Source organism: Medicago sativa, chromosome 5 (assembly GCF_051527215.1).
Source record: "Medicago sativa cultivar Bolivia chromosome 5, Bolivia_mono, whole genome shotgun sequence".
NCBI classification, from domain to species: Eukaryota; Viridiplantae; Streptophyta; class Magnoliopsida; order Fabales; family Fabaceae; genus Medicago; species Medicago sativa.
This window is the reverse complement of record NC_140753.1, coordinates 42,621,344-42,742,618: the sequence shown is the minus strand read 5'-3', so window position 1 is coordinate 42,742,618 and position 121,275 is coordinate 42,621,344. Positions and strand designations below refer to the sequence as shown.

The 121,275-nt window shown below is 33.9% G+C and overlaps 9 protein-coding genes and 2 pseudogenes across 11 annotated transcripts; 1 reads left to right on the top strand and 10 right to left on the bottom strand.

Moving 5' to 3' along the window:
* Positions 1 to 1,352: 1,352 nt before the first annotated feature.
* On the bottom strand, positions 1,353 to 2,123 carry LOC146922247 (agamous-like MADS-box protein AGL62 pseudogene; annotated as a pseudogene).
* A 5,086-nt stretch (positions 2,124 to 7,209) lies between these two features.
* LOC146922246 (P-loop containing nucleoside triphosphate hydrolases superfamily protein) lies at positions 7,210 to 11,034 on the top strand. The gene is made up of 7 exons (XM_085715279.1): positions 7,210 to 7,423; positions 7,803 to 7,946; positions 8,023 to 8,097; positions 8,245 to 8,435; positions 8,515 to 8,686; positions 8,843 to 9,262; positions 10,748 to 11,034. Exons 1-7 carry the CDS (start codon positions 7,229 to 7,231, stop codon positions 10,973 to 10,975), a joined length of 1,425 nt encoding a protein of 474 aa, XP_085571405.1. The 5' UTR covers positions 7,210 to 7,228; the 3' UTR covers positions 10,976 to 11,034.
* Positions 11,035 to 11,129: 95 nt separating this feature from the next.
* CHUP1 (Hydroxyproline-rich glycoprotein family protein) lies at positions 11,130 to 16,555 on the bottom strand. Its single transcript, XM_085715278.1, has 9 exons — positions 16,296 to 16,555; positions 16,087 to 16,184; positions 15,262 to 15,996; positions 13,299 to 14,687; positions 13,051 to 13,182; positions 12,539 to 12,720; positions 12,266 to 12,377; positions 11,801 to 11,944; positions 11,130 to 11,496 (listed from the first exon to the last, which is right to left on the bottom strand). Exons 1-9 carry the CDS (start codon positions 16,378 to 16,380, stop codon positions 11,380 to 11,382), a joined length of 2,994 nt encoding a protein of 997 aa, XP_085571404.1. The 5' UTR covers positions 16,381 to 16,555; the 3' UTR covers positions 11,130 to 11,379.
* Positions 16,556 to 20,303: 3,748 nt separating this feature from the next.
* Positions 20,304 to 21,909, bottom strand: LOC146922244 (uncharacterized). Its single transcript, XM_085711499.1, has 2 exons — positions 20,433 to 21,909; positions 20,304 to 20,308 (listed from the first exon to the last, which is right to left on the bottom strand). Exons 1-2 carry the CDS (start codon positions 21,907 to 21,909, stop codon positions 20,304 to 20,306), a joined length of 1,482 nt encoding a protein of 493 aa, XP_085567625.1.
* A 7,915-nt stretch (positions 21,910 to 29,824) lies between these two features.
* LOC146922242 (SLH domain protein) lies at positions 29,825 to 53,544 on the bottom strand. 2 transcript variants are annotated; one of them, XM_085715272.1, is made up of 11 exons: positions 53,091 to 53,544; positions 52,919 to 53,001; positions 36,011 to 36,068; positions 34,667 to 34,755; positions 33,917 to 34,005; positions 33,704 to 33,807; positions 33,504 to 33,606; positions 33,343 to 33,418; positions 33,132 to 33,237; positions 31,036 to 31,567; positions 29,825 to 30,161 (listed from the first exon to the last, which is right to left on the bottom strand). In XM_085715272.1, the coding sequence occupies exons 1-11, from the start codon at positions 53,398 to 53,400 to the stop codon at positions 30,068 to 30,070; spliced, it is 1,644 nt and encodes a 547-aa protein (XP_085571398.1). In that variant the 5' UTR covers positions 53,401 to 53,544; the 3' UTR covers positions 29,825 to 30,067. The 2 variants fall into 2 exon arrangements, with proteins under 2 accessions (XP_085571398.1, XP_085571399.1); XM_085715273.1 differs by lacking the exons at positions 52,919 to 53,001; positions 53,091 to 53,544 and adding an exon at positions 36,238 to 36,684 and having other exon boundaries at positions 36,011 to 36,148.
* On the bottom strand, positions 39,796 to 43,121 carry LOC146922243 (uncharacterized). The gene is made up of 4 exons (XM_085710513.1): positions 43,074 to 43,121; positions 42,739 to 42,885; positions 42,594 to 42,645; positions 39,796 to 40,142 (listed from the first exon to the last, which is right to left on the bottom strand). The coding sequence occupies exons 1-4, from the start codon at positions 43,119 to 43,121 to the stop codon at positions 39,955 to 39,957; spliced, it is 435 nt and encodes a 144-aa protein (XP_085566639.1). The 3' UTR covers positions 39,796 to 39,954.
* A 6,271-nt stretch (positions 53,545 to 59,815) lies between the features above and the next one.
* Positions 59,816 to 67,809, bottom strand: LOC146922241 (uncharacterized; annotated as a pseudogene). The gene is made up of 9 exons (XR_015012407.1): positions 67,487 to 67,809; positions 67,264 to 67,404; positions 65,716 to 65,804; positions 64,967 to 65,055; positions 64,590 to 64,857; positions 64,429 to 64,504; positions 64,242 to 64,323; positions 63,970 to 64,166; positions 59,816 to 60,160 (listed from the first exon to the last, which is right to left on the bottom strand). The product of XR_015012407.1 is annotated as an uncharacterized LOC146922241 (transcript).
* A 10,792-nt stretch (positions 67,810 to 78,601) lies between these two features.
* On the bottom strand, positions 78,602 to 81,277 carry LOC146922240 (putative transmembrane ascorbate ferrireductase 4). Its single transcript, XM_085715274.1, has 4 exons — positions 80,972 to 81,277; positions 80,828 to 80,879; positions 80,501 to 80,697; positions 78,602 to 78,947 (listed from the first exon to the last, which is right to left on the bottom strand). Exons 1-4 carry the CDS (start codon positions 81,125 to 81,127, stop codon positions 78,624 to 78,626), a joined length of 729 nt encoding a protein of 242 aa, XP_085571400.1. The 5' UTR covers positions 81,128 to 81,277; the 3' UTR covers positions 78,602 to 78,623.
* Positions 81,278 to 84,951: 3,674 nt separating this feature from the next.
* Positions 84,952 to 87,948, bottom strand: LOC146922239 (clavaminate synthase-like protein At3g21360). The gene is made up of 3 exons (XM_085715271.1): positions 87,530 to 87,948; positions 85,723 to 85,976; positions 84,952 to 85,509 (listed from the first exon to the last, which is right to left on the bottom strand). Exons 1-3 carry the CDS (start codon positions 87,893 to 87,895, stop codon positions 85,164 to 85,166), a joined length of 966 nt encoding a protein of 321 aa, XP_085571397.1. The 5' UTR covers positions 87,896 to 87,948; the 3' UTR covers positions 84,952 to 85,163.
* A 16,535-nt stretch (positions 87,949 to 104,483) lies between these two features.
* LOC146922238 (putative phospholipid-transporting ATPase 9) lies at positions 104,484 to 111,456 on the bottom strand. The gene is made up of 11 exons (XM_085715270.1): positions 110,609 to 111,456; positions 109,008 to 110,347; positions 108,374 to 108,484; positions 108,003 to 108,279; positions 107,835 to 107,923; positions 107,640 to 107,748; positions 107,075 to 107,287; positions 106,841 to 106,966; positions 106,653 to 106,751; positions 106,374 to 106,565; positions 104,484 to 105,382 (listed from the first exon to the last, which is right to left on the bottom strand). Exons 1-11 carry the CDS (start codon positions 110,987 to 110,989, stop codon positions 104,747 to 104,749), a joined length of 3,573 nt encoding a protein of 1,190 aa, XP_085571396.1. The 5' UTR covers positions 110,990 to 111,456; the 3' UTR covers positions 104,484 to 104,746.
* A 5,344-nt stretch (positions 111,457 to 116,800) lies between these two features.
* LOC146922237 (uncharacterized) lies at positions 116,801 to 119,419 on the bottom strand. The gene has a single exon (XM_085711498.1). The coding sequence runs from the start codon at positions 119,417 to 119,419 to the stop codon at positions 116,801 to 116,803; it is 2,619 nt and encodes an 872-aa protein (XP_085567624.1).
* Positions 119,420 to 121,275: the final 1,856 nt, after the last annotated feature.

Below are 121,275 nucleotides of genomic sequence, written 5' to 3'. Positions count from 1 at the left end.
TCGAAGAAATTGGGCCCGAAAGCACAAGAGCATGCGCCTAGGGCATGGAATTGTGTTACCATGCACCTAGGGCATGCAATATGCTCCTAGTGCATATGAAACAAGGCATATGCGCCTCAAGCATATGTCATGCTCCCCAAGCATCTCAAAATGCAAGGGCGCAATCGTCATTTTATTCGTTTTTTTGGGTTTAGCCTACGTTTTTAGCCCAAACCCAGTTAAAAATCTCCACTATAAATACTAACATTCCTCATTTAGAATTTCTCGTTCATAATTGTGGCAGTTCAAGAGGAAGGCGACTTTGGAGCTTCGGGAGAGAACCTATCTTCTCCTTGATTTTCTATGGTATGTTTTTATCTTTAGTAATTTGTTTTTTGTTACCATGTGTAACTAAATCTTTTTAGGTTAAAGTTCTAAGATGAACCTCTGTATATCTTTGTTGGATATTTATTTAATTTAATTTGTCGTTTATTTATTTTATTTATGCTTTTGTCCACTATAGAGTTTTATTAGGAAGTAGTTTTATTTTTGTGAGAGGTGCAACCCTAGATTAGGTACTTAGGTTGTGACATGACCTAATATTGCTATCACCAACTGGATGTGTATATCTTGATATTTATATCCCTTTACTGATAACTATCTGTCTAAGAAGTAAGTGATTATTAACTAGCCAAAGATGCCATAAGAATTGTTGACCATAGATGTAGGTACCCAGTGGCTAGAACCCATTGGGTCGTGTGGTGCATTACCGAAGCTAGGAATTAACTTGTTAGTAATTAGGGAAACAAGAGCCTAGTTTTTTGGCTTAAAGTTATAACCTAGTAGGACCATTCTCCTGAAACCCTTAGTAAGGTAGACGTAGATTAGGGCTGCCCGTTTTTAAAACTACTAAGTAAGCGTAGATACAATGTGCTATGAGTGTCCTAAGATTCATAGATGGGCAGACCTAAGGGAACATTGGTCTTCATTGCCTTGGGAAACACTGGATAGAATAAAAAAAACAAAATGTTTATTGTACAATAAATTTAATTAATTTTAGCACAAGTCTTCATTGTTCTTCTCCCGTCCACCTTTGTTTTTTTTTATTGTAATTTTAATAATTTCAACTAATTGATTGTAAAATAACCAAGATGTGAAGTTGATTCATTTAAAATAAAACGATTAATGAAATTTTCGGAGAGATATGGAAAAATAAACAAACAAGATGCTCCTTATTCAAATAATGCATAATACAACAGCACTATGATTCAGTCTTAACATGGTCACATACATGTAACTAGTTAAGTCTGTGTGCTTTAATTGAAATTAATTTAAAACAACATGAAAATATAATAATAAATTAATGGGAGCATCTTAAGGTGGATCTATGGGATTAGATCAAGAAATCCCATGGGGACCATGTCCACCTTGTCCTCCCATATTGTTGAAGCCAAACAAATGTGGTTGCAACATAGGGTTCTGAAGAAATTCTGCTGGAAAGATTGAATCTTGTTGAGGATCTGACTGGTTCTCAAGAGGCATGTTGGATGATGAACCATTTCCTTCAAAAACTTGAAGGGGTTGGGTAGAAGTACCTTGCATTTCAACCCTATCAGCATGTTGCACAACAAGTTTCTTAAGATCCTCCAGAGCCTTCTTGAATGATTCAAGTTGGACCATATCCATCCCATCAATAGGACAATTCCACCAAAACTGAGCTTGATTCTTCTTTTCCGGCTGGCTCAGTTCATTCCCACGGTTCTTTTCGATGTCTAGTTCGTCCTTGATACGAGTCAATACATCATTGAGCTCGGACACAATGGTGTTACGGTCATCCCCAATGATTTTCATGATGTCATCATTTTGGGGTAGGACCTCAGAGAGATAACGATCTATGACCATTACAACATTTGGGTGACCAAATGAAAATACCTTTTCACTGGGTGAGAAGATAATTAGAGCAACATATGCACCACAAAGAGTGCAAAGCTCACTAGCTTTCTTGAAGAGCCCACTACGGCGCTTCGAGAAAGTCACTTGTAGGTTGCTTTCATCACTCATCTTTTTCATCTCAATCTTTTGCCGACCTCGAGTTTTCTTTCCGCTCGACATGGCTGAAGCACACACACAGAGAGAAAGATATATGTTTGGATGTGTTTATTTTAGACAAAGAAATGGCACATTGTAATTGAAGGTGACAAGGTCATTTTATAGACAAATTTTGTGAGTATATTTCAAACACGTAGTTATTAATTTATCAAATCTCTTTTAATATGGCTTATATGGAAGGTAGTTCAATGTTAAAAAAATTAATGAAAATTAGATTAATTGGTACACGAACGTATTCAACACTTATTAGATTAATTGTACTTGGACAGTTCTAGAAATATGCGATAATTATTTTGATATTAATTTATTTATATAAAAATTAACAAGTGTGGTACACTATAAAGAATAATGATAGTATCATTCACAAACATTGTAGTTGGTTCATTTTTCAGTTGATATATCCAAATTCACTGCTTTCAAAACTAAGGTTTATAGATGTTTTATTCAGTCTTAGCATGGAACAAAATATTTCGATTAATTGATTTACAATGTTGTTTATGAAATATTTATTTGTAAATTTGGAATAAATTGAGTAACAATAAGAACAAAATATATGTAAGTAATTATGCTTGATACATTAAACACTTTTTAGAACTTCCACCTTAGTATTAAATGGTCATGTAAGCACTTTTTAACAAATTTTATTGAGAAATAGGATGAATTTGTTAAAAACAAATAAATTAAAGGACTAGTTCAAACCCACTCTAGGACGGTTGTAAAATGAAAATTAGTGTCATTTTAATTAACAATAATTTCATTCTTCGTAAATTAATAAAAAAAAAGATTTTATTTGGTTGTCAATCTTATGTTGTTCCATGCTGGGAGTTACAACGCCCTGGAATCGTGAGTGAGGGTAGTTGGCATTAAATGCGTACGGTGAGACGTTTGTGATGCGACCTACGTTCAGTTTTGCTTTCCACGTGTCAGCTCTGTGGGTCTTGATGTGCAGATTAGGCAAGTGTACCAAATCGTTACCAAGTAATAAAGTAATAAGTAGAGTATCGTATCCACAGGAATTGTCGTTTCTTCCAAACAATTCGCGTTACTTATTTTTGGTTGACGATATAATAAAAGAGTCAAGGGTTAGAAGCTTGCAATTTTAATCTATTTGCAACATAGCAAGTTTACCTGTTGTTGGTTGCAGAAAAGTAAGCAGTGGTTATGAATCCTCCTAGTTATATTGTTGGATATTAAATAACAGTCATGTCGCGTTTATTTATCTTAGGTAGACTATACAAGTAATGAGGCCGTTGGGACGTTACTAACCTAATAGGTTGGAAGTTGCACATGCTGATCACACGGTGATCCTTACATGCGGGGTCTATATTTCGGTGTTAACTAGGTATATCCCTCCAATGTTTGGTTCCACCTACTGGTCACACGGCGCACCTCAAAGGTAATTGAAACACATAGACTTTATGTTAGCTTTCCACCATTTCTCAAGGCAATGAAGACCAAGGTTCCTTAGGTCCACCCATATTCGCATATTAGGATACTCATAAGACACACTCTCTCTCTCTCTCTCTCTCTCTCTCTCTCTCTCTCTCTCTCGCATGCACTTAGCAGTTCTACAAATAGACAACCCTATCAATGTCTACCTTACCAAGGGTTTAAGAGAATGGTTCTATTAGGCTACAACTTATTTCCTTCAATCATACAATTGTTTTCTTAATTTTTAACTAGTTACCTCCTAGGTTGAGCAGAATTTACTCAATATTAGTAATTTCACTTCATAAGAGCATCTCCAATGGGGGGTCCTTACTTAACAAGGACCACTCCCCGTTAAGGACCCTCCATTGGAGGAAGAAAAATTGAGTCCCCGTTAAGGAACAGACAACTATATAAGGACCTTCTCTCTCCTGAGTAACTAACGGGTCCCACGTTTAAAAAAGTAATAAATTGTGTACTACTTGGTCCCACTTGCATAAAGAAGTAATAAAATGTGTACTACTTGGTCCCACTTGCATAAAGAAGTAATAAAATGTGTACTACTTGGTCCCACTTGTAAAAATGAGTAATAGATAAATTATTTTTGTTTAATATGTAAAGATAGTGGGACATATTTAAATATTTTTCATTGGAGTCCTTATTAGTGTATTGTCATTGGAGTCATTGAGTCCTTAATAGGTACTTTTATTAAAAAATTATAAATAAGTGATGTGTCACGTGGGGTCCATTTAAGGAGACCCTTGTTAGGGAACTACTCACTACTAGGGTCAACTCGCTTTTGGTATCTTTCACTAGCTATAACTAATTACTTCCTAAACTGATAGATATTAGTAGCAAGATATAAATACCAAGATATAAGCATCAGGATAGTAATATCAGTTGGGAGCGAGCAATTTCTGTTGGGTAAAGAGCAGAATTCTAATGAAAAAGTTACTACACACTTAACTCGCTAAAACATCTCGTTAATTACCCTCTCAAAATAATTACCTCAAGTTACTACTAACTTAGTAAAAATAACTATTCACACTAAAAACTAAAAATATTCTTCATTCTAAAATTACAAATTTATCCTCGTTCCTCAAATAACCAAAATACCCTTAGTCCTAAAAATGACTAAAATACCATTCTCACCCTAAAATCTACTAATCTAAATCGGGTCTGTTTGATGGTCAGGATAGGAGAGAGGCAGGATATGATATAAAGTTGGATAGAGATAGGATATGATAAAGACATGATAAGCATTAATTCTATCATGTGTTTGATGCGCACATGATAACAAACAGGATATCATTGTAATTAAATGAAAAAATTGCTCTCATAATTAATTAAATATTGTAAAAATGACATGTTATTAATTATAATAGAAAATACATGCTATCATTTTTTAAAATGACAATATTTTAAAAATGGAAGAATATCAAGGTAATAAATAAGGGATGATCTTCTAATCCCATCAGGATAATTTCTAACCCAACTTATACTCAGGATAGAAATTACAAAGGAGAGTCAGGATAGGATAGGAAAATGATTTATTTTATCCTATCCCTTTGGTGCATCAAACATGAGATTTAAGCGGGATATGATTAATGTATCATATCCTGTCTCCCTATCCTGACCATCAAACGGACCCTAAATCAAACACACAAACAAGCAAATAAACACATATAAACACACATAATAAATAAATAAAATAATCCTAGTAAAAAACGGGTTGTTACAATCAGCATGATTATCTGTGTTCTTAATCAACAACATAATAAATGCCCCCATTTGTTGGATAAGTATGTTCACAATTTCATGATTGTTATCATCCACTTGTTTTCGAACACTCTCCAACAATTCTTTGTGAAGCCAATAGAGTTCTGAGGTGTGTTTTGTGGAATATTTGTTTGGGAAATTTGTGCATAAGTACTCCTGGACAAATGAATTTTGGTCATATGGCATGCATGTCAACAGGCTAACAAAACTCGGAGGCTTTTTTAGGGTAGGTCAAATTGCACGTTAGCAACTACCGGACGTGAGCAATGGGATGTTATGTTTCTACCGCAACATCTCTTGCGCCATAGCCTGATGGTAGTCGGCCACAAGTTGTTAATGAGAGGATTGAAATGACTTCTCATATGTGTTGGAAAATTCTAATGTGTCGGATGAAGGTGGTAGAGGTATGTTGGTTGAGCGGTTGACATTGTCACTTATGGACTGACTGATGACAATCGTAACTGCTGCAAGCATATCAACTATCGTGCTGGAGCACGTTTCATAGTTCCAACATTGTTATAAAGTTCATTTTTACGATTTCATTCCACTTCTTTTTATTTTTCTTCCACTTTTCAAAAACATTCAAACTTATAATAATTATAAAAAAGGTCAGATACCACTTTTGGTTCTTTTAATTTGACATAATTTTCAAGTTAGTCCTTTAAGTTTTGAAAATTTAAAATAGGTTCTTTTAGTTTGACATAATTCCCAAGTTAGTCCTTTAAGTTTCAAAAGTTTCAAATAGGTCATTTTAGTTTGACATAATTCCCAAGTTAGTCCTTTAAGTTTCAAAAGTTTCAAACGAAAAAGACCTATTTGAAACTTTTGAAAATTAAAGGACTAACTTGGAAATTCGGTCAAACTAAAAGATCAAAAGTGATATTTGGCCTATCAAAAACATAAGAGAAATGATATTTGTACCATCACTTTTGTGACAATTTTTTTTTCTCATATTCACATTATGTTTTTTTCTCTCTATCTTTTGATTTGATTATTGTGTCAATTTTCATTGTAAAATTATAGCTGTCCTAACGGTTGTCAATCAAATGGTTGTTGAAATAATAAACTCAACATAATTTACACATAGATGTGTGTTATTTGTACATCTAAAATTGGACAACCAATACAACAACCTTTAACTTTGTAAGGAGCACGGAAATCAAAATCAAGCAAAATATCATTAAAAATAGCAAATAAGTTGTTGGTTGTATAATTTAATTGTTCATATATCATTCCTCTTACACATAAGTTATCGGCTATTCTAAATTTGTCCCGCTACGGTGTTAATAGAATTTATTTTTTGGTCCAGAGAAAACAACCAAATACAAAACTGAGGGAGACCATACATTTTTGTAGGTAGATTACGTGTGTGGGGTAGTTTCGAAAATATCTCTAAAATGAATTCTAGTTTTAGTAGTAAATGAAGTTGGTTGAAAAAAATGTTTGTATGAATAGAAAAAAACAATTCCAAAAAAAAAAAGAAAAGAAATTACACGAAATTTATGAGAGTAATTAATTACTTTAGTCCTTGAATAGGAAATGAGTTGTCACTTTTGTCTCTTAATGCAGATAAATTACAAAATAGTCCTTGAATGTAGACTCTGTTAGTCAATCTAATCCCTGCATGCAGACTTCGTTAGTCAATTTAGTCTCTGAATGTAGACTCCGTTAGTCACTACCGTTAGTCACTTTAGTGACTAACAGAGTCTAGGGACTGTTTTACAATTTCTCTACATTCAGGACTAAAGTGACTATTTCTTTCCCATTCAGGGACTAAAGTGACTAATTCTCCAATTTGTGAGGATAGAGTGTAAAAATATATGGTGAAAGTAAAATTGGAATGACAAGTAAATGAGTGTAAGTAAAAATGGTGGTGTATATTGAATTGAATTGAATTGATGCAGTGAGGCGTTTAAGATTAGCTTTGGATTGGATGGGTTCAATTTCGAGCTTCACATTTCCGGTTCTTTGTCGTTCAACTTCTGTTCGAACAAAACCCCTTTTGGCAGTGTCTTCTTCTTCTTCTTCTTCTTCTTCTTCTTCCGAGGATGTTGCTTCAACTAAATTACTCACTTTTCTCGGCAAAGGTGGCTCTGGCAAAACCACCGCCGCTATCTTCGCCGCTCAGGTACGTACAACTTTACATGTTCAATGATAGATTAGTCTTGGGACCTCCAATTTTCTGTGAATAATGTATCAGACATTGGTAACCCACTAGGATTGTCCTGATGGTATTGGCCTCGGACCTGAGAGTGTGCTCCTCCTCTAGTTCTCAGGTTCGATTATCTCCGGTGTCTGTTTAAGTGGACTAATTTAGCTTCTTAAAAAAAAAAAAATGTATCAGAGTTCAGACATTGGTCCCCGTGAGTTTACCTTAGCTCGTTGGCAGGGACATTGCATATATGCTAGATGGGGGTTCGAACCTGTACACTACATTTATTCACGCGAATTTCTAGACATTACTCATTAGGCTACTTCACGATGTTGTTTTGTGTCTGATGTTTCAGCATTTTGCAATGGCTGGACTGAACACATGTTTAGTGATACATAGCCAAGACATCACTGCTGACTATCTACTCAATTGTAAGATTGGAACTTCCCATGTCGAATGCAGCAAGAACCTTTCAGCTGTTAGGTTGGAAACAACCAAAGTGTGTGTTGCTTTTCCTTGTGTACATTTTGATTTCGGTGTGAAAAGATATTTTATGAGTTTCTTTGTAAGTGCAGATGCTTCTTGAACCCCTAAAACTTCTGAAGCAAGCAGATGCCCAGCTTAATATGACTCAAGGCACACTTGGAGGGGTGGGTACGTGCTATGTTTACTGTGATATTTTCCTATCTATATTTATGATGGGAATTTATTCTTTTCATCAAATTTTTATCAAGGTTTCAAACTGCGGTTGCAGTTTTGGATGTGACTATGTTTTCCTCTTTTGTGCCATATAATAGATTGTTGGAGAGGAGCTTGGCATCCTTCCTGGAATGGACTCAATCTTTTCGGTACTTGCACTTGAGAGGCTTGTAGGGTTTTTGGGGATGGGATCTTCAAAGAGTCAACAAGATGAATTTGACGTAATAATATATGATGGTGTCAGCAGCGAGGAAACCTTGAGAATCATGGGTGGAAGCAGTAAAGCAAGGTTTTGGAATTGCTACTTTTTATCTAACAGACAAACATATCCTTGACATTTTCTTTCGTTTGATACTTCGATTTTGTAGGTTGTATTTAAAATATATCCGCACATTGGCTGAGAAAACTGAAATTGGTAGATTGGCTGCTCCTTCACTCCTGAGACTTGTGGATGAAGCCATGAAAATAAATAGCAGCAGATCTTATTTCAATGGGAGGATGAGTTCAGAAACATGGGACACTTTGGATCAAATTCTGGAGGTAAAATTAAACATTATTTAATACTTATATTTAATGATAGAACATTACGCCGTCATTTGATCTATGTAGCCGACCCTACACAGTGATAAAGATCGGTTGATATTGCTGTTAGCAAAAAAAAAACATAAAGTTCTTTTTTGATTATGTGTTGTCCAGAAAGGATCTTTTGCCTTCTCAAATCCACAGAAATTTGGTTGCCTCCTTGCGATGGATCCTAACAATCCAACCTCTGTCAATTCTGCATTACGTTATTGGGGGTGTGCAATTCAGGCTGGTGCTCAAGTTTCAGGCGCTTTTGGAATTTCCTCTCAGCAACCAAAACCAGAATCATACGAAAGAACAAAGAAAGATCTTTCTCCCTTGCCTTCTGCTTTCATCTCAAGTCCGTTAGTAAATAGCCCAATAGATTGGAACAGAGTTTTACTGGACACTGTGAATAAAGATGCTAGGCAATTTCTTACTTCACTGTCAAGCCAATCCAGTAACATGACATCATCAGTTAAATTTGATGTCATAAGAAAATCGGTTACTCTCTTCATGCCAGGTTTTGACAAATCAGAGATTAAGCTATATCAAGTATGCAATATCCTCCTTTCTCATGCATTTTATATTTTGTAAATTCCTTTTTACCATATTCTTCATGGCACTCATTTTGACATATTCTATGAGAAATAAGATGGTTCTTATCTTTGGTTCAAATAAAATGATGGTTATTATCTTCTTGCCCATAAAAACAAAAGAAATATTACTAAGGTCTCAATTCATCATTATGAGCACAGATTTTGTTTACAAAATAAAATGGACGATGTAGATGATGAGAAGAGTATGTTGTTTTCATATATGTTTTTGTAAAATTCCTGGTAAATAAATTTCTTAACTTGCAAAATAGATGTTGGAATTATTTATTGAACTGTTCACATTTCTGATAGACGCTTAGTTGCCCTGTGAGTGGATAGGGTGAATTTCATAACAAACTAACCACCTAGCAGGTTAGTTAGAAGAAGATTATGGGACTGTTATAAATAGTAGGAGGGAAGAGAGGAGAGGATGCTTGGTGTTCTTGTCTGCAAAACAAGTCTAGGTTGCCATCAAGGGCCAATGGTTGGTCAAATTGGGAGATAACTTAGTATTTTGAGAATTGTGTGAAGTCTGCATACCCTCTCCATCCTTTCTCCATTTATAGGCGTTCCGATTCTAGGGTCTGGTCCCCTTCTTTTGTCAGGCTCGACCCTAATTTAGGTATACAATCCCCACCAAATATTATCTAATGATTGACAATGATTAGTTTAGGTACGGAAGATGTTGTGGCTTTTTGCATATGGAAGAAGCCTTTTTACCGTTGGAACTTTCCTTGAGCCGGCTGAGCACTGAACAATTATGGGGAGGATTGTGACCGTAGGTTGTCCTACCCCTTTAAGCCACCCCTCCTGTTTGCGTAAAGCTTGGCCAACATTTGTCAAGGTCAGTTTCTAGTCTAGTGATCCTGGTCAGTCATCCTCAGGGGGTATCCCCTGAGTGTCAAGCCTTAAAGGCGAAGGCACTTTAACTGGGTGTCCAAACATTTGGTGCCGAATAGCAGGGTAGGCAATTTATGCGGTAAAATTTGGGAGCCAGTTATGGAGGGGGGGGGGGGGGGGGGGTGTGATGGTGCCCCAGTCGAAGGCAGCGAAGATCTTAAAGACTTACAAAGGTATTTACATTTATCTCCCATATAGGGGAGGATCGAACCTGAAACCATCTGGTTTAATGCATGTTTTTTACCACTAGACCAAACCATTGGAGTTGAGTTGCTGTCCATATTTCTTGAGTAGAAATTTTGGTACCTATCAATTTCATTAAAGATCAAATTGCTTGGTGTTTATTTGATTTTACGTACTCTTGTTCAACCGGATAACTTGAATTCTATGTTATATGTTTGTGTTTGACACTTGTCATATGGGTTATATTGTGCCTCTCTCAAATTCTGCACTTCTCACATGGTGCAAATTTTTGCATTATGTTATGTAGAACATTTGAGAATTAACAAGCCATTTTTTTTTCTTTTGTTTAAAATAAATGCAGTATAGGGGAGGATCTGAGCTTTTGGTAGAAGCCGGAGATCAAAGGCGTGTCATCCCTTTGCCTCAAGAAATTCAAGGAAAGGTTGGCGGAGCCAAATTCCAAGACAGAAGTCTTGTAATTACATTCAAAATAATTCTAATCATCTTTTTATTTTCCCTTCTCATCTTTTATGCTGAGATTAATGTTACAGCAGTGGTGTGGTTTTCCTCACTGCACATTTGTGCATGAATTGGACAAAAAGTAAATTTTGCAAAGGAAATGTGTCACTTTTCATTATCTCCTTTAAATTTCACATCTATATTTATAGGCCTCCATGATCTATCTTTCTGATAAAAATGATCTCATCTAGATTTCATTGAAATACTTTTAAGATGCTAAACGATTGAAGATAATTGAATATTATTCAGTTGAATTTCATGCTCTAAGAAAACATAATCAAGTAGGTAGTGATGATGATCTTGGACTTCGAAGTAGCATTCACAATATAATCGGTGTATCACTTTATAATATCGAGTATGTATAGACTATGCAAATTGCAGCAGAATGAATTATACAGCTGAAAGGGCAACATATACAGAAGCAAATACCGAGGAAAAAGAAAAGAAAAAAAAAATAATAATGTGATGAGTATTCTATGTTTCTGGTTGTTTACTATCTTCTTCACCAACTTGAGGGGCTTGAGGGGTTTGGATTCGACTCCTTAAATCTTCAAAAGCCTTCATGCTCTCTGCATCAAAGCCTCCTGCAAACTGAAACCAAAAGAGTTTTGCACCAGTATTAGAGTGTTATATTTGGTATGTATTATAATTTTTTTTTTAACATTGATCTATGTATTAAGTACATTCTTGTTTGTGAGAACAATTGGTTGCTATTGTTCAAATGTACATTTTGTAATGGAAAGGCAAATAAGCTTGAAATAACATAGTTTTTTTTAATTACCTTATATTTCCTAAATACATGCCTCAATCAACCTCTTTTTCTTATTTCATTGAACTATGCATTAAATTTATATATGTCATAAAACAAATAACAAAAGTGGCCTAAATTACGAACCTGATGAACACGGAAAGCAAAACGAACGCCTTGCAGAATCAAGAACTCTCTAGCTGGTTCCTTCTCAGGTCCAGATAATGCATCAAGTTCAGATGCAACACGTTTCATATACTTCCTTGCTAGTTGTACAGAAGAAAGCTTTATCTACAATAAGATAGGAGAGAACCATAATAAGATAGGAGAGAACCAGCATGTGATTAATTATAAACTACTTCATCTATGAAAATGTATGCAATGTTTTAATAATTCAAGAATTTGTGGAGGTATCAAATATACAACATATATATTGTATATACTGGAGCAAATATACAACAATATTATTTAGAACTATTTTTAAATGAGATACCAAGTTTTGTGTATCTAGATTTGTCCCTAGATTTGTATTCAATGTACACTTATCAAGTTTTTTCCTCTCTTATGGTCATAGCATACTGGTATTTCTGTTGGTTAAGAAGCACATATTACCTTGCCTACAACTCCAGAATCTTGTAGCCAGTTTATTGGGATTCCAAATTCCCTGTACCGTGAAATAGCCATATCTCTTGTTCGTAACAATGCATATACACTTTGCTCCACTCTGCAAATGTTTCAAACCAATACAGTAATATTAAGTCATGTTCAACATTTTGTAACTTTAAAACTCTGTATCTAAACTCTTAAACATTATCAAGCCATCCATTTTCTTGGTAAGTAATATGATAAATACTATGGTAGGAAGGGAAAGAGGCATATGCATACTTTTCAAGCAATGAATACATTTTCTTGAGAGCAGCTTCACATGAGAGTTTGGGATCATCGACGAAGGTAGAGACTCGATTCTCCAATTTCATCAGATCTTGATATTCAAAAGCTGCCTCCCTTAGTGCATCTGCTTTACCTTCAGGCCAATCAAAGTGCTTCAAGACAGCTCGTTCATCAACCTTATATTTCATAGGAAATCAAATGAGATGGACGACATATCAGCATATGTATCTATACCATAATATAAAGGGAATTCCAAAGGTACCTATCAATTTTGGCCAGACCTTTTTTTTTTTTTTTACAAATTTGCCTTTAGCAATACAGTTTTTTACAAAATTTTAAAACATACAACATGGAGGTTTTCCTAGGACAGAATGGTTGAAATTTTAATGAGAAGCACGAAAGTACCAAGTTTCATGCCTTCTCATATAATCTACGTTAAGCATGAAATAATTTTGAGGATTGAATTATATTTGATGATGAGAATTGACACCTAAAGGCATGCATACCAGGAAGGAAAGTTCTTCATCTAGCCAGTTCACAAAGGCAACCAGGTCTTCAATATCTGAGAAGGAGGATGCTCTAACTTCAGTTGCCAACGATGTGACAAAATCACCTTGTGTTTCTACATCAGCTTTCACCTATATACATGTTTCATAAATGAGAATAAATAAATAAATACTTTTCCAAAATGTGTCATGACTTAAGAAGTACCAAAATGAGAAAAATAATAGAATAGATAGAAAGTTTAACATACAGCTAAGAGGAATGTTGATCTATTCTCAATTTCCCCAATCATGTTGTTCCTAGCATCAGATGTGTTACCCGTTGAAGAAACTAGTAAGGAAGAAGTGTCCTTCTTTGCTTCCCGCTTCATCAATGATTGATAAAATTCAACCAACTGTGGAGCACGGTGAACTTTGTCGTCATCCGCTGCTCCTTTTGATAGGCCTCTTGGAAGAGGCGGTGGAGGAGGCGGTCCACCTGGTGGAGGAGGAGGTCCACCTGGTGGACGAGGAGGAGGAGGAGGAATGGATGGAGCAGATGGTATTCCATTTGCAGGATTTGAGTTTGTGCTAACAGAACCACCACCTGATGGTTTAGGAGGTGGCCTTGGTACCCGAGTAGGCCTTTTCTCAATGTCGGCAAACTTTATCTTGCTAATGGTTTGATTTTCAACATTCTTTCCATCCTCAGATTGATCATTTGAACTAGCATGAACAATTGGCTTCTCCTTTATTTTAGAAAGTTTAGGTGGCAAAGATATATTAGGTCTATCTCTTTCGATCTTGGTCATATTCAAATTTGAACTGTTCCCAAACTTCTGAACCCTTGCTTTCTCCGCCTTTTCTTTTAGATCACTCTCCCTAGCCATGGCCAATTTATGGCGATCTTTATACGCAGGGTACTTTTCGTCTACAGACGCATCAACTGATGACTTGGACATCAAATGGAATGAAGAAGCAACCGAATTTAGTGAGTCACTTGATGTAACTCTTCTTAGACCAGCACTAGCAGTATTAGGAGTTTCAGGAGAATAAATAGATTCTTGATCCCCTTGACCAAAGGTGGTGATTGCTACACTATCACTGGCATTCCTTATCATCAAGCTTTCAAGCGGACCCCTAGATTTAACACTCATACTCATCCTTTTTGGAGAACTGCCTGAAAAAGATCTTGATGGTGATGAAAGAACACTAGAATCATCTTTGGTTTTACCCCATTTCTTCAATTTCTGGATTAAGCTAGTTTTCTTGCTAACACTACTATATTTGCTAGAAAAGCTGTCAATAGAAGCATTGTCAAAATCTTCACTTCCTGGTGAAGAAGGATGGGAGAAGTTGCTTTCAAGATCTGTGTCCCCTTGACCTCGTTCCGATCCGGCATATTCTAACATCAGCTGCTTTGCCTTCGCTTGTGATTTCGGGCTAAGGTTCTTGCTGAGGTCGCGCGCTGATAGTCTTCCTGAGGGTGCCTGGTGATTCTTTAGCTCATACCTCAAACATGCATTGACCCAACGAAGGTATACGAGTTCTTCAACTTCACTAAACCGATTCATTTGAAGTCCTTCCACTTGCTTCGACAGGTCTTCATTTGCATGTCTCAGGTTACTGACCTCCTCTTTTGCCTTGGCAACCATTTCACTCTGCAGTCCAAGACAAAGCTTCTTTAAAATAAAATTACATTCATCCCATTTAAAGATACATATCTATAACATAAATTGATCATGTACAAATACAAATTTAAAACATAACTTTTGACCACTTCTCGGAACAAAGAATACAAACTTTATAAAATTTTGTCAAACAGAATTTCTACTAATTCGAATAGATTTACTAAAGGAAGTTTCTAAATTGTCGTATGCTTGGTTAACAACATTGATCAGCAAAGTATACCAGCATCACAAAATGGAAATACAAGCAATAACCTGAAACACTTAAGACACTCTGTAGGTTAATGCTTAATTTTTACATTGATATTGTATATTCAACGAAGTTGTTTGGTGCTTTAAACTATCATTTCTTAGTTACTGAGTTGTTAAATAATCAGTTGATTGTCTAAACAAAGGGTGACAAAAGAGCGATGCCAAAACTTTGATATAAATATTTATAGCTCCAAGTGATGCAAAACTTAGAAAGACTATTATTCTGTTTGACTTATGAGAAATTCTTTGTTCAAACTCGATAATGAAGAAAAGAAGTCAATTTTAAGAGTCTGACCTCTGTCATATTAGAGAGCTCCGCAACTCTAGATTCAGCAGCGTTGAGTTTAACAGTTAGCTCTCGCTTCTCGTATTGAAGTTCTTTATTTTTCCTCTTAAGCTCCACAACAGCAACCTCCAAGTCATTCACAGCTTTCAATTTCTTGTCAATCTCGGCATCTTTTATGGCACCGGCCTCCTCTTTCACTTGTAGACCAGAAACTTGTTGTTTAAGCAACAAAAGTTGGCCTTTTGTTTGGTTAGCCTCAAGCTGCATCTGTCTTTGTAGCTCCTTTATCTTGTTTCTAGCCAACTCAAGATCTCTCTTCGCAGAAGCTCCATTTGTGAGTTCTTCTTGAAGCTTCTTTCGCTCCGCTTGCAGAGAATTAATGGTAATATTAAGCATGTCAATTTCCACCGTCTTAATTTTCAGCTGCCGTTGTAACTCCACAATGTCTGATTCCTGCTCCTTCAAACCATAGTACTCAAGCAATTCTCCTTCAAGTTTCACTTCCCTTTCCTCCAATTCCTTCACTAGCTGACGCAATCGTTCTAATTCACTATCATTGTATGCCATCTCAATTTCATAAACTTTGTCCTTCTCATCGTTATTTTCTTCACCAGGAAATGATAACTCAATCTCTCCAGATAAAAGGTCTTCAAATTCTGGTAGAATATCATCTTCAAAATCATTCGCTCGATTAATTATGCTGCTAATTAATTTAACCTCCTCTTTCTCCTCTTCTTCCTCCCCCTGCAAAAATTAAACAACTTTCCTTTACCAAATTTATTTCTAACATAAAAAATGATTAAAATTTGATAAAATTCAGCTTCATAAACTCACATCATCATTCCTTTCGAAAGAATCATCTGTAATACTATTGACCTTCTCCTGTTCTGTGGCCTCGTCTTGACGATCTTTAGACCTTTCTTCACCATGTTCTGAGCCAAAATGTAGACGAAGTTGCTTAGTTCGTAGGATTAACCACCAATATAAATAAAAAAAATTCTAGCAAAATGAAATGAATAAATAAAAACACGCCGAACAACTACCTGGTTTTGAATTTCCAACATTGAGCTGCTTAACAGTAAAAGCTGCTAATGAAGCAGCAACAATGAGTCCTAACCTTACTATCATGAAGCTTCTTTAGGCAATAGAAATGTCCAAATTATGCATTCCTTCAAATATAATTTAAAGAACTAACTTCAACCCATTTCCCAAAACTGATTATTCCTTCAACAGTGATGAAACAAAATCCATTTAGGACAGAAAAGAGAAACACATGCACACACAAAAAAAAAAAGGTAAACTTAGTAAAAGCTATGTTAGGAAACTTCGTATATATGCATAAAAATATTCAGTGGTATTTTCCACACAATTGGCTTTATCATCATCTTATCAGAATATGAAACATTACGTGAGAAACAGCAGCCACCAATAACTAGAGGCCAAAAATGAACAAAAAGGATTGACAAACTCTCACATACAACATAACTTCTTTGCTCAACTACTAGCTATATCTATCTATTTATCTATATTTACAGTTAAAACTAACCAGCTAGGGGAACAAGATTGTTAAGGACAACAAGTCACAGTAAAATTACAACAAAACAAAGACGTGTTCCCTCTGATGCTTTGTTTTTTGGTCCAAAAATTGTTTTTACTGCTGTCTGGTCCTTTAATTTATATGAAATAAAAAAAATAAAAAAATAAAAATAAAAGGGAAACTTATGAGATAACGATTCTTCTCTAATTTCTTTCATTTAATGTGCCAGTTGTTTGTTAGCTTTCCATTTTCCTCATAATTAATTTTTTTTTTTTTTTAAAAATCCTCATAATTAATTGTTGTTATCTTTTTTGGTGTAAGTCAGAATAATTTGTGTGTACAACTGCAACAACACACACTTTGAATGAGTAAAATTATACTCCCTCCGGTCATATTCATAAGAGAAAGTTGGGCCAACAAAAACTGATGTATGTAGTTAAAAATTCAGTCCAAATACATCAGTTTTCTCTTATAGATAGGACCAGAGTGAGTAATAGATGCCAAAATTGTCTCTTAAAAGATTTATGCATTAGATTCAAACTCATACATTTAGTTAAGTTGGAAAAAATTTTATCATCTTATTCAAGTATTTTTGGGTGATTTTTTTTTCTCGAATAAAGCTTTTGGGTGATTGTTGGTATATGTTTGTAAGATAATTCTTTGACACCATTAGATTTGGTTGGGTATTGGCACCATATAATTAAAGTTAATGGTTAACAAAGCACATGATCCTTATAAATATTTAAAATTTTATTTATAGTTCCTACGTACATTTTAATTTTTGCGTTTTTTAGGGGAAAATCGTACTTTTTAGTCTTCTTTTAACATTTCTAGGGACTAAAAATGTTGATAATTTTTTTGCAATGACTTAAAATTCTTAAGAATTTTTTGCGGGGAATAAAAATGCTGATGAAAATTTGTACATTAACTAAAAGGTGGATTTTTTTTTGTAGGGATTAAAACAAAATTCTAGATATTTGTAAGGACTATTTACTTAATTAATTAGAAATTTGAATTTATTATAAAATAATTAAGGGTTAATTATGTTTCTAGTCCCTATAAAATAGCGATCTTGTAAGTTTAGTCCCTACTTAATTTTAATAGCATTTTTAGTCCCTATAAAAAAAAATTACTTATAATTTTAGTCCCTGCTAAAACAAAGTTTGATTAATTATCCTTAAACTCTTAAATTTTTGAACGATTTTTTTGAGACAAGATTAGAACACTATGAAAGGTTCGTTTACTAAAATTTAGAATTTTCTGACATGAAATGAATTAAATATGAATTTTTTAAAACGACAAAAGTTTTTTTTTTTGAAGACATAAAAATGGAATATATTAACAACAGTAGAGAAGCACCTAAGTACAAGATGTACTAAAAGTGCCACCCCTATAAACAGTCAGTCATACAATGAATAGTCAAAGCGAACGTCAGTCGATACCCAAACATAATAAAGGGTCCGACCACCATCTTTGAGTACCGTACATAAAATTGGCCTTATTAGCTTTAAGCCACCACAAAGAGTGATATTTAACTTTTTCTACTAGCTGTTCCATGTTGGTTTGGATATTATTATGTAGCCTATTATTACGTTCATTCCAAACCAACCATGTACAAAGTAACCAAATAAGTTGGAGGAAGGATTGTCGAGCCTTGGAGTGACCTGTAGAGTGAGTAAACTGAATGAAATGGTCATCAATATTAAGCGGATCAGCACCTGACATTCCAATCCAACATCTGATAAAATGCCACAAAGAACCGAAAGTGGGGCAATGTATAAATAAGTGGGGTACGGACTCTGCCATGCCGCACCCAGTAACACACAAGGCTGACTCGCCATAGATAATGCCACGCCGAAGAAGATGATTCTTTGTCGGTAACCTATCCCGTAACAACCTCCAAGCAAAAATGGAGACCTTCAGCGGCACCTGTTTATGCCAGATAAGATCTCCAATGGTGTTATTTGAAGGTGCAACCTGAGTTGTCAGTTGTTGATAGGCACCTCTCACTGTGTAGCTACAATCAGAATCAGAGTCCCATTGCCACCTGTCAGAAATATTAGGCTGCAAAATGACACCATTAATTAATTGCCTACACTCCTCTAACATCTCCTCCTCCCACACCCTCAACCTACGCCTCCAACCCCACGCCTCTCCAGCAATCTCCCCACCAAGGGCAACCACATCAGCTACCGAGCTCAGCTTATTAGACGCCAAAATAAATAGGCGACGGAATCTGATATAAAAAGGCACATCACCAAGCCACCTGTCATACCAAAAGAAAGTACTAGTGCCATCTCCTATCTTTTTCGACACCCTCTCTGCAAACCAACCCCCTCTACATCGCCTACCCCATCCCTAATCTTCGCTACTTCCCGCCACCAAGATGAAACACTCCGGCCCCCAACCTCCAACCGCCCAGCCGTCTCACCATACCGCGCAACCAGAACCCTATACCAAAGCCCACCTCTATCCACCAACATCCGCCAACACCATTTACCTAACAAAGCACTATTAAATTCCTGCAACTTCCTCACCCCCAGCCCTCCAAACTCCTTACTTAAGCAAACAGAGCTCCAAGCAATCCAGGAAATTTTCCTGTTATCCTCACTCCCTCCCCAAAAAAATTTATTAAAAATAGATTCAATGATAGAGATTATACCTGACGGAGCCTTGAAGAAGGAAAGAGCATAGACAGGTAACGCAGTCAGGACAGACTTAAGAAGGACCAACCGACCTCCATAAGAGAGAAAGCGACTTTGCCACCCCGATAGTCTAGATTTAATTGTTTGCAACACAGGTTCCCAGAATGCTAACCTCCTTGGGTCACCACCAATCGATAAGCCCAGATACACGAACGGAATCTTGCCCACCTTACAGTTTAAAATAGAGGCTGCCTCGTATAACCAAGAATCCGCAATATTTATACCAACTAGCATGCTTTTGTTGAAGTTTACATTCAAGCCAGACATCTCTGCAAATAAAGACAAGACCGCACGCAAGGCATGCACATTGGCCCAACTCTTAGCACCAAGAAGTAAAGTATCATCTGCAAATTGGAGATGGGATACTACGACCGAATTAGAATTTCCAACCGTATACCCATGGAAAATATTATTTCTCACCGCCGTAGTCATCATAACGTTCAAACCCTCCGAGGCTATCAAAAACAAGAAAGGAGATAGGGGATCCCCTTGACGGAGGCCCCTTTGCAAACGGAACTCATCTGTAGGGCTGCCATTAACAAGAATGGATGCAGTTGCTGTTGTTACACATTCCTTAATCCATTTCCTCCATAAGACTGGAAACGCCATTTTTTTCATAACCGAATCCAGATATCCCCAATCTACCGAGTCAAAGGCTTTTTCAAAATCAACCTTAAACAACATAAGCTCCTTTTTGTTTTTTCGTGCCTCATCTACCACCTCATTAGCAATCAGAATCCCGTCTAAAATCTGCCAGTTTTTCACGAAGGCTGTCTGAGAATCTGAAATAATTTTTCCCATCACCAGTTTCAGCCTATTGGCCAACACTTTTGATAAAATTTTGTATATAGAGCCAACTAGAGAGATGGGCCGAAAGTCATTAATACGTTGAGGGCTATCAATTTTCGGAATGAGAGCTATGAAAGTAGTGTTTATACCTCTTGTCAGTTTACCATTTCTGTGAAAGTCCGAAATAAAACGCATAATATCTTCCTTTAACTCAACCCAAAATTCCTTGATGAAGCCAAAATTAATCCCATCAGGCCCGGGGGTCTTGTAGCTGTCACAATCCCAAACTGCTGATTTAACTTCAATTTCTGAAAACGGCTTTGTCAATCCACTACCATCGGCGTGAGATAAGCACTTGAAAGGTAAATTACCAACCCCCGGTCTAGAAGTGTTTCTTGCTGCAAAGTGCTCTCTAAAATGGGATAGCACTGCATTCCGAATAGGTTGGACTCCTTCCACAAGATTGCCATCCACCAAAAGCGAAATGATAGAGTTGCGACGTCGTCGACTAGAAAGAACTGAATGGAAATATTTCGAGTTGGCATCTCCATCCTTCAACCATAGTAACCGAGACTGTTGCCACATAATACTAGTATTCAAACGAGACATGGAGTGAAGGTCATTAGTTATACCCCTCATTTCAAGAAAATCGTCCGCAGACAACTCTCCTTCTTCGCCTTTTTCATCAAATTCCAACTGCCATTTTTTTAAGATATCAATCTTGCCAGAAATATTGATAGCATGAACTGCGTGCCACTCCTTCAGTGCATTTTTAATGAATTTTAGTTTCTCACGAAGCACAAAGCCACCCCATCCCTCTATCTGAAAGGCCTTCAATTTATCTTTCACAAACTGATTGTATCCCGGTATATCTTGCCAACATTTCAACATTCTAGACGGGCGCGGTCCCCAGTTTTCCTCATCCACAGATAACTGAAGCGGACAATGATCAGAGAGACCCCGGAGAAGGGCTACCTGAAAGCTATCAGGCCACTGTAAACACCATTCTTCAGAAAGCAAAAATCTATCAATCCTGCTCATAGCGGTACCATCTCCTTTAAACCACGTAAAACGACGCCCACATAACGGCAAATCAATCAAGCCATTGTCATCAATAAACACACTAAAATGATGGAAGTCAGTAACAGCACTGCCCCCCCTTACAGACCGACGTTCCTCAGCACACTTAACCGCATTAAAGTCACCGCAGACACACACCTTCGCACCCCTTAAAACCTGAAGTCGTTGGGACAATGATGCCCATAAATCTTGTTTTTCCCGAGGATCGCATGGAGCATAAATGTTAAATAAATAAAACTCTTCATTTGATCGCACAAAACGACCGTGAATTTGGAGCATGTGATCCCGACTAACAGATGACCAGACCTCCACTTCCAAGGTGTCCCACAACATTAATATCCCACCGGATGCCCCCAAAGACGGACGATATGAGAATGCATGGCTCGAATCTCCCCACAAAGCGTTACACAGAGAATCATCACACACAGCTAATTTTGTTTCTTGTAGACATAAAATAAAAGGATTTTTCTCCACTACCAATTTTTTCACTTCCCTTCTCTTCTCTAAACCACCCAAACCTCGCACATTCCAAGAGACTAGCTTCATTTCTAACCCCCTCCCCGCACGACTTCAGCAACACACGACACCACTTAAATATCCCCATCAACCTCGCCGCCCTCATTCCTCACAAGAGACAATACAGGCCCAACTTCCAATTTATTTGAACGGGATAACACGCTAAATTTATTATGATTAGCTCCTGAAGAAGTTACGCCAATTGCCTTGCCAATGTCATGTATGTCATCCGCCTTTGTTTTATCGTCGCCTTTTAAAACCACCCAACTCTGCCAATCATTGTTTACTGAAGCCAAAGAAGAAGTTTCATTATTTGAATTGTTGTTAACCTCCTCCAAGGACTTTGTGACTCTCTCCCTTTGACGGCGACGATTATGAATTTTCTGTTGTAAGTGCTTCAGTACCTTTGAATTTCTAAGAACTTTCATAACCTCTTCTCTATCTTTACTTGGTAACCGTGCCACCTTTTTCAGAGTAAGCACCGGATGTCGAAGCACGCCGCCTGCTTTTTTTTTGCTAGCCATTTTCTTGCTTCCGAACTTGTTACCACCGTTGCCCTTGCCCACTTTCTTCAGTCGCTTCTTATTAGAAGAAATTAAACCAATATCACCGTGTTGTACATTTTGTAACCAATCCACACTCCACGGACCTGATCTTAAAGACCTCACAACGTCCGATGAACTCGACGTTGGCTGAGCTCTCCTTTTTTTTAAAGCACCGTTATCAATGTGAGCATCATTATTTCCCAAAACAGCTGCTGAATTTTTGAGCACAACCGAGGCAGCATTAGGACAAGGAAGTGATGACAAGGAGTTTTCTGCTGAAGCCGTATGGGGTCCTTCCAAAGCAGTGCAGTTCTGAAGCTTTGAAATAGAGTCAACCGAATGGAAAGCATTGTTGGGATTTGTTGACAGTCCAGAAGATGACACAGCAGCATGAGGTGCCACTTGAGACTTCACATTTTTGTTTGTATCATTAATAACAACTTCATCAGTAGCTAGATTTAAAGATGACAAGAGAGCATCATTATTTCCCAAAACAGGTGCTGGATTTTTTAGCTCAGCCGTGACAGCATTAGGACTGGGAAGTGATGACAAGGTGTTTTGTGCTGAAGCCGTAAGGGATCCTTCCAAAGCAGTGCAGTTCTGAATCTTTGAAATAGAGTCAACCGATTGGACATTGTTTGAATTTGTTGACCGTCCAGAAGATGACACAGCAGCAAGTGGTTCCATTTGAGACTTCACATGTTTGTTGGACTCATTAATAACAACTTCATCAGTAGCTAAGTCTTTGACAATTTGGTCTGCCAATATATCAACATGGTTGTTCACTTCAAAATCATCATGAATGTCTTCAGTATCCGGACTTGAGGATTCGGATTTAACATCTTCCTCATAAAGACAGACATCGTCGCCTAGATTAATCCCCAATTCTTCCACGATTTTAATGTTCAACGTCACGCCATCAACGATAATTTGATCAGATGTATTCAACACCTCTAATGATGGCGTAGAAATTAATACTCTAGCAAAGTCGAACCGTTCTCTATTCAAGGAACAATTGTCCGTTCTCAAATACCTTCCGCATTCAATGACACATAGTTTGAAGAAGTTTTCATTCCATGCTTGTAAAGGAATTCCATAAACTCGGACCCAAGCTCCTCTTTGAAAAGGCAACACCGCTTTATCCCACCGAACCATATTTGAAAATAACATATCAAAAAACTGTTTTGCTCCTCCCACTATATCAAAAACATTCGCACCTGAAAGAGCATGTATAAACACCTTGTCTGCACCAAATGGAATAATATCTAAGTCCTTGAATCCTGCGTCCTCCACTCGATTTTGAATAAGCGGTATCGATGTCCCGCCAATTACAGTGCCAATCAAACCTCTACTTGCCCAACTACGATCTTCCTCGGACGATGTGTACTTGCGTACCAACTTTGTCGACTTGTTCGGATTGGCTATGCTTGCCTCCCTCCTCACCTTCTCCTTCGCCCCACCATGCACTCCTACCACTCCCTCCCCTCCCTTCTTCCCCATCTCTCTCACCCTCACCGTAACCGACCCAACCCTCACCTCTCCCTCCTTCTCTCCATCCTTACGCATCTCTCTTTTTTCTCCCTCGTCCTCCTTCTTCCTCACGATACCCCCCTCAACAGCACCCTCCCCACGCTCCTTCCCTACAGCCTTACCTCCTACACCCTCTCCCTTCCTCACCACCAAGTCCCTCTTCTTCCCCTCCTTCCTATCAAACCTTGCAAGCATAGCTCGGATACAATATTGGCCAAAACAGACATTGTTCAAAGCTTTCAAAAGTTTATCAACATCACGAACATTTGCATATCGAACAAAACCATAAACATCACCGTTCCTATTCCTATTGTTTGGCACAAAAACTTCTTCAAGAATGCCGCAAACTTCGAACCCTTTTCGCAAGAAAAAAGTCGAAGCCTGTGGAGGAAAATTAGTTATATAGAAAGTGACAAACCGTTTTACTGACGCAACATTCTCAGCACCCAAACTGTCATCAATGGCCGCGTGTTGTATCTTTTCAAGAGCTGGAGTAATCGCATTCCTATTCTGATCACAAGCATCCTTGTGTCGCAATGGCCAATGGTTCCTTCCCAGCTGTCGTGAAGCATCAGTACCATAATCAGACTCATCATCATAGTCGAAATCAGCCCACTGAACCTGTCTTCTGTCTGTGTAATCTGTACCAGTATCATAGTCCCCTTGGTAGCAATCCTCCTGTGCCGCAAACCTAACCTTAGACCGTCGAGGCTTGAAGTCGTCCCTCTGCCGATGCCGATCGCCTGCCTGAAACCTGTCCTGACCTAGAGAATCCTGTCGCCGCGCTTTTCTTCGTCGTGGTCTCACGTCAATCCAATCCCCATCATTCCCCCCCCCCCCTTTGTGGCACCCTGCCTGGAACCCTATCCCCCCCGATGTTCCTCACCTCCGATGTAATGTACCGGCGCGATTGCCCGTGGCGGTGCCAATGGCCGTCGCGATTCTCTCTCACAACCCCTCTCATCGCTCAGAGCTATTTTAGACTCAAAAGAATGTTTTAGTCTCAAATCCAATTAAAGATAAAAAGTAATAAAATCTGGATGTAGAAATCAAATTTTGTAATAATTTTTTGCGGACGAACTTTTAGTAATGTTCTAAACATGTCTGCAAAAAATTGTTCAAAAATTTAAGAGTTTAAGCATAAATTAAACAAATTTGAATTGAGTAGGGACTAATACTCAGTGCAGAAAAACAAAATTAGGGACTAAAAATGCTATTAAAATTAAGTAAGGACTAAACTTACAAGGTCGCTATTTTATAGGGACTAGAAACATAATTAACCCAATAATTAAATATAATAAATCATATGTCATGAAAGAATTTGGATGACAGATAAGGGTGAAAATAAGTTGGACCGAGCAAGGCTTTATAAGGTTTAAATCTGATCTATTAAAAGATTTAATATAAATTTGGCTTTAGCCTCTCATAGGCCTATTTTATAGGCATGAATGTGAAATTTCAAATATCTGATATGACCAATGTGTTTAATCGTCTATTGCATCTTTATATATTTAAATAAGAAGTATGATAAATGTTTAAATAGACTAATAAATCAATAAGATTAAACTTCATGTAGATATTTAACATGATATTTTAGGGAATTTGACTATATATGATATCATATTTCAACTTTAGTACATAATAATACATTTAAATATGCGAAAAATAATGTAGACTAAGTTTAAATTATTAAAAAAGTTAACAAATTTATAATTTAATATAAAACACAAGCTTTAATATTATAATAATAATAATAAATATTATTCTTTTTCAAAAAAAAATATTATTTCTATTTACTTAAATATGTCAACCTCAAAGACCTAAAAGACTTTTTATAATTTATGACCATGTCTTTTTAGTTAAATAGGCTCTTGAAAAAAAATTAATTTTCCCTATTTAAAAAACAAACAAAAAATTGGTCCGATCCCTCAAAAAAAAAAAAAAATGGTCCGACCGTATGCAAGTTACATTAGGCTCCTAACCTAATTTGTTTTCACACCTAATGACAGATCAACAAAACTTAAAAATACCAAAATGTTCAGCTTATTTATATGTGCAAACAAAATATCATAAAAATACCAAAATGTTCAGCTTATTTATATGTGCAAACAAAATATCATAACGTATTTTTTGTCAAAAATAAAAAAACTGTCTAGGTATATTTGAACATACAGCAATAAAGTATCAATACTGGGTGAGGTCCACCCCTGATAGATGTAAGCATATTATAAGTCTTTTTTTTTAATGAGAAATGATATCCGTATAATCATTTTTTAACAATTTTTGTGATAATTTTTTCTATTATACTTACATTATGTTTTTGCTTTCTCTATTACTTTAGTTTTTGTTCCAATATATACCTTTTTTCTTTGTAAAATTCTTGTTGTCTCAAAAGTTGTTGTATAAATGATTGTTTAAATAACAAAACGCTTTTTTTTCATATGGGTAAATCACACTATTTCACTAATGCTAATTTGTTGAATAAAATTAAAACTCTTGATTGGTCGGAGTTCGTATATCGAATACTCTATTTATTCATCCTTAAGAGGTAAATTTTTTATTTATTAGACTACTTGACAAAAAAAAATTAGAACTCTATATAAATATATGGTAGTAAGATAAAAATGTACTTACTCGCTAATAGTAATATGTGATGGTTTGAAAGGAGTTGTTGGAACTTGGAACGTTTATGTATTGATAGACGATTCATACGTCTACTTAGATATTTTGAACATTCACTTCGTGTTTTTTGCAATTCGATTTCGCGTCCATACATGAGTTTTCTAAATTATATGTGATAGTGGTTGTGTTTAGGTTCCGCTTAATACCTGATTATGGTTGTTTATATATCTTGTACCACTTTTGTGCTGACTTATTTGTATCATCCATTAGGGTTTGATTTTATGATTTATTGGGTCAGGTCAGTCACCCCTTGTACTTCCCTTTTATTTGAATTTAATTTCTATTTTGTTTACAAAAAAAAAATAAAAATTGAGCTACCCAAGTACTCTTACCTAAGTAGTACATTCTCATGCATCGGTAGATTTTTTTCATTAAAAAAAGAAAAAAAACAAAAGTAAGAAAAGTTTAAAATTAACATAATAGTTCAATTTTGTTTGTATAAAAAAATTATATTATTAGTACATCATAATCAATCATGTGTGTGATTTTTAAAAATAATTATGATAAAAGACAAATGTTTATAATGATTTAATGGTTATAATTTATTGTCAATATAAAAACTTTTTAAACTGGGGTAATATAAATTAAATTTCAAATTGTTCACAAAAAAAAATTCAAAATAAAATCTGAATGGAATGTGAAGACTGTATGATTCTTCTCTTCCTCTTGGCAGAGGACCCACAAAGAAAATCTTTAGATCAAGGTGTTTCAATTTTGTCTGATTTACTGGAATAGAAATTTTCTAGACAAATGTTGTCTTGCTCTATAGCAACTTATTCACAAAAGTGGGTTATACCTATCTTAAAACGAGAGATGGGAAAGTTAACATAGAAGAATGGAGATGACATAAATTTTGATTAAAGTAAAGGCTAAACTTTACTTGGTGGACTGGAGCATATGGAAGCAATATTGCATGCATTATTTACTCTTTTTGTCATTTCTCTATAAATAAACTTTTTCTCATGGATTGGTGTGGTGGTGGCCAGTGGGTAATTGTGTCCCATGTTTAGTTTTAATTTTAGAGGTCAAAATTTGTTCTTCTCTAGATAGGTTTAGATTGGAATGTGGATCGGATAATTTGGTTTTTGTCAATTTATATTAATCTGAAAAATTTGTTAAAATTGTTTTTCTTATTTTCTTCATTCTTCAAGGGCTTTTCATCCTTTATATGAGCTCGGAACTTGGGACATGACTTTCTCAAGTTGTTTTTTCTTCAAACCTTTGTTGCACTTGATTCTTTAGCTTCTATAAATTTCATGAGGTATCTTGCTTTGTCGAATTACATGATTTGTACCATAAAAGACTAAAAACATTTATGAAGTTGTCTAGTTATGGAAGAAATATAATTACAACGACTCAAATCAAAACAATTCTCAAACCATGAGTAATCACTCTAAAACCTCTATAATTTCTTCAAATGTAGAGAAAAATACTTTAAAACATAACTAAAAACATCATATGATGGGACATCACCGTCTTTCAAAAAATTGGTCAAGAATTCTCACTCAAAAGCACCCAAGTACACCCCCTACGCAGAAAAGCTATCGTCTATCGGCTCCATCTAAGAATTAGTTTCACCATCCACTCATACTAATTTATTTTATTTTTTCTGTAAAAATCTAACAAATGCATTAAAAGTATTAGAAGAGCACATGTGAGAGTCTAAAAAAGAACGACTTTAAAGGTGAATTTTAAACATTAGATAATTTGACAAAAAAAAATCAGACAAAAATAGCTAATATAATTTTCATACTAGTAAAAGTTAAATGTGGATTTCATAGTTCTTTTTTAAGGAAAATTTGGATTTCGTAGTTTTTAATCGGCAGAAAAAGACAATATTATTCCGAGGAAAAGTTTCTAAATAGATATATGTAATGTTCAATACAAGAAATTGATATCCCAGACTTGAAGCTGACAAGTTGAACCACAAACCAGAAGATGGATAGGCAGCAGAAGGAGTTTATCCAATCACGTCTCAATAGGCATATCAATTATGAGATTAATTTATGAGAAATGATATTTGTTTGTGATAACTTTACGAATAATTTTTAAAATGATTTTCTCTTTGTCTTGTTTCTTTTTCTATTGTTTTTGTCTTGAAAAAAGAGAAAAAAAAATGATTACCCCAAAAGTTTTTGAAAAATTGGTTGCAAAAATATCAATCCTCTTAATTTATGTATTCATTCATAGTTAGGTTAAGAGAGTTAATTTTTATGTATGCATTCAATAATGTGCTGTGATATTACAAGGGATTTATTTAATTCATTAACGATGTAACATGTGTAAAGCTTTTTTTCCACCTTGATAACATAAATAAATTGAACCTATCTGGTCACATATAGTATAAAAATAAAAATAAAAACTATTCAAATTAGTTAGCACCCAAAAAAAACTATTCAAATTAGTTTTCACTCAATAAGCCTGGTTCCTTTCAAATTTGAAAATTCTCAAATACATTTACTTCATCTCCAATCTGTTCCTTCATTCTATCAGATTGAGACTTATAATTTTATTTAAATAAAAGTCACGTATGGGTTTAATTATTTCTGCTATGAGATTGTTCCCAATTTATTACCATCTCATGATTTTAGTCACGTATTTTTTATTTTTATTTTGAAGAAGATTTAGTCACGTATTTGGTGTATAAATAGTTATCAAGGAAAGTGGAGTGTCCATAAATCTGGCGATCGATTGATTCCATAAACGTGTTAGTAGAGGAAGATGAAATCTTTGTGTCAGTAGAGGCAAGACCAGCTTCAGAGTAACGATACTAAAATCCTCCTCTTAGGCCTACCAATAAAAATTAATTTTATTAAATTTTATAATTTAAATTTTGTCGGATTTGAGCTCAAAGACTTTTAACATTTCAAAGTATTTTATAAATGTATAAGATTTGAAATAACTCTAATTTTAGCAAAAATTCTACAAGAGTTGAATGACTCTGGATGTTTAGCAAAAATTCACCCCCACTTATTGATTGAATCATCACTTTGTCTTCCCGAACTATATATATAGTGTTTGAATCCAATGGCTTGTTTACATCCGCTACCGGTAGGAAGGTAAAGTTGTTGAGTTTTGAATAATATATGCTGATTTGTACGAAGGTTGGCACAGAAGAAACACAAGAATCCTATTTGGAATCAGGTTTCAGTTGCAGTTGTTTGGTCGGATTCAGACTGTGTATTCGATTGGCATTACAAAAGAATTTTATTAAAAACAATTGTATAAAATTAAACAATTCCAATGTTACCTCCTGTGCATCCTACGATTCTATCACTAGTATACAAAACCAAAGGTCGAAGCTCATGCTGAGCCAAAAATCCCTTACTTTTCTCATTGAAAGATCATACCAAAAAGCATGATGGCCGAAATATTTTATGCCTTTGGTAAATAAAATTATAACAATTTACATTTATTTGACGTGCCTACATTCAAGCTTGGTCATCCCATTTCCATCTTCGCCCTACCTCAGCAAGAACAGCAGCACGAGCTTGGCTTCTTCTTGCCTCGTCCTCCACCCAAGTTCTGCCCAACTCAAAATACATTACAAGATGTTAACTCTATAATTCAAAGATACGGTACTAATCTGGAGCACGGTTTATATAAAAGCAAACAATTCATATTTAGTTGTGGACTAAGGAAAGCAAAAGAAATCTTTCATAGAAGAAGTAAATGAAAATTTGCGCACAGTGGTTTTGTTTAAATCTGGCTTTTGAAAAAATCTATTGGCATAGATTCACACATGTAACTGTAAGAGACGATGCTTTGTTATTGCTATAGTGATAAGAAAATCATGTACTGTTAGCTTCAAGATCATGCAAGTTGTGACAAGATGAACCCTAGAGATAAGATATGATCATGAATGGAAATAGGTGCAGAGTATGCATGTTTAATTATTTAAGTATAAGAAATTGCACTAATCTGGACACGATTGCCCAAGAGCAAAGAATTTCAGATGCGGAAGGGAGAACCAAAGAGAACTTAAACAGAAATTATCAAAAGGTAACATATCATAAATAGTTTGTCAAAAGATTGGCTTTTAGAGTAGACCAATTGCATCAATTGACCCACGTAGCTCAGTGACACCATGTTCTTTCTTTATCTTTTTTTAGGAAACAGTGAGACAATGCTTTGTTGTAGTAAAAAAGAAGAATCATGCGCCACTACAAGTTTATACTACAAATTACTTGTGCCACAATTATTTAGCTACCATAGCAATGTAAACTTTGGACACCAAATCAAAATACCAACTCCAAACCTTCCCACTAATCACTATTGTGGCTTTGCAATCCTCACGATTTTGAAATAGGAATTGGGAAAGCATAAATCAAGATAGTAACTGAATGGATACTTGACTGGACTGTAAATAAACAGTAAATAAGCAGAAGTCATAAATTACCTAAGCATCTGAAGAGCTTCTTTCTCGGCTTCTAGCGTGGATTTGGTGTCAAGAATTTTTTCATGCTTGAACTCTAAATCTGTGAGTAACTTCTGTACAGTCTGTTTTTCATCTACATATATGACTCTCTCTAAGGCAAGCTTTTCTGATATCTCATCAACTTCTTCTTTCAAACTAAGCAGCATCTGCTTCTGACAAGCCATTGCTGCCTGTTCTTTTAAAAAATCAGCATTTATTTTTTCTTGATTGATCTTCTCTTCGACCAAATTGTTTGCTGCCTCAAGGTAAAGCCTCTCCACATCAGAACCGTGATTTTTCTCTTCACTAATCTTTGCATCCCAAAACTTCTGTATGTCTCCTCGGCTTAGCAGCTCAGATCTAATCTCTTCTGTCTCATCTTGCCTGGCAGAATTCTCAGCTTCTAATCTTGATATTTCAGCAGATATTGCTTCTTTCATCCTGCCACTTGTCAGAGCCACAGCCGCTTGTGCTATTGTTGAAGGTTTGTTTGGCTGAAAGCGCTTACTCTGTCCTGTAAAACAGTTAATTCACAACAGATTCCTGATATGATCATTCTTCATTATTGCACTCCTAGATACATAGCAATAACCCTAGCCTAAAAGATAAAATAACAGGCACTACTTCATTCATTAACCCAGTTTACAGACCAAGATAAAAGCATAAAATGGGGGCTGAAAATTCAAAGTTCATTTGATATCTCATTTGTTTATGCTTACACTGCTCAATATTATTCTCTATTTGGTATTCTTAAAAATTCTATATATATATATATATATATATATATATATATATATATATATATATATATATATATATATATATATATATATATATATATAATCTATATAATCCATTAAATAAAAATTAGAAGTAAAAAAATAAAGGAGAACATCAAAGACTGAGGAAACAATGAAACATAGTGGTATAGTTAAAGAAAACTGTAGTGGTTGTAACAACAAATATCCTCAAACAAAGAGAGAGAAATTGGGCCTGTTTGGCCCAGTTAGAAAACCTAATTGCACGAGATTGTTGAGAGGAATTCGGCCATCACTGTTGCATAAATATAATTCTGGGTTTTCCTGAAAACCCAACCCGGATCCCTATCAATTACAAAAATGGGATTTTTAGCTCAAAACCGAAACAAGTTTCTGGAAATACAGATGCGGGCTGAGTTGTGATTTTCACTTCATGGAACGATCCTGCAACTGTCGATCACATGTACATCACTACACGGAGGGAGATTCAAAGATTGCAGAATTGTGCAATGTCACGAGGTGACTCATGATCCTGCTAACATTGGGCCCAAGTGAGGAGCTGATCCAGCATCAACCAATGGCCCCGGGGTGTGGTAAGTTTATTCGAGAAATAGGCATGTGTGATATGCTATCGGAAGTGACTGTGAGAGACAGATAATCGGTTAGACCTCTAATTAGAGAAAAATATAAGAGGAGAGGGCAAATATATAGCAGTTAGTGATGAAGTTATTTTTATTATTGTGACAGTTATGTGTGTTGGTGTACAAGAGTTAAGACTAAGTAGGAAAAGACAAGGGAAAATTGGCTATTAGGAAGTTATATGAAAGGTTATTGGGAGGGAGAGGCCAAGCTCTCCAATTCTTGAAGAACCCATTAGAAAACTGTGACCTTGTCAAACCAACTCTTTGTAATGCTTTCTGTTGTAACAATTGTGTATGTCTGAATCTCTGACTGAGAACCTTTCTCCAGAGATTGATCTTGAGAAAGGTACACAATGTTGCAACAATTCTGTTTGGTACCAGTTCTTAGAAGAATGTTACATCTATTAACAGAAAATAATAGACGAGAGAAATTCATCTTGAAGAATATTTTCTGTTAGAAATGGGTAGAGTGCATTAGCTCTCTGCAAGGAGCTTGCTCTGTGGATGGGGAACCATTTCCTCTGTAAACCCTCATTTGAATTCAATAATATACACATTTTGTCATTTTCTCTCTTATTTTCTTCTCTATTTTGTTGTGATAAATGTGCCAATTGTTATTGTTCGTGAGAAAAGAAAAGAAGAAAAAAAAAACGAAACATCGATACATAAGAGATCATACCAAAAACTTTTCTGAGTATACTACCATCTCCTGCCAACATGTCCAAATAAACTCCCGAAGATGTTATCTCTTTCACATCCATATAACCTGCTTTTTTAATAGATACCTGGACTGTAAAAAAGTCAGGTTTTAAGAGATGACATACATGTGAAGATTTTCATCATGCATACTTAAAAATTACCTAAATACTTGTCTTTTTAAAACCACGTACCTGGTCGATTATCCCAGAGAAAAATCCATACTCCAACTGAGTTCTCCATTCCATTAGATCTTGTCGTGAAATGAATCTGCAGTTGAAAATTGAAATATCTTCCATTCAGTTCAATGTAATTTGATTGTGAAGATTATAAGAGCAATGGAATACAAATTCACCTATCAGGAAAAAAAATTATGTCTTCTTTATACTCAGTTCCACAACCATTTGAACTATTTGTCCAAGATAATTTGCTGGGGACCACACCGGCTTCTGCCAAGACTTTAGCATTGAATAGGAAAATATTATAAATCATTCAAATATCTTCCCATAAGAAACTTGATTTTGGGGTCGAGTGAAATTCCATAACTTTTATTACCTTGAATAGACTGAAAATCTGGGTCATCAATGCCGATATCATCAAATGCAGTAACTACAGAGCCAGACAGGGATACAATTGGAGCAATCCTGTGTTTTGGATTTCTGGAAGACAAAGAAACCCATTTTAAATGGAAGCCACACAAACCTACATGTTTGAGCTCTAAATTAATTTCTGACAACGACGTTACATGAATGATGCACGGGAACTAACCTTTCCAACGACGAATTTAATTTAATTAGCCATCTAGCAAATTGTCTTCTGGTACACAATTCATTAGCTTCCACATCATCTTCAACTATCTAGACAAATCAGCACAAACCATAATTTCAAGCCTAGAATTCCACTAAAGAGTGCACAAACACAGAGCATAGTTTTAGTGCAACATAGTAGAACACAACCGATGTGAGAGAACAAATTACAAAAACATATTGGATTTAAGCCCTAAGCAGCACAAATTTATGCCTACCATAGGATACGTGTAGCCCTTCATCCAGAAATTCTCAAGCCCAGAGAAATACTAAGTTAGACATTATCATCATACATACTAATGCATTAATATACTATCTATACGAACATGTGTCTAGCTTTTCCCTCAATTCTTGCTTGTTTTATCTTTTCTTCTAGAACATGCACATCAGCTAAAAACATATGCAGCATAACCAATATCGAAACAAATGACTCCAGCAATGTTAAGCAAATGCCAGTACATTGAACTAAATAAGGTAGAGAGCTATGATTCACATGTCTAAAAAATAATTCATATATTTAAAAAAACAAATTTTCAGAAATAACCAAATATAATGACATCTCAATACCAAAAAGAAAAAGAAAAAACTGATAATGTTTGTACAATAATTATTCTTTTATTTTATGAAATGATCTTGAGTTGTACAGAGTACACCTAGGTGAATACTACTTGTCTGCCTTATATATATAAAAACCATTCTTCTAGAAACAAACCTTCAACTTCTTTAAGACTGACAATGCTTCTTCTTGGGTGGAATCAGCTGAAACAGGGATTGTAACTCGTGCCGGCTTTTCAGTAGTTTCTGATATGCAGGGTAAAAAAAGGATGAAGATATTTCGAGAAATATACAACACAAAAAGTAAATACTCAACCTTAATCTTAAACAGAAAATATCAAACTATTGAAGCAATAAAAAATATCTTGACAACAACAACCAAGCCTTTTCCCACTAAGTGGGGTCGGCTACATGAATCAAACAACAACGCCATAGTGTTTGTTCTATCAAAAACCATGTCTTTCTCCAACCCATTAATCTCTAGATCCTTCTTAATAGTTTCTCTTATAGTTTTTCTAGGTCTTCCCCTACCCTACCACTAGTGATTTGACTCCCCTCCATCTGATCTATTCTCCTTACTATAGAATCCACAGGTCTTCTCTCTACATGTCCAAACCACCTAAGTCTAGTTTCTACCCATCTTTTCTACTATAGGTGTGTGTTACCCCAACCCTCTCTCTTTAATGCTTTCATTTCTAATCTTATCTCGTCTAGTCTTACCACACATCCAACACAACATCCTCATCTTTGCTACACTTAATTTAAGTTCGTGTTGGTTCTTAAGCGCCCAACACTTTGTCCCGTACAGCATCGCCCGTCTTACCACTTTCCGATAAAAAAATTCCCTTCAACTTGAGCGGTACTTTCGCATCACATAAAACACCTGAGGCACTCCTCCATTTGAACTAGAATTAAATGTTTCGATCAAAACTGGACCGAATAAAATTTGATGTTTACAAAATATAGCAAAACAGTATTTGAGAGAAATTCTTAGATCCTGATGATTCTAAAAACATTAAGGACAGCGGTTAAAAGAACTACTATCATTATTTCTAGAAAATGAGATGTAGCACTATTGATGGAAATCTAGATGTATTACGGAAGAGAACAGTTGATACACTTTGAGCCCAACCTATACGGTTCAAACTGAAATGATCACAACCATTCCCCTTCCATGTTCCCTCCCCTAAATATGGTTGCTATTTAACCCAACTAACTGCTGCATAAGCAAATTTCCCAATTTCCTTACTCAGCCCCTTTATTGAGATTATACCTATACCAGTATCCTAAGGTCTTATTCAACCGAGTTGAAGTTAGCAACATGTCGATTACACACCCGAGGTTGGTAATAACTGAGGGACAATGCCCCCTAACCTAAGTAGGCCTAGCAGCGAAACAAAAGGTATTAAAAATAGTGTTTACTACCTTACTCTAAGGTAGCAGGAAAGTAAAATGAAGACAATATTCACAACAAATAGGCTGGTCCATTGTGGTTGCTTACCAGTTTGTATAACGGCTTCTTCAGCGGTGGATTCATCAAACTCCTCCTCCTCCACCACAGCTTTGTCTCGATCACCACGAGTGGTGGTAATTGTACTCCATATTCGTTGCATTGGGGTTGTGAATTGAATATTGAAACCTAAACGCACGTCAATTTGAATGAGTATTGACAACAACAAAAACAACAAATAAAGTGAAACAGAAATGACTGACTGACTGACTACTCACCATTATTATTTCTACTAGAAAGGGAGAAGGCGGCAAGAAGAAGAGCGAGGGAAGCAGTAGCAGCAGCAGCAAAAGGAGCAAAGGAAGAAAATGGTTTGTGGGCGGTGGTGGAGCGGGCGGGTGAATCGAGGTGGGCCCAGCCGTTGAAATCGGGAGAAGAAGTAGATTGGGGGGTGAGGCGAAAGCAGCGGCGTGGAGTGGGAAGATGAAAAAGAGAAGGTTTGTAATTGTTGTTGTTGGTAGAGGAGGATGGAAGGAATAGGAAGAAGGAAGAAGGGTTAGGTGTACTAACAACACTACAAGGCCACATTATTATTATTATTCTTTTCGAATTAGGGTTGAGAGAGCAGAGAACGAATGTATATTCACTCTGCCCACTGCCTTCTGCCTTCTGCCTATGCCTCACACCAATGCCTTTTCTTCTCTACTTTCAAAACTGCTACTACTACTTAATTCTTTCTACGCAATTCTTTCGGGAATCTATGCTCTGCTTCAACTGAACCTTTTCAAACTCACTCGCCTCAATGCTAAGGACAACGAGTTCACTTCCACTATATTTTATTTTTTTTATTTTTTTTAAGGAATTTTTATTTTTTTTTATTGTTCTTTTATTGAGTAAATAGAAAGGAAACAATAAACCTCAAAATAAGTACTCGTGAGCTTAACTCAGTTGGTATGAACAATGCATAGTATATGCAAGGTTCGGTGTTCGAATCCCGGCCACCACAAAAAAAACCTCAAAATTAGTATAATTCTTGCAAATATCCTTTGAAATTAAAGAAAGACAAAATTTTCCCTCAAATTGTTAAACGTAGATAAGTTTGCCCCTTTATTAGTCAATATGACGTGGTTGTTGACTGTTTACATGGACTGTCACGTCATATGAGATAATTGGTTTTTTTTTATAATTTCTTGATTTTTTTTTTACTAACATTCGCTTAAACACTCACACCCTCTAACTATATGAGTTAGGGGTGTTCACGGTTAGAGTGGCCCGATCACCCAACCCGAACCAAACCACATTTATACGAACTCGTTCAAGTTCAGGTCCATCCTGAACCAACCTATTCAAACCCGTAGTAGTTTGGTTCGGGGGTTTAAGATTACAAACTTGTGAACCAAACCTTTTCAACAAAATTGTAAATTTTTAATTTTTTTTATTGTATAGTTTAAGACATTTATACCCTAATCTTAAAGTGTTTCAAATAAATTCAATTGTTAGCATTTTAAATATTGAAATTTAATTTAAATATTAGAATTTTTATGAAATAGAATGTCATTTTATTATATTTTTTATTTGGATTTTTTTAAGAAGTAGGTTTTAGTGACCTGTTGACCCAACCCAAATCAAAACCCGATCATTATCGGGTTGGTTCGGTTCAAGTTTGATATAAAAATGCAGGTCTTTTACTCAACCTAAACCAATTAGATTTGATAGAATCAAATATCGGGTTTGGCTAAATCCAACCCACCCCAACCTGTGTCAACCTCTAATGAGTAAATACCTCCTCAAATTTTACACTTATGTGCAAAATGTCATCTAAAATTAACAATAATCAAGCTTATTGTATATTGTGTGACATCCTCTATTGTATTCTTATTTTAGAACGGAAAGATTCTCCCCTTCTTTTGCCCCACCGAGTTCAAAGGTAACGCAACCCGCTTTCTCTATACCTCTTTGTGATTTGCATGGAAAATTTTTCCATATCTATCTCTGAAGTTGTTCAAGCAGATAATTAGAAACCAATACATGTGTCAAAAAATGGTCCAAGTTTCTTTCTTTTTTTCTTTTTTTTTTTTTTGCAGACGATGTCTTCCTCTTTTCGAACTTAACTTGCACGCAAGGCAAACTTATGACAAATATTTTTGACAAGTCTAGTTTGGCTTCAGGCTTAAAAATGAATGGTGTGAAGTCTAGAGCCTTGTTCACTAAGGGGGGTGACCAGAAAAATGACAGCAGCACTAATTCTTCTGACTAAGGGGGTGACCAGAAAAATGATAGCATCATTAATTCTCAGTGAACTTAATAGAGTGAGGAGGGATCCGTTGACTCCGGGAGTAACTCTTTAGAGTTACTCCTAATTTTGACCGTTGATCTTAATTTTAATTAATGGCTAGGATTGATTACTAATGATGCCTAGTGTAACATTATCATTTTTTTTTGACAAATAGTGTAACATTATCATACCCCTTCTTCCTTCTTAACAATTGGGCATTGAGAATAATTGAAGGCTCACATACCAACAAATTATCATTGACACCTTTCATCATAAAAGTATCGATCCATACCTACAAACCTATCAAATCGTTCAATATCAGAAATTAAACATTAGATTAACATGTAATAGTGTTTTAGGTTAACAATCCATTGCAATTGAAGGCAAGCCTCTAGGGTGTCATTGAGATAATTGAACCCAAGAAGAGAAATTTCAATATGCACAGAAGGCATCAAATATATATAAAGATATCACCAAAATTAGATGTGCTAAATTCAAATTGAGATTGAAGGCACACATAATTTCTGAGATATAATGAAAAAAAGTTCTCCAAGGTTCCTATGTTCAATAGCTGCTGCGCAAGACTTTCTTTTTGAGATAATAATGAAAAAAGTTCTCGCCTGCATACTCTGTTTAAATGGAGATTTCCGTTTAATTGATGTTGGTCTCATAAAGGAGGAAGAAGGAGTAATAAAAAAATAAAAAAATTTGAAGGGAGTAATAAAATCTTATTATAGGGATTAATAGTAATCAATCACAGCCATTAATTAATACTAAAATCAATGGTTAAAATTTGGAGTAACTCTTTACACTTACTCTTGGAATCAATGGATCCCTCCTCTAATAGAGTTGCTCTACTTTATCAATGTTGAACTATATTCATACCAACTCAATATGCAAGTGAGTTTTCTGCATGTTAGTATATGCCATAATATTGATCAACTCACTAGAAGCTTCATTTGGAAAGGTGGAACTAATAAAAGTATATATTTGGTTGGTTTGAACAAAGTCACTGAATTAAAAAGCAAGGTGGTCTTGGCGTTTGTTTGTCTAGAGAGGTTAATATTGCTATGCTTGGTAAGTTGGTTTGGGATATCGAACATCTCCAATAAATCGTGGGTTAGCATGTTGTCTACCAAATATCTGAATGGAAATTCTTTATTGCAATCTCCTAAATCTTATGTCTGACAGGTTTCAAATTCCATATCAAAAGCAAAAGACATTCTTAGAGATGATTTTAGTTACAGGATAAGGAATGGTAATTCCTTATTTTGGTACTCTCCTTGGCTTTATAAAAATACCTTGGTTCTATGTACGCTTTCAACTGTATTGCTAGAACAAATATTCATTTGCACTGTTATGCGGTTGAGATTCTCTCGATCTGAGAAGTTTCATCTTTGACATGATGATCCTCCTCCTAGTCTCATTTCCATTTCAGATTCTGATGCTCGGAGGAATGACCATTTGAGAGAATAGTTGTCTTGTGTTATGACGCCATCTTAATTGGCTTGTGACCAAGATATCTAAATTCTAACAACATTTACGTGTTATGACTCTAGCATAAGAAAGTGAAATGCGTTTTTATTAAGATGACAAACACCTAGTATCTGAGTACAAAAGTTTGTTTTGAAGAATTTGATACTTAGGTGAAACAGCAGCCAAAATAACAAAGCCACTTAGGAGAGCAAGACCAAGGCCTAAAGAATTTACAACCATGGACTCAGTGTTGTGTTTGGATACATTTCTCTGTGTTTGCAAGAATGTCAGCTTCTCTAATAATCCAGTTTCCGCCGTTGCTACTGCCAATGCATAAGTGTATAGGCCAAGAAATACATGCCAAGGTAAGATCCTTATCCTCACTGATCGCATTTCTCCTCGGTGCCAAAAGTTCAAGAAGCCTATTAGCCACTGCAATGCAACATGTTGAACTTTGTTATGAATTTTTGTTAAAAAATTAAAACTAAACCATACATAAAAGAATTTTGCTCTTGCCCCTACACTTTTCACTCGCGCCCTGCAGGCATGCCAAAAATGCACTTGCGTTAGTTAACTACCGCAAGTGTTAAACTTTGTGTTACTTACCTCACACTAGTTTACAATTTCCAAAAGAACAGCTACAGCAGTTTATATGCACAACAATAACAAGGGGTTGGAACGACACATAATTAATTTCTATCAATGGAAATTCAATTCAAAAAGTCAAGCCTTGCACGGTATATTACGACACCAGTGGTGATAATAACAATTCATAATTGGGATTGAAGTGAAAAGCGCAACAATCAGGACATACATGAATAAAGGGGGGGAAGCAACTAAATTGGAATAAAAGGATAACAATAAGAAACTGGAATTTGGAATTAGCAATCGCTGCGTGAATTCAAATGGAAAAATATTTCTGCAGAAATTCTATTGTAAATTCCAGTGTGAGTTAACTCACGCAAGTGTTAATTCCAGCGTGAGTTAAGTTGCGCGGCGTTAGTTAACTAACACATGGGTATTTTGGTCAGCGAAAAGTGCAGAGGAGAGAGCAGAAAAAAATTTGATATGTAAGAAATAGTAGAATATTGTTGAATTATATGATAAAGTCGATATAATTCTATCCAAAAACATACTACATCAGTTAACATACTTAAGTGTATACATAGCGTGGTGTATTTTCTCCTCACTTGAATTGTGAGAAATAATATAATGTTGTTGAATTATATGATAAAGTCGATGTTGGTGAATACATATATGTTGATTGATTGTGATATGGTTGGTGAATACATATAAGTTGATTGATTGTGATATTGTTGGTGAATACATATATGTTAATTGATTGCGATATTGTCGGTGAATGCATATATGTTAAGTGATGGAGATTTTGTTGGTAACTTCTTTTCATAATTTATAATACAAATAAAAATAATTACTAGCACTTTAATAAGTAATATAATAATTTGATAAAAACTAAAGAAAAAAAATACACGTTTTCTGAACACGTCTATATAACACACACATTTTCCATTGTAAAGTTCACCATAAAAAATAATACACTCTCATCTCTTCCTTCTTTTTTCCTCTATCTCCAATTTAAATCATGGCAAAAGTAGGAGTTAGTGTTGGTCTGAAGTATGATCGTGTACATGAAACTAATGATGTTAATTACGTTAGAGGATCCGTGAATTCCGCCGTTCGAGTCAAGGACTTGTTGATAAATCATTTTGGGTTTAAGTCTGAGGACATAACTCTTCTCATAGATGAATATCCAACGATGACTTGTCCTCCAGAAAACAATTTTGAAATAAAACCAAGTGTTGTCACCCACAAAACCCTTTTGACACTGTTGCTGAATTTGTTTTGAAAATAAATTGATTTTTGCAATATGGGAGAAACGATACGAATTTTGCAAAACTTTGAAATTTTAAGTGAGTTGGCCTACGAAACGTTGACGTATACACTACTGCACTCATATATTAGTGCAGTAGTGTATACATCAACGTCTCATAGGCCAACTCATTTAAATTTCAAAGTTTTGCAAAGTTCGTATCGTTTCTCCCATATTGCAAAAACCAATTCATTTTCAAAACAAATTCAACAACAATGTCAAAAGGGTTTCGTGGGTGACAACACTTGGTTTTATTTCAAAATTGTTTTCTGGACGACAAGTCATCGTCGGATATTCATCTATGAGAAGGGTTATGTCCTCAGACTAAAACCCAAAATGATTTATCAACAAGTTCTTGACTCGAACGGCGGAATTCACGGGTCCTCTAACATAATTAACATCATTAGTTTGATGTGCACGGTCATACTTCAGACCAACACTAACTCCTACTTTTGTCATGACTTAAATTGGAGATAGAGGAAAAAAGAAGGAAGAGATGAGAGTGTATTGTTTTTTATGGTGAACTTTACAATGGAAAATGTGTGTATGTTATATAGACGTGTTCAGAAAATAAGTATTTTTTTCTTTAGTTTTTATCAAATTATTATATTACTTATTACAGTACTAGTAATTATTTTTATTTGTATTATAAATTATGAAAAAAAGTTACCAACAAAATCACCATCACTTAACATATATGCATTCACGGACAATATCACAATCAATTAACATATATGTATTCACCAACAATATCACAATCAATCAACATATATATGTATTCACCAACATCGACTTTATCATATAATTCAACAACATCATACTATTTCTCACAATTCAAGTGAGGAGAAAATACATCACACTACGTCCTTAAAAAAGTATGTATACACTAAGTATGACCAATAATGACTTGATTTCATTATGTACAATATCCTAATCCAATACATAATATTTTTGGGTTGCTGAAATTAGAGTACTACTACTAATTAAGTTACCTTCTCCACTTAAAAGGATAAAACCAATGACCATGAGCACAGGATGGAGAACCTGCAATTAAATTAAATTAAAATAAAGCTTATGCATCGTTTTGATGTAAATGAAAAGGGAATGAAGAAAATAGAGATGTGTGTATGTATGTACTGCATAGATGAGATCCTGTTGAGGAAGAGAATTAGGAGTATTGAGGAAGCTAGATTTGAAAGCAAGAGCCCAGAAGAGAACAAGAAATGCTACTGAAAGACCACAAACTCTCGCAAGAAAGAGCAAAGGGAGTAGTGACGGAAAGACCTAACAACTGTAACTAAATGTGTTTGTTAGTTTGTAAAGCTGCCTCTCACCAGTCAGTGACTCACTACTAACTACACTCGTGGATGGCTGCCGACAACCTGGCTCTTAGATCCACTTTTTCTTCCATAACGGGTTTTCAGAAAAAGAAAGAGAGAAAGAGGATGAAGATCTTATATTCCAGATCTGACCGTTGCCGCCGCGTTTAGCAACCACTGCTTCTGCACAACATTTAACATCTTCAACCCTTCAACACAATCGTTGTTTACCCATTGCAGATCTTAGAATAGAAAATGGTATCATACTGACAGAAGGTCGCTGCGAAAACACCTTTGTTTGCGACCAAATTGACATGAGTAAAAGCCATAGAATTACAACAAAGCAAAAAACTAAAGGTCTCAACATTTACATAACAGTAGAAGATTAGATTCAAGAAGAGAGAATATAAAGTGTAATAAATAAATAAACGTTTTCTTTCAAAATAAAAATAAATAATTGCATTAAAAACAAGAAGTGTGAAAGGTGTAGTCATTCTTTAGTCACATCTCTTTCAAAATAAAAATAAGTAATTGCATTAAAAACAAGAAGTGTGAAAGGTGTAGTCATTCTTTAGTCACATCTCTTTCAAAATAAAAATAAGTAATTGATTAAAAACAAGAAGTGTGAAAGGTGTAGTCATTCTTTAGTCACATCTCTGCAATAAAGTTGAAAATTTATATATTATACTCCCTCCGTTTTAAAATAAGTGTCGTTTTAGGTGTTTACACACATATTAAGAAATGCAATGATTAAGAGAAAGAGAATGGTTATTTTACCAAATTATCTTTATTAACTATTGGTTAGTTTTAAAAGTAATACTTTGAAAGTAGTGTGCATAGTATTAATTGGAGGATACAATTGAAAAGAAAAAGTTATTATTGCATTGGAAACTGAAAGCGACACTCATTTTAAAACAATTTTTTTTTGCTAAAACGACACTTATTTTAAAACGGAGGGGGTAGTATTTTCTAGACTCTAGCTACCTGTCAAAGTTAAAAAGCTTTTTACGACTTGGCATAATGGCATGTGTATGTTTATTAAAAGCATATGTAGCATGTGCAACTACATTATCCGGTTCAGAACACGGTTGGCGGGAGGGGATTCTTTTTGGTCTATTTTTCTTCAAGTGTGGGATATCTTAACCCTTTATCCCATTTCTCCTATTTTTTAATTCAAATATGTCTCCCTTTTCACACCTAGCAAATTAAGGATCAAGAATCAAGTCGACTCTTATGTGCATGAGAGAATCCTTTTCCGTAGTTGGTAACTCTTTTGTAGCCGGTACAAACTAAAGTCTTTAAGGAACAACGGTCAAGAAGTCATGGACGAAATCGGTTAGCATTGGATCACTTTATCACACTCGATCCGAACCATTGTAACTCACACCAAACCGAACACTTTAACCCGTTGACCTGATAAACCGTTTTAAACCCGCCCGACTTTCAATATTCCCATGCGGTTTTACCGGTTTGGGTCGGACCGCGGGTTTGTGTCCACCCCTTAAATAACTTTTAATATATATTGGTTCCATTACAAGTGGACTTACTTCATTTTGTATTTTTAATTTTGGATTGAAAAATGATATTTTTACAATTTTTGTGACAATTTTCTCTCTCATATTTCTCTTATTACTTTGATTTCTCTGTCAATATCTTATTTTCATTGTAAATTATGGTTGTCACGTAAGTTGTCATTGAAATGGTTGTTCAAATAACACAACTCTTTTAGATTATATAATTTTAAGAGTAACTAGCAACAAACCCGTGCTAAGCACGGGCCCGTGCTACGCACGGGTTAATTCGAAGTGGGGGGCTACGCATCAAAGCGCATTGCAATATTACATGAATTGAGAAAAATCAGACAAAACTAATGGTAAAGCTGGCATTAATGATAAAAGGGCAAATTACTTTAACTTCCCTGATATTTTCTTAAATAACATAAGCACCCCTTATAATTTTCCAAACACAACAATCCCCCCCCCCCCCTTCATTTTATCCATTTCAATAACTTTGTTAATATACAATTTGATTTCAGTTATTTTGGTTTGTTTGTATCTGTTTTCTCTTTTCACAATTAAGTTAAATGATATTTTTTTCTTGATTTGTTTGTATCTGTTTTCTCTTTTCAAAATTAAGTTAAATTAGGTTTTTTTTTCACAGTGGAGAAACTATAACAACATTTGTTTTTACCACCAAATAGAATCAAACATCGGTAATTACATAAGAGATCAAAGGAGAATACAAAAATGAGAAGAATTTTGGTGGATGGACAATGTGGTTGATCAATGAAAATAAAATCATCTTCGATATATCCATTTAAAAATTAAACCACATTGACCGAGGAACAGTAAGTTGAGAAAAATCACCAAGTGAAAAATGGAAAAAAAATGGTCGAAAATTAAATGAGTTCATACTCATAATTAACAAATGGATTTAATAAAGTTTAAACTGTGTTATATTATAAGAGAAGTTCTTGTCAATTTGATAAAAAAAAAAAAAGGGAGATTAGTGTTTAGTTAAAAAATAGAGCGGGTGTTTGTGTTATTTAAGAAGACCGTAAGGGATGTTAGTGTAGTTTGTCCATGAAAAAATCATTGAAATAGTTGTTATTAAATATTATGAAGTGGTAAACTAAAAAAATGTAGAAATGTTTAAAATAGTGAAGATTTCATTATTGATAAAGATGTCGTTATTAGTCCCGTGTATAAATTGTACAACAATATTATTTAGTGACTCATTTATCACGTATTCAGTGTTTTTTAGAGTCATCTTTCTAAAGATATAATAATTAATATTTTACAACAATAAAAAAATAATATTTTATAATATGACATGGTGGCCTGATTTCTTTGATTTTCTGTTGTTTTCAAATATGTTGAGATCTGCCGATTTCAAAGTGTCTTGTTTGTCTACACTCTAGTTCTTCAAGCTCGAAAGAGCTTTTATGCTATTAAATTTGTTTATGGAATTGTTGGCACTTGGATTTTGAAACCGTGCTGACGGTCGATCCATTAATTGTTTTTCGTAGAGGTTCACTTTTCATTTTTTTTTATGACATGGTTTCATGCCCGTGTACGGGTTCGCTTGTTGATTAGTGAATTTTGTTACGATATATTTGGATTGATCCACTTGATCTGATTTATTATGTGATATCCCCGTTTTTTTTGTTGTACCTAAGTCATGGTCTAATGCTCTCGGTCTCTTTATCTATTTCTTTTTATTTAATATAATTTTTCTTGACAAAAAAAGATAAAGAAAAAACAAAGGCAAACATTTTGTAATTTTTTTTAACTCTTTAGACATTTAAAAGTTGGATTATAGGAAAATTTGTTTTGATTGGGATTAAGTTTGTTTGTTCTAAAAAAAAGATTAAGTTAGTGTGTTTTATCGAGTGAGTTTGTTTTAATTTATTTTTAAGAGAAAAAATATGGGGAAGTTGAAACAAAAGACACAAAAGGATATAATTTTGATGACATGTCAAAAAAATTAAGAAGGGGTAAGATTGTATTTTGGGTAGACATTAATTTTAAAATTAGAGAATAGAAGATATAGGAAAAATTGTTTTGATTGAGATTAAGAATAAGTTTGTTTGTTTAAAAAAAAGATTAAGTTAGTGTGTTTTATCGAGTGAGTTTGTTTAATTTGTTTTTAGGAGAGAAAAAATAAGGGAAAGTTGATGCAAAAGACACAAAAGGATATAATTTTGATGACGTGTCAAAATATTAAGAAGGGGTAAGATTGTATTTTTGGTAGACATTAAGTTTCATAATTAGAGAATAGATGATATTTTGACATCTATTTGATGACAACTTTGTTGACAACCTTGTTTTTCTCACTTCTTATTGGTCAAAAACAATGGAGAGAGAAAAAGGAAGAGAGAGGATAACAACATCATGTGAGTATGAGAGAGAAAGTTGTCCAAAAGTTGTCAAAAAGTGGTTGTCAAAATATCATTTCTCTAATTTTAATTGTCTTAGAGTTCAACAACTTGTTTGAAATGATTTTATGTCTTTGAAAATTCAACAAATTCTTATTTTATAAAATAATATAAAAACAACGAGTTTATAATTATATTAAAAAAATCATAATATTTTTGTAAATAATATACATTTCAACTAATCTGTGCTAAGATCTAAGTTAATCATCAAGTTTAAGGTTTTCTTCTTTTTCAATCTTGACTTCATTTCCAACCTTTTTGTTAGCAACAATTTTCTCTTTTAGGTCAATTTTATTAACAAGGTACAAATCATCATCTCCTATTACCTCATAATTGTTAGACAATATGACGATTACACCGATAAGCTAGAGGGGGTGAATAACTTATTCCTTTTAAATTCTTTTCTAATTTGAAATTCTTTTGAAAAACGAATGAGTATTCGAAATTGCGCACAAGATATGAATGATAAAAAAGCAATGCAATGTGTAGAGAACAATTCAATTTGAATGAAAGATTCACACTTGAATTTTTTTTTTTGAATCGGCAAATATTATTAAACGTCATCCCCGCAAGACGCAAGGTATGGACGAAACAAGATACAAATGGTGCCGCATATAGACGGTACACCATAACAACCTAAAAACACCCCTGCAAATAAACCCACCAAAACACATCACCACCTAAAACATACTCCTTCAAAAAAAAACAAGCATTGTAAACACGGTATCCACCACCGCTCATCGTCACTACTCACCCCCAAAGAACACCCTCAAAATAAAACACCCAGACCTCAACACCCAAGCTGAGCCACAATTCGAAGAGCACCTGACCGAAGGATCATGCAGGTTTCACAACCTCGCGACCTCCGATCCACCGAAAGAGCACAAAACAAAAGCCCAAAAACGAACTCGAGACAAAGAACTGACTCCTGATCTCGAATCAAAAGTGATCGACCCACCAGACTTTAGTCCCAAATTAGCAGGGCACCCCTCGCCCCCCGGTACACCAGAAAAAACCAAATCAAGCCAAACAAAGATTGCAGCTAGACCCCGACTCCCGATCTCGAAGCAAAAGTAATCGGCCCACCGGAAACCAGCACACAATATGTAAGACGAAAGACATGGCATGCGAAGTTTAAACAACTAACCTATCAAAAGGAAAAGGCTCAACACAACGGGACATGCTATCAATCAATTATCAACACACAAAGTAATCAACAAAACCAATAACTAAGTCAAACCAAACCTAACTTTATCAGAAGAAACAACTACCACAAGAAATAAGCTACTTTGATATACGAAGGAAGATTATCAACAAGTCAATCTCTGATATGCAAGGTCATTGAATTGGTAATGTATTCACAAATGTGATAAATGGAAATTAGGTTTTAGGAAAATATTCAATCACAATCATATGGTAATTAAGCTAATCAATAAACATCATATATCAAAGTTAATTGCTTAAATTAAAGAGTTAAAGAAGAAGTGAACACCAGAGATTTATAGAGGTTTCTCTTTTTCATCCCCACTATGGGTATATCCTCTCTTCGTAGAAGAAAACGTCTCTTCCACTGGCTTCCATTAAATGTTGAAAATGTTTACAAGTGTAAGATTACAAAGATTCCTTCAATTCCTAATCTGAATTTTCTATCCTAAGCAATCACACGAAGCATCCAATCTTCAAACTCTCTAGAAATCGGATTATCCCAAGGTCTTCAAATCTAAAGCTTGCATGCAACCCTTCGACTTTTTCGCCAAGAAATCTTCTTTGATATACCTCTGCTTCAATCTCCTTTAACCTTGATTGTTTGAGAAACAACCCCCACAATTACCTTCAGAGGTGAAATATATCTCCTTTTGCTTTAGATCCTTGAAAGAAACCAAACTTAAAAAATCCTATAGCACACTAATAATCTAGATGTCAAATCATAAAAATGATGTTTAGAAAAAGTGTTTAATATGAAGAAGTTTATAGTGAAGAGAGTGAAAAGACTTTAGAGTGTTTTTGCAAGTTGATTCTATGAGTGAGAGAAGGATAAGATACTAAGTATATACATTCAAGTGAGATAGAAGCAAGTTGGGCCCAAAATAATACAGAAAAATAACGTTTTAATCGATTCAAGGAAGTTTAAATATATTCAATAGTGTGAATTTTGAATTTTAGGTTGACATGAAGATTGAGTAGATTCAGAGAAACTTTGAATCAACTCAAAGAATTTCATATGAAGATTGAATATATTCAAATCTATACAGGCACAATTTTGAATCGAATCACAACTTATAAAAAGGATTTGAATTGATTCAAAATGGTTTGAATAAATTCAAAATCAATTTTCATGAGCTAAACACCTGATAGTTTGACTGGATCGATTCAAAATATGCAATGCAAGGTTTGAATCGATTCAAAATAATTTGAATAGATACAAAATCAATTTTCATGAGCTAAACACCCAAGAGTTTGAATGATTCGATTCAAATTATGCAATGCAATTTGTGAATGGAATAAAATCACTAAAAAATATATTTTGAAAAACTTGAACGCAAAACTTGATTCCAAATTTTACAACCTTTCTAGTAGCACACTTGTGCGGAGTATGTGATCTAAACTGAACGAGTGTTGTACAAAAACTAATGACATCACTCAAAACATAAGTTACTACTTAATCAAACATACGCTACTACATAAGCTAATAGATAGAGACAACTTTCAATATCTTGCCGACCGACTTAGTTCATTATAGGTAATCATCCTACCGACATATCTTTCATCCCATTTTTTTTTACAATTTCTCGACAGTGTGGTCTCTGTAGCACAAAAGTAAGAGGAATTGGACAACCATCCTTCAAATATACCATCATAAATGGTTGTGATTCACATGTGCGAGACAAATCATTCGTTGTATATGCGAAGGTGCATCGTGTAGAGGGATAAAAGTTTCTGATTTCCCTTTATTAATGGATCGTAAAACCACCACATGCTTGTATCTATGTGCAATGAGGAAATTCATATCCGACATGATCATCCATTTATCTCGTGGACCAAGACCAATATCATCACCAGTCAGAGCGTTGGGGCTAAGGTTGAGAAAAGACTCCCCCTTGATGCTCTTAGCATTTGCCTTTCTCTTGAATCACTTCATTCTGAATGAATAGTTGTGAATGAGAGAAATTGTATTTGTAGGCTTAATTCCAAGTGGGGTTGGGCTGAAAAACTGGGCTTTTCCCCCAAATCCGCAGTTGAAAACAACAAAATGTTGTTTTTCTATCAGGTGCGCACACGCGCCAAGCTTGAAGGCATGTGCCTCGTGTAATAGTGCAAAAACAAACTGTTTTGCTCTGCAGCCAAGTCAGTAAGCAGTTCAAGAGAGAATGCAGTTATATCATGTGTAAGAAGTGTCATACATGACCCAAGGCTAAACATGGGTATATATGGTTTGGATCGAGAGATCCCAATCCAGATCAAATGTTACGAAGCACCTTGATGGTCACTTTTGTCCCCTTAGAGACAATTGTCCAAGTGAAGGCCAGACCATAATCCAGTGAGATTTAGGGCGTATCCATCGTATGATGCCGCCTGCTTTTGGGGCTCGGGTCGGACCCGGGCCTAATCGAATTGGTCCTTTGGTATGTTCAGAACAAATATCCATAAATTTTATTTCTTCAAAATATCCATACATTTTTTTCATAACAAAAAAAAGTTAATCACATTTTAATAAAACAAGTTCATTTATTAAAAAAAATCAAATATTAAGGGTAACAGTATTGGTTTGTTTTAAAGGAGAATTGAAGAGTCACGTAATAATAGTGTATAGTATGAGGTTTTTTTACTGAAGTTGAAAAGGGTAGTAAGATTATTTATGTAATTTACTTAGTTTATTAGCGGGCACGGATATCCACAGATGTGGATACCATCAAATATGTATCTGTATCCAGTAAATAACTTTTTGTTGAAATATCCATTTATTTTATTCATGTGTATCCATTAAGGTATCCGCTCCGTGCTCGTGGCGGATTTTATCCGCGGATATCCACAGATGCAGATTTTTTGGTCATCCCTAGAACGACCGATATTAAAACATCACTTAAGCAGGGTCGTTCCTCGAGTTTTAGGGGCCTTAGGCATAATATGAGAAAGGAGCCCCTTACATAACACATCATAAAATTTGTTAGCTCATTGTTGTAATTTTATTAACTCTTCATTTCATTTTTTTCCGCTTTCCACTACCAAATAAATATTTTTTTAAACAACATCTAAAAATAAATTAATTACTCCATAGACACCAAAACAAAATAAAATATCCTAGAAGTATAGAACAATAACACATGTGAAATAGACTGAAATTTTAGCACCTAAGAATAATAGCACCAAAAAAGTAAAAGTATATCAACTCGTAATTAACTAAATTTAAACTTTTGGAAGCAAAATTCTCCAATGTTAAACTCATAACAACAATGATACATGATACAAAATTAGTGTTAGACTTTTTAGAAGAATCATAGATACAAGAACTCCTTTGTATACTAGAAGTACATCATTCCTATTTTTATATGTTATAAATATCTCTAACAAGTTAATTATGATGATACATGAATGTGTCTCGCATGATCTTAAGATCATTATTAAATTCAACTATGCAATCCTTTCAATCAACTTAAGAAAGTTGACATTACTATATTGATGTAATTTATTTTTTGGAACCTTTGAAAGACAAGATTAAGATTAATTTCTCTAGCAGATTCATTTTCAACTAAAATATAATTTGTTTTGTTATGAAAATTATATCAATAAGATTAAGGACAGTGGTTAAAAGAACTACTATCATTATTTCTAGAAAATGAGATGTAGCACTATTGATGGAAATCTAGATGTATTACGGAAGAGAACAGTTGATACACTTTGTGCCCAACCTATACGGTTCAAACTGAAATGATCACAACCATTCCCCTTCCATGTTCCCTCCCCTAAATATGGTTTGCTATTTAACCCAACTAACTGCTGCATAAGCAAATTTCCCAATTTCCTTACTCAGCCCCTTTATTGAGATTAGACATATACCCAGTATCCTAATAGTAGTTTTTAATTAAATGCAAAAAAATAATAATTACAATTTGAGTAAGCACTCATTTTCCGTCTTTGAAGTAATGAAAAGAATATATATTTAAATAAAAACAATAACTCCTCCAATCTAACTTCTATTAGTCATTTTAGTCTAATGTCGTCAACTTAGTTGCTAAACTCCGTGAAATCTTGATAGCTGTCACGTTTTTTAGCCACCTTAAGATGTTGATTTGTCAAACTGATGCAACACATTACGTCTCACATGTCAAGGACCAAATTGAATGGTAAAAGCACAAAATTGTTCATCCTCCTTAACCTAAAAAATTTCAGTGATGCTAAGCAATCTTCAATGCAAGTTTGAATCTGGTAACGGGGGGTGGTTGCTCGTGTGTAGTGGTTCTGGGATAGGTTTCTGTGTAGAAAATGAGGGGTGGCATGGATGGGGCCCGGTGTGGTGGTCGGAGTGAAACTCAAAATGAAAAAGATTGGCCTTTGTTTGAGTCACTAACGTGAGTCCCTGGGTATTTCACATCAGTGTGACTAATCAGCACCTCTCAGAGTTAAGCAACTGAGTTGCCATCAAAGACAGAACATGAGTTTGATTCCACACTTATAGACCTCCCAGGCAGAGAGTGCATAGACAGACTCTCCAAAAAATGGTTTACCAGACCGACACGAGCGATTCACAATACTTGAAGGGTATTAAAAATAGTGTTTACTACTTTACTCTAAGGTCTTATTCAACCGAGCTGAAGTTAGCAACATGTTGATTACACACCGGAGATTGGTAATAAGTGAGGGACAATGCCCGCTAACCTAAGTGGCCTAGCAGCGAAACAACAGGTATTAAAAATAGTGTTTACTACCTTACCCTAAGATATCAGAAAAGTAAAATGAAGACAATATTCACAACAAATAAGCTGGTCCATTGTGGTTGCTTACCAGTTTGTGTAACGGCTTCTTCAGCGGTGGATTCATCAAACCCCTCCTCCTCCACCTTCTCCACAGCTTTGTCTCGATCACCATGAGTGGTGGTAATTGTACTCCACATTCGTTGTAACGGGGTTGTGAATTGAATATTAAAACCTAAATGCACGTCAATTTGAATGAGTATTGACAACAACAAAAACAACAAATAAAGTGAAACAGAAATGACTGACTGACTGACTACTCACCATTATTATTTCTACTTGAAAGGGAGAAGGCGGCAAGAAGAAGAGCGACGGAAGCAGTAGCAGCAGCAGCAAAAGGAGCAAAGGAAGAAAATGGTTTGTGGGCGGTGGTGGAGCGGGCGGGTGAATCGAGGTGGGCCCATCCGTTGAAATCGGGAGAAGTAGTAGATTGGGGGGTGAGGCGAAAGCAGCGGCGTGGAGTGGGAAAACGAAAAGGAGAGGGTTTGTAATTGTTGTTGTTGGTAGAGGAGGATGGAAGGAATAGAAAGAAGGAAGAAGGGTTGGGTGTAGTAACAACACTACAAGGCCACATTATTATTCTTTTCGAATTAGGGTTGAAAGCAGAGAACGAATGTATATTCACTCTGCCCACTGCCTTGTGCCGATGCCTCACACCAATGCTTTTTCTTCTCTACTTTCAAAACTGCTACTACTTAATTCTTTCTACGCAATTCTTGAGGGAATCTATGCTCTGCTTCAACCGAACCTTTTCAAACTCACTCGCCTCAATGCTAAGGACAACGAGTTCACTTCCACTATTTTTATTTTTATTTTTATTTTTATTTTTATTTTTTTAAGGATTTTTTTTTATTTGAGTAAATAGAAAGGAAATGAGTTTAACTCAGTTGGTATAGACAATGCATAGTATATGCAAGATCTGGGGTTCAAATCCCGGCCACGACAAAAAAAAAACCTCAAAATTAGTATAATTCTTGCAAATATCCTCTGAAATTAGAGAAAGACAAAATTTCCCCTCAACATGACGTGATTGTTGACTGTTTACATGGACCGTCACGTTATATGAGATAATTGGTTTTTTTTTATTTTATAATTTCTTGATTTTTATTTTTTACTAACATTCGCTTAAACACAGGTAACCAAAAAAAACATTCGCTTAAACACTCACACCTTATAACTATATGAGTAGGGGTGTTCACTGTTAGAGTGACCCGATCACCCAACCAGAACCAAACCACATTTATACGAACTCGTTCAAGTTCAGGTCCATCCTGAACCAACCTATTCAAACCTGTAGTAGTTTGGTTCGGGGGTTTAAGATTACAAACTTGTGAACCAAACTTGTTCAACAAAATTGTAAATTTTTAATTTTTTATTGTATAGTTTAAGACATTTATACCTTAATCTTAAAGTGTTTCAAATAAATTCAATTGTTAGCATTTTAAATATTAGAAATTTTATGAAATAGAATGTCATTTTATTATATTTTTTATTTGGATTTTTTTAAGAAGTAGGTTTTAGTGATCCGTTGACCCAACCTGAATCAAAACCCGATCATTATCGGGTTGGTTCGGTTCAAGTTTGATATAAAAATGCGGGAGAGGATCCACTCCAGTGGAAATTTCCTCCTGTGAAATCATCTTAGCCGTCCATTTCTTTTAATGACATCTTAATTAATCTTAGCCCTTCATTCATTTTAATGTGTTCATTTCCATTACCCCCCCCCCCCACTTCCACATTCTGGCTTCATCTTCTTCCAGTGAACACTGAACATCATCTGTAAAAATAATCGTTAAGTGGAGACTTCCACCAAGTTTCAAATCACAAGTCATAATGATTTCCTCAACCGCAACGGGATCGGGAGAGTTGATCGCAAAACCTGATATTTTGTTACAGTGGTTTCATACCAGTGGCTAATTTAACAAACTATTGTGTATCTGGATCTGTTTGTATGCTCCACTAGGGTGTATTTGCCTTTTATTTTGGTGGATTGGTCTATCTATGATTTTGAGAGAAATGGGTGAAAATTGTAGTAGCTTTGGTGGCTATAATATTTTTACAATTTGACAGGTTCAGTTATTAATTTAAACATGATCAGACTTTCTATGTCTTTTATTGCCGATACATGTTGGTTTCGCATCTGTAAAATATGTTTTTCTGCACTATTCTAGCAGTGCACAACTGATCATAAGAGGTCTGCAATCAGAATACCTTGTAGCAGCAGTTTTATGTGTTGCAGCAGCAATTTTATGTGCTGTTTTTCTGCACTATTCTAGCAGTTTTATGTGTTGTTGTAACAACAGTTTTATGTGCTATTTTTCTGCACTATTCTAACAGCTTTATGTGCTATTTTTCTGCATTATTCTAGTAGTGCAATACCCGTAACAAAACCTATAGCAGCAGTTTTATGTGTTATTTTAAGTTGTCGACAAGTAGAGAAATATTGCATTGATCACAAGTACAAGCTATACAAATAATTAGATTCCATTGATCGAAATTTCGAAGTACAAGATCTTGAAGATCATATGTTAAAACCATAACTATAATTTTACATTGATGTACAAGAACCTAATACAAGCTAATAACTCTTCCTCTTTTACAACTAGGACTATAATTTTACATTGATGTACAAACAATCTAATACAATCTAATACAGGCTAATAACAGAGGTCACCGATATACCGGAAAACCCGAAACCAACACCCTAAAAACTGGCCCAAAAAATCTGCCCTGCTATCAACAAACAGCAGCCAAACCTTGCTGCTATCAAAACAGAAATAGTAACAGTAACAGCAGCGCCAAAACAGTCCTGTACGCGCCGAATACCACAGCTTCAGCCTCGAAAGCACAACAGACCACGACAGCACTACCGCAACAGACACTCTATAGTGTATACCATCTTCCTCTTCCTCTTTTACATTGATGTACAAACAATCTAATTTAAGCTAATCAACCATGTTCACTTTGATGCTTTCTAAAATCTTCTTGTATTTTCCCTACAAGTATGCTTATATTCTTCAACATGAATAAACCACTTGAAATTCCTCCACATAAACCATTTTGTGACATAACCAACTTCACCAAATAAACCATATCTCCAATTCTTTCAGGTATTTCACCAATTAAGTTAGAGTTGTAGACATAAACAAAACCTTCAATTTGTTCAACCTGGGCAAACTCAAAGGCAAAGGAAACAGTAGCATTAAAGGACAAATCCATACACTCAAATTCAACAATTCCCCAATCTCATCAGAAACCAACAGTACCATTCAAACAAAAAATAATGAGACCAATGATTTGAATTGAAAATTAATATTCTGTAATCACTGTAATCAAATTAAGATTTTTTTTCTTCAAACTAGCGGAAAGACGGGCACTATCGTGCCCGTCTGTCCGCTCTTTCTACTACGCTAACGCATGCGATTATTTTATTATGCTTGTTTGTATAATTTTGATTAAATTTTTTAAATTTTTAAATATTAATGGAAATTGTTGATATATTGATTTATAAACAAAATATTGTCAAGTTATATAACAATTATTTATGAACTCAACATATTTTAGTTTGTGTGCATATAAAATAAAGAAAAAATAATGATCTTTTATTGTTTATTCTAATAGTAATTAGTAACATCATAACATAAATGTATAAATGACATTTTATGTAAAAGAAACATTGTTATGATTGCGATAAAAGAATATCTTTAAAAACTACATTTTTCGTAAAGTCTTCATCTTCTCCTTCTATTTTCCCTTCATTAATGAGAACTTTTGTTGAATTTTGAGAAACTCCTCTCGATAAAGTTACTTATAATTGACCATGACTGAAAACATGTCGTGTAAGATAGATTTCGACATTGGGAATGGTCTGCCCTTTAACATTAATTTTTGCTCACATTTGTTACTAATATTTTTTTAGAGGATTTAAAGTCCAAGCTTTAACATAATATTTTGCTCACGTTTGTTACTAATATTTTTTCCAGAGGATTTAAAGTTCAATCTTGAACACTATTTTTTTCTCACGTTTGTTACTAATCTTTTTTTAGAGGATTTAAAGTCCAATCTTTAACATTATTTTTTGCTCACGTTTGTTACTAATCTTTTTTTTAGAGAATTTATAGTCCAATCTTCAACAATATTTTTTGCTCACGTTTGTTACTAATATTTTTTTAAAGGAATTAAAGTCCAATCTTTAACAATATTTTTTGCTCACGTTTGTTACTAGTTTTTTTTTAAAGGATTTAAAGTCCAATTTTTAACATTATTTTTTTCTCATGTTTGTTACTAATCTTTTTTTTTTTGCTCATGTTTGTTAATAATCTTTTATTAGAGGATTTAAAGTCTAATATTTAACATTATTTTTTGCTCATGTTTGTTACTAATATTTTTTTAGAGGATTTAAAGTCTAATCTTTAACAACATTTTTTGCTCAAGTTTGTTTCTAATCTTTTATTAGAGGATTTATAGTCCATTTAATATAGGGCTAACAAATCTTTTTTTAAAATATTTTGAATCATAATATTTTGTTCACGTTTGTTACTAATATTTTTATCAGAGAATTTAAAGTCCAATTTTTAACATTATTTTTTGCTTAGTTTGTTACTAATCTTTTTTTTTCTCACGTTTGTTACTAATCTTTTATTAGAGGATTTAAAGTCTAATCTTTAACATTATTTTTTGCTCATGTTTGTTACTAATCTTTTTTTTAGAGGATTTAAAGTCCAATCTTTAACAATATTTTTTGCTCACGTTTGTTACTAATTTTTTTTTAGAGGATTTATAGTCCAATCCTCATCGGCTATTATTTTTGTTTAAAAAAAAATTAAAAAAACTCATAGACTCGTGAGAAATAAAGCAGGAAAAAACATAAACTTTGGATTTTTTTTTCCATAAGTGATTATTGTTCAACTTTGATTTTCTCAAATTCTGATTCATTCATTGTTCTAACAAAAAAAGTAAAAACAAAGCTTGAATTGTAATGTTGGCGGAAAGTAAATTGCTCGAAGGATAAAACAGAAAGATATTCAATTCATGAAGCGGACCTTAAAGATATTTCATTCAATGATGCTTCAGAAGTATTAATCAAGTTCGTGAGCCATGTAACTTTCTAATTTTTTAGAGGTGATGAGATGTGATCAGAGGGTACTATTATGAATTCTGGATCGATTTGAATTCATGAGAAGAGACATAAAAAATGCAAATATAATTTTTAAACTTTGTGAGTTTGATCTGTTGTTAACGGTGGTAAAAGAAAGTTAACGGTGACGATTAGTGACATTGATTATTAATCAACGTGTTATTTTATAATTGGCTATTTGTATTTAAAATTAAGGGTATTTTTGGCAAGAAAATTCCAACCCAAAAGTATGCTGAAAGGGGTAGTTTTCTTTATATATAGTATAGATTATCACTATAATTACTCTAATCACCGTAATCCATTCAAATGATAGGAACCGAAATAAACATGAGGAAGGGAAGGAAAGAAATGAATGAACTTGTAAAATAAAATAAAAATGAATGAAGGGCTAGGATGAGTTAAAGTGTCATTAAAAAGAATGGATGACTAAGATTATGTCACAGGAGAAAACCGGAGGAAATTTCCACCGGAGACAATCCCATCCCTAAAAATGCAGTTCTTTTACCCAACCCAAACCAATTAGATTTGATCGGATCAGATATCGAGTTTGGCTAAAACCGACCCACCCCAACCTGTGTCAATCTCTAATGAGTAAATACCTCCTCAAATTTTACACTTATGTGCAAAATGTCATCTGAACTTAACAATAATCAAGCTTATTATATATTGTGTGACTTCCTCTATTGTATTCTTGTTTTAGAACGGAAAAATGCTCCCCTTCTTTTGCCCCACCGAGTTCAAAGGTAACGCAACCCGCTTTCTCTATACCTCTTTGTGATTTGCATGGAAAAACTTTCCATATCTATCTCTGAAGTTGTTCAAGCAAATAATTAGAAACCAATACATGTGTCAAAAAATGGTCCAAGTTTCTTTCTTTTTTTTTTTTTTTTCTTTTTTTTTTTTTTTGCAGACGATGTCTTCCTCTTTTCGAACTTAACTTGCACGCAAGGCAAACTTATGACAAATATTTTTGACAAGTCTAGTTTGGCTTCGGGCTTAAAAATGAATGGTGTGAAGTCTAGAGCCTTGTTCACTAAGGGGGGTGACCAGAAAAATGATAGCAGCACTAATTCTTCTGACTAAGGGGGTGACCAGAAAAATGATAGCAGCATTAATTCTCAGTGAACTTAATAGAGTTGCTCTGACTTTATCAATGTTGAACTATATTCATACTAACTCAATATGCAAGTGAGTTTTCTGCATGTTAGTATATGCCATAATATTGATCAACTCACTAGAAGCTTCATTTGGAAAGGTGGAACTAATAAAAGTATATATTTGGTTGGTTTGAACAAAGTCACTGAATTAAAAAGCAAGGTGGTCTTGGCGTTTGTTTGTCTAGAGAGGTTAATATTGCTATGCTTGGTAAGTTGGTTTGGGATATCCAACATGGTTCCAATAAATCGTGGGTTAGCATGTTGTCTACCAAATATCTGAATGGAAATTCTTTATTGCAATCTCCTAAATCTTATGTCTGACAGGTTTCAAATTCCATATCAAAAGCAAAAGACATCCTTAGAGATGGTTTTAGTTACAAGATAAGGAATGGTAATTCTTTATTTTGGTACTCTCCTTGGCTTTATAAAGATACCTTGGTTCTATGCCCGCTTTCAACTGTATAGCAAGAACAAAATATTCATTTGCACTGTTATGCGGTTGAGATTCTCTCGATCTGAGAAGTTTCATCTTTGACATGATGATCCTCCTCCTGGTCTCATTTCCATTTCAGATTCTGATGCTCGGAGGAATGACCATTTGAGAGAATAGTTGTCTTGTGTTATGACGCCATCTTAATTGGCTTGTGACCAAGATATCTAAATTCTAACAACATTTACGTGTTATGACTCTAGCATAAGAAAGTGAAATGTGTTTTTATTAAGATGACAAACACCTAGTATCTGAGTACAAAAGTTTGTTTTGAAGAATTTGATACTGGTGAAACAGCAGCCAAAATAACAAAGCCACTGAGGAGAGCAAGACCAAGGCCTAAAGAATTTACAACCATGGACTCAGTGCTGTGTTTGGATACATTTCTCTGTGTTTGCAAGAATGTCAGCTTCTCTAATAATCCAGTTTCCGCCGTTGCTACTGCCAATGCATAAGTGTATAGGCCAAGAAATACATGCCAAGGTAAGATCCTTATCCTCACTGATCACATTTCTCCTCGGTGCCAAAAGTTCAAGAAGCCTATTAGCCACTGCAATGCAACATGTTGAACTTCGTTAACTTCGTTATGAATTTTTGTTAAAAAATTAAAACTAAACCATACATAAAAGAATTTTGCTCTTCCCCCTACACTTTTCACTTGCGCCCTGCAGCCATGCCAAAAATGTCCTTGCGTTAGTTAACTAACGCAAGTGTTAAACTTTGTGTTACTTACCTCACACTAGTTTACAATTTCCAAAAGAACAGCTACAGCAGTTTATATGCACAGCAATAACAAGGGGTTGGAACGACACATAATTAATTTCTATCAATGGAAATTCAATTCAAAAAGTCAAGCCTTGCACGGTATATTACGACACCAGTGGTGATAATAACAATTCATAATTGGGATTGAAGTGAAAAGCGCAACAATCAGGACATACATTACATGAATAAAGGGGAAGCAACTAAATTGGAATAAAAGGATAACAATAAGAAACTGGAATTTGGAATTAGCAATCGCTGCGTGAATTCAAATGGAAAAATATTTCTGCAGAAATTCTATTGTAAATTCCAGTGTGAGTTAACTCACGCAAGTGTTAATTCCAGCGTGAGTTAAGTTGCGCGGCGTTAGTTAACTAACGCATGGGTATTTTGGTCAATTTGGCTGGGTGGGAATGAAAAGTGCATAGGGGAGAGCAGAAAAAATTTGATATGTAAGAAATAGTATGATGTTGTTGAATTATATGATAAAGTCGATATAATTCTATCCAAAAACATACTACATCAGTTAACATACTTAGTGTATACATAGTTGTGGTGTATTTTCTCCTCACTTGAATTGTGAGAAATAGTATGATGTTGTTGAATTATATGATAAAATCGATGTTGGTGAATACATATATGTTGATTGATTGTGATATTGTTGGTGAATACATATATGTTGATTGATTGTGATATGGTTAGTGAATACATATATGTTGATTGATTGTGATATTGTTGGTGAATACATATATTTTAATTAATTGCGATATTGTCGGTGAATGCATATATGTTAAGTGATGGAGATTTTGTTGGTAACTTCTTTTCATAATTTATAATCCAAGTAAAAATAATTACTAGTACTGTAATCAAAGTAATATAATAATTTGATAAAAACTAAAGAAAAAAATACACATTTTCTGAATACGTCTATATAACATACACACATTTTCCATTGTAAAGTTCACCATAAAAAACAATACACTCTCATCTCTTCATTTTTTTTCCCTCTATCTCCAATTTAAGTCATGGCAAAAGTAGGAGTTAGTGTTGGTCTGAAGTATGACCGTGTACATGAAACTAATGATGTTAATTACGTTAGAGGACCCGTGAATTCCGCCGTTCGAGTCAAGGACTTGTTGATAAATCATTTTGGGTTTAAGTTTGAGGACATAGCCCTTCTCATAGATGAATATCCGACGATGGCTTGTCCTCCAGAAAATAACTTTGAAATAAAACCAAGTGTTGTCACCCACGAAACCCTTTTGACACTGTTGCTGAATTTGTTTTGAAAATGAATTGGTTTTTGCAATATGGGATAAACGATACGAACTTTGCAAAACTTTAAAATTTTAAGTGAGTTGGCCTACAAGACGTTGATGTATACACTACTGCACTCATATATTAGTGCAATAATGTATACATCAACGTCTCGTAGGCCAACTCACTTAAATTTCAAAGTTTTGCAAAGTTCGAATCGTTTCTCCCATATTGCAAAAACCAATTCATTTTGAAAACAAATTCGGCAACAGTGTCAAAAGGGTTTCGTGGGTTACAACACTTGGTTTTATTTCAAAGTTATTTTCTGGATGACAAGCCATCGTCGGACATTCATCTATGAGAAGGGCTATGTCCTCAGACTTAAACCCAAAATGATTTATCAACAAGTCCTTGACTCGAACGGCGGAATTCACGGGTCCTCTAACTTAATTAACATCATTAGTTTCATGTACACGGTCATACTTCAGACCAACACTAACTCCTACTTTTGCCATGACTTAAATTGGAGATAGAGGAAAAAAGAAGGAAGAGATGAGAGTGTATTGTTTTTTATGGTGAACTTTACAATGGAAAATGTGTGTATGTTATATAGACGTGTTCAGAAAATGTGTATTTTTTTCTTTAGTTTTTATCAAATTATTATATTACTTATTACAGTACTAGTAATTATTTTTACTTGTACTATAAATTATGAAAAAAAGTTACCAACAAAATCACCATCACTTAACATATATGCATTCACCGACAATATCACAATCAATTAACATATATGTATTGACCAACAACATCACAATCAATCAACATATATGTATTCATAACATCGACTTTATCATATAATTCAACAACATCATACTATTTCTCAAAATTCAAGTGAGAAGAAAATACACCACACTACGTCTCCAAAAAAGTATGTATACACTAAGTGCATTTGTTGTTTTCTATCCTACATTCAAAAATTTGATATGTAAGTATAACCGATCTTTAAATTAATAGCTAAATATCTTGTAAAAAAAATTAATAGCTGAATAAGTTTCTTTTAAAATTTATTTATTATCATTTTAATTACAATAACTAAATATCACTAAAGTGTTAGCGAAATAAATTATAATTTTTCGGAATTTTTATTGCTCATAGTAGTTAATTGATTACTTTTTATGATAGAGCATACAAAATTTAGTGTGATTCTTATAAACAATAAAATGATGTTTTTCTTATGAAATTATATTTTCTAAGATACAAAAGTCCGATAAATAACTCTTTATTTCATAAAAATGATTGTTACTTTATTGATTTATAACCAAGTGTACCACCAATGCAATTTAATTTGCGAATGTACACTAGAAGAGCATATACTCAGATAATAATAACTAATTGGGTACTTATGCAAATTTATTAATCAGGAGGAATACAATTAAAAATACTTAATTGCATTTTTGTTCCCACATGGAAAAACTTTTTGTTTGAGCGATTTTTGCCCCTCTTGTTTTCAAACTTTTTGGCAGTTTTTCGTGGTTTTCAATTTTAGATTATATGATAGTTGGCTTGTATGCAAGTCAATAAATTATATCATCTTAGATTACTGTCAAAATCGCTCAAATAAAAAAGTAGAGGAATAAAAGTACACAATCACGATAGTTTAAACTAAAAGTTTAATGATAATAGGTTGACAGGATAAAACAACTTTACACATACGACAAAAAAAACATTTAGAATTGTCACATAAATTAAAAATAGTAATTCATGTAACAATTCTGAATATTTTAATGGTTATATATGTAAAATTATTTTGGATATCAACCCATCGGCGTTAAACTCTTGAATTAAAAAGAACATGAAACTATGAAAGTATAGGTCCTAAATTTGTACAACAAGATGAATGCTTATGTTGGGCATTTTGTATTTTCCTTCTTTGGGTCAGAATTCTCTAATTGTTTTGATTGTACTAACAAGCTAACTTGGACAGCAGGTCGTCATCAATCATTCATTGTCCGTCACATATTTAATGCATATTACACAGTAACGTTATTCAAATAGAAAACACGCCAAAAATCATTCATAAGCTAAAAACTCAAAACTGATACAAAAAGAGTCTAATCTTCAACCTCAAATCAATATCTATTAAAATTTATTTTCTTGATCAATATCTATTAAAATTTATTTTCTTGATGAATAGGTGTCAAGATATAACTGGATTATTTTCTTCAAAATAAATCATAAATTTGATTTAACTATAACAAAAAAAATACTATTACCTAAGTAAAAATTAATTTAGAAAGTCTTTGATTTAAAAAATGTAAAGAAATGATAGAGAATACCCACCTGAGCTCCAAAGAGGGATACACAAATCAAACCCATCCATGAATGAAGGCTGTAGAAATTAGCCACAATCCCATCATTTACTTGGAATTTTGTCCAAATCCCAAATATCCCAGAAGCTAAAGCCACCCCTTGAAGACATAAATGCACCGATTTTTTCAACCCCCTTGACCCAGGTAACCATCTATGCACCAAAATTGCTGCACAAACATTCATTCATTAAAATAGGGGGGAAGCCTAAGAGATCATACCAAAAACTTTTCTGAGTATACTACCATCTTCAGCCAACATGTCCAAATAAACTCCAGGAGATGTTATCTCTTTCACATCCATATAACCTGCTTTTTTGATTGATACCTGGACTGTAAAAAAGTCAGGTTTTAAGAGATGACATACATGTGAAGTTTTCCATCATGCATATTTAAAAATTACCTAACTACTTGTCTTTATAAAACCACGTACCTGGTCGATTATCCCAAAGAAAAATCCATACTGCAACTGAGTTCTCCATTCCATTAGATCTTGTCGTGAAATGAATCTGCAGTTGAAAATTGACATATCTTCCATTCAGTTCAATGTAATTTGATTGTGAAGATTATAAGAGCAATGGAATACAAATTCACCTATCAGGAAAAAAAAATTATGTCTTCTTTATACTCAGTTCCACAACCATTTGAACTATTCTTCCAAGATAATTTGCTGGGGACCACACCGGCTTCTGCCAAGACTTTAGCATTGAATAGGAAAATATTATAAATCATTCAAATCTCTGCCCATAAGAAACTTGATTTTGGGTTCGAGTGAAATTCCATAACTTTTATTACCTTGAATAGACTGAAAATCACAGAGCCAGACAGGGATACAATTGGAGCAATCCTGTGTTTTGGATTTCTGGAGGACAAAGAAACCCATTTTAAATGGAAGCTATGCAAACCTACATGTTTGCGCTCTAAATTAATTCCTGACAATGACGTTACATGAATGATGCACGGGAACTAACCTTTCCAACGACGAATTTAATTTAATTAGCCATCTAGCAAATTGTCTTCTGGTACACAATTCATTAGCTTCCACATCATCTTCAACTATCTAGACAAATCAGCACAAACCATAATTTCAAGCCTAGAATTCCACTAAAGAGTGCAAAAACACTGAGCATAGTTTTAGTGCAACATAGTAGAACACAACCGATGTGAGAGAACAAATTACAAAAACATATTGCATTTAAGCCCTAAGCAGCACAAATTTATGCCTACCATAGGATACGTGTAGCCCTTCATCCAGAAATTCTCAAGCCCAGAGAAATACTAAGTTAGACATTATCATCATACATACTAATGCATTAATATACTATCTATACGAACATGTGTCTAGCTTTTCCCTCGATTCTTGCTTGTTTTATCTTTTCTTCTAGAACATGCACATCAACTAAAAACATATGCAGCATAACCAATATCGAAACAAATGACTCCAGCAATGTTCAGCAAATGCCAGTACATTGAACTAAATAAGGTAGAGAGCTATGATTCACATGTCTAAAAAATAATTAATATATTTAAAAAACAAATTTTCAGAAATAACCAAATATAATGACATCTCAATACCAAAAAGAAAAAGAAAAAACTGATAATGTTTGTACAATAATTATTCTTTTATTTTATGAAATGATCTTGAGTTGTACAGAGTACACCTAGGTGAATACTACTTGTCTGCCTTATATATATAAAAACCATTCTTCTAGAAACAAACCTTCAACTTCTTTAAGACTGACAATGCTTCTTCTTGGGTGGAATCAGCTGAAACAGGGATTGTAACTCGTGCCGGCTTTTCAGTAGTTTCTGATATGCAGGGTAGAAAAAGGATGAAGATATTTCGAGAAATATACAACACAAAAAGTAAATACTCAACCTTAATCTTAAACAGAAAATATCAAACTATTGAAGCAATAAAAAATATCTTGACAACAACCACCAAGCCTTTTCCCACTAAGTGGGGTCGGCTTCATAAATCAGACAACAACGCCGTAGTGTTTGTTCTATCAAAAACCATGTCTTTCTCCCACTCATTAATCTCTAGATCCTTCTTAATAGTTTCTCTTATAGTTTTTCTAGGTCTTCCCCTACCTCTAGTGATTTGACTCCCCTCCATCTGATCTATTCTCCTTACTATAGAATCCACAAGTCTTCTCTCTACATGTCCAAACCACCTAAGTCTAGTTTCTACCATCTTTTTTACTATAGGTGTGTGTTACCCCAACCTTCTCTCTCTAATGTTGTCCTTTCTAATTTTATCTTGTCTAGTCTTACCACACATCCAACGCAACATCCTCATCTTTGCTACACTTAATTTAAGTTCGTGTTGGTTCTTAAGCGCCCAACACTTTGTCCCGTACAGCATCACCCGTTTTACCACTTTCCCATAAAAAAATTCCCTTCAACTTGAGCGGTACTTCGCATCACATAAAACACATGAGGCACTCCACCAATTGAACTAGAATTAAATGTTTCGATCAAAACTGGACCAAATAAAATTTGATGTTAACAAAATATAGCAAAACAGTATTTGAGAGCAATTCTTAGATCCTGATGATTCTAAAAACATTAAGGAAAATGACAACCAAAACATTAAGGACAATGGTTAAAAGAACTACTATCATTATTTCTGGAAAACGAGATGTAGCACTATTGATGGAAATCTAGATGTATTACTAAAGAGAACAGTTGATACACTTTGTGCCCAACCTATACTGTTCTAACTGAAATGGTCAGAACCATTCCCTTCTATGTTCCCTCCCCTAAATATGGTTGCTTATTTATTCCAACTAACTGCTGCATAAGCAAATTTGCGAACTTCCTTTCTCAGCCCCTTTATTGAGATTAGACATATAGCCAGTATCCTAATAGTAGTTTTTAATTAAATGCAAAAAAAAAAAAAAAAAAAATTAAATTACAATTTGAGTAAACACTCATTTTCCGTCTTTGAATGTTTTATAGTGTCACAATATTCCCTGAAAGTAATGAAAAGAATATATATATTTAAATAAAAACAAAAACTCCTCCAATCTATCATCTATTAGTCATTTTAGTCTAATGTCGTCAACTTAGTCGCTAAACTCCGTGAAATCTTGATAGCCTGTCACGTTTTTTAGCCACCTAAGATGTTGATTTGTCACACTGATGCAAAACATAGTCAAAGGGGACCAAATTGAAGGGTAAAACCACTAAATTGTTCACCCTCCTTAATGCAAGTTTAAATCTGGTAATGGGGGTGATGGTAACTAAAATTGTGGTTGCTTACCAGAAGTAACAGTTTGAACAACCGCTTCTTCAGCAGTGGATTCATCAAACTCCTCCACCACAGCTCTGTCTTGATCCCCATGCGTGGTGGTAATCGCACTCCACATTCGTTGCAACGGGGTTGTGAATTGAATCTTGAAACCTAAACGCACATGAATTTGAGTGAGTGTTGACAACAAAAACAACAAATAAAGTGAAACAGAAATGACTGACTGACTACCCACCATTATTATTTCTACTGGAAAGGGAGAGGGCGGCAAGAAGAAGAGCGAGGGAAGCAGTAGCAGCAGCAGCAGCAGGAGCAAAGGAAGAAAATGGTTTGTGGGCGGTGGTGGAGCGGGCGGGTGTATCGAGGTGGGCCCAGCCGTTGAAATCGGGAGAAGAAGTAGATTGGGGGGTGAGGTGGAAGCAACGACGTGAAGTGGGAAAACGAAAAAGAGAGGGTTTGTAATTGTTGTTGTTGGTAGAGGAGGATGGAAGGAATAGAAAGAAGGAAGAAGGGTTGGGTGTAGTAACAACACTACAAGGCCACATTATTGTTATTATTCTCTTCAATATTTATATTATTGAAGAGAAGCCCCAACGGTAACATACATTTATTCAAGCCAACAAACTATACATTTCTCTTCATACATATTTAACTCATGCAACGGTAATATATTTTTTTTTCACTCATGCAACAGCTAATTTTTTTAACATATATATTTGATTATTTATCCTATTCCATGGTAAAAAAAAAAAACTACACATTTCTTTTGAAAATGAACCCCAACAATCAAGGATTTTGGTCCAATTATATACATTATTTAATATATTTTCGTATAATTTTCATTTAATTTTATTTATTATTTAGATATTTTGATTCATTTTGAGTATATTGTGTGATACATTTTATATATTTTCATTACACATTTTATATATTAATGTAAAATATAATTTAAAGTAGTATATTGTAGTTGTAAGATAAGTGAGACCCATTTTAGAGTTTTAGAGGAGTGGTATGGATATTTAGAAAATGTAGTTGAGTGGTTTAAATAATTGGGATGTGTAAAGTAATATAATATATTATATTATGTGGGTCCCATTTATACCACCCATTTGGGTGGCATGGATGTGGGTGCTCTTAGGTGTAGTAACAACATTACACCCTCCGGTCACTATTATAAGCAAAAATCTATATTTTGAGTTCATTAAATTAACGATGTATATTTATTATAGACCCAATACATTAATTAATGAATGAATCTAAAAAGTAGATTTTTGCTTATAATAGTGACCGGAGGTAGGGGTGGACAAACGGTCGGGTTCGGTCGGCGGCGAACCGAAAACCTCGAACCGAATTAAACCGCGGTTGGTATACCTCAACCCATTCCCGACCATTTAAAGTTTCGGTTTCGTTGGATATCGGTTTGGTCGAGTAACGGTTTTCAGTTATGTACATGGTGGTCATGTATCCATGGGCGGAGCTACATGTATGTGAGGGGGCTGGTCTATTAATATTTACACCTACAATCCTTTAAAAACTGCATCATGAACCCCCTGATTATATAAGACCATCTCCAATGGGGTTATTGAAAGGGTGTTGAAGGCTATTGAACCATTGGAAGCTTGCTTGTTGAAGATGACATGGAGGAGTGTGGTGATGAATTCATTCAACATATTGAATCCTGCAAAGCTGAGACACGCGGCACTTTGTGATTGTTTGAAAACGGGCGCGTGCGTTACACGCGCCGACAGGGCGCGTCACGCGTCAGACGACACAGAGAGAGAAAGAAAAATGGGTGGATTAGGACAGGTGGCGCGTTTTGACTGGCTGGGTGAAATTTTAATTATCTTCATATTTTGGACTCAATTATTTCATTGGAAAAATTATTTTTTATTTTTTATTTTTTTACCAAAATTCGTGATTTTTTTCCTCTATAAATAGAGACTTGGATCATTTGATTTGGACACAGAAAAAAAATCAAGTTTTTCACTCTCTTAATCTTATTATTAGTCTTTCTTTTGAAGTTTTAAGCTATTTGTGTGTCGCGTGGTTAGTTTGTTGAATTGCATTTTAATTTAAGAAAATAAAAATAAGTTATTTAAATAAATATTGTTTTTGAAAAAATTAATTGTATTATTTTAATTTAATTTTTTTTTGAAGGTAATTGTATTATTTTAATTTAATTATGATCGATAATTATAATTTTATATAATTATAAAAACAAAAATTAAATAAGAATAAGAAATAAAAAGTGGTGGGGTAGGGTGTTGAATGAAAACCATTGGAGTGGTAAAAATTGAATGGGTGTTGAATTAAGAGAGAGAAAATGATGTGGAGTGTTGGGAATTGAAAAAGTGGGTGTTGAAGGTTGTTGAATTAGTTTTGCCATTGTACATGGTCTAATGTTGCACTCTGCATCCAATCAAACACTGTCAGCGCTAAACTTGTATCTTTTGACTCTGTGTAGCGCTACTGCTACAACCACAATGTATGTGCAGTGCTATTTACAAGCCTACAACCACATCTAACCCTACATTTACCTTTTTCAATTTCTTAATACGTTTTTTAAGTCTACTTTATGTAATTTCCTTTATCTTTTGTCATTTCCTTTAATTTAAAATTATTTCATGTGCACTTTTGTTGGATAAGTGTTATTTTAGTGTACATTTGGTTCCACTTTGGAGGGATTATAATTGATTTTGAAGATGTAGAATTGACTTTTATGTTTGGTTGTTGTCGAATAGAATTAATTATGTCTAAAAAATTGATTCTACTTGAAACTAGGATTTGTAGCTTATGATTTTAGAATTGATTTTCACACACAAATTTATAGTTCAACTTACTTTTACATAAATATATACAAACACAAATCACTTCTGGTTAGAATTACTTTTGACCAAAATTAATTCTATCAAAATTAATTCTTTCCACCGCACAACCAAACAGACACTTAGTTTCTTTGATATTTAAATTAATTTTCCTTATTAATATTTTACTCATTATAATTTGAAAATATTCAAAAGTATTCATATGATCCCAAAAATGAAGTCATTGGGGAAGTTGTGAAATTTTACCACTGAGATAAAGTGATGATCATGTAAGTTACTTGCACAATTAATATATTTATAGCATAATAATTCAAAAATAAAAAATATTCGCTTATATACTATTTGATAATAGCTAAACAATTGTCTCGTGACTTATATTTAGAGAGATATGTTCGACAACATTGATACTAAACCAATTATACAACGATTTCAAAAAATAAAATCGTATAAAGGACAATTGTAAAGTATGTATGTAAACTTTTGAATGCAATATTTTTTTAATGTATATTATTATAATTATTAATTAAAATTTAAAAGTCTGAACCCCCTGCTTTAGGGTCCTGGCAACGCCACTGCATGTATCTGAGTTTTTTTTTTTTTTTTCTAGTTTCTTCAGTAATTTTACACAGTATATGAACAACGACGAAGAAGAAGAAGATGGGTCCTTCAAAAAATTTAATCTGCCAGGCTTTTTAATAAAAATAATAATATTTAGAAAGAGAAAAAAAAATATTTAATGGAGATAATTAATTAGAAAGAAGTGACTACACGGTCAGAGACTATTCAGTATATTAATATTTAATATTAATATTAATTTTTTTACTTTGTGTGTGTGTAGAACTGTCAAGAAACCCACGTTTCAAGGCCATCAACAAAAATGTTGGTCCAATAAGAGAATGCCACCTATGCTGCTATGCATGTGTTGGAGCTTAGCCAAAAGCTATATTGAACCAAAAAGCTAGGCTTTTAACCACAGTTATATTTAAGAAAAAAGAAATTAAGAGAGAGAGGCATCTCTTTCCTTGCTTTGTTTGCGCCATTTTTACACCACGGGTGTATTTTATCTTCGAAAATTGCTGTTGACACATTGCATAAGGCTGTGTCACACATGTAAAAGACAGTTTTGCCCCCTCGGCAGTTAACTGTCAAGGAATTCAAAATCCGGCTGCAGTTAACTGTCGAGGAATTCCTCGGTAGTTAACTGCCGAGAAAATATGTTTATCAGATGAAACAGTCACCTGCTTCCCCTACACATTATTTTCTCATCAACTTCCATAAACTTCATCTAATCCCCCCTAAATCCTAAATTTTTTGTTATCAAATCTTGCTCCAAAATCATTCAAGCATCAAGCATAGGATGTATCAACACACTTTTGACGTAAAAAAACAGGTATTGTACATTTTTTCGGTTGATTTTTTGTTAATGTAATGAGTTTCTACGTCAGTTACGTAGAACCCTGTCATGGGGAATCTCGTTAGTTTACTGTCGAGGAAAACCTCAGTAGTTAACTACCGAGGAATACTTGGGAAAAATTTCCACAACGAAAAAATGGCAGCTACTGCCATTTTTTCAAAAAAAAAAAATTCTTTGTTTTTTTTGTTTTAGTTCATTATGACATTGATGTTTATGCATTAGTTAGTTGTTAATTTATATTTTTGTGTTGTTTAATTATAGTAATGGTCAAGAACGCGGAAGATGTTCCGAGAGAGACAAAACGAAATTTTGTCCAAATTTGCGGAGATGTCAAACCGCCTAAGGTTGAAGTCAAACCAAACATTGATGGAGCTTCCGTCCATGTTGAAGCTTCTAAATATGTTAGCCCCGGTGTCCTCCCACTTCAAGCCCACGAAGTTGACATGGCTAGGTTTTTTGGAACGACGTTAAGTGGAAAGATAGAGAAGAATTGCTTGGGTGGGTACGTTGTCAAGCAAATAAGGCGGGATTTACAATTGTTACACAAAGATCAAGCTTGGTCCATCCAATGTTGCGCCTAGTGTGTGAAAGGAGTGGAGCTCACAAAGTACCTAAAAAAAACCGAAGCATGCGACAACGAGCTCAAGAAAATGCTGGTGCTTGTTCATGATTAGTGGATATCAAAGTACGCAAACAAAGGAATGGGAATTGAACATTCATAATGAAGCTCACAACCATGCGATGGAGCCGACTTTAGAAGGGCACATTCTTGCCGGTAGATTAAAGGAGGACGACAAGAAGATTGTACATGACTTGACCAAGAGCAAGATGCTTCCAAGAAATATTTTGATACACTTGAAGAACAAAAGACCACATTGCATGACAAATGTGAAGCAAGTGTACATTGAACGTCAGAAAATATGGAAGGCAAATAGAGGTGACAAGAAGCCGTTGCAATATCTAATCTCGAAGTTGGAGGAGCACAACTATACTTATTACTCAAGAACACAAAGTGAAAGTATTACAATCGAAGATATCTTTTGGGCTCATCCAACATCCGTTAAGTTGTTTAACAATTTTCCAAAGGTTTTGGTTATGGACTCCACCTACAAAACCAACATGTACAAGATGCCAATGTTTGAGGTAGTTGGGGTAACTTCGACCGATTTGACATATTCGGTTGGGTTTGGATTCTTGATGCATGAGAAAGAGGAAAACTTTGTTTGGGTTTTAAAAATGTTGCGTAAACTTCTTACATCAAAGATGAATATGCCTAAGGTGATTGTTACCGACAGGGATGGGTCTTTGATGAAAGCGGTTGGAATTGTTTTCCCGGAAAGTTATGCAATGAATTGTTACTTTCATGTGCAAGCAAATGTTAAACAAAGGTGCGTCTTAGATTGTAAATATCCTTTGGGAAAAAGGATGGGAAAGAGGTGAGTAATCGCGATGTTGTTAGAAGATCATGAGGGCATGGAAAGCTATGGCTGAATCGCCCACTCAAGAGTTATATGCAAATGCATTAGTGGAGTTCCAAGATGCTTGTAGTGATTTTCCACCTTTCCTAGTCTATGCCATGACCACCTTGAATGAAGTGAAGGAGAAAATAGTGAGGGCATGGACAAACCGTGTGTTGCATCTTGGTTGTATATCCACCAATAGGGTAGAATCGGCTCATGCTTTGGTGAAGAAATATTTGGACAATAGTGTGGGTGATTTGGGTACTTGTTGGGAGAAAATACATGACATGTTATTGCTTCAATTCACTGCGATACAAACAACCTTTGGTCAGAGCGTTACCGTGTTGGAACATAGATTCAAAGATGTCACTTTGTACTCCGACTTAGGTGGTCATGTGTCTAGATATGCTTTGGACAACATTGCTATGGAAGAGTCACGTTGTAGGGAAACGTTGTGCATGGACAAGGAAATTTGTGGTTGTGTTCAAAGGACATCTTACGGCCTACCATGTGCATGCGAAATTGCAACTAAACTCCTTGAAGAAAAGCCAATTTTATTGGATGAGATACACCACCATTGGCGAATTTACGCATGGGCGAAGAAAGTAATGAACTTGGTTTTTCTGTCGATGATGAGTTGAAGGGTATTGTAGAACGTCTCAAGAAACTCCATTTCCAAATGAATCTTGAAGTCAAAGAGGCTTTGCGGCAATTGGCATTTCCTGAAACCACCATGATGTCTCCACCACCACAAAAAGCAACAACCAAGGGAGCCAAGAAAAAAGTGGACATTGCGAGGTCTAAAGGAAAAATTACATCCACTAGTCGGATCCCTTCTTCTTGGGAGGTTGTTGATTCCCAAAATCTGGAAAGTCAACCGTCGCCATCACCAACAACATCATCATATAAAAGGAAAAAAGGTGCTCGTCTTGGTAAAGCACCAATTTCCCCACTTCCACCACCTTCTCGGCATCCAAAGCCTAAGGCTATCCCGGTTATGAGGCCTATTGATTATATGCCACGGTTCATGCTTCCATTTATTGAAAAAGTTGTGGATGTTATTGGCGATGGACATTGTGGATTCTGGGCTATAGCCGAGTTCATGGGCTTTACCGAACAAAATCATCTCATGATTCGTACACATCTTATTCAAGAATTGAAAGATCATAGAGATGATTATGTTGAAGTATTTGCGGGTGAGGATCGTTATAACTACATTTTAAATGGCTTACATCCTCCCGCAAATACAAAAAGTTGTGCACATCTTGTTGATAAGTGGTTGACTTTTCCGGACATGGGACATATTGTTGCTAATGTTTACAAAAGGTGTGTGGTCGTGTTGACAAATCTTGAAGTTGGTAACTCAGAATCTTTTTTCCCACTAAGAGAGCCACCACCGTCGGGTAAGCAAAAAACTCCCATCATGTGCCTTGGGGTAATTCCGAATCATTTTGTGCTTATTTACTTGAAGAATGGTTGTCCACTACCTCCATCATCTACGGAGTGGCACAATCACGAGAAACAAGATGCGGTGACTTGGGAAGATGAGTATTTGGATCAACATGAGTTGTTCCGAAAGCTCATGGCTATTGAAAGTGAAAACAAACCGTCGAAACCACAAAAGGAGTCAAACAAAGCGGCGCCTATTTTGTTGGACACTCCCGAAAAACCAAAGCAACAATTTGAAGTTATTGCGGAAGATGAGAAAGATTCTATGTCACTTGATCTTCTCCAATCACTTGCCCTTTAACGAGTGATTTTTTTGTCGGTGTTAGTCCGTTTTTTTGGTAAAAATTACACCGACGTATATTTTGGGGTCGAAATTGTAACACCAATTTTTTGTGGCCAATATATAAGTAACATTATGTAATTTATATTGATATATATATATATATATATATATATATATATATATATATATATGATAAAATGACTTTTATTTACTTGAAACTAGTGCAATACTTATTTATAGCTTATTAATGTTTACGCATTTGATTTATTTGTTATTACATTCCATTTAATTTTGTTTTAATCTATGATTTTTTTCTTAAAGCTTTTGTCAAGTGAAATATGTCTGAGGTTGCAAAAATTGCAGGGCGTGTTAGGTACTCCGCGTTTAAAAAGACGATTAAGGTTATGATAACGCCGATGGACTCTCTTGATGATTTGAAGGCACATCACTTGACAATGCCAATGATAGACCTAGGAGAAGATAGAGATGAATACGCATGGGAAACGGCAAGCTATATGCCTTGACTTATTAAAGACAATAGCGACGTCGGATTTATGTTTCGGAATATGGTGGAAAATAATGTATTATATATGTATGTTCGTTCCATATGCAATTGTGATGAATGTAAGTAAGGATTTAATTTAATGGTGTGTAATAAGTTGTAATGTGTTGTTTGATTATGCACACTATGTTCCGTTTTGATGAATTTCAAACTTTTGTGTAGTTTGAACCAAATGTCGGTTTGACTTAATTATGGACAATTGTAAATGATATTGTATTTTTCTTGTTTATGACCGAGTTTCAATGTTGTATGATTTGAATTGCCTTTGGAAATGCTCTGGTTTAATTACAGGTACAAACTGGACTTTAAATGGCTTGGAAATGCTTAGCATTTATGCAGAACCTGCTGTCTGCATTAATGTTTTTCTCGGCAGTTAACTACCGAGGAATTCCTCGGCAGTTAACTGTAGCCGGATTTTGAATTCCTCGGCATTCCTCGGCAGTTAACTGCAGCCGGATTTTGAATTCCTCGGCAGTTAACTGTCGAGGAGGCAAAACCGTCTTTTACATGTGTGACACATCCTTTTGCAATGTGTCAACATCAATCTTCTTTATCTTGTTCTTTCTGTTATGTCTCTACAGCTCGGTCGGTTTCAGTCACCGATGGATAGCTTTTCAACGTCCGAGTTCGCCCGAAACAACCTGCACAAAACCGATTTTGAACACCCGAAGACCCGCTACCCGATTCAACTACATCTGAACTCTTACCGCTGTCGTCGGTTATGACGGGTTACGGTCGGTGGCGAAATTTTGTCCACCCCTAACCGGAGGGTGTACAAGGCCACATTATTATTATTATTCTTTTCGAATTAGGGTTGAGAGCAGAGAACGAATGTATATTCACTCTGCCCACTGCCTTCTGCCGATGTCTCACACCAATGCCTTTTCTTCACTACTCCCTCCGGTCACATTTATAAGCAAAAAAACATTTTTTAAATTCATTCAATACTTAATGTATTTGGTCAATATAGAGACCAAATACATTATGTATTCAATGAACCTAAAAAATACATTTTTGCTTATAAATGTGACCGGAGGGAATACTTCCGAAATTCTTTCAACGCAATTCTTTCGGGAATCTATGCTCTGCTTCAACCGAACCTTTTCAAACTCACTCGCCTCAATGCTAAGGACAACGAGTTCACTTCCACTATTTTTTATTTTTTTAAGGAATTTTTATTTTTTTTATTGTTCTTTTATTGAGTAAATAGAAAGGAAACAATACACCTCAAGATTAGTACTCGTGAGCTTAACTCAGTTGGTATAAACAATGCATATTATATGCAAGATCCGGGGTTCAAATCCCGGCCACCACAAAAAAAAACCTCAAAATTAGTATAATTCTTGCAAATATCCTCTGAAATTAGAGAAAGACAAAATTTCCCCTCAACATGACGTGGTTGTTGACTGTTTACATGGACCGTCATGTCATATGAGATAATTGGTTTTTTTTTTTTTTTTTATAATTTCTTGATTTTTATTTTTTACTAACATTCGCTTAAACACTCACACCTTGTAACTATATGAGTAGGGGTGTTCACTGTTAGAGTGACCCGATCACCCAACCCGAACCAAGCCACATTTATACAAACTCATTCAAGTTCAGGTCCATCCTGAACCAACCTATTCAAACCCGTAGTAGTTTGGTTCGGGGGATTAAGATTACAAACTTGTGAACCAAACTTGTTCAGCAAAATTGTAAATTTTTAATTTTTTATTGTATAGTTTAAGACATTTATACCTTAATCTTAAAGTGTTTTAAATAAATTCAAATGTTAGAATTTTAAATATTGAAATTTAATTTGAATATTAGAATTTTTATGAAATAGAATGTCATTTTATTTGGATTTTTTTTAAGAAGTAAGGTTTTAGTGACCCGTTGACCCAACCCGAATCAAAACCCGATCATTATCGGGTTGGTTCGGTTCAAGTTTGATATAAAAATGCAGGTCTTTTACCCAACACCCAAACCAATTAGATTTGATCGGATCAGATATCGGGTTTGGCTAAAACCGACCCACCCCAACCTATGTCAACCTCTAATGAGTAAATACCTCCTCAAATTTTACACTTATGTGCAAAATGAAATTAACAATAATCAAGCTTATTATATATTGTGTGACTTCCTCTATGTATTCTTGTTTTAGAACGGAAAGATGCTCCCCTTCTTTTGCCCCACCGAGTTCAAAGGTAACGCAACCCGCTTTCTCTATACGCTTTGTGATTTGCATGGAAAAACTTTCCATATCTATCTCTGAAGTTGTTCAAGCAGATAATTAGAAACCAATACATGTGTCAAAAAATGGTCCAAGTTTCTTTCTTTCTTTTTTTTTGCAGACGATGTCTTCCTCTTTTCGAACTTAACTTGCACGCAAGGCAAACTTATTATGACAAATATTTTTGACAAGTCTAGTTTGGCTTCGGGCTTAAAAATGAATTGTGTGAAGTCTAGAGCCTTGTTCACTAAGGGGGGTGACCAGAAAAATGATAGCAGCACTAATTCTTCTGACAATATATCGGGTTTCCCATGCTCAAAGGGAGAATAAGTAGAGAATGATTCATTTTTGTGGTGGATAAGCTTTACTCTAGATTAGCATCATGGAAAAATAAGCTTCTCAGTGAACTTAATAGAGTTGCTCTGACTTTATCAATGTTGAACTATATTCATACTAACTGATCAATATGCAAGTGAGTTTTCTGCATGTTAGTATATGCCATAATATTATTGATCAACTCACTAGAAGCTTAATTTGGAAAGGTGGAACTAATAAAGGTATATATTTGGTGGGTTTGAACAGAGTTATTGAATCTGAAAAAGAAAGATGGTCTTGGTGTTTGTTTGTCTAGAGAGGTTAATATTGCTATGCTTGGTAAGTTGGTCTGGGATATCCAACATGGTTCCAATAAATCGTGGGTTAGCATGTTGTCTACCAAATATCTGAATGGAAATTCTTTATTGCAATCTCCTAAAACTTATGTCTCACAGGTTTTGAATTCCATATCAAAAGCAAAAGACATTCTTAGAGATAGTTTTAGTTACAGGATAAGGAATGGTAATTCCTTATTTTGGTACTCTCCTTGGCTTTATAAAAATACCTTGGTTCTATGTACGCTTTCAACCGTATTGCTAGAACAAATATTCATTTGCACTGTTATGCGGTTGAGATTCTCTCGATCTGAGAAGTTTCATCTTTGACATGATGATCCTCCTCCTAGTCTCATTTCCATTTCAGATTCTGATGCTCGGAGGAATGACCATTTGAGAGAATAGTTGTCTTGTGTTATGACGCCATCTTAATTGGCTTGTGTGACCAAGATATCTAAATTCTAACAACATTTACGTGTTATGACTCTAGCATAAGAAAGTGAAATGTGTTTTATTAAGATGACAAACACCTAGAATCTGAGTACAAAAGTTTGCTTTGAAGAATTTGATACTTAGGCGAAACAGCAGCCAAAATAACAAAGCCACTGAGGAGAGCAAGACCTAAGCCTAAAGAATTTACAACCATGGACTCAGTGCTGTGTTTGGATACATTTCTCTGTGTTTGCAAGAATGTCAACTTCTCTAATAATCCAGTTTCAGCCGTTGCTACTGCCAATGCATAAGTGTATAGGCCAAGAAATACATGCCAAGGTAAGATCCTTATCCTCACTGTTCGCATTTCTCCTCGGTGCCAAAAGTTCAAGAAGCCTAATAGCCACTGCAATGCAATATTTGAACTTTGTTATGAGTTTTTGTAAGAAAAGTGAAACTAAACCATACATAAAATATCTATACACTATGTACGTCCCCAAAAAATTATGTATACACTAAATGCATTTGTTGTTTTCTACGGTACATTCAAAAATTCGATATGCATCGGTATAACCGATTTTTAAATTAATAGCTAAATATCTTGTAAAAAAGGCTAAATAAGTTTCTTTTTAAATTTATTTCCTATCATTTTAATTACAATAACTAAATATCATTTAACAAAAGTGTTAGCGAAATAAATTTTAATTTTTCGGAATTTTTATTACTCATAGCAGTGAATTGATTACTTTTTATGATAGAACATTTTTTTTAACAGCAATTTTATGATAGAGCATATAAAACTTAGTGTGATTCTTATAAACAATAAAATAATGTTTTTCTTATGAAATGATATTTCCTAAAATACAAAAGTCGATAAATAGTTCTTTATTTCATAAAAGTGATTGTTAATTTATTGATTTACAACCAAGTGTATCAATGCAATTTAATTTGCAAATGTACACTAGAAGCGCCTATACTATGCAAATTTATTAATTAAGAGGAATACATTTGAAAATACTTAATTGCATTTTTGCTCTCACTCACATGGAAAAAATTTTTGTTTGAGCTATTTTTGACCCTCTTGTTGTCAAACTTTTTGGCAGTTTTTCCTGGTTTTCAATTTTAGATTATATGATAGTTGACTTGGATGTAAGTCAATAATTGATATCATCTTATATTCTTAGTGTAAATTTTAAATTTAAATTGAAAGGATGACTATTATCACAAGAGAAAATATGAGTCAAAATCGCTCAAATAAAAAGTAGAGGAATAAAAGTAATAGTTTAAATTAAAAGTTTAATGGTGATGAGTTGACAGTATAAAACAACTTTACATACACAATCAATTAAACCATTTAGAATTATCACATAAATTAAAAATATTAATGTGACAATTTTAAATGTTTTGATGATCATGTGTGTAAAATTATTTTCGATTATCAATCAACCATCGTTAAACTCTTGAATTAAAAAGAACATGAAAGTAGGTCCTAAATTTGTACAACAAGTTAAATGCTTCTGTTTTGTCAAAAAAAAAAATAAAGTTAAATGCTTCTGTTGCGTTTTGTATTTTCCTTCTTTGGGTCAGAATTCTCTAATTGTTTTGATTGTACTAACAAGCTAAATTGGACAGCAGGTCGTCATCAATCATTCATTGTCCGTCACGTATTTAATGCATATTACACAGTAACGTTATTCAAATAGAAAACACTCCAAAAATCATTCATAAGCTAAAAACTCAAAACTGATACAAAAAGAGTCTAATCTTCAACCTCAAATCAATCAATATCTATTAAAATTTTATTTCCTGATGAATAGGTGTCAAGATATAACTGGATTATTTTTTCAAAATAAATGATATATTTGATTTAAATATAACAAAAAAAATACTATTACCTAAGTAAAAATTAATTTAGAGAGTCTGATTAAAAAATGTAAAGAAATGATAGAGAATACCCACCTGAGCTCCAAAGAGTGATACACAAATCAAACCCATCCATGAATGAAGGCTGTAGAAATTAGCCACAATCCCATCATTTACTTGGAATTTTGTCCAAATCCCAAATATCCCAGAAGCTAAAGCCACCCCTTGAAGACATAAATGCACCGATTTCTTCAACCCCCTTGACCCAGGCAACCATCTATGCACCAAAATTGCTGCACAAACATTCATTCATTAAAACAATTAAACTAAATACAAATTGACCAATAATGACTTGATTTCATTATGTAAAATATCCTAATCCCAATACATAATATTTTTGGGTTGCTAAAACTAGAGTACTACCTTCTCCACTTAAAAGGATAAATCCAATGACCATGAGCACAGGATGGAGAACCTGCAATTAAATTAAAATTAAAATAAAGCTTATGCATTCTTTGATGTAATTAAATAAAAAGGGAATGAAGAAAATAGAGGTTATGTATGTACTGCATAGATGAGATCCTGTTGAGGAAGAGAATTAGGAGTATTGAGGAAGCTAGATTTGAAAGCAAGAGCCCAGAAGAGAACAAGAAATGCTACTGAAAGACCACAAACTCTCGCAAGAAAAAGCAAAGGGAGTAGTGAGGGAAAGACAGTGGCCATAACAACTGTAACTAAATGTGTTTGTTAGTTTGTAAAGCTGCCTCTCACTAGTCAGTGACTCACTACTAACTAGTACACTCTTGGATGGCTGCCGACAACTTGGCTCTTAGATCCACTTTTTCTTCCACTTCAAGGTTAAAGTAACTTTTACTCCCTCCGTCCCGGAATAACTGACTCATTTTCTAAAAAAAAGTGTCCCAAAATAACTGACTCATTTCAATTTTCAATACAATTTTCATCATTCCCAATACAATAGTACTACTTTTATCATTCCCAATACAATATATTCTACTTTCCCCTTTATTTATACATTTTTCTTAATATGTGTGAAAAACAAAATTGTGTCAATTAAATTGGGACGGAGGTAGTAATATATATTGGTTCCATTACAAGTGGACTCATTTCATTTTGTAATTTTAATTTTGGATTGAGAAATGACATCTGTACCATTTTTTTTAAGGGTTAAATATGTTTTTAGTCTTTATATTTTGCGTCTTTTTGAAGAACGATCCTTATTATTTTAGGGGCTGTTTGGTATCAAAGAAACATTAAGGAAAGATTGTATGAGGATGGAAAGATGGCTGATAGTGCTTCTTTCCATAGTTTGGATTAAAATGTCAGCAGGGAAAGAAAGTTACTTTTTGGTGGGCCCCACGTGCAAAAACAATCCCCTCCATTTTGTGAAGAAAGTGGGATGAAAGGGTGTTTTACAATGAAAAGACATAAACACCCATATTTTTTATTTCCAACTCCATCATTTTGGTCCCACTTTTATTATAATTTTTTTTTTGGCTATTTTTATCTTTTTACAAACATTCTCATCTTTCTTTCCTTACACTTTCTTTTCACTATCACTCATACCAAACAACCAAATAATCATCTTACTTTCTACTCTCTTTCCACTCACTTTCATTCCTTAAACATTCTTTCCTTTTACTTTCTTTCCTTTTTGCATCCAAACAAAGCCTTAAGGATTTTAAAAACATTTATTAAAATGCAAAGACTATTTTTTAAAGTCACACAAAATGTAAAGACCAAAAACATATTTAAGCTTAAAATAGTTGGGACTCACTAACTGCCACATCAGCATTCCGTTAGAGAATTAACACAGACTAATTTTGTAAGGACTATTCTTCAAATTGGCGCAAAATGTAAGGACTAAAAACATATTTAACCCATTTTTTTTAATGACTTTTAATTTTGGATTGAGAAATGATATTTGTACACCATTTTTTTAACGACTTTTGTGATAATTTCCTCTTTCATACTCACATTATATTTTTACTTTTTCTCTTTATTAATTTGGTTTATGTGCCAATATTTTATTTTCTTTGTAAATCATGATTGTCCCATAAGTTGTCACTCAAATGGTTGTTCAAATAACACAATTCTTTTGTATTATATAATTTTAAGTGTCTTAGAGTTCAACAACTTGTTTGAAATGATTTTATGTAAAATAGACTATTTTTGGTTGTAAAATAGAGTTGTCAAATAAGTTGTCATCAAATTGGTTGTTCAAATAACACTCCTCTTTTGGAAATTCAACAAATTTTTATTATATAAAATAACATAAAAGACAATAAGTTTATAATTATATTAAAAAAATCATAATATAGTTGTTAGTAATATACATTTCAACTAATCCATCCTAAGATCTACGTTACAATCATCAAGTTTAAGGCTTTCTTCCTTTTCAATCATGACTCCATCTCGAACCTTTTTGTTAGCAACAACTTTCTCTTTTGGGTCAAGATTTTTAACAATGTACAAATCATCATCTCCTATTACCTCATAATTGTTAGACAATATCGATTACAACGATAAGCTAGAGGGGGTGAATAACTTATTCCTTTTGAATTCTTTTCGAATTTGAAATTCTTTTGAAAAACGAATGAGTATTCGAAATTGCGTACAAGATACAAATGGTGAAAAACAATGCAATGTGTAAAGAACAATTCAATTTGAACAAGAGATTCACACTTGAATTGAATATAGTAATCAATTATCAACACACAAAATAATCAACAAAACCAATAACTAAGTCAAACCAAACCTAACTTTAACACAAGAAATACGCTACTTTGATATACGAAGGAAGATTATCAACAAGTTAATCTCCACCAAGAAATCTTCTTTGATATGCCTCCGCTTCAATCTCGTTGAACCTTGATTATTTGAGAAACAGCCCCCCACAATTACCTTCAGAGGTGAAAGGTATCTCCTTTTGCTTTAAATCCGTGAAAGAAATCAAACTTACAAAATCCTATAGCACCCTAATAATCTAGATCTCAAATCATAAAAATGATGTTAGAAAAAGTGTTTAATCTGAAGAAGTTTATAGTGAGAGAGAGTGAAAAGACTTTATAGTGTTTTTGCAAGTTGATTCTATGTGTGAGAGAAGGATAAGATACAAGTATATACATGCAACTGAGATAGGAGCAAGTTGAGCCCAAAATAAAACAGAAAAATAACGTTTGAATCGATTCAAGAAAGTTTGAATATATTCAATAGTGTGAATTTTGAAATTTAGGTTGACATGAAGATTGAATAGATTCAAAGAAACTTTGAATTGATTCAAAGAATTCCATATGAATATTGAATAAATTCAAATCTATACAGACACAATTTTGAATCGAATCACAACTTACAAAAAGGATTTGAGTTGATTCAAAATAATTTGAATAAATTCAAAATCAATTTTCATGAGCCAAACACCCGAGAGTTTGAATGAATTGATTCAAAATATGCAATGCAAGGTTTGAATCGATTCAAAATAATTTGAATAGATATCAAATCAATTTTCATGAGCCAAACATCCAAGAGTTTGAATGACTCGGTTTAAATTATGCAATGCAATTTGTGAATCGAATAAAATCACTAAAAAATAGATTTTGAAAAAATTGAACATAAAACTTGATTCCAAACTTCCCAGCCTTTCTAATAGCATACTTGTGCAGAGTATGTGATCTAAACTTAACGGATGTTGTACAAAAACTAATGACATCACTACTTAAACAAACATACCCTACTACGTAATCAAAAGATTGAGTCAACTTTCAATAACCCGCCGACCGACTTAGTTCATTATAGGTAATTAATCATCCTACCGACATATCTTTCATCCCATTTTTTTGCTTCTTTTTGACAGTGTTGTCTCCATAGCATCAAAGTAAGAGGAATTGAACAACCATCCTTCAAATATACCATCATAAAATGATTGTCATTCACATGTGTCAGACAAATCGTTCGTTGTCTATGCAAAGGTGCACCGCGTAGAGGGAAAAAAGTTTCTAATTGCCCTTTATTGATGGACAGTAGAACCATCACATGCTTGTATCTATGTGCAATGAGTAAATCCATATCCGACATGATCATCCATTTATCTCGCGGACCACGACCAATATTATAACACCTTAGACCCATAATGCGATAAATTATGCAAAGAATACAACTATTCAAATAGTTTAGATGCTACATCTTTAATTAATCCGAAACATGCATACTTAATTTTTCAAAACTCGCAACAGAATAATATCATAATATCTCATCAACATAAAATCAAATCTTACCCTATGCAAAAATTTCATAACCCCATGAAAATATACACACACCTCTGATCACAAATACCTCTCGCATGTGATCATGAACTAATTTTGATTGTTAAAATGCTTGTAGGTATCCACTGACACAACGAGGAGTCGTCGTCCTCACATTACTTTAACTCCGACCGTCGACTTAACTCGATTTCGGATCAAAAAATGTAGATAAATTTGAACAGCATAACAACCTAAGATAAAGAATATATCAACTTATGAAATTACTAATATGTTAAAATAGATATCTCATAACATAAATAAAATTTGAAGTATACATATATCTTATAAGTACGGCGGGACCTTCAAAATGTAAGTAGGTTCTATGGAGAACAATTTTATTCGATCAAGTGTATAAAAGTGATCATACATAACATATATATTGGTGGGTGAAGAATGTCACACTTATTTATATCAAGGGCAATACAACAAATAATATGAAATTACTTGGTTGTAGCAACCAGGACTCTTCTTGGAGGAAGGGAAGGCCTTCTACCATGAAGCAAAGCATAATTATCTAAGAAAAGAACATCTCCTTTCTCCCACTTGAATTGTATGCTCTCTTCTTCAATGATCTCTCCACACCTTTTCACTACATTTTCTGGAATCTCTGTTCCATCTGCCATTGTGGCTGAGCTAATCTCCTTTCCATGCATGCCTACAATTGTGTTAAACCACATTCTTCTCCCTTTTCTTCCTTCAAATACTTTTGTTAAATTTCTTGGTCCAAGTATTGTCTTTAGCCCACCATTTGGAAGCCACTCTACATCCATTCCCAGACCTTTTGCTCTGTAATATGACATGCGTCGGACACCAGACATAAACACAGACACCATTCAAACACTAACAAGTTAACACCGTTAATAATTTAAGAAAAATATAAGTGATTGAATGTAATATGATATGTGTCGGACATCAGACGCACTTCCTTTAGTCGGTGCAATATACTAATAACATCAAACTTAAGTAAATATTAGTTTATTTGAAGGGAAATTAAAATACCTTTTCTCAGCTTCCTTGGGATCTGAGGTTCCAAAAGCATCCTCCCACCCTCTACCTCTCATGGAGGTTCTATCACTATTACTAGGAGCTGAAAATGAATACTTCAACCCCTTCTCTTCCATCTCTTTCACCTCTTCTGGGAACTCCTCAATCATCCTTTCTGTCACTCTGAAGCTTGGAACAAAAGGGGTCTCTCCTCCTTCAGGGGGAGGTATCTCACAGAACAGAATCACCTTCTTTGGATATTCCTTAATCTGGTTATTGAAGTCCCCCATTTTTGTAAAAAAAAAAACGAAGGCAAAATAATAATTAATCTTTTTTTTTTGTGATGACCGAGGTTCGAACCCATAATAATTAATCTATCTATAAAGGAAAACATGTTAATTATTAATTGGTCCAATTTTAACTATTTGTCATTTCTTTTATAGAATTCAAATATATTTTCATTTTATTTGGAAAGTTATTCAAGTAGCATGATTATGTAATTAAGAAGCTGAATACGAATTAAAAAAAATATCTTATATTGACAACAGATTAATTCACATATTTACTTTTAAAAAATATATATTTTGTTAATAAGATCACATCATGACTTTCTACCGTAATAGTGTCTGTCCAAATGTACACAAGACATGACATAATCTGAATATATTAATCAATTAAAGACATGACATAATCTCAATATATTAATCAATTAATTATCATTAAAAGAAGTATATACAGAGAATCTTGTCAAACATTATTGTTTAATTTATTGACTTCAAATTGCATATTTAAATCAAATTTATAGTGAGCTCATACATGTGATGTTGGCCCATGATGGAGAGCATCATGAGATTGGATTTATCATATTGATCTAAGGAGAAATTCTACCATGGGCACAACAATAAATAAATTGTGTTTGAACACACACATCAAAGTTTTTTTTCTTAATAATAAAAATGAAATTGATAATATAATTATTTAATATTTTGAGAAAAAACATTTTTATGTGTATGACCATACACTATTCATATATTTGTGACCATGAAAGAATGTCTTTTGGTCTAAAAGCAGCAATATAAATGAGTTGAACTTAGGTTTGGAGTATATATTTATCTAAAACTTTAAAGTATTAGATTTATAGATCCTCTTCCTTAGAAGTTATATACTCCCTCCGTCCCATATTACTTGACACAGTTGACTCTGACACATATATCAATGCATATTTTTTATCTTTAATATCTTTAATTCTCTATTAGAAAAAATTATGAAAATTTAATATTTTAAAAATACTTATCAAGACGAATCCAACAACATCTTACATGATAATGTTTATCTTTGTATATTAGTAGAAAAATACGGTCAAAGTATGTTAAGTCAATATTATACATTGTCAATTAGGTCATCTATTGTGGGACGGAGATAGTATTTTTCAACCTCGACTCTTCCATCTACAACGTGAGACTTTAACTCACACTTAATACATCACAACACATACCTACGTATCTTTGGTTTTTATTGGTCACACAAAAATTTATGAATTGAAGCGAGAGTTTGTAAGAATACTAAAGAAAATCATTTTGGAAAGATTTATCTGAAGTGATTCTTTGATCATTAGTTGCACAATGACCGGCCTAGTTCCACATTATTAATTCATTATTGAATAAAGATGATTTAGTAAAAATAATATCATCTCAATTTCACTTATACTCTTTTAATTTGTTTAGGATTTGACAAATATTTTATAGGACAGAGAAGGAGTTATGACTTTGATGATGATATGATATGATAATACTATACTATACTAATAATAATAACCACTTACCAAAACCATTTCATGGTGATAGTAAATGAACTCTGAGAGAGGGCCTTCATTAGCAGTCCATACCATTTTGTAAATATGTGTACGAGGTGCTGGTCCAACATACCTAATATCTTCCCATCCAAATGTTTCAACAATATCATTAAAGTCCTCAGCCTTGTTGACATCAAAACCTCTTAGAAGAACAGCACTGTTCTTTATAATCATTTCCTCAAACCATTCTTTGTTCTTATTCAAACCTAAGAGCAAAGACTCCAAATCACTTTTGTTTGCCTCACGAGGTTGTAGTACCAATGGAATTGTTTCTCCATCCACTATTTTTTCTCCTTCACACTTTCCCACCTTGAACTCCTTGCAATTAAATTCCATCTTAATTTCTGCTTCTCAATTGATCTAATTTCAATATCTATTATGATGTGCTTAGCTTCCATAGTCTTGTATGTATATTTATATATGAATAGAAAATGTTGGTATTGACATTTGCTATGCTAAAATGACAAGAGGCTGGCTTTGTCATTGGCCCATTTTTGTCCTCACCTACTTGTTCAAATGTTTTGTAAGGAATATACGTGGGTTCATTTTTTTATTTGTCTATTAATTTTTTATTTTCTGTTTTTATATTTAATTGTAAAATTGGGGCCGACTAATATTAGTAAAGGTTAATAAAATATATTATTTTTGTGTTTTTATTTTTTATTAACGGTGGTAAAGCTCCACTTTTAGAAAATTCATAGGCTCATATTAGAGGGAGTAATTTACACCATTAAGGTACATGCCAAAATAATTGATGTGACCAATTAATAATCCGTAAAGGTCCAACACAAAAGTCTTAGTAATCATCCTAAACAATGCTTGAAGCTCTTAGAATATTGATGCCACCTAATTTCATACTTTTGATTCGATACGGATTCCATCGCCGATTGATTCAATCTAGGATCATCAAACATTAATTAATTTGAAAGGAAAGACAAATCCATAAGAGCCTTGTTTTTTTCTAATTGGTGGATTCTCTAGTTTTCAATTCGATTTGAATAATTGTAGTGGGTTTGAGTATCCTTATATTCACTAGCGGAAAGACAGGCACGATTGTCCGCTCTTTCTACTGCGTTAACGCATGTGATTATTTTATTATATTTGTTTGTATAATTTAGATTAAAACTTTTAAATTTTTAAATACTAATGGAAATTATTGATATATTGATTTATAAACAAAATATTGTCAAGGCGTATAACAAAATTATTTTTGAACTCAACATATTTTAGTTTGCCTGTATATAATATTAAGATAAAATAATGATCATTTGTTGTTTATTCTAATAGTAATTAGTAACATCATAACATAAATGTATAAATGACATGTTATGTAAAAGAAATATTGTTATGATTGCGATAAAAGAATATCTTTAAAAACTACATTTTTCGTAAAGTCTTCATCTTCTCCTTCTATTTTCCCTTTATTTAATAATTTAAAAAATAACCACGGTTCTCTTTATATAAAAAAAAAATGCTATCAGAGTTTGTATAAGCAATTATAAACCAGCAAAGTCAAATAATCCTTAAAATTAATCGTAAACAATTTAAATCATATTCACTTATAAATCAGCAAAGTCAAATATAATCCATAAAATTAATCGACTTTGATTAGTTGTAACATAAAAGAAAAATAAAAAAAGTTAATTCTGAATTTTGATGCAGAGGGCTGGCTGAGAGAGGTTGAGAAAAACTAAACAAAGCAGGAATAAACTATTAACTGTGAGAACCCTACTTATTAATATTTAATATAGTGCTAACAAATCTTTTTCTAAAATATTTTGAGTCATAATCTTTTTTTAGAGGATTTAAAGTCCAATTTTTAACATTATTTTTTGCTCACGTTTGTTACTAATCTTTTTTCAGAAGATTTAAAGTCCAATCTTTAACATTATTTTTTGCTCACGTTTGTTACTAATCTTTTTTTAGAGGATTTAAAGTCCAATCTTTGACATTATTTTTTGCTCACGTTTGTTACTAATATTTTTTTTAGAGGATTAAAGTTTAATCTTTAACATTATTTTTTGCTCACATTTGTTACTAATCTTTTTTTTAGAGGATTTAAAGTCCAATCTTTAACATTATTTTTTGCTCATGTTTGTTACTAATCTTTTTTTAGAGGATTTAAAGTTCAATCTTTAACATTATTTTTTGCTCACATTTGTTACTAATCTTTTTTTTAGAGGATTTAAAGTTCAACCTTTAACATTATTTTTTGCACACGTTTGTTACTAATCTTTTTTTAGAGGATTTAAAGTCCAATCTTTAACATTATTTTTTGCTCAATTGGTTTCTGTTTTTGCAACAACATCCGGCTATCCCGCCTGTGTTATTTCCAGTCCGCATTCAAAATGATCAAAGAATGAGAGTGACCTGAATTCTTCAATCTTCGGTGAGAGTGAGGGCTTAGTTTTCCAAAAAGAAAATAGGATTTTCGATTTTTTTTTTCCTTTCAAATTTTGTTTAGTTTGAATTTTTTTCGACTATTATTTTTGTTTTAAAAAAAACTCATAGACTCGTGACAAATAAAGCAGGAAAAGCATAAACTTCGGATTATTATTTTTGCATAAGTGATTATTATTCACCTTTGATTTTCTCAGATTCCTATTCATTCATTCTTCTAACAATAGTAATCCACTAACCCTGCAAATAAAGCTGGAAAAACATAAATTTCACACAATTAATATGATCAATTTTGGATTGCAAACAAATACCAATAATTACTATGATGAATTCTGGATCGATTTGAATTCATGAGAAGAGACATAAAGAATGCAAATATAATTTTTAAACTTTTTGTGAGTTTGATCTGTGGTTAACGGTGGTAAGAGAGGGTTAACGGGGACGATTAGTGACATGGATTACTAATCCACGTGTTATTTTATAATTTGGCTATTTGTATTTAAAATTAATGGTATTTTTGGAAAGAAAAGTCCAACCCAAAAGTATGCTGAAAGGGGTAGTTTTCTTTATATATAGTATAGATATAGATAAAATAATATGGAATACTGTTTTTTGTGGAAGAGATATGAAAATACTTGACAATCTTTGTCGGTTGTATTGATGGGAACAACACAGATGTACAACATAAAAGCGGCTGATAAAAAAGTAACATGAGTTGTTGTTTTATGCTAGTTTTTTTGAGTTTGATCTTTGGTTAACAGAGGTAAAGGAGGGTTAACGGTGACGATTAGCGACATGGATTACTAATCCACGTATTATTTTATAATTGGCTATGTGTATTTAAAATTAAGGGTATTTTTGGAAAGAAAAGTCCAACCCAAAGATGTGCTTATAGATAAAAAAAAGCACACTATCATAGTTTGTATAAACAATTATAAACCAGCAAAGTCAAATAATTCTTAAAATTAATCGTAAATAATTTGAATCATAATCACTTATAAACCACCAAAGTCAAATAATCCATAAAATTAATCAACAGATAAAAAAAAGCACACTATCATAGTTTGTATAAACAATTATAAACCAGCAAAGTCAAATAATTCTTAAAATTAATCGTAAATAATTTGAATCATAATCACTTATAAACCACCAAAGTCAAATAATCCATAAAATTAATCAACTTTGATTAGTTGTAACATGAAAGGAAAAAAAACTTACAGGTTAATTATGAATTCTGATGCAGAGGGCGGAGAGAGGTTGAGAAAAACTAAACAACGCGGGAACGAACTATGAACTATGAGAACCCTACTTATTAATATTTTGAATATAGTGATAACAAATCTTTTTCTAAAAGATTTTGAATCATAATATTTTGCTCATGTTTATTACTAATATTTTTATCAGAGGATTTAAAGTCCAATTTTTAACATTATTTTTTTCTCATGTTTGTTACTAATCTTTTTTTTTTTGCTCACGTTTGTTACTAAACTTTTATTAGAGGATTTAAAGTCTAATATTTAACATTATATTTTGCTCATGTTTGTTAGTAATATTTTTTTAGAGGATTTAAAGTAAAATCTTTAACAATATTTTTTTCTCACGTTTGTTACTAATCTTTTTTTAAAGGATTTATAGTCCATTTAATATAGTGCTAACAAATCTTTTTCTAAAAGATTTTGAATCATAATATTTTTATCAGAGGATTTAAAGTCCAATTTTTAACATTATTTTTTGCTTAGTTTGTTACTAATCTTTTTTTTTTTTTGCTCACGTTTGTTACTGATCTTTTATTAGAGGATTTCAAGTCTAATCTTTAACATTATTTTTTGCTCATGTTTGTTACTAATCTTTTTTTAGAGGATTTAAAGTCCAATATTTAACAATATTTTTTGCTCACGTTTGTTAATAATTTTTTTTAGAGGATTTATAGTCCAATCCTCATCGGCTATTATTTTTGTTTAAAACAAAATTAAAAAAATCATAGACTCGTGAGAAATAAAGCAGGAAAAAACATAAACTTTGGATTTTTTTTTTTCATAAGTGATTATTGTTCAACTTTGATTTTCTCATATTCTGATTCATTCATTCTTCTAACAAAAAAAAGTAAAAACAAAGCTTGAATTGTAATGTTGGCGGAAAATAAATTGCTCGAAGGATAAAATAGAAAGATATTCAATTCATGAAGTGGACCTTAAATATATTTCATTCAATGGTGCTTCAGAAGTACTAATCAAGTTCGTGAGCCTTGGAACTGTCTAATTTTTTAGAGGTGATGAGATGTGATCAGAGGGTACTATGATGAATTCTGGATCGATTTGAATTCATGAGAAGAGACATAAAGAATGCAAATATAATTTTTAAACTTTTTGTGAGTTTGATCCGTTGTTAACGGTGGTAAAAGAATGTTAACGGTGACGATTAGTGACATTGATTATTAATCCACGTGTTATTTTATAATTGGCTATTTGTATTTAAAATTAAGGGTATTTTTGGAAAGAAAATTCCAACCCAAAAGTGTACTGAAAGGGGTAGTTTTCTTTATATATAGTATAAATATATAGTATAGATATATTAATAAATCACTTCGCTTATAAAAAAAGTAGGAGTTAATAATGGTCTGAAATATGACCATGTACATGAAACTAATGATGTTAATTACGTTAGAGTCAAGGAAATATGACCGCTGTTCGAGTCAAGGACTTGTTGATAAATCATTTTGGGTTTAAGTTTAAGGACATAACCCTTCTCATAGATGAATACATAGTCTAGGCCCTAGAGCTTATTTACTTGGTTTTGGTTCATTGTCTCAATTATTTTAAAAGTTGTAAAATGAACTTTGTCGAAAATAATCTTTAAGACCAAATACTTGGCAAATCTTTTGTGGATAGTTTGATATGATTATATAAAGATATGTGAATGATTGCAAGGTGTTGAATATGATGTTTATCATAGTGTGGTGTATTTTCTCCTCACTTAAATTGTGAGAAATAGAATGATGTTGTTGAATTATATGATAAAGTCGATGTTGGTGAATACATATATGTTGATTGAATTGTGATATTGTTGGTGAATACATATATGTTGATTGATTGTGATATGGTTGGTGAATACATATATGTTGATTGATTGTGATATTGTAGGTGAATACATATATGTTAATTGATTGTGATATTGTCGGTGAATGCATATATGTTAAGTGATGATGATTTTGTTGGTAACTTCTTTTCATAATTTATAATACAAGTAAAAATAATTAATAGTACTGTAATAAGTAATATAATAATTTGATAAAAACTAAAGAAAAAAAATACACATTTTATGAACACCTCTATATAACACACACACATTTTCCATTGTAAAGTTCACCAACTTTGTCGAAAATATTCTTTAAGACCAAATACTTGGCAAATCTTTTGTAGATAGTTTGATATGATAATATGAAGATATGTGAATGATTGCTAGGTGTTGAATATGATGTTTATCATAGTGTGGTGTGTTTTCTCCTCACTTGAATTGTGAGAAATAGTATGATGTTGTTGAATTATATGATAAAGTCGATGTTGGTGAATACATATATGTTGATTGATTGTGATATTGTTGGTGAATACATATATGTTGATTGATTTTGATTTGTTGGTGAATACATATATGTTAATTGATTGTAATATTGTCGGTGAATGCATATATGTTAAGTGATGGTGATTTTGTTGGTAACTTCTTTCATAATTTATAATACAAGTAAAAATAATTACTAGTACTGTAATAAGTAATATAATAATTTGATAAAAACTAAAGAAAAAAAATACATATTTTCTGAACACGTCTATATAACATACACACATTTCCATTGTAAAGTTCACCAACTTTGTCAAAAATAATCTTTAAGACCAAATATCTGGCAAATCTTTTGTAGATAGTTTGATATGATAATATGAAGATATGTGAATGATTTCTAGGTGTTGAATATGATGTTTATCATAGTGTGGTGTATTTTCTCCTCACTTGAATTGTGAGAAATAATATGATGTTGTTCAATTATATGATAAAGTCGATGTTGGTGAATACATATATGTTGATTGATTGTGATATTGTTGGTGAATACATATATGTTGATTGATAGTGATATTGTTGGTGAATATATATATGTTGGTTTATTGTGATATTGTAGTATATACATATATGTTGATTTATTGTGATATTGTCGGTGAATGCATATATGTTAAGTGATGGTGATTTTGTTGGTAACTTCTTTTCATAATTTATCATACAAGTAAAAATAATTACTAGTAATGTAATAAGTAATATAATAATTTGATAAAAACTAAAGAAATAAAATACACATTTTCTTAACACGTATATAACCTACACACATTTTCCATTGTAAAGTTCACCATAAAAAACAATACACTCTCATCTCTTCCTTCTTTCTTCCTCTATCTCCAATTTAAGTCATGGAAAAAATAGGAGTTAGTGTTGGTTTGAAGTATGACCGTGTACATGAAACTAATGATGTTAATTACGTTAGAGGACCCGTGAATTCCGCCGTTCGAGTCAAGGACTTGTTGATAAATCATTTTGGGTTTAAGTTTGAGGACATAACCCTTCTCATAGATGAATATCCGACGATGGCTTGTCCTTCAGAAAATAATTTTGAAATAAAACCAAGTATTGCCACCCACGAAACCCTTTTGACACTGCTGTTGAATTTGTTCAAGAGCCTTAAAGCGGGGGATACCTTGTTTTTCTATTTTGCTGGACATGGATCGAGGGTAAAGAGTAGGCCATAATACGATAATGACACTGGCTACGTAGAAGCCATATGTTTGAACCTTGATTATTGTATTTTTGGTAATATGTTTTCTGTTTAATTGTATTCACTCTTTTTCTCCTTATACAATCTCTGATGTGTTTGGTGGCTATCTGTTACTTGTGTTATGCAGATTATGACTTTAGAGAACTTGCGAAGCATGTTCTTGAAGGATGTCAATTTGTTATGATGAGGGAGCTGCCATTCTACTGGGTTACTTGAAGGTTCGACTGAAGTTATGGGCAATAGTCATCAGTCTGCAACATTTAAGAACAAACGTCAGCAATCAGAATTTGTTGAGGGAGCTGAAATGGGTAAGGAGCCTTCTGGTGTGTTGGTAAGCTCTTGTCAATCTTCTGAGAATGCTGTTGGAGGGCTTATTAGTAGTAGATCGAAATTCGGTACTTATTTTACTCACCATTTTATCGAATATGTTGAAGAAACTCAAGCTAACTTCAATTTTGAAGATTTAATTACTAATGTACTCAAGCTAACGTGAAGGAGTAAATCAACATCCAGGTCATTACTGTTATGGTGGTGACGCTGAACAATGGAAGAAGATGAAGTTTTAAAGTAATGGGGGTCTGTTTGGAAGATCCAAATACACCTCCTCAATTATCCTCAATTGCCGTCGACCTTGTAGTTGTCTTGTAATTTTTATTTTTATTTTACATTTTTATCATCATGCACTTTTTTTTATGTTCTTGTTTACATTTTCAACGTGTATCGTTTCTTCTCTACTACTTAATGTTACCATCTTATGAAATTTATAGTGTTTGATTTTATTTATTTGATTTTCTCTTTTCTATTTTTTTTGAAGGAATCTTTTCTGTTTTTTAAGAGTTTATACTCGGTTATTGTTCCAATCTTTTTGAACAAGTGATTCTGTTGAAGGATCTTGGTTATAGAAAAAGTAGTGATCAAAACTGGTAATTTTTTTTAAATTGTGAAAGACTAAAACCAATATTTAATAAGTCAGTAATAATAGTTACTCTTTAAAAAAAAATCAGTAATAGTTATTAAAATGTTTATAAAAAATTGAGATAAAATTAAAATGTTCTTAATAATATTTGAGATTCTTAAGAATAAAACCAATATTTTTGTTTCTCAAATGTCAAATAAATATTTGTATATTTGAAAATGAATTGGTTTTTGCAATATGGGAGAAAGGATACGAACTTTGCAAAATTTTGAAATTTAAGTGAGTTGGCCAATGAGACGTTGATGTGTACACTACTACACTCATATATGATTTGTGTATATACTTAGTTGAAGTTCCCAAATGTGTTTGATTTGTTTTGCCGGATAACTTGGAAAATGGTAAAATGATACGAAATTGTCGTTACTTTATGATTTTGATGATTTTGTCGTAGTCGGCTGGTGAAACGCACATGTATATTCAACTACACTCATATGTGATCTAAATGTATACATAGTAGAGGCTCTAGAGTTTCTTTACTTGGTTTTGGTTCATTGTCTCAATTATTTTAAAAGTTGTAAAATGAACTTTGCCGAAAATAATCTTTAAGACCAAATACTTGGCAAATCTTTTGTGGATAGTTTGATATGATTATATGAAGATATGTCAATGATTGCAAGGTGTTGAATATGGTATTTATCATAGTGTGGTGTATTTTCTCCTCACTTTAATTGTGAGAAATAGTATGAAGTTGTTGAATTATATGATAAAGTTGATGTTGGTGAATACATATATGTTGATTGAATTGTGATATGGTTGGTGAATACATAGATGTTGATTGATTGTGATATTGTTCGTGAATACATATATAATAATTGATTGTGATATTGTTGGTGAATACATATATGTTAATTGATTGTTGATTGTGATATTGTCGGTGAATGCATATATGTTAAGTGATGGTGATTTTGTTGGTTACTTCTTTTCATAATTTATCATACAAGTAAAAATAATTACTAGTAATGTAATAAGTAATATAATAATTTGATAAAAACTAAAGAAATAAAATACACATTTTCTTAACACGTCTATATAACCTACACACATTTTCCATTGTAAAGTTCACCAACTTTGTCGAAAATAATCTTTAAAACCAAATGCTTGGCAAATCTTTTGTAGATAGTTTGATATGATAATATGAAGATATGTGAATGATTGCTAGGTGTTGAATATGATGTTTATCATAGTGTGGTGTATTTTCTCCTCACTTGAATTGTGAGAAATAGTATGATGTTGTTGAATTATATGATAAAGTCGATGTTGGTGAATACATATATGTTGATTGATTTTGATTTGTTGGTGAATACCTATATGTTAATTGATTGTAATATTGTTGGTGAATGCATATATGTTAAGTGATGGTGATTTTGTTGGTAACTTCTTTCATAATTTATAATACAAGTAAAAATAATTATTAGTACTGTAATAAGTAATATAATAATTTGATAAAAACTAAAGGAAAAAAATACACATTTTCTGAACACGTCTATATAACATACACACATTTCCATTGTAAAGGTAACCAACTTTGTCGAAAATAATCTTTAAGACCAAATACTTGGCAAATCTTTTGTAGATAGTTTGATATGATAATATGAAGATATGTGAATGATTGCTAGATGTTGAATATGATGTTTATCATAGTGTGGTGTATTTTCTCATCACTTGAATTGTGAGAAATAATATGATGTTGTTGAATTATATGATAAAGTCGATGTTGGTAAATACATATATGTTGATTGATTGTGATATGGTTGATGAATACATATATGTTGATTGATTGTGATTTGTTAGTGAATACATATATGTTAATTGATTGTAATATTGTCGGCGAATGCATATATGTTAAGTGATGGTGATTTTGTTGGTAACTTCTTTTCATAATTTATAATACAAGTAAAAATAATTACTAGTACTGTAATAAGTAATATAATAATTTGATAAAAACTAAAGAAAAAAAATACACATTTTCTGAACTCGTCTATGTAACCTACACACATTTTCCATTGTAAAGTTCACCATAAAAAACAATACACTCTCATCTCTTCCTTCTTTTTTCCTCTATCTCTAATTTAAGTCATGGCAAAAGTAGGAGTTAGTGTTGGTCTGTAGTATGACCGTATATATGAAACTAATGATGTTAATTACGTTAGAGGATCCGTGAATTCCGCCGTTTGAGTTAAGGACTTGTTGATAAATCATTTTGGATTTAAGTCTGAGGGCATAAACCTTCTCATAGATGAATATCCAACAATATGACTTGTCCTCCAGAAAATAATTTTGAAATAAAACCAAGTGTTGTCACCCAGGAAACCATTTTGACACTGTTGCTGAATTTGTTTTGAAAATGAATTGGTTTTTACAATATGGGAGAAACGATACAAACTTTGCAAAACTTTGAAATTTAAGTGAGTTGGCCTATGAGACGTTGATGTGTACACTGCTGCACTCATATATGATTTGTGTATATACTTAGTTGAGGTTCCAAATGTGTTTGCTTTGTTTTGTCGGATAACTTGGAAAATGGTAAAATGATACAAACTTGTCGTAACTTTGTGATTTTGATGATTCTGTCGTAGTCGGCCGGTAAAACGCACATGTATATTCAACTACACTCATATGCGATCTAAGTGTATACATAGTCGAGGCCCTAGAGTTTATGTACTTGGTTTTGGTTCATTGTCTCAATTATTTTAAAAGTTGTAAAATGAACTTTGTCGAAAATAATCTTTAACACCAAATACTTGGCAAATCTTTTGTGGATAGTTTGATATAATTATATGAAGAAATATGAATGATTGCTAGGTGTTGAATATGATGTTTATCCTAGTGTGGTGTATTTTCTCCTCACTTGAATTGTGAGAAATAATATGATGTTGTTGAATTATATGATAAAGTCGATGTTGGTGAATACATATATGTTGATTGAATTGTGATATTGTTGGTGAATACATATATGTTGATTGATTGTGATATAGTTGGTGAATACATATATGTTGATTGATTGTGATATTGTCGGTGAATGCATATATGTTAAGTGATGGTGATTTTGTTGGTAACTTCTTTTCATAATTTATAATAAAAATAATTAATAGTACTGTAATAAGTAATATAATAATTTGATAAAAACTAAAGAAAAAAAATACACATTTTCTGAACACGTCTATATAACATACACACATTTTCCATTGTAAAGTTCACCAACTTTGTCGAAAATAATCTTTAAGACCAAATACTTGGCAAATCTTTTGTAGATAGTTTGATATGATAATATGAAGATATGTGAGTGATTGCTAGGTGTTGAATATGATGTTTATCATAGTGTGGTGTATTTTCTCCTGACTTGAATTGTGAGAAATAGTATGATGTTGTTGAATTATATGATAAAGTCGATGTTGGTGAATGTAACACCCCGTTTTTCCCAACTTAAAAATTTCATCATAAATCAGAGTATTTTAATCACAAACGGAATGTCACATACTTCTTTTAGATCATAAAATGGATAATAATAATTATCTTTCAAATTCAACTTCAAAATCTAAAATCATGCAGCGGAAAATAGTTCAGCATACTAAAGTCTTGGCACGCAGGCCTCATCAAAATTTCATGAGTCTTAGTTCATTATTTATTCAAAAAGGTTCATAAAAGACACGTAAGGAATAGAAGTAAAAGGAAGTCCCCATCCTGTTACGTATCAGAGCACCTAGACACGAACCACAGCTAGTCCTGGTTACCTGCGCGTTACCAACGTAAGGGCAACATTACAACAGAAGGGGTGAGATTTCAAAGTCAATAAATTAAGCATACAATTCATTAAAATGCATTTAACAACATAAAACATTATTAACATGTCAAACATTTATCATTTCATAATCAAATACCATCACCAAATATCATCATCATTAAATATCATGTTCAACTTAACACTTGACTCGACAACATGACTCATCTTGACAATGCAACTCTTATCAACTTAACAACTTAATAACTTAAACCATCGTGAAACTTCTTGATATGCAAATTCATGTGGTACCAATCAACAACATAAATGAGCGTAATTAGGCTCTTCAACATGTGAGCATAAAGCTGCCGGGCTTAAAGCCCCCAACGTAGTTTGAGCACAAAGGCTGTCGGGCCTAAAGCCCCCAACTTTAAGAATTTTGCTCTCCACCCGACACATTTTGCTCGCACCCTGCAACCATGCCAAAATTGCCCTTACGCATGTTAACTCACGCTGCGCAAGTTAACTCACGCCGCGCAAGTTAACTCACGCAATGTTCAATTTCTTTGTTGTTTCTTCTCTCATTTTCTGCTTTCATTTTCTAGCATCATGTGTTTGTTAACTATGAAGATTAAGTCATTTGGCCATCAATTAACTCACGTATTTCTTCTTTCATTTGAGCATTAAATTCATACAAAGATAAAGCCAAAATAAATTGATAAAAATTATAGAAACAAGCCATCAATTCATACACGTGAAGCCCATTAATTCTACAAACTAACAAAAGCTAACAAAAGCAGGGGTATTGATTTTTCAATTGCTGACAAAAGTAAAAAGCAATATCAGATATGATTTTCAATTCCTGATATGAATTTTTGCAGATATGAACCTACGTGAGTTAACTCACGCGGGGTGTAACACCTGCGTGAGTTAACTCACGCAACGATTTACACATGCGTTACTTAAGTAGCACAACGTTAGTTAACTTGCGCATTAATTTACACTTGCGCAAGTTAACTAGCGCAGGGTCATTTTGGGCATGGCTGCAGGGTGCGAGTAAAACGTGCTGGGTGGAGAGCAAAATTCCAACTTTAATGAGCACAAAGGCTGCCGGGCCTAAAGCCCCCAACTTTAATGAGTATGCAATGGACTCAATCTTCCTACAAGTTAGACAACAAAGTGAACATCTTATACAACTCCATAATCATGGATAACTTCTTAAATTCTTGCAACTTAGACCGACTTATGCAACTTCAAGACTTTAACAATCAACAGCAGCAACCAACAACAATTACAGCATATAGCAGTGTTTAAAATAACATATCAACATTAAAGAAAATGAATCATATCAACTTATTATCATAAAGCATCATAAATAATTCTTATACATCATCACTACTAATCTCTGTCACTTAAACAGACTCCTGGAACTTCTGAAAGTATCCTAAACAACCCTCTTTCTTACTTCTAAGATCAACTCATGACTACACGTGCGAAAGGATCGCATCGGGACAATTTTGGGCAACTAACAGCCTAACTCGCAGTGGCGAGTAACTTTGGTCGCAACGGCGAGCAAAGCGTGCATTCTGGGATTCCTAAAGTCCTTGCTCGCAATGCGCGAGCTATCCTGCTCGCAATGGCGAGCTTACAGGTCACTCGCAGTTGCGAGTTGTATTGCTCGCAGTGGCGAGCTCTGGTTCTTAGCTCGCAGTTGCGGGTGTTCTTGCTCGCAGTTGCGAGCGATGAATGTCAGTACGGCCAGAAACCTAAAAATTACAGCTTTTCACCTGTTTTCATGATTCTTTCATCCAAATAGCATCTAATCAACATTTTATTGTATATCTAAGGTTTGTACACTAATTTTGCATCAATCTAACATCTTTTCATGGTTGAATCATCAAATCGGTCTTTTAACCCTAATCCCAATTCTCACCAAAACTCAACCTAATCATGTTAAATTCATTCTACAGAATTATACCCTTAATAATATTGAAAGTTGGTCTCACCCTTACCTGGTAATTGCAGAAATCGCAGCCCTCTCTCTCTTGTTCTCCTCTTCTGACTTTTTCTTCCTTTTTCTCCAAAAACGTACGTACTGTTTTTCTAACTTATGTCTGTCTATTTATCTCTTCAATTTACTCTTCTCACTACTAAATTTTACTCATCTCACAACATAGCCCCATTTTTAATATTTTTATTTTATTTCTCATATCTTATTTTATTCAATAATAAAATAAGTCATACCAACATAACAACTTCACAGCAACATATACCCCACATAATTTATTTATAAATCATATAAACTACTCAGTTTCATGAATCATAAAATTCACACATATCAATCATGAAAATTACTTAGATCATAAATCATATAAATATATATAAATATATTTCTAAAAATCAAATAATTAAGACGGGCGTTACAGTGAATACATATATGTTTATTGATTGTGATATTGTTGGTGAATACATATATGTTGATTGATTTTGATTTGTTGGTGAATACCTATATGTTAATTGATTGTAATATTGTCGGTGAATGCATATATGTTAAGTGATGGTGATTTTGTTGGTAACTTCTTTCATAATTTATAATACAAGTCAAAATAATTACTAGTACTGTAATAAGTAATATAATAATTTGATAAAAACTAAGGAAAAAAAAATACTCATTTTCTGAACAAGTCTATATAACATATTTGGCACTCCATATGCTGTGCCAAACATAACTAGGATTATTGCCTATGCTAGCTCCAAAATAGTCACTTTGAGGAAAGTATTTAGCTTTGAGTAAACGAGTGATTAGAGACTCAGGAGAGGAAACCAACTTCCAAGCCTGCTTGCCAACCATAGCCATATTGAAAGCCTTAAGGCCCTTAAAACCCATACCTCCAAACACTTTAGGAACTGAAAGACATTCCCAAGATAGCCAGTGTAATCCTCAAGAATTCGCTGAATTATGACCCCACCAAAAAGAGTTTAACATTTTTTCTATTTCATTAATGAGGGATCCCAGAAGAAGGAAGACGCTCATCACATATGAAGGAATAGATTGCAAAACAGATTTAATGAGAACCTCCTTTCCAGCCTGCGAGAGACATTTACTACTCCAGGAGTTGATTTTATTCCAAATACGATTCTTAATAAATTTAAAAGTTGCGTGTTTGCTGCGTCCAATCATAGATGGCAGCCCAAGATATTTACCTGTACCTAACGCTTGACGAACACCGAGAGTAGTAGCAATGTGGTTCTTTAGAATTTTGATAACTTTTTCCCGCTTTGAGACGAGCACAAAATGTTGGAAACAAAAACTAGAAGATAGATAACACCTGAGAATGACCTAAGCTCTATTAGATTCGCTCGAGATTTGTACCGGTCAATATCGAGTATGCTACTTCTAGAATACAAACAAGTTAAAATGTTTCTGAGTATCCTAAAAATATAAAGTGAAATAAAAGAATGACTAAAAAATGAACAGAATACATCTGTTATGTGAGGTTTCTATTCTATAATCTATATTAGGAAGCAAATATACAAATATTCGAACTTTGACCGCATCGATGTCGCAGTTAGTTCCTTTGCCACTTCTCTCAAAACTTTATCTCCGAGGCACAAGACAATGGCACTCCTGGCCTTGTCCACCATCTCGGTCTTATTTGCTCGTGACATGGTGACTGGTAACACACCTTCACCCTTCAAAGCTTTCTCACACTTTTGTTGCATTAACACCGCTTCCATCTTTACCTTCCATAACCCAAAATCGTTATCTCCGATAAACTTCTCAATATCCCAATTCGAACCCATGGTACTTGATTATCCTTTGACCCTTGCCCCACGGTGGGCGCCAATTGTTATGAATTTGATGAAAAATCACACCAATAATAAACTTGATGTGTGGAGCAAGTGATAGTCAAGCAACCAAACAAAGTGTATGGAAGTTATAAACACAAGCAAAAAGTAGAAAACAATGAGAGAATGAAAGAGAGAACACTAAAGAATTTGTTGACCCAGTTCGGTCCAAATTGACCTAGTTTGGGGGAGAGAGCAACCATCCGCTTCACTATAATGATGAGTAACTTTACAAAAGAGATATCAATGGGTTACAAGAATAAGTCTCCCGTCTAATTCTACCCAAAGTTTCAATCTCTTCCTGTGACCAAGAGACTCAATCCTAATAGTGTTTCCCAAGGTGAATCAACCCTTGCCAAGAGCAAACTCTATACAAACCCTAGTTTGATTTCTAAACCCTTGTTTCAGCCCCCTCTATCTCAAGGTTTACTCTGATACAAGGTCTATATTTATAGTAAAAGTATAACTCATAAATTTGGAACGAATATCACACTGAAGATACGTTTTTTTTCTCCTTCAGTGAAAGAATATTTGCATCAAAAATATAATATTCCCTTTCAAAATATATTTGCATCAAATCGTCCTTCATACAGTACAAAAATATATTTATTGTCCATAAATATATTTTCAGCACAAAATATATTTGAAACAAATCTTTTATATTTTTAGCAACATTATTCTCCATCCATCAAATTTTGAGTCATACTACAACAATTAAAAAAGAAGAGTACTCATTAAGGATAGACATGAAAACTTTAAGGCCAACATCTTGCTCCAATGGTAGGAAAATATGATATCTCTATAAGTGTTTTCTGATCTTTTCAAACTCTTATGCAAATACAACTCATTCCTCCCAATTTTTCTTCCGTCAATGAACCCACGAAGAACCAAGTATGAAATATTCAAAATTTACTCACAACTCCCTTGAAAGATGAATAATAAAAATATGAACATTCAACATTGTAATTTTTCCTCTAGTCTTTTTTTTTCCTCCTCTTTTTTGCATGCTTTTAATAATGATGTCTCTCTTCTTATCTTTTAGAATTTTGATAACTTTTTCCCGTTTTGAGATGAGCACGAAATGTTGGAAACAAAAACTAAATGATAGATAACACCCGACAATGACCAAAGCTCTCTTAGATTCGCTCGCGCTTTGTACCAGTCAATATCGAGTATGCTACTTCTAGAATACAAACAAATTAAAAAGTTTGCGAGTATCCTAAAAATATAAAGTGAAATAAAAGAATGACTAAAAAATGAAAGGAATCTGTTATGTGTGGTTTCTATTCTATATTAGGAAGCAAAGCTACTTATTCCTAAGAAGAATTCTTGCTGCTGCTATACACCGAAATAGCTATAATCTATGGTACAAAAAAGCAGACCAAAATGTAAGCTCTGTACAGCCTCCAAATATACAAAAAACTCCATCCATCAACAGATTTGGTTAGTAGAACTCTCTCTGATGCTGTTAGTTTTAGCTGCTAAGCGAGCTGTTGGACCGACAGTGGTTGGACGCAAGGATCGCTGGCGTACCATATGGCAGAATTCGGGATCATTTGTCTTCCCCTCATACCTTATCCATTGTATCATCTCATGATAAAAAGGAAAGAACTGCATCTTGATTGCCGAGTAAGACAAGTATGGTATGAGTGTTGAGATCACCACAAACAATGTCACAATCCAATAAGAAGGAGATGGTGCAAGCGTTTCAATGAAGACTTTGTAAGCAATTGTGGAAACTCCAGGAGGGATTGTACCATAAACTATGATGAAAAGGTACCATAGAGCAATGGTTCCACATATGAAAACATGTTGAATTAAGGTAAAGTAATTTATGGCAAGAGCCATCTGCAAGTTTACAACCCAAACTACACATGTATACATAGTTGCTCCAAGTATTTCCCTCCCAGCAGTTCTCCCTGCCTTATCAAAGGCTTGAATCTCCATTGCTTTTGTGCAGAAGAAGAATATTATTATGGCACTGATAAAGCCATTAAGCATCCAACTTAGTATCCTCCTCCAGCTAAACAGGACATTTTGTACACCTTCTTGATATAATATAGGAAACTGCCCACATCATACACAAACAACTAGGAATTATCATCAGGAATGGAAAACACAAATTTACATTTCTCTTTTCATTATATGTTGTATTTGGTAAGAGAATGAGAAGGGAGAGGAGGGAAAATAACCCACAATTTATCTGGTGCACAAGTGGAGAGGGAGATTTAAATGAAAGGAAAACACAAATTCAACTATTACACCTTATAATATTTCAAGTGACAACCAACAATACATTGGTCCAAGTGCCAAGAGACTTGGACTCCTTAAGAATGTGGTCAGGGGTTCGATTCCTACCTATGCGTATGATTTTTTTTGGATGAGAGGCTAGAACCTACCTTGTGTGCCCCACAGATTCCCCATGGAGATTAGTCACTGCTAAGTGACAATGGAATCTTCGTACCAATATTATGGTAACAAAAAAAAAAAAAAAATTCGAGTGACATTTGATGTAAAGATATTTTAGCCTATATCGATTTGAAGTTTATAAATATTTTTTTTTCCTTCCAATTCTATCCAATATTTGAGGGTATCTAAAATTGAACACTATGTTAGATACAACCAAAACAAAGAGGGTGTATTTTCTACAGCAATATTGAAATGACAGATGTATTAAAACAGTGTTGTGACTTATACAAGGGGGTTCCTATTTGATGTCAATGTCAAGATGCAACTTAAAGGCACCATATAAGAGTAAAATTCAATTAGGTTTATAGTTTAAGTTGGTCTTTTCTCTCTCTTTTGAAACGGCTAAATGTTAGTAATTAGTTGTTAGGTTAGTATTTTTCTCATTCATCCGGGTTTGATCCTGGCCGGGACTTCCAACTTCTTTAACCCGTAGCTCAAATCAGTTGAGATACCCCAACCCCCCAGTTTAGCTTGGTCTAATGAAGGCAAGATGTAATCATATGAATAAGTAGAATAATAGTGAAAGTTTTGATTTCATAACCATTATTAGAAACATCACAGCGTATTATATGGTGAAGATCGAGCTTACTTTCAGACAGTACCGAGCAGATACATCCTGGTCAAAGACTCCAAGGGCAACCACAGGAAGTGATGAAAAGAAGACGTTATATAGCGACATAAACCAGTCATTGTATTCAGGCTGTCCAGAGAATGATGTACACGCTTCATACAAGAAAAGAGTAAACCCAAAGGCGATATTCTTGTAGAAAAAGTAGCATATCTGTAACAACAATAATGAACATATTAATAACAAAATCAAACAAGTAATATATAGAATGTTGAGATCCAACAAAGAGTAGCAATTTACCATTGATGTGATTCTACGGTAACACCAATGTCCATGTACAAGAAGTAATCTTTCCAAATAACGGAACTGTGCGATTGCAATATCACTAGACATAACGGCCTAGAGGTGAATGAGTAACAAAAAGGTTGTTACAAAATAATACGATGAAGCAAAACCAAATAAACGAACACAACAAGAATAGTTTATACCTGCATTCCTTCAACGCCACTGATTCCAACCCCTATATCTGCTTCTTGAAGCATTCCAACATCGTTAGCTCCATCACCAATAGCTAATGTAGTTTTACCAGTTCCAGATTTGACCAGTCTAGTAACCTTTAAGGGAAGAACGAGTGAAGAGTATTATTTAAAATCTAAGCAGAATTAAATTACTATTGGAAACAAAACAAAAAGATAACTCGATGTTGAATAGATGGAACATACTAGTGCTTTCTGCTTTGGCGATGATCGGCAGCAGATAACAGATGCACAATGAATTGCAAGATCTAGAAACTTGTCTTTCATATTATCCTCTAAAGCATAAGCAAGTGATTTTCCATCAGTAATTAGAGCAAATGCTTGCTCAGAGGTTCCGCTAGAGGCAGCAAGCTGTTTAGCACCTTCAGATATCTGATGCCGGATATTTTCCCTTGAAGCCTGAAACATGAGTCAGCTTAATGAAATAACAGTTTCACTAAGATATTTACACACCAATCAATCCCTTCCATTCTAAGCATCAAAGCACATAAGAAAGAAAAAGAATGCATTCACCAACATTTATTTTATATGAATCTATAGTGAATAATGTCTTCAACTGTAAATTTGAAATTATTAATATCTTTATATCAAGCGTTTTTGTTTGTAAAACTAGGGTGCAAGAATCTGTGAGTTCAAATTTTTCAGAATATAAATGATCTTATTGAAATATTGTAATGGTAAGACGACCATTTTATTAAGATGTACAATACTTATGAAACTACATCGACGAAAAGGTTGATATTGAATTTACCTTTGCAATAGCCCTCTTGTCTCCAGCCTTCTCCAATGCTTGAATTTCTGGACTCTCCAACTGAATTATAAGCTGCTTCATTCCTTGTCTAAGCAAACTACAAGCAAAACTGCAATTGAATATCAATGTCAGCACCTTGATAAGTAATTTGTATGCCAAAATTAATTTAGAAAAGGAAAAATTACAATATTATACCCAATGTTAATGGCAGTCTCCATTTTATCACCGGTAAGAACCCATATCTTAATTCCAGCTTGAGCAAGCTTGTCAATGCATTCAGGAACCTAGAAAAACGAGAGGAATCATTTCAAGTTCTGTTCCAACATCCTTGCATGTAATCCGTTCTCTCCAAACTAAACTCACCCCATTTTGGAGCTTGTCCTCTACTGCAGTGGCACCAAGAAGGATTAGATTACTCTCAATCATATCTGATGCCTCATCTATCATTGTTTCCCGATCTGCACTAACTGAATTTTTTGCTCGAGAAAATTCACTATCAAACTCCTGGTACTGCACTTCGTCAAGTTCACGATATGCCAATATCAGGGTCCTTAAACCTTCTTCGGCATATTCATGCACATCTTCCAAGGTTTTCTCTTTGTATTCCCTCCCATCCTTGGCAAGTCTTTCAAACATGACACTGCATGACACAAAACAACTTAATAGTGTTAAATGCATGCAAAGGTTATAAGATCTCCAAAATACTGAGGTCAGAAGACAGTTTAATTACATACCTGTCAGCACCTTTACACAGTAGCAAAATTTTCCCTTCTTCGTCTTTCACTATCACTGACATTCGCTTCCTTGTGCTATTAAATTCCAGCACATTCAGAAGTGTGTAAATCCTGCAAAAACAAGTTAGTTAGTAATTCAGCATTACTTGAAGAGGTGAGTTCGAAAAAGCAGCGCCTAATTTCAAAGACCGTAACAAAATAGTAAATGCGTATGCAAAGTAAAAAGGATGGCTAAGACAAAAAGTGTTTAACCCCTTTTTATCCACATTATCCAAAAAAAAAAAAAAATTCTTCCACCTTTAGTCAACTATACATATTCACCTATTCTACAAGAAAATTTGGCCTACTTAGTCAGTTACTTCAGAGAGATTTGAAAAATATTAAGTCGAGCGAGACTCACAGGTGCAGCTATAAGCTATGGACTAGACCAGAAGAAGATGTACAAGTTACAACTTACAAGCACATTTTATTGAAAACTAACAGGTTTCTTGCCCAAGACAACTTAGCATGCAATAGTTCTTGTTTTTCTCAATACAAATTCAGCCTAAAACATATATAGTTGATTAGCACAGAGAAATGCAACAGTCAAATTTTTAGTTACTAAAACTTACGAGAAATTTTTTACGGAACCGACCTTTCAACTTTTTCACCAGAAACTGGATCCAATTCATACATTGATAAACTAGTTTGAGTTCTTTTATAGAATTCAAAACCAATTTCTCTCGCAGCAATCACAAATGCTGCTTCGTCAGGAGATTCGGCTTCGTAAGATACATTTCCTGCTTCATCATCCACTTCTGGTATGGCTGTATGGCAAATTGCCAACAAGTGAAAAAACTTCTGGATAATATCTGCATAAGGCTCATTAACCCAATTTCCATTCATTATCCTTTCATCTGTAAAGTTAAAACCTTTGATGGGTAATGGTTCTATTCTAATGGGAGAATCTGTGATGTCATTAATCGAAGAAGAATCATTTCTTGTGTTCATGGCCCTCTCGACCTCCGTAACACAACGGCCGTAAGCTACTCCAGCAATGGAACATTTAATAAATTCCATTGAGTTGCAAGTGAGAGTTCCAGTTTTATCAGAAAGTATTGTGTCAACTTGTCCAAGTTCCTCATTCAAATTTGAAGTACGGGCATAGGCCGGTTTATCTGTTTCGGCGTAGTACATGTGTATATCTTGATTGATGAAGATGCTTTGAAGAACTTTGACAATTTCTATTGATACATACAATGAGATGGGAATGAAGAAACCATATAACATTAAAGCTGTCAAAAAATGAAACAAAGCAGCAACAAAAGGTCTCTTAGGATCAAAGAAAACTGTAGAATCGTTCGGTCTTAGATACCATCTTTTTATCACACCGTCGTCATCTAAGTCATCTCTAGTTGTAATTCCAAAGAAAATAGACCCAATAGCTGCCATAAAAAATAACATACAAAACAATAAGTAGATAATCGTATCCATCTTCTTCTCAACTTTGCTTCTCTTTGAAGGGGGGTCGGTGGAATTTTGAACAACCTTTGTTTCATAGCCAGTGAAGACGACAACGCCAAATATGTAATCCGTATTACGAAGTTTGGAATCTCTGAGAAGAAGTTGCTGAGCAGATAAGGCATACTGTTGATCTTTAAACTCCATACTCCCAACAAATGAATATAAATTTGCATTTGGATCTTCACATTTGATTGAAGCTCTAAAATCACCGAACTCAAAGTCTTCGTGCAAATAACAAGTTACTTCCAATCCTTGTTTTAACTTCAAATTTGTCTCCCCATCCAAGTTCATTGTTTCAACATAACAAATAGCATCCTCATAACTGGATGAAACAAGAATAAGGTCTGCAGGGAAGAATTCATCCTTCATTATCTTCACTATATGCCCTACCTTCAAATTCTTCCACTCAGTATATGCAAAAGTTCCTTGCCCTTGATGCACTTTAACTCTTCTGTTGTTCACCTCAATATCCTGTGCAAGTGTTCTAGCTAAATTATACACTATGCACATGATAACAGAACTTAAAATGAAAGAAACATATTAATTTTCTGTCTAAAACACATGTAGGAAATATTGTAGCAGAAACAAAGAATATACAAGAAACCATATTAGACATTCTTGTATTTTAAGTCACTCTCATCATACCAAATCTTCCACTCTCATGTATTAAATCTAACTTGAAATATAAGCGAGAACGTCAACAAACACTGGAAGAATGTAAGTAGTACCAACCTGCTTTTTGCGACGCCAATCTTCAATACCCTCTTTAACCATAGTAGCACCAATAACAACAATCAAAGGAAGGATAGCACTAACAGCAGTATAAGGAGCAAGCTTTGTAAATGCCAAAGTACCAGTTACCAAAAAATAGAAATTAGCCACTCTCCTAAACTGTTCAAACAATGACTTTGGCAAAAATGTAGCAAGAGTATACTTTGTAGAGCTCACTGAATTATCTGCATACTTTTTAATTCCTTCCTCAAAGCTCTCTGGTTCATTGCAAAACACTACCCTCGAATATCCACGCTCTCCAATATGCGAATGCTCTCCATTAAACGATGGTCTCCAACATGCGAACGAATAGATCTTGCTTAGATGCAACTTGGTCCTCATTTTTCACCTTCTTATATCCACCATATAATCCAAAGCCAACCTCACTTTTCAAGCTTGTAAAACCTTGATAAGTAATAATGAAGGAATGACAGAAAAGAAATAAAAGAAAGAGGGTGATGAAGAAAATTATGAATGATGCAGACACGTTCTAGAAAACTAGTCAACGAAACATAATAATAATGTTATGTTCGTGGAAGCCAATAACAAGGAATAAAAACTTGGTTTGGATCTTGCATTTTCATTTCAAATTTCAACAAACAAAATATAGATTGGAAATTATTTCTCAACAACACATTATGTGTGAGACAAGTCTTTCCTCTCTCGGACAAATTTCACAGCTAATTAATGCATAGATGAAGAAACAGAAAACTATAATGTGGGTGTTAATACAAATCTTTTCAATCAAATCTGTAATTTAGGAAGAAAACTTGAAAGAAAATATGGTTTATGTCTTCTAGACTTTTTGCAAATTGACACCTATAGTACATACACTAATTATTCCAAACTCCAATAGATCTCACTTATTTAAATCAAAAGATTCGACATGAATGATTTTTTTTTGGTTACTCTTACACAAAGGATTTATTAATAGAGTTTTACTTTCCCTCGATGGAAGGACTTTTTAATTGGTCTAATTAATGCATTATAATATGTGGAGTTAGAATTTGAACCCGAAACAGCTCACTTATTTATCTTAAGATGAGTTTTAGTCACTAAGTTATTTGATTAAATCCTTCAAAAAAAAGTTATTTGATTAAAAAAACTTTTTAAGTGACTTTAATGCATATACACCACAAAAAAATATTGCATATACGCCAAATGTGTAAAATAGTTTTACATTGTCGCTTGATAGAAACTCGTTAATCAACAAACCTATGTAGACCTAATCTATTATCTTTTTTTAAAATTAACCGGAACATACCATGTTCTTATTAGATGTTAGTCTAAAACAAGTTAACATTTCTTGTTAGTTTTGACTCAACTGACAATGTTAATATTGTTCTGTTGGATATTTTCATATGAATTTGAACTTAGATGCCAAAATTATGTTTGTGAGTTTCGAATGTGTTTGCCAATGCATCTAGAGAGAAAAAAAATATAGTTTGCATCGACAATGCATATGTAATTTGTTTGATTTTATTGAATGTGTATATAATTATTTCCCCACTATTAGTGAATAAAAAATTAAAAAAACATAAAAATTTTAGCATAAATAAATTTAAATCAAAATCAAACACCTTATCGATTTAATTTTTTTTTAAAATTTTTTTTTATCGAATAATATAGATGTTCAAAAGCTCTTAAGTAATCTTTTTTTGTGGTGTCTGGGATTCGAGCCCCAGACCTTGTATATATTATGCATTGTCCTTAAGTAATCTAATTTAGATTCAAGATTTTGTTAAGTAAATTTGAAATAATTTGATACATTATTAAGGTGCACCAAAATTAATGTCTTAAAGATATTTTATTAAACAACATCAAATTTGATAGACCTTAATACCAATCAAACTATTTCAAACGTACTTCAAAATTTATTGACACAATATCGTATGTTATAAAATTTTGGGTTAAATATGTTTTTGGTCCTTGCAAATATACCAATTTTTCGTTTGAGTACTTCTAACATTTTCCTTCAACATTTAGTCTCTATAAAATTTTCAATCACTACTTTTGGTCCGTATTTTTAATTAAATATTTGTATTGTTTATTGAAATTATGCAGAAATGTATATAGAATATTGTAAAAATCACTCCAAAAAAAAAAATTAGAATTATTTAACAAAACATAAATTAAATATGAATTTTTTACCATAAAAAATATAAAAATTCATATTTTATTCATGTTTTGGTATTTTTTGGGAGAGATCCTTATAATATTATAAATTTTTTTGCAAAATTTTATTCAAAAATATGAATTTTACATGAGTTTACTCTAAATGAGAGACCAAAAGTGAAGATGAAATTTTTTTGGAGGACTAAACGTTGAAGAAATTTTTTAAAGAACTAAAACAAAAAATTGACATATTTATAAGAACAGAGACATATTTAACCCTAAACTTTTTATTAAACAATCAACTTTATAAAATGAGACGTGTTAGCACCAAATTTTCTAACACAAACATTCCGACAAACTCTCTTATATAGAAACCGTATAGTTTGACGGTGTACCAGTATAGTTTGACGGTGTACCAGTATATTCCAAACTATACGGTTTCTATTCCGAAGTACAAGGTCCATAAAGGATGAAGATGTGCTAGTTAACTCGGCCAAGGGGTGGTTGGGGAATTCGATAAGCATGAAGGATAACGTGCCATAATTCTCTGAAAAAGAAGTCCCCAACAGATAGATTTATCACCCTATATACATGTGGTCATGAAAAACCCTAGATCCATTCACTTTTTGATCCCATAAAACATTAAGTAGCAAGAGCATTTAGTGTCTATCATGGGGGCGGTAAATATATTTTCTCGATCACACTAGAGAATATGATGCATATTTGGCATCCGTAGGAGACAAGTAGCGTAAACGAGTATGAAGTGAAGGAAGAACATTATGATACCAACGACGATTTACCAACACAACTCTTAGTCAATGCCGTCACCGGAGAAAGAGAGTAATGTCCGAGTAAGAAAAGAGATGCAGCTCATCATGGAGCAACTTCAACATTACAAAGGTAATTTGGTGGGATTTTCAGGAATAAAAGTCAATACATTACCCTCAACGCCACTTTTGGTGTCAGGAATGATGCTGAGACGTTAAAGTTTAGTATCTGGTGCTACGCCCACATCTTGATCTTACAATATTATCATCGGTCGCCCAACACTCAATTCAAAAGAAAAACGTTTAATTGATGAAGTTGAGTGTATCATAGAGATAGAGGTATGGGTAAAGAAGGTTTGTTTTCAAAATTCAGGGGCATGGGCAGGCTCATCATTAAATCGAATGAAACACAATTTCCCCCAAATTTTGCAGAATCGATGCTAATGATCTCGGTTTGCAGGCTCATCAGATTTTCGATTTGAATTTGGGACCAGAAAATGGAAAAGGTTGAAGTAGTGTGAAATTGGGAGATGTGAAGGTTTAGAGGTATTGCATGAATCGAGGATATCCATACTCGTAAGTTACATTCCAACATTGAATAAAAGAGTGGAGGTTGGACAACATATAAGTTGGAAGACTCATATACTTAATGCCTTAAATATTTGGTGAAAATATGGTATCATTCTCACTTGGATGATTGCTCTAGGTCCAATTGATCGATCCACACCACCGTGATCTCTCCCATAAATTCCAATGGTCGTAACAAAACCTGCTCGACTTTGTAGTGGAAGTTCGAGTGGGAGAGTTGTTAATGTGTCAAATGTGAGTAAAAGTTCAACACTGAATACAAGAGTAGATGTTGAGCAACATAATATACATAATGTCTTAAGATTTAGGATGAAGATGTGGTGTCAATATCACTTATGCGGTTTCTTTTAGTGTAAAGTGATGATTAAACTAAATTTATGATCCCCGGTAGTAAGAAAATTATGATGAGCTTTTTTTTTTTAGTTTTTAGATGTCATTTCTTTAATTGTTTGATCTTAAAATTGAAGTAGATAAAATAGTCACAAGAAAGGGGGGTTTGAATTGTGACCCTTTAAAAATTATCCTGAAACTTAAAAGTTATTCTCAAGTAGTTTACTTGGAATGGTTAAGTTAACTTTCTGAACTCAGAACGTTCTGAAGTTCATACACAGAAACTGATTAATAAAGTAAATGTGTTGGTGTGTGTTGTGTATACTGAAATTAAAGAGTATAAGGAAGAAAGAAAGAACACACAGAGATTTATAGAGGTTCACCCAATGTGGGCTAGTCCTCTCCTCACAATCTTGTGAGAGTTTCCACTATGATGCTTGAGATAACCTCTCAAGTCCTGCACCTTACAATCTTTGTTCACCTGAACAATTACAATCCTGTATTCTCTAAGCCTCAGCAGGCTTGCACCTTCTTGCTAAGTTACCCACTTAGACTTTTACAACCTTTGCTCAAACTAACACTTTAGTACCCCTAAAGCTAGATGAGACTTAGTTACAATTTATATGGTAGTTGAATGTTTGTGAATCAAACAGAGGAGGAAGAAGAGAAAGGAGTTATCTTAGAGATAACAAGGAGTATTGATTTGCACTAAGTAATGAAAGCCTTAGAGATTGATCAATTTCAGTTTGCAAGAGCTTCAAACAAAATCAGAGTTGTTTTCTTGTATGCTTTGCAATGGTGCAAGTAATGCTGAGCCTTTGAACTGTATTTATAGAGTCCTTGGGCTCAAATAGCCGTTGTGGGGTGTCCAGTGGTGTTATGCCATGTGTCCTGGGTCCCACAAGCTTTTACTTGAAATTCTGGGCAAACATTCTGATCTCTGATGAACTTCAGAATGTTGTTGCGTTCATGATGATCTTCATCTGGGTTCATCATGTTCTTCATCTGGGTTCATCATATATGAATGAATATATGAAGTTCTGGGCGTGTCATATGCTTTTCATATGAATTTCTGGGCAATAACCAAAGTATGGACTTTTCTTCATACTTCAGAAAGTTCAGTTGCCAGATCTGCCTTGGAACTTGGTGCAGGAGGATATAGTGGGATTCTGCATCTTCATACACAGGCTTTGAGAGATTGTGTGGTCCTTGTTCTGTACCAACTCTCATACGTGTCTATCTCTGATTGAGCAAGATAGATTTGCTTTGCTTTTGCTTTTGCTTTTCACCTACTGTACTGTTCATAAAGTAGGCCTGTGCTGAGCTGAACATTCTGATCATCAGAATGTTCCATTTGTTTCACTTAGGATGATTTGTAAGACTACCATTTGATGTAATCAAATCCTAATAGTGAAACACAATGAAGAGCAGTAAATATAACATCTAGGATGATATTCCCTTGTGGAATATTCCTAGGACTTTAATGTTCATAGTCTTAAATGAACATAAAGTATCCTTTTTGACATAATCCTTGTATATGCCTTTATTGCTTGATTGATCCATGCAAAAGTACTTCTCTTGACATTTATTTATGTCACATGTGCCTTGCATGACCTTGATCCATGTTCTTGAGATTCTGGGCTTGTATAAAAGCAACCTTCTGATCTCTTGTGCGAACATTCTGATCTCTGAGCAACATTCTGATCTAACTTTCTGACCTCAGTGTTAGATTTTGAATTCAAATGTCCTTTGATTTCTTTATTCTTGGTATGATTTAAACCTTGTTCCTGTCTTAGTAAAACACTCAAGAGCACAAGTTAAATACCAAGGAATTAATCAAAGTCCATTAATTCTTTAATCATATTGGTTTATTATCTTTAAAATTAATTAGGGATTTTGCCTCAACAATCTCCCCCTTTTTGAAGATGATAAACCTATGATTTAGGATTAAGGATTTTGATTATATATATGAAGAATAACAGAGCTTGAAAATTTATTTTAATGCTCCCCCTCATTTTTATAATCCATTATGCAGAGTTTTTAAGAACTTTAAAAAGCTCCCCCTTAATTTCATAATACATTGCATAAAATAAAAATTTTGCAGATTTGAACCAAACTCAATATCATTCATTAATGTAAAGCATGAAGTACAATTACATGAATATATGGTTCAAAAACAAAAAGAAATTCAAAGCATGTGATCAAGCAAAAAGTGAAGTTTCTAAACTCCAATAACTATTGATCACTAGACCTACTTAGGGCCTAAAACTAAGAAAAACTTAAGACTTAAATCCTAAAGCTTCTCCCCCTTTAGTCATCTGCAAAAAGGATAGGGAGGACAATACAGAAAGATTCAGGGAGTAGAATCCCCAGAATCAGAGGATGGTTCAGACTCAAACACAGATGGATCATCAAAAACTGGTGGATCCATGGCCAGACCAGGAGCATGGACTTTGACAGTCCAATCAGCCAAAGCACAGACAATTTTGTGTGTCTTGGTGGAGACCCTGAGTGCCCTTGAGGCTAACTTCTCAGCCCTTGAAGGCTTGGCAGGTGCAGCAGGTGGAACAGCATCAGAAGCTTCAGCCTTCTCTTTGTTGGCAGACACAAAGGTATTGAGGGAGTCAAAAAGAGCAGCCATATTAGGAAGCTTGCTTGTGGTAGAAGTTTTCATTGGTGGTGGTGGTGGAGTGTATGAGGGAATGGTGTCTGGAGTTGGAAGGTTAGAAACCAAAAAGTTGCTTGTACCAGCAACAGATCCCATTGTGGAGGATGAGAGGTTAACATTCTGACCAGTTTGAGCCATGAGCTGTACCTCAGCAGAGGGCAAAGATCCTGAGGCCATAGGCACTGGATCTGCTGATAGCTGGCTAACTTGAGCAAGAAGAGGCTCATTTGATGCATTCAAACCAGCAGAGACTTGAACATTTTGACTGACTGGAACATCTTCAGCAGGAATTTCAACATTCTGAGCTTCAGAGATTTCAACATTCTGACCTTCAGCTGGTTCCTGAACATGTTGAGTGGTGTCCTGACCATCTTGGAACACTTCATTGTTGAAGTCAGTGTTGACATCTTCAATGTTGAGATCAAACCCAGTTGTGAACTCCATTTGTTCAACTTGAACATCTTTCTTCATAGACATGTTTGAAGCTAAAATTTCTGCCACATCCTGAGTATCTTCATCAACATTCTGAGCTATCTTCTCAGTATTTTCTTCAACTCTTTGATTTGGATCAACAGAGTTTTTCTTACCAGCCATCTGAGATATACCTTCATGAATCTCAGTTGCTTGCTTAACATTCTCAGCTTCCCTTTGAAGAGATGGATCATCATCCTTCTGAGCATCATCTTCAATCATTGATTCACCAATCAAGGCTTTGAACTGAGAGCTTCCTTCTTGAACTATCTCCTTTTCAAGTTGAGAAACTTGAGAAAACAACTCCAAAGCTGGTGGAGAGGGAGGTCTGACTTCTGCATTCTTAGGAGGTTCATCTCTGATTTCTTCTACCTTTCTTTTCTTCCTAGTTGTCTGAACCTTCTGAGCAGTAGATCTCTTAGTAGATCCAGAAGTGCCAGAGTTTGTGAAAGATGGCATGTTTGAGGTGGTGATGCGTAGCTGACCTAGTGTTTTGGATGTGAATTTCATGAAATCAAGCTTTCGGTTTTCTCCTTCAAGAGGCACCTTTGCTTTCTGAAAGATAGGGGTTAAGTGCATCCCATAAGGTAACCCAGCAACAGTTTGTTTCATGGCCAAGCAGGAATCTATCATATGTTGAATGATGATGAAACAGAGGTTCAATTTGGTTTTGGTCATGAGGTGGTAGATGATGCATAGATCCATATCAGAAACAACATCAACAGATCCACACTTAGGGACTAAGGTGTGCCTAACCATATTATGAAGGATTTTTGGAATATCTTCTAGATTTGTGGAGTTAAAAGTGCGGTTTTCTTTGGTGTATTTGACTATGAGTTGATTACGGTTAACCCTAACATCATTATACCATGAGCAAGAAAACAGTTTGTTACCTTCATTAGGAATTTTCAAAGCTTTAGAGAGGAAATCTTGAGTGATAGTGATCTGAACTCCTTTTACAGAAGAGATGAGAAAGTTCTCATTTTCCTTTTTCTTCTGCTTCACAACCAGGTTGGTATAGAACTCTCTGACCAAACCTTCATATGTGTGTTCTTGTAGAGACACAAAGTTAGTCCAGCCTTGTGGATCAGTGAACTTCTTCAGGTTCCATCCTTTTGTCTCCAAGCTTTCAAACTCAAAATACTTTGTTCTGCTTATTGGTCTGAGAGCAATCTTTTCTGCTCTCTGAGCTTTTAGAATAGCAGCAACTCTAGCAATGTCTTTTCCTTTGCCATGCTTTTTAGGAGAATTTTTCTCCTCTTCTTCAGGAGTCTTTTCTTCATACTCTTCCTCATCATTCTCATCATCATCTTCCTGAGATGATGAACTTCCTTTTGATGGAGAGGGAGTGGCAACTTTCTTTCCTTTCTTTGAGTGTACTCTCATGGATTTCACTATTTCAGAGAGAGTTTGCTCAGAGTCTTCTTCCAATTTTTCTTCCTTTTCAGGAATTTCCATTTCTTCTTCTGGATCCTCTTCAGAATCTTCTTCTCTTTCATCATCACTTGAATTTGTCTTCTTCTCTTCGTCAGAGACAAGATTCACATGTGAGACCTTAGGTTCCTTTGATGAATGCTTCATTCTAGATGATCTTCTTGTAGGGATAGGTCTGGGTTTGGTGATGGGTTTCTTAGAGGCTTTTGATTTTGAGGATTTGGGTGGATCAAAAGCAGGATAGACCACATCTGGAAGAACAGTGTGAACAGGGGTTTCACTTAGTGGTTGTTGATCAGAGGATTGACCAGCAACATCGTTTGGTGGTGGTGATTGAGATTGTTCCACTTGTGGAACTTCATCATCAGAGATTTTTGAAGTGGTTTTTGTTCTTGTCATTTTCTTCGTAAGCGAGAGAGAGAAACAGAGGGTTTGTAAATTTTTGTGAGTGAGAAGAAAGAAGTTTGGATTAAGATGGTTGTAGAATAATCAGAAGTGGTTACTGATTATATAGACCAAACGTGCAGAAGGGAAAGAGAGAGGGAGAGAAAATGATAGCAGTTTGCATTGGAAAAGAGGAAACTGCAGAAAAGTAACGGTCAGAGGAGAGAGAGAGAAAAGTAGCCGTTTGTGGGAACTGGAAGGGATTGGTTGATTTGATAGTTCAGGTTTTACATGGTGGTTAAACCTTAAACTCATCTTCTTATAACCAAACATTAAATGCTTGAGATTATAGAAGGATTTTTGGAGAAAGTCAACACAAAATCTCACGCATGAGATAGTTGACCCAGAAATCAAATATTGAACATAACTAAGTTTTGTGGACATCCTGAAAGGATGAAACTTAGGTGAACAAACTTGTGAATGTTTTGATTGTATGAATGTTAGGATGAACATTCTGATCATATGAACATTCTGACCTGATGAACATTCTGAACTCAGGAACATTCTGAGCTCAGGAACATTCTGATTAATGTTCTGATTGAGATAGATCTATCTGATTTGCATCAGATGACATCAAGGGGTTTAGTCTAAGGCCCTTAGTGATCTGTAATCAATCTTTATTGGGATTTTTCATGATTGACAATTTTTCTTTAAGAAAATTGAATCTATCCTCAACAAGGGGTTTTGTGAAAATGTCAGCTAGTTGATTTTCAGTATCAACAAAGCTTAATGCAATATTCTTTTTCTGAACATGGTCTCTAATGAAATGATGCTTTATTTCAATATGTTTAGACCTAGAATGCTGAATAGGATTCTTAGAAAGATTAATTGCACTTGTATTATCACAAAAAATAGGAACACTTGTGTACCTTAATGAGTAATCTTCCAACTGATTTCTTACCCATAAAATTTGAGAGCAACAACTAGCTGCAGATACATACCCAGCTTCAGTTGTGGAGAGAGCAATGGTGTTTTGCTTTCTGCAAGACCATCCAATCAATGCTTGTCCCAAGAATTGACATGATCCACTTGTACTCTTCCTCTCAACTTTGTCTCCAGCATAGTCAGCATCACAATATGCTACAAGATCAAAACTAGAACCTTTTCTATACCAAAGGCCAAGATCAGTAGTACCTACTAGATATCTAAAAATCCTTTTAACTGCAGTTAAATGGGATTCTTTTGCACAAGTTTGAAATCTAGCACATAAACCTACTGCAAACATAATGTCAGGTCTGCTAGCAGTCAAATATAATAATGAGCCTATCATGCCTCTATATTCTTTTTCAGAAATAGATTTTCCACTCTCATCCTTATCTAAACTTGAAGATGGATGCATAGGGGTGACCATGATTTTTGCCTCATTCATTTTATATTTCTTAAGAATGTCTTTGACATATTTTTCTTGACTTATGAAAATTCCATTTGGATGTTGTTTGATTTGTAAACCAAGGAAGAAACCAAGTTCACCCATCATGCTCATCTCAAATTCACTTTGCATAAGGTTGGAAAATTCTTCACACATTTTCATTTTGGTGGCACCAAAAATAATATCATCCACATAAACTTGAACAATAAGTAAGTCAGAGTCATGTGTTTTTCTAAAAAGTGTGGTATCAATTTTTCCTCTTGAAAAACCATTTTCAATTAAAAATGTGCTAAGTCTGTCATACCAAGCTCTAGGAGCTTGTTTAAGACCATAGAGTGCTTTAGTGAGTTTGAAAACATGATCTGGTTTTTCTTTACTTATGAAACCAGGAGGTTGACTTACATAAACTTCCTCATTTAGAAAACCATTTAAAAATGCACTT

Excerpts from the sequence above, each read along its gene's own strand:
- LOC146922246 (XM_085715279.1), top strand. The coding sequence starts at position 7,229 with ATGGGTTCAATTTCGAGCTTCACATTTCCGGTTCTTTGTCGTTCAACT. Across the intron at positions 7,424-7,802 it reads CCGCTATCTTCGCCGCTCAG|CATTTTGCAATGGCTGGACT; the intron begins GTACGTACAACT and ends CTGATGTTTCAG. Across the intron at positions 8,098-8,244 it reads CTCAAGGCACACTTGGAGGG|ATTGTTGGAGAGGAGCTTGG; the intron begins GTGGGTACGTGC and ends GCCATATAATAG.
- CHUP1 (XM_085715278.1), bottom strand. The coding sequence starts at position 16,380 with ATGATAGTAAGGTTAGGACTCATTGTTGCTGCTTCATTAGCAGCTTTT. Across the intron at positions 15,997-16,086 it reads CTTTCGAAAGGAATGATGAT|GGGGAGGAAGAAGAGGAGAA; the intron begins GTGAGTTTATGA and ends TAATTTTTGCAG. Across the intron at positions 14,688-15,261 it reads AGCTCTCTAATATGACAGAG|AGTGAAATGGTTGCCAAGGC; the intron begins GTCAGACTCTTA and ends CTTGGACTGCAG.
- LOC146922244 (XM_085711499.1), bottom strand. The coding sequence starts at position 21,909 with ATGAAGCTAGTCTCTTGGAATGTGCGAGGTTTGGGTGGTTTAGAGAAG.
- LOC146922243 (XM_085710513.1), bottom strand. The coding sequence starts at position 43,121 with ATGTTAAATGTTGTGCAGAAGCAGTGGTTGCTAAACGCGGCGGCAACG. Across the intron at positions 42,886-43,073 it reads TGCTAAACGCGGCGGCAACG|GTCTTTCCGTCACTACTCCC; the intron begins GTCAGATCTGGA and ends TACAGTTGTTAG. Across the intron at positions 42,646-42,738 it reads AACAGGATCTCATCTATGCA|GTTCTCCATCCTGTGCTCAT; the intron begins GTACATACATAC and ends ATTTAATTGCAG.
- LOC146922242 (XM_085715272.1), bottom strand. The coding sequence starts at position 53,400 with ATGTGGCCTTGTAGTGTTGTTACTACACCCAACCCTTCTTCCTTCTTT. Across the intron at positions 53,002-53,090 it reads TTCAAGTAGAAATAATAATG|GTTTTAATATTCAATTCACA; the intron begins GTGAGTAGTCAG and ends ACGTGCATTTAG. Across the intron at positions 34,006-34,666 it reads CAGTCTTAAAGAAGTTGAAG|ATAGTTGAAGATGATGTGGA; the intron begins GTTTGTTTCTAG and ends TGATTTGTCTAG.
- LOC146922240 (XM_085715274.1), bottom strand. The coding sequence starts at position 81,127 with ATGGCCACTGTCTTTCCCTCACTACTCCCTTTGCTTTTTCTTGCGAGA. Across the intron at positions 80,880-80,971 it reads AACAGGATCTCATCTATGCA|GTTCTCCATCCTGTGCTCAT; the intron begins GTACATACATAA and ends ATTTAATTGCAG. Across the intron at positions 80,698-80,827 it reads TATCCTTTTAAGTGGAGAAG|CAATTTTGGTGCATAGATGG; the intron begins GTAGTACTCTAG and ends ATGTTTGTGCAG.
- LOC146922239 (XM_085715271.1), bottom strand. The coding sequence starts at position 87,895 with ATGGAATTTAATTGCAAGGAGTTCAAGGTGGGAAAGTGTGAAGGAGAA. Across the intron at positions 85,977-87,529 it reads ATCACCATGAAATGGTTTTG|ATTAAGGAATATCCAAAGAA; the intron begins GTAAGTGGTTAT and ends TTCAATAACCAG. Across the intron at positions 85,510-85,722 it reads CCCAAGGAAGCTGAGAAAAG|AGCAAAAGGTCTGGGAATGG; the intron begins GTATTTTAATTT and ends GTCATATTACAG.
- LOC146922238 (XM_085715270.1), bottom strand. The coding sequence starts at position 110,989 with ATGAGGACCAAGTTGCATCTAAGCAAGATCTATTCGTTCGCATGTTGG. Across the intron at positions 108,280-108,373 it reads CTGTGTAAAGGTGCTGACAG|TGTCATGTTTGAAAGACTTG; the intron begins GTATGTAATTAA and ends TGTGTCATGCAG. Across the intron at positions 106,566-106,652 it reads ACCGTAGAATCACATCAATG|ATATGCTACTTTTTCTACAA; the intron begins GTAAATTGCTAC and ends TTGTTGTTACAG.
- LOC146922237 (XM_085711498.1), bottom strand. The coding sequence starts at position 119,419 with ATGACAAGAACAAAAACCACTTCAAAAATCTCTGATGATGAAGTTCCA.